General features: G+C 45.3%; 1 protein-coding gene and 1 pseudogene across 1 annotated transcript; both read left to right on the plus strand.

The window, feature by feature from the left end:
* Positions 1-25,633: 25,633 nt before the first annotated feature.
* Positions 25,634-27,315, plus strand: LOC146856576 (18S ribosomal RNA; annotated as a pseudogene).
* A 9,495-nt stretch (positions 27,316-36,810) lies between these two features.
* Positions 36,811-97,833, plus strand: LOC146856577 (uncharacterized). The gene is made up of 3 exons (XM_085650746.1): positions 36,811-36,943; positions 85,567-85,672; positions 95,927-97,833. The coding sequence occupies exons 2-3, from the start codon at positions 85,575-85,577 to the stop codon at positions 97,152-97,154; spliced, it is 1,326 nt and encodes a 441-aa protein (XP_085506872.1). The 5' UTR covers positions 36,811-36,943; positions 85,567-85,574; the 3' UTR covers positions 97,155-97,833.
* Positions 97,834-136,302: the final 38,469 nt, after the last annotated feature.

Consider the following 136,302-nt stretch of genomic DNA (forward strand, 5'->3'; position numbering starts at 1 on the left):
CCCCGGGCTCAGAAGCGCGCCCCCCTGCCTCAGTGCGGTCTGGTCGGGCGGGCAGGGCACCTACACGCACCACGTCTGCAGCCTCGATGCAGCAGGGTCCTCTCCACGTTCCCAGCACGCCCGGCCACGCAGGTAGGCACCGGCAGTCGCGATGCAGGGAAGGGGACGTCTAGGCCCACCGTGGCCGTCCAGCAGAGCGTCCGTCGCGCCAGCCACAGTCCACGACTCCCTCGCGGCCCGCAGGGCCCGATGAATCCCCGGTCTCGCGTTGTTGGGAGCCTCCGCTCCGAAGGTCCGCTCCTCTCGCTGCCCCGTCCGCGACGGGTAATATCTGCACCGTCAGGGCGCCCACAGACTCGAAACTTGCACCGAGTGGACCCGCGACCTTCAGCTGTCCATCGGTATCGATTAAATATCGGTAGCTGGCCTGTAGGATGTAGTTGCAGGGTTTATTGTCGCCCGGCTGGCGAGAGCTTCACTAAAGCGCGGCCATGACGGTCCAGCGCCACCTAGCGCCCCCCCATAAGGAAAAATATTTGCAGAGACTGTTAGCATGTGTAAAAATTTCAAAATAATAAAGTAACAGAACATTTACAGCACCACTAATACCAGTGTAGGGTATCAGAGCACTTTACATCACACATATTACACAGAGACAATCATTCAAATGTGTGCAAATCACTGTGTAGGAAATGTTACATAAGACAAAGGACTACAAGGTGTAGGAGTCACATGACAACCATACTAGTAGGCAGCATAGTTTAATAGTGATTGGTCTGCAGAAACACAAACTCAGAATTAAAAACATAATACCATGGTTAGGGGTTCTCTTTAATAATCAGAATTGATTTCTACCCAAATGAACCCTTTTTTGCAACATTAGGATAATCGAAGACTGGGGAAAAAAACATAACGCTCTAATTTATACCTTGGAGTTTGCATGCAGCTCTTACATGACAGTTAATAGCTCACTGTTCTATGTTAGGATTTTAACTTATTAACTGCAAGTAACAATAGGGTCTCTCTGACAAAAGCAGTAACCCACTGACCTATTCACATTATGTGCACTTTGTGATCTGCATGGCACATGTTCTTAGCAGCGTGCACATTACACCTCTGCCATTCCTTTTCATGAGTCAAACCTTCCACTAGACAACACACCATCTCTCTCTACTAAGAACATTAATCACTGGAGTTATCAAGACACTTTTATTGTTGCCGAAAAAATGTTGGAGGCCAGGAAGGAGGCAGCAAGTGCTTTTAAAACTATAATATACTTACAAACACAATACCCCCACCTGAAGTTAGCGCCCGGTGTGGTCCCACTGCCCTAGAGCCACCCTGCTCCAGGGTCCTGTGACCTCAGTGACAGAGTCACTGCCACTCTATGGTGTGCTGCTTCATAGGTCTGTCCCCAAGACTGGAGGTGAACTTCATGGATAGTGATGGACAGACCTTCAAGGTTAATCCACACTTGCCACTGCTAGGGTCCACCTGCTGATGCTAAGACACCAGGGCTTTTAAGATCTTGCGGCCCGTTCTAAGGTGTAGCACAGGAATGTGCTCCCTCAGGAGAGTGGTCTGGACCTGGTTCACCAGTTCCACTTCAGCAGCTCTGACCATAGCGCCACATCCTCACCCACACTGAACACCATACTGCCCCACTGAGAGAAACTTGCACTGCACTGACCCGCTATAAACACCTGGATGTGACTCAATTCTAATTACGCACTAGACAAGAGCAATATGCTGCCTAAAAAAAATTAACAACATCCTAGAAAAAGCAAACACTCATAGGCAATGCAAGATTAAGTAAAGCATGTGAAACGTAAGCAGGAACAACATGGTTACCTTTTTCCTTTTACACTCATTATTCTGAAATTAGTGAGTGCTTTTGCATGAAAAGGTAAGGCCATGACTACAGGGCCCGGAAGGGACCCATTTCAGTGCCCATTGCTTATATTCTTTCAAAACACAGGCAGTATGGTTTAAAAAGACCACAGTCATAAACACACAGTCGCTGTACACATTTTGTTTTTCAATTCACCCATCAAGCCGGTATTTCAGTACCTCCAGGCAAGCTGCACTTTCCCACACAGGGAAAACAATGTTGTTCAAAGAGAGAGGAGTAAACAAAAGTATCACCTCACTGGCAAACACTGTAAAGTGGCGCCAATGTGTTTAGGTGTAAATAAATCAATCTGGACACCTTGCAACCACTCTGTCTTGCTTTAATTAGTTATTTATTTTTCACATTTGGAATGTTTTATTTCTCTCTACCCCTAGGCTGCACTTGTGTCAGAAAAAGAAAACGTTTCCAGCAAAAAAGTTATTCTTTTTTGGATCCATTTCACTGGGGAGCAAATAAACGAAAGGAGGAAAGAGAGGGTAATACCCGTTTCTTGAAGTCTCGGTTTTCACTAACTGAGGAGCAAGACAGAAAGAGAGGGAAGACTCGGAGGCTTAGATGCCGTCACCTTGGCGTGTGCGTACAGTTTAATTTATGGGGACTTGGGGAGGTTGAAGAGGCTTGCTTGCAGGCGCAGCTGTCTCCCTCCGCTGAGAGTGAGGGGGCCCCAGGAGCGTGGGGGCCCCCCCGCACCGCGGGGGCAGCGGGGGCCTGTGTTACGCCCCAGTGGCATAACGATAATTGAGGGGGCCCCCCGGCAAGGTACGTGGAGGGGCCCCCTCCGGACTCTATCAGGAGCTCCCCGGCCGAAGTGCAGTGCTGAGGGGGCCCCCTGGAGCTTGGGTGCCCCCCCAACACTGCGGGGGATGCGGGGGCCTGTGTTACGCCCCTGTTACGCCCCTGCCTCCACAGCGGGCACCCTCACCACCATCTCCGCAGGCTGGACTTCGCCGCAGGTGCCTCCGTCATGCAACGGCTCCCTTACGTCCGATCCTGCCAAGATAAGCATTCTATTTTGAATTGTGTACAGGTACATACATTGAGAGTCCATTTGTATGCAGTGCTGACATTTAAAAAGGTGATCCAAGTATGTCCTATGACAAACCGTGTTATATGTGACCAAATTTGAAAAGTCTACAAGTGTGTTATCGGTGCATTTCAGAAATTCTGATCTTTAGGCATAGCCATATTTTAAAAAGAATCTCTCACTGAATGCAACAACGTGCTTTTCATTTACCACCTAAACTTCTTTTAATTTCTGTAAAGTTCTGCATCCTTGTGTAACCTAGATCCTAGTACCAACATCCAAATGAATTGTGTGTGTTTGTGGCTTGTGTGGTACATGCAGTATGTCCATGTGTGAGCCTGCAGGTCTAATTTTGGAAGCCTCCTGTGCAAAAGATGTAGATGAGATTGTTTTCACAGAAAGTGGAAGAGTATTGCCATCATTCTTCAGAATGGAGGTAGGAGACACGTCTCCTTTAAAATTCACGTAAGCTGTTCCTGCTGAGTGGAGCTGCGGATTAGTTTTCCTGTGGTACTGCCATTTGTTATGAGTTTGGGGTGGGACTCTCATCTTTTTTGTTTAGGGTAAGAGATCTTTTAGGTGAAGCCAGCCTTTTGTCTTCATGCTGATCACTGTTCAGTGTGGCTGGTGAAAAAGCCAGTTTTACTGTTAGATTACCAGTACTCATTGTTGCCCATTTTTATCATGGTGTTACACATCATTAGCGATTGTATGAGCCATCTCGCAGGCAGCTACTTCTTAGCACCATATTACCTACATGGAACCACAATATTGCCATTAATCTGTCGTTGGCCAATCTTACAATGTTGGTAAAAGTACAAAGTCTACTCATGCTGCCCACTCTGCACCCTTAGGCCTCTTCATTTACATTTACATACATATGCCCAACTGCAGCTTATCTGTTTTTGTGCTAGTTCTGGTCTGTATTTTTTGTGATGGCCTGTCCATATTCCCAAGCTGATTCCACTAATGTGACCAAACTACGGGTACACAACTTTGCCTCAGGTGCAGAATCCCATTGAGGTTAGAAGTGACAAAGAAACTCCCTTTGTATCATATGTAGTTCCAGAACATGCAAAGTCTTAGGGATTCAGTGTCATTTTCACTGTGCCAATCACCCTCAATCCATAGGGAGCATAGGATGTCTAGTTGAATGTTGACAAAATGTCCAATGTATGTGAGGAAAAGGACTTAAGCCCAATGCCCTGTCCTTAGCCCCAATGTAGATGATAAGGTTCCATAGCCAAGACTAACATGAGCCTGCACGATACTATGGTCGCACTTATGATCATACAACCACCCCTCCGTTGACTCCAGCTTTATTTAATTTGCACAGGTCCGATGTGACTTTAGAAAATTGCAAGCGCTGGATTTTCTTTCTCAACTGTTTCCAATCTCAGGTGCAAGTTACGTTGCCCACCAGCCTGACTGTACCCGTCAATCTGCAGCCAGTCAACTGGATAAAACATGATGGTCTGTTAGCAAATGTTGAAAACTCAACCCTAGTGGCAAGCCCCATTCAAATTCTGGCCATCACCACTACTGATGTCAAGTTCCATGGCCTACCCTCCTGGTTTCATGTATTGCACTGTAAATGGATCACAGAGCTGAAAAGTGCCGCAGCTGTTAAGACAAGAGCTCCTGCCACCACCCGTGCACCACAAAGTTGCTACCCCTTCCATATTTTATTTTATTTTACATTTTATTTTAAGGCTATTAGCACAGCTCATACTGCTCATCAACTGTATGTTATGTAACATTTAGCTGGCGGTGGATCCCTTTTGGTTTTACTATACACTTTATATCTATTGTGAATAGATTGTGGTATTAATATGTATGTTTGCTAGCACAATCACCTATTTTTCACTAACTGTCTATTGTACAACGTCCTGTAGTTTCACGGTCCTCTATGTTTGTTATTCATATATTTTGCTATTTCTTATGTACGAAATGACACTTTTGAATATGTGCATACCACCTCATCCATTTATGTTCCTGATTGTAAAGCACTCTGATACCCTCGTGGGTCACGTTCGTGCTATATAAAACTTTATAAATAAATAAATAAATCTGCCTAGCGCTATGGCGCTATGGCCAACAGACTATGTAGTAGGAACTCTCATGTTCCTTTGTGTTTGGCCATCCATTGTCGCAGCAATCTTATTTTGTTTGTTCATCATTTGCTTTGTCAACGGGGTGGTTGGTGGGCTTGAAGAAGTTAATAGCTCTGAGCCCAGTGCTCTCGTAAGAAGCAAAAGATCAATGTACAAAGAGAATTCCTTTTGGCAAATTCTGAGGACCTGGAACTTTCTTCCTGCTGGCTGTTTACCCAGGTGCCCACTGACTCAAAGCTGTGGTATGCCCACAATACCGAATCCTCATGAATGAAAGAATAATTCAGGGACTCTTTATTACAGGTGGATGCCACAAATTGGATGTGATCATGCCGAAAAATACAGGCTGCATCCCATTTCCAGTCTTCAACAAAATTTAAATTCCACTAACCTTTTTCTTTCTCCAGGTGCAGTGCTTGCACAACTGGTGTCTCTGGCTGATCTGGGACTTACTATGTGGTGAACTACTGTTACAAGTGCTCTCAAATTAAACGGAATTCTAAAAGTGAAGATTATTTGTCCTGATCATATTGTACAATTTAATATCAGAGTGCCAGATTTCACTCACAGCAATATCATAGGGAATGAACATACTAGCTGATATGGGATCCTTCTGACACACAATTCCTAAACCAGTGTGTAGTGTTTTCTACACTTTAATGTAGACTGAAGGCCAAACCCCCAAAACAAATAAAATAAGTTGCTAATCGGTGGTAGAAGCAGATTGTAATATCAAAGTGAGAAGCCAGTAACCTCCTCACTGACATTCGCAAAGCTCCTATCAAAACATAAATAAATATGGGTGGTTATAGAATAAAACAGAAGTTTCAAAGCATCAGGTGTAGTCATCCAGCTTCTAGCCCTCCAACTCGTTCAGGCAAAAGATGAAACAGGATAGAGCAGGCCGGCTCAATGAAAGGTCATCGGCATAGTCATATGTGGTCATGTGCATAGCATAGAATTGCAGGCAAGGTTGTGCATATTCAGCATTTGCTCTACTCAGACTGCTAAGGAAATTAACTTCGAATTTCCATAATCTTGCTGTGGGACATGTAGACCTAAGACTCCTGATACATGCTCGAAAGACACAAATTAATTCAGTTGATCAAAACTTAAAACATTTACACAATTAGGATTACTTGGAAAAAATGCAGTCATTGACACAGTTCATGCTATTGAGGATGTGGGTTTAATTAGGTGGCTTGAGGGCAAATTCTCAAGTGGAATTTCTTATTATAGCAAATCTCGGGGATGGGACATTTAAGATAAAGAACAAAAGACTTAACAAAAATAAAAAATACCTTCAGTAGCGTGTTTACATCTTCCAAGAGTAAGAGCACTCTTCCTATGGTTTTGAGCCCTCAAAGGTCATATACTCTGCGATACAATATAATTGTGCACTGGTCATAGAGTCATATTATGTATTCTACTGGGTTGTGTAGTGATAAACAGGAGGACTTAGAGGAGAGAAAATATGGGACAAAATATGTTGGCACTCAGAAAAGGTCAGTTCATATCATAACAGTGCCCATGTGACCGTGCAAATAATTTTACACCTAACAGTGATGAATACCATGTAAATTATTGCTATAAGTATCAAAATCAAATCAAAGCATTTTTAGTCTGCAGGAAGACCCGCCATAAAAGCAATTTAAAATACATACAGAGAAGATAAAAAATGAACACTAATGGTGACCAGTATATATTGTATAAAACATGAAATAAAGCTTGGCATACATAATAAATAGTCTAAAAAAGTACATGAGGTTAATCAAAATGCATAGTGCTTCTCCAGCGTACGGCTGCCTGAAGAAACAGACTTACACAACGACAGGTTTCATTGTCAATTAATTCTTGCAAACACCTAAAAGCTTGAATGCATTTACGATAATATCCGAGCCCTGAAAAAGGTGCTAAATAAATTCTCATATGTAATTGGTAATACCCACAGAAGAAGGTAAATTGAATCTTAGTTTGCTTAGATACACTATTGCACGGGCAAACTCGTGAGCTCAGGTTGTACTGGAAACCTTGTGGGTAGCACAGGGAGTATTACATGGTACCTGCTCTAAATAAAGTAAAAGCGAGTGCGCCTAACTGCCGTTAATATTTCTCAGGTATTCAGTTGGTACAGCACCAAAATTAGCAAGTAACTAATCCCCAATACTGGGTGTCTGTGCTTCCTCATGCAACCTTAAACCTTTCAATGTTTCTAACAACAGGGCCTGTGCTTGTTTCTGCTGACACAGAAACAGCAAACCTTACACCAATCCCTTCCAGTGACTTCCAAGGAATAGAACACTCTTTGTCACAGGCCAGGCAGTTAAAAATGATATTTCCAGTGAGTGAGGCTTGCTCATTGCTCATGACATAGAGCCACAGCAACGTGGGCCGAATACGTACATGGTGACATAAATAATTTATTGCTAACTCCTTAAGGCAAATAAAATGTGAGGTCAATGCAGGAACCATTATTAAATGTCAACTGAAATGATTTTCTTCCATGTGCAGTGGCTGCGGGTCACTAATGCCCATATTCCTGCCCAATAGGTCCATACTGAGCTGACTATATTTGTAGCAGTTGGACAAGGGCTTACTTCCTTAGCTTACTGTCACCTGGTGGTGACAGTAAGCTAAGGAAGGAGCCTACTGGTCTTGACTATCTCATTCTACTTTGCGCTGTTTGAGGCACCCATGAACTAGAAGCGCTAAATAAGATCCCTAGATATGAAAAGGTGCTGGTGTGCAGTAACGTATTTAGCCCTACCGTGATAGTTGAAAAACATATACACTTCAGGCCACACGACATAGCAAACGATTTAGAAAAGTTAGCCCTTAGATCCAATTTTTCCATAAAATCCACAAAAGAATAGAATAAAATGCTTAAGGCTTTGGGGGCATTAAAACAGTATCATCCAAATATAAAAGTACAGGAGTAGGTGCAACATTTATCATGGAGATATCGGTGGTGATATTCATAAGCTGAACTGAAGTTAAAAATATATTAAAAAAATAACAAAATGGCAAGCACAGGCCATACAAAATTTAAAACAACAGGTACTTCCCCCATCATTGCCAAACCTGACACATGCTTTTGTCTCATGGTGCACGGATATTAAACTGTGGATGAGTATTGGATACATTTCCATTTCAAATAAAGTTTGCCATAGCTTAGCCCTGTTTCACAGTCAAAGGCCATCAACAAGTCCATAAAAACAAGATGCAGATGAGATTGCTTCGACACGGTGTATATGCCTAAAATAAGGTGTAAATTCAGGCATTGTTCTACTGTACCAATTCCATTACGAAAACCCATCTGACACTCATTCAATACATTATTTTCATTGACGCATGTTAGTATCCTATTATATAGGACACTTTCGAAGATCTCAGGAGGGATGTCTATCAGGGGGATAGGGCAATCATTTTTAGGCTCAGTGTGACTCCCCTTTTTAAAAATGGCCACAATAATTGAAAGGGACCAGGATTTTGGAATTGTGTGATGACTCATAGAATTAAAGATGTTTGTCAGTAAACGGGCCCATAAAATCAGCTCACACTTAATTAAATCAATGGGAACACTATCAGAACTAGGGGCCTTGCTGTCCTTAGTCTCCTAGATGGCAGCCGTGACTTCCAACAAAGATTTAAATAGTAAAGTGAAAGTATCAATTTTAACGTTATCAGTGTTGGTTTGGTTACTATCAGCATAGATTGCTTTAAAATGCACCGCCCAATCTTCCCATATGTGACAGCTAATAGTGGTGCCAGTTTTATCTATTGCCCTCATATGAGATACTCTTCTCCAAAATGCCTTACTAACCTTGGTCTTAGCGGCATCTGTAAGAATAGCCCACTGGTCAGGTATAATTTCCTTTCTGCTCTTTCTGGTCACAGACATATACTCCCTACGAAGAGAGGCCACAAGAGCTTTATCTAGAGAGAGAGAGAGAGAGAGAGAGAGTAGTGAGTGCCTTGTGCAGGAGGCGATTAGCCAATGAGCAAGCATGATCAAACCACCGATGGGCCTGCAATGCTGGTTTGGCTGTCTTCACTAAGGACAGCCTGATTTCAGGGCAAAGGGCTATGAAACTGTCTGCAACCTCCTCCCTATCCATTCTCTCCATTAAGCACCCCATCACAAGAGCCATATTTGCTCCTACTATTTCCCCAAAGCTTTTATCATTTCAGATGGTTTACGAGACAATCTAAGGTTGTCTGGTGTTGGCTGTACACTACTCAGACTGCCTATGTGTATCATTTTACCAACGCAGCAATGATAGATTTAACATCTCGCTTTTCCACAATTTAAGGTGGCAGTAGTACCTTTTCTCTCGCTATTGAACTGGACATTTAGTAAACATCAAGGCATCTCGATCAAACTACTGAAAGAAGGGGCCCTCTAGGGCCACTCTGGTTTGCTTACAACTACCTGCTATGCCTTCGCAAGAATGAAGAGTGGGTCAGACAGTAGAGAATACAAACTTACATGTTTATTAGAAATACTCTGCAGAGGAGTCCATCATGACCTTCACCCTAAGATATCCGCCGAGGGGCTGACCCCCGAACCGTCTACAATGAGTAATAATTCCTCCCGAGAGACCTCTAACCACGCCCATAATGGAAAACTACCGGCCTGGGTCGAGCATGAACAAAGAGGCACAGTAGGATGAGCTAATATCTGCCAGATGGGTACATTTTATCAGGAGTCCAAAGCCACGGTGCTGGGTCTCAGCGTCTCTTAACGTGGGAGCAGTAACTACACATTCAGATAGGCATGCGGTGGCAAAATGGGCTATTCATTAGTAAGTCGAGAAACAGGCTTGAACATAGAGAAATAATAATAACGAAATACAGCGTTCAGCTGAGGCAAGCATTGTGAGCAGCGAGGCCTGACTCAGGCACAGTCTAAGCAGTCTAATAGGGATTACAAAATGGAGTCACACTTGCTAACGGAAGCCTGCACATCACAGCGATAACTCAGCGGGTTGCATAGCGCGAATACAAATGGCATCTATTTAGTCACGCACTACTAACCTAATATAGCTTGAAACTAGTGCATTGCAAGGCCAGGAATTTCAAACCTAACACTATCCACACTCCTTGCAATCAATACTGAGATTTTCTTCAGAGAGCCGCCAAGCGACAGTTTCAACAACTTCACCACAGTCACTTTGGTGAATGACCAAAATACTCAACAGCAATGGGATAAGACATATGTAAGTATTCTTGGTGGCTACTTGGACCCAGGGGCCCTTTATTGTTGCACATTATTTGGATTTTCAGTTTTACACCTCTTATTAAGGACATCATCAAACAAGCATGTGCCTTGCACAATAGACTAAAGGAGAACTGGCTAGTAAAGAGCCCTTAAACATCATGGTCACCCTCGAGCAAGCAAGATCAATGCTACAGGCACTGCACATACAAAATGCCAAGTAATTAAAGTCAGTAAATAATGAGACATTCCTGGCCAGCACTTTAGTAATGTGGCATCTGGACCAGAGTTCAGCAGTCAAATAGTCATAACACTTTGGTACACTGATATTTATTTTGACCAGGTTGGATTAAGATGTGGGGGCCCCCTAGTAGAGCATGACACTATTACAGAGTCTGTGGGTAACTGGGACTATGCTGAAAATACTGACAGCCTAGTGCAAAACAGTGCCAGAAACAGTGGCCTTGAATTTTAGGGTTTACCATAGGTTTAAGAAATCTAAAACAGTAATCCTTATTTTAATTATGCAAAAAGATAATGTTACTATGAAGACAAGCGACTGCAGAGAGCAGGCTAGAACCTTCCCAAAGATAATCCTTCAGTCGCTCAACATCCTGTATCAAAGCCCGCATTCCTTGGAGCACCAACCCATTATACAGCAGGGTATCTTCATTTTTAAAAGCAGTCTGGTTACCAATCTCAATTGAAATAAAGTAAGCAGCATAGAGTTTAAGATAGAAGAATGAGAACACTAAATTGCTGCCCTATATCTAAAGCAAAAAAGCATCACTTTGGTCGGAGTCGCAAGAGGGGCGGAATTAAAACCCAGCAAGCCTCAGATATGTTGTTCTGCTTGGGTCTTCGGATCAGATAGAACCCGCTCAGCAGAGCCTCTCTAACCCAAACCAGAACGTTACCCCCTCCCTAGGGCCTATTTACACCACTGAAACCACATATATGTACCACCTAAGGACAGGGAATTCCTACTATATATACCAAGACCTACAAGTCACAGCCTCGCGGTCCCAAACGGACCCAGGACTTCCTGCCCAGACGGCAGCCACAGACTTCCTGCCCAAACAGCAGTCACAGCCTCGCGGTCCCAAATGGACCCAGGACTTCCTGCCCAGACGGCAGCCACAGCCTCGCGGTCCCAAACGGACCCAGGACTTCCTGCCCAGACGGCAGCCACAGCCTCGCGGTCCCAAACGGACCCAGGACTTCCTGCCCAGACGGCAGCCACAGCCTCGCGGTCCCAAACGGACCCAGGACTTCCTGCCCAGACGGCAGCCTTAGCACAGCCTCGCGGTCCCAAACGGACCCAGGACTTCCTGCCCAGACGGCAGCCACAGACTTCCTGCCCAGACGGCAGTCACAGCCTCGCGGTCCCAAACGGACCCAGGACTTCCTGCCCAGACGGCAGCCTTAGCACGAGTTCATCCTATAATTACCACGACATCAGTTTTACTATATATCAGATCACACAGAGACAGCTAGTTGAGCACAACTTGTTCCCTAGTTCGAAGGGCTCCTTTCTCCCTTACTCAGTTACCACCTACCTGATCAGGATTAACATCTGTTCATGTCAAGTCACAGCTGACTAGAAGAATAGGTTACCCTCTTACACAAGAACACGTAGCACATATTGCTTTACTACAAACTGAATACTTTATTTAGTTATTACATGCACACTCACGGAACATAATACATATCACATAACCTGCAAAGAAAAGTGAAAGATTAAGTTGTACACTCTAATAGTAAGGGGTTGACATCACCTTGGTCGTATGTAGCCTGCACTCAATGGTCATCTAGGTTCCCTTCTCGTCTGCGCCTCGGCTTCGCCTGGAAGTCACACCTCCGCAATCACGGGTTTACTCCCGTCTCCCTCTCCGAGTCACTGGGACCTCTTCCTCATCGGCTACTCTCTTCTCTTTGGAATATCTATTTCTCGGTTTTTCTCCACCTCCAAGTTTGTCATCTGTCTTCCCTGGAATAAGTAGCAGCTTTACTACTAACGGCCAGGTGCCGCCTATGGACTAGAAGCAAGTGCCAGTATCTGCCTCAAACTTTCACTAATATAGACGTGTATTTCCTCATGGAAAATTCCAGCCCGTAACCTGCCGCCCACCAAATTCTTGTACCTCCCCGTGCCAAGGACACGTTCCCAGCCGGCCGGCCTGATGTAGTGTCTTCGGCATGAAGAAAAATACAATCCTTCGATAAGGGCCGGCCTGAACCGGTTCTCTCCAAGCGAATAACACCTCCTAACTAAAACACTGCCTATGACCTAGAAACATTCCAAGCTGCCAGAGCAGGAGGAAAGATGGAGTCTCTCCCGTTTAAGGCCTACCAGGCCTGAATTCAGCACGGCTCCATGAAATACCCTCACTACAGAACAGATTACCCCTAATGCTAACGAATCTATCCCCTAGGATATGTATGCAAACCCTGATCTATGGGGAAGAACACAGGATCATGTCGAAGTGCCTAATAGATAGGCTCTATACACTACTCTATCCCTTAGACTTGAATGGAAAGAGACTGAAGTCACCTAAATCACCCTTCAACACAATAAGACCGGAAAAATCGAGCAGTACATTTCACCCTTGACTTCAGTCTATTATACATTCATTAAATGGAGCTAACATCTGTGGAAGAATAATATGAAACAAAGCTAACTGATCTATGTCTAGTACCAAGTGTGCAGAATTGAAGTAATGAAGGAATACACTGAATAAAGCAACAGATAGAAATCAAAACAGCAACAGCAATCAAAATACCACCTAATATTTGGCGTAGCAAGTGTATATCAGGTAACCAATTAAAGAGCCAGTCAAACCAGCCCTGGTCAATGTGTTTTCTAACTTCTTCTGTTAAGTCACGCAACTTGTCAATGTGAGCACGAATGGATTGTGTATGGTCAGACAAGTTAAAACAACAGAGACCTTCAAAGTCTGAGCAATCATGTCCATGTTTAAGCAAAAGATAATCAATGGCTGCTCTATTTTGCAAAATGGCCCTACGTTCACCCTGGGCGTCTAATAGCATGTCAGACAAAATTGTAGAAGTATGATTAATAGATTTCACCATCCAGCAGGCCATTTTCCCAATAGATTTGGCATTATAAACCGCCAAAGCAGGAACACCAATAATTGAAACAGCTAAGCTAAGGTATTCAGACTTGGAATATAAATGCAAAGATGGGTCACAATCCTCCTGTAACATTACAGTATCTCGAAGCACACGTGAGTTGGCATTCGGATGCGATGCGAACATCAACAAACTGAGTCTCGTAATGGCACAAGGGCCTCCGGAAATGTTTGCAGGGACAAATGGCCAGGAAGTATTACCACATGAGAAAAGCCATCCGGCAGGTAGTAACATCGTGCGATAGTGACTGGGGGTAACTACCAAACTATTACAAGTCATATTGTTCTGAACTGAAACACATGTGGTCGGTGTCCTTTGAAAGCACAAAGTCCGTTCGTGGGTTGTAAACGAAGTGGCGCCTTTTAGTTTTAGGCGCAGACATTCAGAGATCGCACTAGGATTACACGTAAGAAAGAAGCACAAATCACCTTGTGTGATATTATAAGTAAGTATTTGGGACTGGATGGGGGTTTGCTCGTTCGGCAATTCAATACATAGGGGGCAATATACATGGGTAGCAAAATCACCCAGGAGAATATTGGGACGGGCCTTCGAGACATTAAAAATATGAGTTAAAGTTTCCAATGAGGCGGGGACAGCAACCAGGCAGGTCGCCAGAATGTCATGAACAGATCTCATCGGTGTCAAACAGAAGTGAGGGGCGTCAGTCACCCTCTTAGCCAGTGCGGTCCAAAAGTTCGATGATGAATCCCATGCAGCGAAGGAACGCAACACTCGGGTTCCCAGTTCATCCCGGGTTGATAGGATCCCTCCTTTCTCGTCGTACCAGTCCGAAAACAGTCCGGCTCCGACACATCCTGCAGCAACAATCCAAAGAATGATCTGAAAGAAAACCAAATACAGGCATTAATCATTCTCGTAAATAACATTTATCAGCCGGGACCGCTTCCCAGCTATCTTTCCCTGGTCTCATAACCAAAATGGTATTATCCTGACCGGTGGCAATGACCTCTGCTTGTTCAGGGGGATTCTTAGGCGACTGCACCCAAACTCTGGCCCCAGGATTATCCGTGGAGCCAAAACCTTTCTGGCCACGTACAGTTAGCAACGTTGGAGCAGTGCCTTTCATTAATACACCACTGAAAACAGGCATTATGAGTAATTGAGCCACTCGGTCAGTGCGATGTATCAGTAAGTCAACCTCACTGCTATTCAGCAGGAGCACCTTAATCTCTCCCTGATAATCACTGTCGATAATTCCTCCAAGCACCTGAATGCCTTTTACAGCCAGCCCCGATCTAGGGGCGATCAATCCGAAATTTCCAGGTGGTATCTGAACACCAACACCTGTCTCTATGATGAATCGATCTCTACTTTTTATAACAATGTCATCCATAGCATGCAAGTCTAAACCTGCCGACCCTGGGGTCGCTCTACATGGAGCCAAAGCTCCGGGAGTAATTTCCCAATACATCACAGTTTCTCTGATTTCATTAGGCATAGCCTCAGCATTCGGGGGAAACAAACGCATAAGTGGAGATTCAGCATTTAAAAAAGGACGATTATTCAAAATCAATAGTGCTTGGGGCAAAAAGTCTCACCAATTTTTATACTTGTCATCCGTTAACTTACGCAGCTGGTCCTTTAGCAGGCCATTCAATCTCTCCACCAGGCCCGAGGCCTGTGGGTAGTAGGGGATATGGAATATCCATTCAATATTGTTTTCCGCACAGAATTCCTGTACCAATCTTCCACGAAAATGGGATGCATTGTCAGATTGAATTTGGAATGGCACACCATAGTACATCATAATTAATTCTAATGTTTTAATGGTATTCAATTGGGTAGCTTGCTTACAGGGAAGGGCTACCAGCAGGCCACTGTATGTATCAACAATAGTGCAAACATATTGACAATTCCTACTCATGGGAAGTGGACCAATGTAATCGATCTGCCAAATTTGAGCGGGCAGTTTGCCGCGATGTAAATGACCTTTAACAATTTGGGGCACCTTACGCCGTCTGATATGCTGACAAACGGGGCAGTGTAAAATAACATTTTTGATTAAATCTAAGGGAATATAAATTCCTCGATCAGCAGCCCACCTGCTAGTGGCCTTCTCTCCAAAATGTCCTGCCTTCTGGTGTGCCCATTTCGCCAATCCCGCAATATCAGAATCTTGCCTGTCCACCACTGCCTCAGCAATTTTAGACTTCTCATCTGCAATGTTATGAAAAAATTTGTCAAGAGAATCTATCGGGGTGTGAGCGTCCACATGGAAGATTGTAACAGTACTCTGTGGGAGCATCTCCCAAATTTCTTGCCATAACTCTTTTCCCCATAATTCTTTGGAATGTAACTTCCAATTATGGGAATGCCAAGTTGGCAACCAAACAGCCAGTCCATTGGCAGTAGACCAAGAATCAGTGAAAATATGACATGTACCAGGTAACTCTTGTTTCAAAACTTGGTAAACAGCGTAAAGCTCGGCAAATTGGCTGCTTTTACCTTCACCAGTTGTGCTCAACAATTTCTGTGTGATCGGATTATAGGACACCGCCTTCCAGTGCCGTGTCATCCCTATAAACCTCGCTGAACCATCAGTGAACCAAACATGGTTTCTTTCCGCTACGGACAAATCATCAAAAGGCTTACCCCACTTGACAGGAGACTCCTGTGCTAAAGGTACGGAACATTCACTCTCAGTCTCAGTCGATGGCGCTCGCGCCACCTGCTCATGTAAAGAAGCAACTCCTTTCGGGCCCACACGTGCCCTGTCTTGTATGTACCATTTCCATTTAATCACACTCGCCTCTTGAGCGTGTCCAATTCGGTGAGTTTTCGGCGAACTCAGGACCCACTGCATGATAGGAATTTCCGGACGCAGAACTATATCATGTTTCAAAGTCAATTGCTCGGTATCCACCAGAGCCCAATAACAAGCAAGTAACTGTTTCTCAAAGGGTGTGTAACGCTCACCAGCATCAGGTAACTTTTTGGTCCAAAAACCTAACGGTACTTTACTCCTGTCTTGTTTCTGCCACAAACTCCAATTTGCATAAAGGCCCTGTACAGACACATTCAAATCCACGTCACCATCACGTACAGGCCATAAATCCAGAGCATGTTGAATTGCTTCTTTTGCCAGACTAAACGCATCTTGCTGTGGTTTATCCCATTCAAATGCATTCTTTTTACGCGTGACCCGGTACAAGGGGGCCAATATTTGACTCAAATGAGGAATATGCTGGCGCCAAAAGCCAAACAGACCAATGAAGCTCTGGGCTTCTTTCCTATTTCTAGGAACTGCAAAATCAAGAATCTTCTGTTTAACCTGAGGGATCACTTCACGGTGCCCTTCATGCCAATTATACCCAAAAATTTTACAGCCTGGGACGGACCTTGCAATTTATCTGGGTTGATTTCCCAACCTTTCTCACGCAGGCACTCAATGATTCTGTCTAATTGGGTCTGAACTTCCTCTTGTGTTTCGCCTTGGATCAAAACATCATCAATATAATGACATATCTGAATTTGGGGATGAACCGGTACCTCAGCCAAATGCTCTGCCACCAGCCGGTGACATATCGTAGGACTATGCACATAGCCCTGGGGAAGACTTCTAAACGTCATCTGACGCCCGTTCCACGTAAAACTGAATTGTTCCTGACACTCTGGGGCAATCGGAATTGAAAAGAAAGCATTAGCAATATCAATGGACGCGTACCATGTACCTGGATGCTTTTGGATTCTCTCAATTAGTGTAATAACATCCGGTACTGCAACAGTCAAAGAGGGTGTGTGCTTGTTCAATTCTCGATAATCAACGGTCATGCGCCAAGAGTTATCACTCTTACGCACCAGCCAAACAGGATTATTCCAAGCAGAAGTAACTGGGGTTATGACTCCTGCATCCACTAACTCCTGAATAGTGGTACTAATCTCCTCATGACCACCTGGAATACGATACTGCTTCTGACAAACCACTTTTGTCGCATGGGGAACTTGTATGGGAGGCATTCTTAAACGACCAACCCATATAGGTCTGGACGATATATAATGCGTCGTTCCAAATTGGTAACATCCGTCATCTAGATGCAAAGTCATTCCTCTCAAAATATCAATCCCAATTATGAATTCTAGAAGTGGCACTACTAGTACAGAATACTCTTTTCTAGGAATTCTACCTATTCTCATTTCAAGCAAAGTTTGAACTGCAGGGGTTTCTTTTCCACCTAATCCGGTAATAGTAAAAGGCTGCCCTGTAAACTTCTTCGGTTTTCCATGAATAAGAGTGGCCTCCGCTCCTGTATCTACCAATGCTCGGGCCCTTTGGATATTACGATGTCTCCAATAAATGTCAATATCTACATAGGGTCTATTATCTCTGTGAGCCCATCTGTGTACCGGAGCTTGACCTCTTTCCTAATCATTCTTACTGCATTCTGTATACCAGGATAAATCAGGATAAAGACTCTCACGCTTCTTAGGTATCGGTACCTCCTGTTCATATCCATTCCCAGTACGGAACGGATTCGTATCTTCTGCATTGTACTGCGGGTTACGATCGACCAAACTGTGACGATCCTCTCTCCTCCTCAACTCAGGGGATTGATCCCTATCATCTCTACGTCTGCTGTAAACATAGTCAGTTCTCCCCCTTTCTCTTTCCCCCTCTCTCTCCCCGTCTCTCTCTCGACGGGGGGACACATCACGTGCAGAACGTCGATCATCACGACGAACAGAGCGCCCACGGCGGTCGTCATCACCGCTACCGTCAGAACCACCACGATCACACTCAGTGGTCCGAACACGCCGGGCACCCTCCTTCCGATCCAAGCCACGTTTGCGAAACAACTCCTACAAACGAGCGGTAGTCTCACCATCAATGTCCTCCCTCCGCACACCATCAGCCAGAAGACCAGAAAAAATATCACGTCTAGTAAGTTTATTTTCACCAGGAGTACGAGTGTCAGGCCGGGACTGACGTTCAGGTTTAAACCACTCACCCAACTCACCGAGTTGGCGCACCGATTCCAAAACCGTAGATAACACGTTACCAGTCTGATTAATCAATAAAGTCATCATGACCTGCTTATAGGCAACAGGGGAAGATCGAATGATACGGTTCCGCACAGAAGATGTCAACGAACCATCAAGCAACCTGTCAGCAGTACCCAGAAAAATTGCCGTTTTCATCACCTCCTCTTTGAGACGTTGAGCAGCATCACGCAAAGTATACCACGGCTTGTCATTCACAGGCCAGTCAGATTCAGTAGGATATTTTACATTACAACCCTCAGTCGCCAATTGGAGTAAAGAAATCTGACCAACACCATTATAGTTACGAAAATGATCCTGCACAGTAGAATCCAAACTCAAGGAACAGAACTTTAAACAATCGCCAGTATCCAACATAATACCAGCAGCGCCCAGTTCATAAAGGCGCACCATCCATGTGAGCAAGGACTCACCAGCTCGCTGCCGAAATTGCTGCAAAATGTCACTAATTTCCTGCTGAGTAAAGTCTTCTAAACAGTCCAAAGAAATACCCTGCGGAGCATTGGGAGACTGCTGCAACTTCCGACGGAAAACTGGATGCGCAGAAACCGCGGGACGAGCATCACAAGGAGCCCGATCAGTACTCGTAGAGGGACAATCAGTGTAAGAAGCATTGATCCCACTCGAAGAACGAGCGTAATCACGGGGTGCACCATCAAAGGTGCGAGAAGCAGACTTACAATCATGGCGGGAGCGAGAAGACTCGCGCTTGGCAGACTCCTCACCCGAGGAACAAGAATCAGTCGAGTTCCAGATATTACCATCCCATTCATCAGGATTCTAATCCAGCCCGGCTGTCGCCACGACCAGACGCACCTTTCGCGTCGAAACCCGACCGCGCCTGTTCTTGTATTTATAACGAGCAATTCGCACAGCCGCCCGTTCGGCAATAGTTTGGTAAGTCTCAAGTTTATCAGCAAGCAACTTATTTTGACACCGCAACAAAGTATGAGAATTCTGAATCTCAACAAAGTGCGCTTCCACATCTTTAAGAGATATCTGTAACTTCAACAATCTCTCATGCAGAATCCTGTATGCAGACAAAAGAATCCAACCTCTGCGCCCCAAAATGGGAATCTCTGCCAGCTCCAAAGAAGAATTCCAATTCTCACTCAAACCAGTAGAATCAGCCCACTCACGGGCCAAGGCTTCATAAGGCGTTGAATCCCATCCGGGAATATCAACGGGCAACTTAAAAGTAGATTTAGACCTTCTAGAAAACATCGTGAAAAAGAAAAAAAAGAAAAGAAGAAAAAGAAAAGAAGGAAGAAAAATAAAAACTATACACAGAAATATAAAATGCAAACAAAACCACGCACGCGTCGAAAGCAAACACAAGACAACTACAACGCACACAGGTTTCGTAAACGGTTCGTGACGCCAAATGTTCTGCTTGGGTCTTCGGATCAGATAGAACCCGCTCAGCAGAGCCTCTCTAACCCAAACCAGAACGTTACCCCCTCCCTAGGGCATATTTACACCACTGAAACCACATATATGTACCACCTAAGGACAGGGAATTCCTACTATATATACCAAGACCTACAAGTCACAGCCTCGCGGTCCCAAACGGACCCAGGACTTCCTGCCCAGACGGCAGCCACAGACTTCCTGCCCAAACGGCAGTCACAGCCTCGCGGTCCCAAATGGACCCAGGACTTCCTGCCCAGACGGCAGCCACAGCCTCGCGGTCCCAAACGGACCCAGGACTTCCTGCCCAGACGGCAGCCACAGCCTCGCGGTCCCAAACGGACCCAGGACTTCCTGCCCAGACGGCAGCCACAGCCTCGCGGTCCCAAACGGACCCAGGACTTCCTGCCCAGACGGCAGCCTTAGCACAGCCTTGCGGTCCCAAACGGACCCAGGACTTCCTGCCCAGACGGCAGCCACAGACTTCCTGCCCAGACGGCAGTCACAGCCTCGCGGTCCCAAACGGACCCAGGACTTCCTGCCCAGACGGCAGCCTTAGCACGAGTTCATCCTATAATTACCACGACATCAGTGTTACTATATATCAGATCACACAGAGACAGCTAGTTGAGCACAACTTGTTCCCTAGTTCGAAGGGCTCCTTTCTCCCTTACTCAGTTACCACCTACCTGATCAGGATTAACATCTGTTCATGTCAAGTCACAGCTGACTAGAAGAATAGGTTACCCTCTTACACAAGAACACGTAGCACATATTGCTTTACTACAAACTGAATACTTTATTTAGTTATTACATGCACACTCACGGAACATAATACATATCACATAACCTGCAAAGAAAAGTGAAAGATTAAGTTGTACACTCTAATAGTAAGGGGTTGACATCACCTTGGTCGTATGTAGCCTGCACTCAATGGTCATCTAGGTTCCCTTCTCGTCTGCGCCTCGGCTTCGCCTGGAAGTCACACCTCCGCAATCACGGGTTTACTCCCGTCTCCCTCTCCGAGTCACTGGGACCTCTTCCTCATCGGCTACTCTCTTCTCTTTGGAATATCTATTTCTCGGTTTTTCTCCACCTCCAAGTTTGTCATCTGTCTTCCCTGGAATAAGTAGCAGCTTTACTACTAACGGCCGGGTGCCGCCTATGGACTAGAAGCAAGTGCCAGTATCTGCCTCAAACTTTCACTAATATAGACGTGTATTTCCTCATGGAAAATTCCAGCCCGTAACCTGCCGCCCACCAAATTCTTGTACCTCCCCGTGCCAAGGACACGTTCCCAGCCGGCCGGCCTGATGTAGTGTCTTCGGCATGAAGAAAAATACAATCCTTCGATAAGGGCCGGCCTGAACCGGTTCTCTCCAAGCGAATAACACCTCCTAACTAAAACACTGCCTATGACCTAGAAACATTCCAAGCTGCCAGAGCAGGAGGAAAGATGGAGTCTCTCCCGTTTAAGGCCTACCAGGCCTGAATTCAGCACGGCTCCATGAAATACCCTCACTACAGAACAGATTACCCCTAATGCTAACGAATCTATCCCCTAGGATATGTATGCAAACCCTGATCTATGGGGAAGAACACAGGATCATGTCGAAGTGCCTAATAGATAGGCTCTATACACTACTCTATCCCTTAGACTTGAATGGAAAGAGACTGAAGTCACCTAAATCACCCTTCACCACAATAAGACCGGAAAAATCGAGCAGTACATTTGTGTACTGTAGTAAAATAGGACATTTATAAAGAAGGCATCCTGGAGGAAGAGAACATTGGGATGCAACAGCAGAGGGGAAAAACAAACTGTTGAGATGGTAATGTTCTGTGTGGTTAGCAAGTGGGCACCCCAGCCCAGAGTTCAATTTTTGCAGTAAATCTCTGTAGGTTTTGGCTTTTCACGACAACTCGCGCAACACTCATGCTGGTTCACGGCAGGAATCCCGTGTAAGGTAGCTTGAGACCCAGAGCAGGGGTTAATGTTCTTGACGGGTACCCAAAGCGCACCCCTCCTTTGGAGGGCAACCTCTGTCTTCTCCTCGGTTTGGGAAAAGACTGGCATCAGGAACACCATATTTAATTGTAAGCAAGAGGAGCAAAATCTTTTTCACATCATCACTACTATATGAGGTTTTCGTTAATTTAAAAATGCCATGTGTTATGCTATATCATAACATCATAATAACACGTGTCGGCTGCTTCTACTTGCATACAACCGAATATTGTGAAACTACAAATGGAATAAAGTCACCTTACAACAATAAAAACTAAAACTTGATGGAGTATACTTTTGGATTACTTTTATCATTAACAGACCTCCTGAGTGTGCTCTGGTATCTACTACATTGTATAATTTACAGCAAGAACACTGTCTTAGGCAGATAGACACCCTAGGTGGCAGTGTGTGCATAGTACCATGGTAGCACCTTTTACCTTACATTAATGTATATTGTGTGTGCTACAAATTCCCTAAGGAAGAGTGCTGATGCTGCATGTGCAATTATTGTTAGCATAGCATTCATTTGTGTTTATAATGTATTGAATGAGTATTTGGACATAAAGATTCATTATGGAACTCCTGAGTGCCAGAGGCCAACAAGATGGGAGTTAGAGTTAATCCTTGCCAGACAAGGATGTACATTTTATGGAGCACCAAAACATTTCTGATGTCCCTTTGAAATAGGTAATTCTCTATTAAAGGATGGGTGGGGATCAAATGGTATTTAGCTTTGCAAGATAGCCCCTGTCCCCTTATGATTCTAATCTTACCCAGATATGTGGGACAGATTAGTAGAGGCCAGGTAGGGGATGGTCTCTATTCTTTTATACCTTTGTTCTTAATCTCCAAGTCAGTGGGTCAGAGCTCTGCAAGGACCTCCTTACAGCTCCTTGCCTGATAACCAGCTTGGGCTCTAAAAACCAGGGCCAAAGAATCTAAGTCTCTTACAGAGGCAGATGGAATCCTTTCTCATAAGGCACAGTGTGACCAGATCCTTTGAGCCTATGCATTTTGTCACTCCGAGCCCCAGACATTTGATTGTGATTTCCATCACTTGGTGTGCATATACTACAGAAAAGGAGGGATAGCATTGCTCCACATTAGTAGGGACAGGGTACTTGGGACACTCTTGTTGTTTGGTCATTCTTATTTGGCTGGCGGCAGGGCTGGGCTCCCAGGGCACAGGTATGTGGCATCCTTCCTGCCCTTTCCAATGGGCCTGCCCTCAAAGCTTTACTCTCTGGTGAGCAGGCATGGATGCAAAGCTAATATCAACATGCAGGGTAGCCTGCTCGAGGTGGGTGGTTTACCAAATACTGTACTCTTATAACGATGGTCTGGCTTACCCTGAAGATACTGCGAAGGAGCATTTGACACTCCAAGCCCAGCCAGGGCTTCAGGAGATTGGATGTGTTTGCTCTGATGGCCCCTTTTTTCAGGTGTGCATGGATTACAAGAAAGGCAAGTAGTCTTCCTCTGAAATATTAGGGACTAGGTTTGAGGGGGTCCCATTGTACTCTAATCTTTCTCCCTGTGTGCTGAAGGGCACTGGGCCGGCCCAGGAACTAAGTCTACGACTACCTTCCAGCCCGGTACGATGGGCCTTTCTTCTGAGCCTTGTTTCCAGTTGAATAGGCAGGGCAGCTGACATCCCCATGCAGGGTGGCCTGCTCAGGAGCAGTTTAGCCAGCCCAAGCACTATACAGATTGATTGGGCACACTTGGTCAATTTAGTCATGGACTGCTTGGCCAACCCCGCTGTTTGAATCCAAGAACTTGCCCTGTGCCTGGACTGTCAGACTTGGGTGTTTGCTTTTAGTAGAGGCTACTCAGCAGAGCAAATGCCAAGCAGCCCCTAGCAACTTCTGAAGTGGTCCCACAAAAACGGAAGGTCAGATGGAGCTAGTCCAGGAGGCTACCTCAGGTGCCAGGCCCCCAATGCCTGTCATTTGGCCTTCTCCATCAGCTCAGAACAACTTTACTATGGGGTGGCCATGGCTTCTCAGGCCGAACACATCATCCCTGTGTCTAGCTCAAGCTATGCCTTGACCCACCTCTCATATTCTGCTGTCATGGAACAAGCTGGTACTGGCGGTGCCCGTATGACTGTTCTGATCCCGGAAGCAAGGGCTCACACAGCAGGCTCCCGAGTTGCATGAAGGTCAGTTTGGATGGATATGCGGCTTGTTCTCCCATCCACCAGGTGCAGCTATATGGTGGATCCTGCCAGCAGCAAAGGCTTGTCTCAAAGATTAAGCAATGCACATGTAAGTAGTACACACAGCTGATAAAATTAAAATGTGAATCGCTCAATAAATCAGTTATGATTACTTTGAATGCTTCATCTGTTACTGGGACTGACATCGTTTGGACAGGGATAAAATATCATTCATACAGGGATAACACCCCATTATACAATATTTGTTTGTATGTGTTTATATATGCCCATCATTGATGATGCATATAGGGCACTTACAATGAGAAGATTGGTTATAAGAGAATTATAATTGAATATAATAATTTCTGCATAGATGAGGTTCTTTTAGATCTTGACTATGAATTTTTAGGCTAGATTTAATTGTACTTTTTATCATGCTTTATATTGTGTTGTATATTGATTGATCTGTAAATTGTGAATATAATGACATGTATGTTTAATAAGCATATACCTTTTCATATATAAAGGAGGCAGTCATAATTGATGGTTTAGTTTATGAATATTGACAGGCAATTTTGTTGAGTGCACTCTGAATGACTTCATGGCCAGTGGGGTTGAAGTGTGAGCACAAAGGGGAAATCTGTTTTTTATTGGTTTCATCTACCCTGTCCATTTTGGCTTTAAAAGGGTGACTCTCCTTACCAAGTATGAGTGCTGGCTGCTTTCCAAACAATCCAGAAAGCGACTTATCACAGAACTCTACTTCATCTTGCGTCCCCCTGAACAGTCGGTAAAGTCAGTAGGCCAAAGACGATGGGAGGCGGAGCTAAGTTAGACTCTGACTCCCAAAAAATGGACGGATATTCATTATCGAGCCCGACACTCAGCAAGTAATATAAATAGCATTGAAACGGCTACTAAGATCATGGCATACTGGTACCTTACACCCTCCTGACTTCACAAGAGCGACCCTGATCGCTCTCGCACATGCTGGAGAGGGTGTGACTCTGAAGGCACACTCTTACACCTGTTATGGGAATGCCCTACGCTCGCTACTTACTGGACATAGGTACTGGACGAGATGGGCAGCCACTTTGACACTACGCTCCTACGTTTCCCTGTGTACGTGGTCCTGGGGCTATCTGACAGACTTACCTATTCCCTTGAGTCTCGCAAAAGCAGGCAAATAGGTGTAGCTCTAGGGGCGGCATTACAAAATATATTATCACACTGGGGCACAGACAACATACCAAACATACAAGGATGGCTGCACCGTTTGTGGTATGTCTGGGCATGGAGCTTATCACCTCCTCGCTTCAAGGGGATGGGGCCTCCTTTGCTGATGTGTGGCGCCCCTTTGTCTCCCTGTTGTGCACTGAATTCCGCGAGCTATCCTGCCCTACATATCTGCGGCTGCTTTGCTTTTCCGAACTGGGTCAAAGCACAAACTAGAAATTACCCCTATGTGCTATGGAGTTCTGGCTTTGTTTTTCACCTTGCTGCTCAGGCGTCTGGAACGGGGGAGGAGAAAGGAGGGGGAGGGAAGGGGGATAGGGAGGGAGGTGGGGAAGTTCTTATTTTCTGTTATGTTGATGCTCTGCGAAGCAAAACGACAGCTATCGGCCTGCGACCTCGGCCCCATGTCTCACTGCATCTTGTTTGTTGATAACTCAATAAAAAGATTTCAAACTAAAAGGGTGACTCTCTGAATTTTTTTAGAGAATTATAGAGCTAATGCATGCTGAAGAGCGCTGACCTCCCAGGATGTATGCAATTATCAGACCAATCAGCTTATGGGCCCGCTTTGGTGAATCTAGAAAACCTCAGGCCAATCACATGTGCCGTGATGGTGATGATAAATATGGAGGTCTGCTGTATACATTTCTGATGGTTCTTTCTGTGCCTACCATGATGACCACAGGTAACTGGAAATCAGGGTTTGATTTTAGATAGGGAGCCTAAGAAATGGATGCCACATCCAAGAAGGCAGCAGGCATCCAAATTACAATACAAGACTCTTTGGAGGTCGTGTAATCGGATTGAGTACACTTTAAACCATTTAAGGAAGATCCATTGAAGGCCAAGTCTGGTGCGATAATTCCAGCTCCAGTAGCGTATTCTGAAGTCACTCCAATTAACAAGCTCATAGTTGGCTCTTTGGATTGAGCTGGCAGCCCGCCTCGAAGTCCCAGCCTCTTGGCACTTCCTTGGCACTTCCTTGATGCTCTTGATTGATTGTCCTGGGGGTTCAAATGTTTAATTTGAAAAAATTAGAGTGTTCAAAGCAGTACAGTCTCCTTAATACTTCAGCTAGAAATAATGGAAAAGGACACTGGTTCTATTTTGTTGGTTTTTGGAACTGGTGTCATGTTCAAGAGGGACAGCCGGGGGTATACAAATTGTGACACTAAAGGTAAAATTCCTGGGCCGTGCAATACAAACAAATGCAAAAGTACATGCCAAGAAGGTTTTCTTTAATCGAGAAAAAAAGTCAGAGGTTTAAAGATAATCAGATATCATCTTAAGTCAGACCATAATCGATGCCAACTAGCAATCGAGCTGCCCTATTCAGATGATTTGCCGAGCAGCTTCTGGGAAACCAAAGTCGTTGTGCCACGGAGGAGAAGGTTGGGTTCACTATGGTTACATAGTTGAAACTTAATGGAATTGATGAAAGGGCATCACCAGGATTCGAGCCTGCAGCTTAATTAGATTCAAAACGGGAAACCTCACCCTGACTGGACAGATTGGTGGTGCATGGCTGTTATTAGTTGGTGGAGCAATTTGTCTGGTTCATTGCAATAATGAAAACTCCTCCATGCTAACTAGTTACGTGACCCCCCCCGACCTCAGCAGTTGGCATGCAATCTCTTAGAGGGACAAGTGCTGTTCAGCCACACATGATCGAGCAATAAAAGGTCTGTGATGGTTTTAGATGTCCAAGGCTGTGCGCATGCTACACTAAACTGATCATTGTGTGTCTTCCCTTTGCCGACACATGCAGGCAACCCACTGAACCCTGTTCATAAGAGGGATTAGGATTCACAATATTTTCCAATGAATGAGGAATTCCCAGTAAGTGAAGGTTATAATCTTGTGTCGATTAAGTCCTTTCCTTCTGTACACACCACCCATCACTAATACAGATTGGATTAATAAGTGAGGTACTCTGATTGTCCAGGGTCAGCAATGACTCTGGTGGAGAGTGAAGAAGACAAATAAACTTGACTATCTAGAGGAAGCCAAAGTCATAACAAGATTACTGTAGATTAATCCGTAAAAGATCATTAATGGTGAAGCAGCTGAGTGACTGACAGGGAAAGCTTGAACCCTTGGCCACCTGCCAGATGGAACCCAGGGCACCAGGCCCAGCCCTCTCCTTGTGCATCCTGGCCAGTGTACTGGTCCGTGGCTGCTTTGGTGAGGACCAGGAACAGTGTGTGGTCATTCACCCATAAGTACCCAACTGACATGCAAGGGCCTAGCGTGGGAGACACCCCCCCCCGGACACTTTGGGATGGACACTATGGGAGAGACAGCTCTCTTGAGATGAAAGCCATGCTTACCCAGCATGCACCTGGGGTAACTGAATTGCAGTGCCTCCAGGGCTGGAACTCCCCAAGGGCCCTGCCACCTGGGTACTCATGCCTGATGATGGCCTGCCTGGGTTTGGAGTGACTAAGGAATGGCCTGTCTAGTGCGGCAAGGCAGCCTGTATGAGAAGGAGCTGCGGCCAAGAGGGTACCCTGGCTCTTCTCGTTGGAAAAGCTCTGCCTCTCAAAGCCAGTGTGAACTGCTTCAAGGGTTGGGAGAAGAAGCCACTTGAGCTTCCACATATATGTACCATAAGCAGGTGAGTTAATTTGACTAGGTGGGGGAACCTGGCTCTTCTCCCCTCGATGCCTTCCAGGGCATAGTGGACCCTGTCACAGAGGGCTCTGCTTCCTTGGCCCTTCCAAGGTCAGGCACCTGATCATCTTTCACAGGGTTTCCCCCCCCCACTGCTCCTACCATAGAGGTATGCCTAGCCTCCCCACCTTGGTGGGGCCGGGGGAGTGCCTGAAAAACCTAATGTGACTGGCTGTGTGTGATGTCCCATGGCCTCCTGTGCGCAATGCCTTGGGTGCCCACTGCTAGGGCTTAATAGTCTAGAAAAAATGGCTTCCTAGACAGACCGAAGGGAGCGGGGTTTGGCAGAGGGCTTAACCCTCCTTAGCTCCCCAAGCTTGGTCACTAAGAGGGTGGAAGGCACAGACCCGAGAAGCCTAAGTTGATGGGCAGGGGTGCACAGTGCATAGGCAGGACATGGTAGCTACAGACTGGAGAGGTCTTTCATGCCCCTACAGGGTGTGGAGCGGAGATGAGTCCCCTGCACCCCAGTGAACGCCCAGCCACCAGGCAGATCTTGGGGCAGGGCGGCGTTCGACCCGTGAGAGGGGAGTCTGGGGCTCCCGTAACCCCTGGTGAGATGCAGGTGAAGCCATGGCTTTTGCCTGGGAGGCCCAGGTCATAAGGACCAGGGCTCCAGGAACCAGGCAGGGCCACCTTTCCAACCTGGGTCATTGTTTTATCATACCCAGGAGAAATCTGGAACTCCTGCTGACTGAATAGTAACTCCCTCTCTTCTCCCACAAAAAATGGGTAAAGCCATTGTCTCTTGCCTGGGAGGCCAGGTAAATGCAGGCCAGAGCTCCAGGCTAAAGTTAGAAAAACCTTCTCTACCCAGGCCAGGGTGGCGTTGGACCAGGGAAGAGTCTTGGGCTCACGTTGGCCAAACAGCTCCTGTAATCTCCTATGGAAGGCCCAGTCCCTGCAGACCGATTGTGCCAGCCAGCAGGTAGAGCTTCCTAACCTCCCCAGTGCAGGATGGTGCTCCAAGGGTTTGACAAGTTTGAAGATGTCCACCAGTTAGCTAGTCAGTTTTCTGTTGCCAAAATCGTCACCTGTGATGTTTCATTCTCAAGGTTGATCCAGCCAATGGATGAGTATAGGTGTGCCAACTCGGTGAACCGTGTCAACAACCCAGCCTTCCTAAATTGAATTGCCCCCAGACCTAGTTATTGAGCCTGCAGAACTTGTTTGAATGCCCCACAGTGACTCTCACATTCCCCATTGTAGTTCCAAGCAGGAGAATCCCAATAAACATACCACTAGGTCGCACTTGCATTTCGCTCCCAACATGATCCACCAGACAAAACTCTCACATGGTGTACTTGCATGCCCACCAGACTGAGAAGGGTAGATCAAGTATTGTTAAAGGCCCAAGCCGGGAAAGAGAATGGTCTAAGGAGAATGACTCCCAAGGTACGCTGGGCAGAATACTGAATAAACACAAAACGACTGTGGCAGATGGAACCACATGATCCAGAGGCAGCAGCATTGCAACATCCTGCTGAGTCTCAGACCCATTAGCATTAGGTACAAACACACACAAAAGAAAAAGAAACGGGGACAGCATACAAATACACTAACCTCGCAGCCTTGGTCCTGGGCTCCAAAAGGGACCCCGTCAGGGCAACAAATCCCCCCTCCTGGAGCCATATATGGCTCTGAGATTACCACCACCCGCCCCCCAGGCCCAGCTCCTGCTATCTCCTGAGGTACCCAACCTCTACAGATAGCTGTTGGCTTTTGATTGGTAGGAGCTGTGACAGCTCCAGCCAAGCAAAAGCAAACACTCTACTTCCAGCATGCAAGAGCTGTCAAAATGCTCCCGCTTGCTGGTAGCAGAGTTTTCATCTCTTTCCCTGCCCGCAGGTATGCAGGCAGGGAAAGAGATGAAAGTATTGCTTATGCACACAGGGACCTGAATTTCCAGCAGCTCCCTGCTTGTGGGATCAATGCACCTTCTGCAGGAGGCGGGGATATCTCTGGGACCGCGAGGGCCTTGAAGATCCCCTGGCTCACTGGTTGCCACTGCAAGGACCTTGTATAGGTGCAGCTGTGGTGGGAAGAGAGGTGAGGTTAGGTAGGGTGGGTCCATGGGGTGAGCACACGGCTCTGGTGTGTTACCTTCATAAGAGAGTGTGGGACGGGGGACTGGCTTCTTCGACGGAGGGAGCACGGTGTTCTTGTTTGTTTGAAGTTTTGTTTAGGCTTATTGCTGTTTGGGAAAATGACTATTTAATGGCAGTTGTTGAGCCTGGGCAGCAGGTGGTGCTACAGTATGACTAATTGAGAATCTCTCAGTGGCACCAGCAGGCTACAGTTATCAACCCTCAGTAGTACCTTGAACTGTTTTTATTCGTGCGCATAACATGGGTGGCACACTAATTGCAAAGAGCACAACAATCGTACAGCCATTTGCCATAATCTTACCCTAATGGCTCCTTCTTACAAACTAATTGTTTTGCTTGTATTTTGTGGGTGAGCAAAGAAAGAACATTTGTTATGGTTGATGTTTTATTGCCAATATTCTGTCTGCCACAACACTTGACTGCAGCTACCTGATTGCCAATGCTTAAGAGGTTGTTCTTCATCTGATCGCATTCATTTTGACCTTTCAGACCTTTTTGGAGTGTCTCATGAATCGTGTATTCGTTTGCACAAAATCAGCTGGGAGGGTAAGGATACGAATCCTAGGCAAACAACGACTGAAAACTGAGGAGACATGAAAGCATACTTGAAGGTTCAGGCGAAAGGTGCCCGCGTAGTGCTTATAAAGTGTGAGGTTGTTCTTGGTTTGTTAAAGGGCTCCCGGTGCATACCTCTGCTCCAAATTGGCCTCTCCTGGGCAAATAACTGACACAGACATAAAACGGTGTGTATTTTTCTGCCTGTGATAACTGAGTTGTTTCAGTTAACTTTCCAGTCCTTGTCCTTGGGAGTAAATTAGTAGCACTGTTCGCCATAGGTATGACCGCACAATTTTCTATAGCTTCACTAAATAGTAATATGATCGGATTTTCTTCATTAGCAGCGATTTTTGTTCTTGAGTGTGATAATTAAATGTTTTCCATGTTGGTGCATGTAGCACACGACTATAGGAAGGTGGGGAATCAAATGTCTTTTCAGACTGGACCCGTGTTGTTAGGAGGCTGCATCAACTAGTCCTTCGTTTATGTTATTTATTGGCTACCCCAGAACTGTGCTGAAGTTCAACAACTGGGCACAGCAAGAGAATTCCGCTCCATAATAATAAGATGACAAAATGTAGGTTATTGGTAAAGAAAAGTGGCCTTTACTTCAAACAATTACAGAAATTGACTAAGGAAATTTGATGTACAGTATGGGTTGAGAATGAGAGGCACCCCCCGCGCTTAGGGGAGGGCTGCCGTTAGTGGCATTTCGGGCAAGAGAAAACAGTTTTGTTTCTCCCGAAGTGGACAAGGGGAGGGTCGCAAAGAAATGCGAGAAGATAGGGAGGTGCGCTGGTGATCCCTCCCCGAAGCTGTTAAAAGTGCCGGACTCAGGGGAGTAGCCCTCTTTGTCCTCTCGCCTCAGGGGGTTGCTGGAGGGTCGCAGCTGGTGCAGTTTTTCCCACCCACCCATCCCAAAGTTAATGGTAGAGTTGGCGGGGTGGCGGGGTCCCGGGCCAGAGAGAAAGGGCGGGGACTTCTTTTGGCAAAAATGGGTTGACCCTGCAATATGCAGGTAGACATTGAGGCTCATAGGCTGGCGGGAGAGGGGGCCGTCCTGCTGGTGGCCCTGGACTCTCTGGCCCTACCCTAGTAGCCGGTGCTCGGAGGAAGCAAGATGGAGAGAGCGGTTGTGCAGGAAGGCGCTAAGCAGTGCTCTGTTGGCCGCGTCTAAAGGGTAGACGACGGATAGCTACCTCAAATGGAAGTAGTGGAAAAGGGGTGGGGTTGTGGCCTGCTGGTACAACACCCCCTCAAGAGTGGATCTAGTGATGCCGAATTGTATATACATGGTAACCTGGGGCGCACTGTATACGGCGCCATCTTATGTTCAGTAATGTGTGATGGTTTCCATTTATTAAAAGTTGGTAAAAATGTTGAAGGTTTATCAACAAATAAAGATGGTGTTGTTAGTCAAATAATAAAAGCTACGCAGTGAACACCAATCACTTGTAAAGTGTTTTTGTGGAAGGAAAAGGGGGTATCAAGGTTTTGAGGACGAATTGCACGTTATATGCCCACTATTATTATTATTATTATGTGTTCTTATATAGCGCTCAACTTACCCTTGGGCATCTTGGTGCTTGCATTGGGAACCCGTCCTGGTTTTTCCCTGTGAGATAACCCATACTGGGCATCCCCAAGGTGAAAGCCAGGCATCCTGCTGCGGGGGGGCCGTTGTGGAGATTAAGCAAGCTTGTTGCCCAGAGCTGCATAGTGTGAACTCGTGCTTAGAGTGGGCACCGAAGCGAGAATTATCGAGTCCGTGGACAATTGGGCTCCGGACCCTGCCGCGTCAGGAATTGAACCCTGGTCCCGGGTCTGACCTCTGCTTCAGGGTATGCCTCCTCTAACCAGTGAGCTACACTTCTCCACACTATGAGTATTATATCTCTTCTATAACTTTTTCCGAAGTCAAAGTTTGCTGAAAGGTATGCAGAAACTTACACTCCACATTCAATAATGTTGACTTCTCACAGACAGCGTCATGCAAAAATGTCTTCTTTGTCATCCAAGCATTCTTAGTTGCTCGTGCTGTCAAAGGGTATACAAACCCTTGAAAGAGGAGGTCTTCTTAGGGCGCATATACCTATAAGGTTAGGTAGGCTTTTGCCTTCATGGAAGCTTAGTTGCATGCATTGCATCCAAATATCCCTTCTTTCGATCAGTGTGGCGATGCTACATAAGAGATTTGGGGGGCGGTGGGGATGCAAGGGCGTCGACAATTCCATCGAAAGGCACAATAACAGAGCAGACTTTTAATAGATATCTGCCTCCTGTACAGTTGCAATTTCTCAAAAGTTACAGGATACAGTTAGGTAATAAAACAGAAAACCTTAGAAATTCACTTAAAATACTAAAGGTTACAGGGATGTCACTGACCATGTCATGACCAACGGAATATGTGAGGTCATCCACAGTGCATTGTGCGGGCATAAGTCATAGTTATCTGAGGTAACTATAACTGCTGAATTTCACTGGTTTTGCACAAGTGAAATTTGAGTTTAACTATAATGTCCCTGTAACCTTTGTTTTTTTGGCTTCTGGGCCCCCAAGGTCCCTCAGGAGTAAACTGGACTTTATCAGTAGTCTACCAGGGGGTGTGTCTGCAGAGTGGTGGAGAGGGGCGTGGCCTTCAAAGACATCTTAGCAACCGAGCTGTGTGGGACTTACTGGAGGTGACATGAGGGGTAGCTGACCCCAAGGACGTCCTTGGGGTCCAACTGCCCCTTCTGTTACCTCCAGTAAGTCCCACACAACAGGACTACTTAGAGGTTGCAGGAGGCCATGCCCCCTTTCTCCACCACTCTGTGAATACGCCTCAGACGAACTACTAGTTGGAGGATGAAGTCCCCTTGGCTCTTGCAGGTCCTTGGGGCCAACTACCCCTCCAGTTACCCCCAGTTAGACCCACACAGCTGGATTGCTGACAGGTCATCAGAGGCCATGCCCTCTTTATCCACCACATTGCAAACACACCTCCTGGAACACTACTGGTTGGAGCCCTCAGGAGTAAAGTGAAATTCATTCCCCAACCAGCAGAGTGCCAGCAGGCATGTTTGGAAAGTTGTGGAGAAAGAGGCTGTGGCCTACAAGTCCTCCCAGAAATCCTGCTGTGTGAGACTTACTAGAGGTAACAGAAGGGGGTCCTGGACCCCAAGGACCCTCACCATCTAAGGGGACTTCATCCCCCAACCACAAATGCGCCAGGAGGTACATTTGCAGAGTGGTGGTAAAGGCGGCGTGACATCTGGCAGCTTTCTGTAGGTCTTTTTTTACCAATTTTTTTTTTAATTAAGGGAGTGGGGCTGTGTGGCTCCCCCTCCCCTGGCCATTTTCAGCCCCAGGGGCCCTATCCCCCAGGCCTGACCCTTTTTTATTTAATTTTTTTTAAAAGAGGGTGGGGCAATATGGCTCCCCTTCCTGGCCGGTTCCATCCCCAGCAATCCCATCCACGGGGCCCTGACTTCTACAGATGGGGGAGGGGGGCTGCACGGCTCCCCTCACCAGGCTGCATTGGGCTCCGGAGACCCCATCCGCGGGCCTGCCCATTTAAAGTGGGTGCCTACAGGGCACCCACTCACCAATGGGACCGCAGGGGGAGCCTGAAGGATTCACGCCTCTGGGTGAGCAGGCATTGCTTTGACACCCAGAGAGCTGCTGACATGCAGCTCCCTAGAACTCAAAGCAATGTGTCTGTTTCCCTGCTCACTGTCAAGTGAGCAGGGAAACAGACATGCTCTGCTTTCAGAAAGCAAGAGCATTTTCTGCTCTTGCTTGATGAAAGCGGAGTAGGTTTGCTGTGGCTTGGCTGAAGCGGTGCTCTCACCGAGCCATAGGAAACTTCAGTGTGCTGGGGTAGCCACCCTGGGACATTGCTGGAGTCAGTCCTGGGGCATGACAGTCCTAAGGGCCATGTAAGTCTCCATTAAGGGGGCTGCCCGTATTTAATCTAAAGACTTGCCCCGCGGAGGGGGCTGCATGTGGATTAGAAGCCCCCCACACAATAATATTTAATTTAGTCCCAGGGAGGTGACGTCTGCGGGGCTGCGAGGGGCCACATGGCCCCCCGCATTTAATCTAGGCGAAGGCGAGGTGGTGGTCCAGGCCTGGGGTGGTCCATGCACCCCCCACTAATAACAGTTAAAGCCCCAGGGAGGTGGCAACCCCTGGGGCTGAGGGGGGTCCACATAAACCCCACAATTTTTCCCTTTAAAAGCCCTAGGAGGTGGACGTCCTTGGGGCTGGGAGGGGGTCCAAGAGCTGTCCATTTTTTAAAGAAGCAAGCCCCGGGGAGGTAGTGGTCCCCCGGGCATGGGGTTGCTGTGTAGGCACCCCCCGCATAATATGATAGGAAAACCCCGGGGAAGTGGCGGTCCCCAGGTTTAACTGAACCCTAGGAGGGGGGCAGGTGCACCCCCTTCTTTATTTTTAGCCTACCCTGGGACTTTTTTTTAAAAGACACTTGGGGGCCCACAAGTCTCTTTTTTATTTTTATTGTGCTGCAGATCCTCTTGCGAGTTAATGGGAAAATTAAATCAAAAAAAGCTTTTAAACCCAGGCAGGGTCCCTGTGGAACCCCCCACCATATCTGCTGTGTCAGGGTATTCCTACCCTGCCTCCCTTTCATTATTTTTTACTTTTTTTCTGGGACTAGACATCAAGCGGAGTCCCAAGATCACTGCCAACACCTCCTGGTTGCGGGCTAGCAGCCAATCAAATTTTAGTGGGATCTGCTAGTCCACTGCAAGGACTCGCGTCCCCAGATATCTAAATGTTTTAAACTTAAATATCCAAAAACTACTGAATAGATTTTCACCAAATTATTAAAAGCACACTTTATGCCAAATTTGGCATAATTCCATTCAGCAGTTCGGCTGTAGTAATGTAAAAAAAAAATGAAAAGACCCGTAGACATAACATGGACCTCTCTTTTTCCTCGTTCGCCCCTTGATGGATCAGCCCGAAACTTTCAACACAGCAGCTGAACCAAAAAGAGGAAGCCTTTTGAAAATGTCAAGAAGATTCGTCAAGTGCCGCCAAAGTTATTGGTAAAACAAAAAACGCTTTTCCTATGGAAACTTTGGTCCTAACTATACCTACCTACTGGAGACTGCAGTAGGATATATATATATCCTCCACCCTGACCCACTTCTGCCCTTTGTTTCCCATCTGTTGCTCTGCTGCAGCATGAATGTAGCCGAGGTCACCCTGCCCTGCGTGGAACATATCACTTATTTAACACGAATAACTTTAAATTCTTCTTTGCATGATAATTAGGGTTCCAGGGTTTAACATTTCTCTCTGAATTTATCCATATTTATTTTCTGGCCATCTTATTGGTATTTATCCATCTTTATTTTATGTTTTGAGAATAGATGGAGTCGCAAAATGGTATATTTCTACATTTATTTAACTCTTACACATGCCCTTATATGCGGATGCCTGTCCCGTTTTAGCAAATAAACAAGCCATATATAACATAAAACTACACCCACAGGTACATATTAGCAATATACTACAAATATATGTTAACATATATCTGTATTTAAGGATATCTAATCCTATTTTTTACTCCCTATGCTGTCTATCTGTTCAGGTTTTGCTTGGGGTTCATGAAAGACAGCGTGGAGACTCTCTCACAAGAAACACAATTTTCATTATTTTCCCACTTTTAAAAATATATGCAAACGGGAAACACATTGGTTTCTGTCTGTATTTATCAGTAAAAATCTGTAAAAACTGAAAACTTGGAGCCTTCATGATAATTGGAGCTTTGTCCTAAAAACCGTGACATGTATTTAAAATTATGGATATCACCAGAACATTCCTCTGAAAACAGGGACTGTCCTGTGAAATCCGGGATGTCTGGTCACTGTAAATTAAAGCCTTCCACAAAATGCTAATTTGAACCACTCTCAACTGACTGTATTGCTCTGCAAGGACAGAACATACATTTGCAAGCGCCTAGCAGGACACCATCTGCAAGTTTATGTCAGCTTGTGAAATTCCATCGCAATAAAATGATTGCGAGATCTTAGCGTCGCAGTGGAAGGAGTGAGTTAAAACTACTCTACTCCAGTCTTCCAGAACCCTGCCCTAGGCTAGAAAATGTTCAAACGCCTGCTCAAACCAGCCCCTCTCCCCGCCCAGGGGCGTTTAATCACCACCACCTTGTAGCAGGTCAGGAGGTCCCATTATATCAGCTGCGGCCATTGGTAGAATTCTAAAAAAAAAAAAAAAAAAGGTTAGAACGCTTTTGCAGCAACTTTTAATTCCTCGAGTTCGCGCCTCTGCGAAATCACTTGCTAAGAATAAGGTGTTCAGTCCACAGGGCGAGGTGAGTTTCACTTTAGAGTTCTCCTTTTATTTCATAATTGTGAATTGAGGCTGCGTATTTAACACTCTATGCTATTGAGCCACTTTCAACTCTCTTCTTGCGCAGCAGTGACGTGTAGCACAGACATCGCGGACTCTGCGTTAACACTGGGCCATTGAAACATTTGGCGCTCGTTTATGAAGATTTTTAATTTCCACTTGGGATTAGCGCATTGCGTCCTTGAAATAGGGTGATACTGGTTGTCCTCACAAAAATGATACCAAGGGCCTGTGTGCATATTAATACCATACTAGCAGTCCCGCGCTTTCATTCGAGAACCAAATGCACTCTGGGACCTATAGTCTTGGATCAATTCGACTAAAACACGCGAAATAAGTGTATCCTGCCTGCATCGAACGATTTTTCTACACTAGAGGTCTCAATGTGATATTTAGTGTAACGTTTCTGAGTATTGTGTAATTGCATTTATATAGCGCTTACTACCCCTGACGAGGCATCGAAGCGCTTTTTCGGCGAGTTGCACGCTACTCCGTATATCTCACGAAGTATCCAAGGAATACATGTGATATACATGATAACGCCTGAGGCGAGACTACTTGTAATCTCAAAGGGGCATATTAACAAACCAGGTGATAAAATTATCGCCGATTTAGTGGCAGAAAACTGCCGCTAAAACGGCGATAATGGGCTTGATAATATGCTCTGTGGAATTCCAATTGAAACCCATGTTAAATGTGAAGGACATCTAACATGGGCTTCAATTGGAATTCCATAGAGCATATTCTCAAGCCCATTATCTCCGTTTTAGCGGCAGTTTTCTGCCGCTAAAGCGACGATAATTTTATCGCCTGGCTTGATAATATCCCCCCAAAGGTTCGCAGTGATTCTGTGTTGCACTTTAACCATGCTCCAGTGCAAAGCTTGCTTTAACTGTCTGATGAAAGTTCGGGTGTTGGAGTTTTTGTTGAACCTCGACATCCCCTGGCACTTCTACTGACACCGAACGATCTCGTTGCTGCCAGTTGACCTCATGTCCGGTGTAATCCCTTCAGCCATCCTTGCTTTGTAGGCGCTCTGTGGTATCTTGTATAATTCACCAATAAACCGCATACATCGAGTCTGCATAGTGCTTCTGAATAAACAAAGGGGGCATATCAACAACAACCGGCGATAATTATCGCTCAGCGCTCTTAGCGTGAGGATAATTATCGCCGGCTAGCGTGAATTTTTATCGCTGAGATAGCGTGCTATTAGCAACGCTTATCTCAATAGCGATAAAAATCTACACGCTAACAGGCTAACGTGAGATTATCGCTGGAAACCCAGCGATAATCACACGTTACCTTGTTGATAGGGACAGGCAAACTTAGCCATGATATCCTCCTTCCATAGGATATCATGGCTAAGTCTGAAAATTAGCAGACGTAAAAAAGCAGCGTTAACCGCGGTTAGCGCAGCTTTTTTTGTCTCTAACAGGGTTAGCGACATTCTTGATAATAGGAGAAATGTCGCTTAGCGACATTTCTCATATTATTTTACTCTGGAACGCCCCCTTTGCATCTCATTAGAGATGCAAGGGGAAGCGTAGAGTAAAAGGGTGCTAACATGCAAATTTGCGTGTTAGCACCCTGTTGTTGATAGGGTGCTAGTTTTATCTCTGCTTTTTTGGCTTTTAAAGCCAAAAAAGCAGAGATAAAGCCCTTGTTGATATGCCCCTTAGATCCGTGGACCTGATCGCACACACAAAATGGCCCCACTTGACCTCTATGCTTCATGTAAGCACAATATATTGAATTCGCATTTTTTTCACAATGCCTGACAAAGGCTGTTTGCTTCGGTTTCATATGAGAAGCTAAGAAAAATTATTCTCCTTTACTGATTTATTTATTTATGTATTTATTTGCACTCTGGGTCCTGTAGTTTTTCTTTTCTGCCCAGTATAAATTCAGAACTACAAGTCCCAGACTAGGCAGTGTGGTCACATAGACACAGGGCCAGAATGGGGTAATAAGACATACCTGTAAAGACACCTGACTGACTGCTAAGTAGCTGCACGTCCCATATAATACCATACGTGTATCCTGGCTTTTATCCATCAGTACTAAAACGCCAGGGCTGCTTAAAATCACAGATGACTTTCACAGCAAGAATATCATATTTTCTTCACCGATGGTTGCCCTGGGTAGGTTGTCTGAATTCCTTGTATCAGTGAATTCTTGACACACTCTTTTTCTTAAAACAAAAAGGAGACACCTGACATTGCTGCTGCAAAGGCGATTTCTTGTGTCTGGATTCTTCCGCAAGGAGTAATGTAAGAACACAACTCGCCACATATTAATGCCATGTACGTTCGAAGTCTCTGAATATGGACCATCAGATGTGCACTCCCTACCCAAAGAGATATGCTAAAGGTGGGGCGGAAAAGCAGTGATATAGGGTCACCTCTTAGGACCAAGAACAATTGGCCCAGTATCCCTATGGGGCAGGAAACAGGAGCCACCAGCCGGGTTGAGATTACAAATGATATGAAAACACGTATCCCAGGGACATTTTGAGGATTTGGGGGGCCCTGGACCAAACCAATTTTGGGGCCCCTGTTTGGAACAGCTTCGAATTTTTGATCCAGTTTCAGCTCTTTGGTGCCCCCTTTGGCTAAGTCACTGACAGTGCACAGGCACACTCCTCCAAATTCCAAATTTATTTAATATTCAGGGATAACACAACAGCAGCTCACTAACATTACTGCAAATAACCTCTGTGACACCCTCTCATTTCTCAAATGTGATGTCCTAGTTTGATCTAAAAGATCCCTTTTCATGGACATTGCATGAAACATCAACCCAACATTTCCCCAGCAAAATATCTGTAATAAACTCACACATCACTCACATTAAAAATAAATGAAAGGAAAGCGGTATTTAAAACCATCTTTCTAAGAATTACTAAAGATCACCGGGGCATGGCGACAGATCTTTGACGCTCTGGAACAGATGACATCATTGACATTGGCAATGTCTCCAATACTGGCGTTACTGGTATACACTGAACTCGTATCTGCAGGAGGGTTTGTCTATATGGCCCTGGCGCTAATGATGGCCAAACGCAAGATCGCATGTAGATGGGGGCGAGGAAGGACTCCCAAGTTCAAAGGCTGGATCAAAGATTTAATATTCTGTCAAGAACAGCTTATTAATTATGTGGAACTGCTCCCTATGACATCACGTCCCAAAGATATTTGGGATCCTTTGAAAATCTACCTACTATGTCATCCAGTAGACACAACAGTTGAAAATGTGGGACAGAGGCAATGATGGTAATTATGTTTAAGGCCACAAAAGCTTTGGGAGGAATATGCACTTCATCATACCTTCCAGACTTCATGAGAACGGGTTTACAACTGAGCCATGATCACATTTGGCCCTGGTAAACTGTTGAAAGTTTAGATATCTGCTGTATACTGAAACTTGTAATGTGGATACCTGTTATCGTTGAAGACATGATGTACATTCCGCTTTATTGCCATTCTTCGGTATAATGTTCACATATGAGTGTTAACAATGTATTGATCTGCACTGATCAGGACACATTTGTGAAGGATGTAAACACTTCTAGAGGGTGCATACATACGCCTGTAACAATTGTGCGCTTTATGTTTGGTGCTTCTCATAAAAAGTTAAATAAATAAATAAAGTAAAAAAAAAAAAAAATGCTGAAAGGGCGGGGGGAATGGGGCTGGGCCAGAGCCCACTTTGCCCATGCCTTACAACGTCTCTGAGTATCCCCACAGCGCCCTCTTACCTCTCACCTGCAAAAAGCAACTGGAATTTCTGGATGGGGAATGGATTGAACGTGCTCTTTTACTACTATAACTCTGTGAAGTATTCCCGATTCCTAGAGTAATTCCCTACTTCTCAGGGAACAGAGCCCCACGTGAAAATTGAGATGGTAATTCATCATCCTGAAATTATGGAAGTATGCAGCATTTGTAATTTCCGCCCCAAATGTGATGTAGCCCCTAGTTGGCAGTGGGGTGATGGGGGCTCGCACTGCAATAGCCCCTCTGTTTGATGTCACTGCAGAGAGGCGGGGTACTTTTGCATCCCTGCAAAGGAGAGGCGCCCTGCGGGTTGACCTGCAAAAAGTGATTCTTCTTTACTGCAGAGTTTGAAAGATATGCAGTTCCCTGTTTGATGTCACTTCAATACAGTGGTTGAAGTGTGCAGGATCGGCAGAGCACGGCACGGTGTGCCCCTATCTTTAATGCAATAGATTCAGTTCCCCTCCTTTTTTAGGTTTGGCCTACGCAGCGTGCATGCGCTGCATAGGAGGGCCTTTAGCCGTCGCTCTGTTCATTTTCAAGCACACACTCGTGCTTGTGGCAACATCCACCTTGCGGGAGCGAGCTGGGGCGCACCACAAGCACAAGTGTAGTGCTTTAAAATGAGCAGTCTGCGCACGCACCACTGTCTCTCTCGCTCTCTCTCTCCCCCTCTCTTGCGCGCGCTCTCTCTCTCCCCCCCTCTCTTGCGCGCGCTCTTTCTCTCCCCCCTCTCTTGCGCGCGCTCTTTCTCTCCCCCCTCTCTTGCGCGCGCTCTCTCTCTCCCCCCTCTCTTGCGCGCGCTCTCTCTCTCCCCCCTCTCTTGCGCGCTCTCTCTCTCTCCCCCCTCTCTTGCGCGCGCTCTCTCTCCCCCCTCTCTTGCGCGCTCTCTCTCTCCCCCCTCTCTTGCGCGCTCTCTCTCTCCCCCCTCTCTTGCGCGCTCTCTCTCTCCCCCCTCTCTTGCGCGCTCTCTCTCTCCCCCCCTCTCTTGCGCGCGCTCTCTCTCTCCCCCCTCTCTTGCGCGCTCTCTCTCTCCCCCCCTCTCTTGCGCGCGCTCTCTCTCTCCCCCCCTCTCTTGCGCGCGCTCTCTCTCTCCCCCCTCTCTTGCGCGCGCTCTCTCTCTCCCCCCTCTCTTGCGCGCGCTCTCTCTCTCCCCCCTCTCTTGCGCGCGCGCTCTCTCTCTCCCCCCTCTCTTGCGCGCGCTCTCTCTCTCCCCCCTCTCTTGCGCACGCTCTCTCTCTCCCCCCTCTCTTGCGCGTGCTCTCTCTCTCCCCCCCCCTTTCTTGCATGCTCTCTCCCTCCCCCCTTTCTTGCGTGCTCTCTCCCTCCCCCCTCTCTTGCGCGCTCTCTCCCTCCCCCCTCTCTTGCGCGCTCTCTCCCTCCCCCCTCTCTTGCGCGCTCTCTTTTCCCCCCCCCCCTCTCTTGCTCTCTCTCTCCTCTTCCCCCCCCTCTGTGGGGCGCTCAGTTTCGAACTCTTTTATTGAGCACATAAAACGCCTCCCATTGAGCCGCCCGCGTCTCTGCCGCCCTCTATCTCTTTTGAAGATCTTCATGTTTATATAAGGCTCTCGCGGCGTTGAGGCCAATTACTTTAGTAGCCTTCTCTGGGCGTGCTGCCCTTTCTCTCCCCACCCTGGAGTTCGAAGGAAAGTACTTTCTGTTTTTTATATCTCCATGACTTTTTTTTTTGTTCATTTATTTTTCAATCATCCCTCTATTCAATTTTTTTTTCCCCTTTTTCGTGTTCTTTCTTTATTGTTGCTTTATTATCCCATCTTTTAAATTGTATTCTCCCACTCTTTACTTAGCTATTTGTTTCTCTTTGCCTTAATTGTACACTCTCTTTCTTCTTTGGTTCGCCTTTCTTGGTTTGTTTTTCTCTTAGATTTTCTCCATTCATTGATTTGCGTCCGTCATTCGATTGAAGTTCTTGGTATTTCCGTTATTCCGTTTCATTATCTTACATCTTATGTTTACCTTTCTTCCTTTGAGTCTTTTATATTCCTTTTTCATAATCTTTAGCTGCATGCCTTTTGCTATTTCTCTCATCTTTTCTGAATCTTTTTTTGAGTCTGTCCCTTCCTTCTTCCTTTTCTGCTTTCTTTCATTCCTCATTTGCCTTCCCCCATTCTTTTCTCTCTGTACTCCTTTCCACCTCCAGACCATTTCTCTTTCCCGACCACCTTCCATTATAAATTTCTCGAGTGCTTCATTTCTTTCTACTACCTTTCCTTCCTTTATTTTCCCTTCAATCACCATGTCCTTCTTTCAATTTTCTTCCAGTATGCTATTCTTCCCATGATTGTTTCCATTCTCCCATCTGCAATTCATTTATTGTTTTCTTCTCTTCATTATGTTGTTCATAATTTTACAGCCTGACATCTTTTCTCTATTGATTTTAACCCATCCTTTTTAATTTGTTTCTTTTCTCTTTGCACAATGCCTCCACTCTTTTTACATGCTTTCCTACTCCTTTAGTTTATATATTTTCTTGTGTGTTTTACTGTTTTATTTCGCCTGCAATCGTCTGGGCTATCTTTAGTCTTTTAGCGCCTTCCTTGTCCTGGTTTTGTCGGTTATTCCTAACAAGGCCCATGTTCAAGTGTGTTTATCCATTCACTGACACGTTCACAGACTGCAGAGAACGGGTACTGATGTGACTGACTTCCTTCCTATGTAAATTTGACCAGTGCGGGCCTGTTTCAGTTGTCTCGAGTATGTTTGAGACTGTTTTAGTTTTCTCCACCTTTCTAGTGCGGAAATAACCAGTTACCCAAACTTGTTAAAGAGACCAGATTGCCCCGTGAGCGGCAGCACTGTGCCCTGAGCTGTAAGTTCCAAGACAAGTGACGCTGCACCCCTCAGCAGCCCCTGGAGGGAACGGAAGGGTCTTTCTATATACGTATCTCTCTATCTGTCCATCACTCCTGCTTCCTGTCTACCCGTTTTATCTGTTACCGTCTCACTGATGTGTGTTTTTCTGACTGACGTTTGCCTATTTCATTTTTCTGTCTGTCTTCTCCTTTTGTGTATATCCCTTTATCTTCCTGTTGTTTATCCTGCCTGTCGATTTGTTCAGTCTTTTAACTACCGGTCTTTTCATGTACCTGTCTGTAGTTTATTTGTTTGTTGTTTTTCTTTCTCCTCTCAAGTGTCTGTTTATCTGACGGGTATCTCACTGTTTGCATGTTTATCTGTATGGGTGTTTAATTGTCTGACTGTTTACTATGTTATCCGTCTAATTGTTTGCTTGCCCGTCTATGCAACTGTCCATGTTTCTATCCGTTCCTCTACCCAGTTATGTTTGTCTACCATGTATACTTGTCCGTCTTTCCAGTGAATTGTTTGACTGTCTACAAGTGTATCTACTTGTCTAACGTCCATTGATCTGTGTGACAGTCCATTTATCTGCATTGTAGTGTAACCCAATATTTCTGCATATGAGTCCGATATCGCTTCATCTGCCTGTTCGCTGTCCACACACCTGTCCCATTTCTCTCATGTAATATTGTATTGTGCCGCTATAGCTCTACGCTATGGTGTTACCATCTATCTTTTTGCAAGCATTCAAAATAATAGATAGATTAAATGATGGAGACAAAAAGAAAGCTGTGTTTTATGTATTGACCCTGTACTTATATGTGTATTTGTTTGTGTAGTCCATTTCTTCTTTGACTGTTTTACTGGTATCGAAGGGAATCTTAAACCACCACATACCGAGCGATGTACCCGCCACTTTTTTTTACTATTTCACTTCGACAAGTTGAAGCTCTTGCGTCCTGTGACCTGACCATCAATTCGCTGATCTTCGGCAGCTCCGTGACAGGGGGTGGCACAACTCCACCGCGTACCTCGTCCTTCCCCAGTTGAAAAATGACTGAATTTGTTGCATTCTCGTAAAAAAAACAAGCATTGGCATAGCCAATAGGCCTCGCCTTTGGGACCTTATAAGTGTTTAATTATCCAGAACAATATCCTTGCTGCAACAACATCAACTGTTGCATAGCTAAACACTTATAAGGTCCCAAAGGTGAGACCTATTGGTTTTGCCAATGCTTGTCTTTTTAAACACACGTCCCAGGACGGCAATAATAGCCAAGGCCTAAAGATAAGGCTCGGTGTTCGTAGCTGTTCAGGGATGGGTGGGCGGGTGGTTAGAGAAGGAAAAGAACTCTGTCTTTTCCTTCCTGCCCAGAGGAGACAAGGACAGTGTCCACTTCCGCTGCTCTGCCACTGGCATCTGCCCCCCCTTCTTACTCTTGCGCCTCCTCACTTACTGAAAACCGTGACTTCACGAAAGGGCTCTTACCCTCTCTTTCCTCATTTCGTTTATTTGTTTCCCTGTGAAATGGTTCCAAAAAAGAAAAACACTTTTGTTGGAAATGTCCTCTTTTTGGGACATTTTTCTATTCCAAAGTGCAGCCTTGGGACAGAGAGAAACAAAAGTTTCAAAATGTGAAAAATAACTAAATAAAGCAAGATAGAGTGCTCGCAAAGTGTCCAGATTGATTTTATTAACACCCAAACACATTAGCACCACTTTACAGAGTTTTCCAATTAAGCGCTACTTTTGTTTTTTCGTCTTTCTTTGAACAACATTGTTTTCCCTAGGTGGGGAAGTGCACCATTTCTGGAGGTATTGTGCAATACATGCTTGATGGGTGGATTGGAAAACAAAATGTGTACAGTTGCTCTGTGTTCAGGGATGTGGTCTTTTTAAATAAGCTGCTTACGTTTGGCAAGGATACATGCTTTACCTAATCTTGCATTCCCTTGAGTGTTTGTTTTTTCCAGGATGCTGTTTTTTTTTCCAGGCAGCATATTAATCTTATCTAGTGCGTAATTTGAATTGAGTCGCATTCAGGTGTTTATAACGGGGCACAATTGGGTTGTAGTTGAAAGCATTGCGACTTTCTCTCAGTGGGGCAGAATGGTGTTCAGTGGGGGAGAGGATGTGGCACTATGGCCAGAGCTGCCGAATTCGGGAACTGGGGAACCAGGTTCAGCCTTCATGACCAGTCCACCAGACCACTCTCCTGAGTGAGCACATTCCTGTGCTAGACCTTAGAAGGCCCCGAAAGACCTTAGAAGCCTGGTGTCTTGGCACCAGCAGGTGGACCCTAGCAGTGGCAATTGTGGGGTAACCTTGAAGGTCTGTCCACTACATTCCATGCTGAAATTCACCTCCATTCTTGCGGGCAGACCTATGAAGCATCACACCCTAGAGGAACAGTGACTTTGTCACTGAGGTCACAGGACCCTTGAGCAGGTCAGTTCTAGGGCAGTGACTTCAGGTGAGGCCGTCATGTTTGCCAGTATATTATGGTTTTTAAAGTGCTTGCTGCCTCCAGAAATGTTTGGCAACAATAAAAATGTCATGATAACTCTTGTGATTAATGTTCTTCCTAGAGAGAGATGGGAGGTTTGGCTCGTGGAATGGTAGCGCAGAGGGTTAGTGTGCCTGTTTCAAAGAACATGTACCATGCAGATCACAAAGTACAGATAATGTAGATAGGTCAGTGGGTTACTGCTTCTGTCAGAGAGATCATTTTGTTACTTGCAGTTTATAAGTTAAAATCCTAACATAGAACAGAGAATTATTAACTGCCATCTAAGAGCTGCATGTAAACTGCAAAGTATAAATTACAGCGTTATGGGGTCCCCCCAGTCTTTGGTTATCCTAATGTTGCACAAGGGGTTAATTTGGATTGAAAACAATTCTGGTTATTGAAGAGAACCCCCAACCATGGTACTGCAGTCTAAATTCAGAGTTTGTGTTTCTTCAGACTAATCACTGTTAAACTATACTGCCTACTAGTAAGGTTGTCATGTGAGTCCTAGTCCTTGTAGTCCTTTGTCTTATGTATAATTTCCTATACAGTGATTTACACACGTATGGTTGATTGTCTCTGTATAATGTGTGTGATGCTAAGTGTTCTGACACCCTACACTGGTTTCAGTGGTGCTGGGGATCAAATTAAATGCATCTGAGCGAGAGTGTGGTTATGGAGACTTGAAGGGCACTGCTAAAGGGTGATAATGAGAGAATCTGTGGCAGAGGGAGTCATTGAGGGCCACCAACAAACATTGTCGCACAGGACTCCACCAGCGCTAAATCCGGCACTGCCCTTGACGCCAGTCGGCATCACCCATTGGTACCTTCATTGGCCTTTTTTCAGCAGTAGTTTCTGCAACTCACCAGTGGTCAGCAATGCGGATTTGCATCCACACCAAACTAAGTTCACAAACTTCACGGTCTCTCTGCTTCATGCACAAGCACTTTTAACACATGCTGCTTGCATAGGGGCCACTGGAATTATGCATCAAAGGAGGACAAAATTATGCTGCAGTGTTGACTAAATTATGCTGCAAAAAAAGGCTGCAGTGTAATGCAGAATATTCTGATACTTTATTAATTTGACATTTTTACACATGCTAACAGTCTGTGCAAGGAGTTTGCCTGATTGGTACCAGTGTTACATACAAATTCAGCAGTGAGAAAGCATCAGTGAACCTTTGCAAAGGGTTGTCCTCTGCACTGAAACACAAGTCACATTTTTTAATAACTTTTGATCCATTTGGGCTACAAACAATTTATTGGTTAAATTAATCAAAATATGCAGCAGATGATGTATTCTGTGGCAAATATTTTAGAGCCACAATTCTATAGAAAACATTTGCAAACTAGGATATGTTGTCATTCGTGTTTGAACTGCTCTTGTGGAAAAAGGGAGAAGTGCCGATGACAGAAACTAAATGTCTCAGAGACAAATGGCGTGTGCTTCCAATTTTAAGCATAATTGGGACCAGGGCCGGACTGGCCGTAGCGGGTAGCGGGCAATCCCCTGGTGCGCTGCCCTAGGTGGGGGCCGGTTTTGGTCCCCTGGGGGCCATTTTTGTTACAGGGCCGTTTTTGCAGCAGAACTGCAAAATCGGCCCTGTTCCAAAACCGGCCTTGGCAAAGAGCTCGGCGGCACCCCCAAGCCCCGGGGGTGCCGGCCAAGCACTTTGCCAGAGCCGGTTTTGGTTCCCAGTCCGGCCCTGTTTGGCACATTTTGTGATTGAAAACGTATCCCACTTTGTGAATGTATTTTAATATCAGTAACTCAAATAAAACATGTAACTATTGGTTGAATTAAATACCCTAATAAGCTGTAATTGGGTGGTGAAATGCCAAACAAATACTAAAAATTGGAATGATTTCCTTTTTCTGGCCACACCTTTGACTTCGCCCACTGAACCAATCCTTGGGTTATTCCTGCCCTTTGATTCTCTGCCCACACTCCACCTACTTTTTTTCCAACCACTTCGACCACTGCTTTAATATGGACAGATCCCCATTTTATTGTATTTATATACCGCTTACAACCCCTATGGCGCTGCCGCTCATTATGGCGAGTAGCACACTGCTCCAGAACCCAAGGTTAACAGTTAGTCCGCTGGTTCTTGTGCTTAGTCATGTTCTCTCAAGAAAAAAAAATTGCATGCATTTACTCCAGTTACTTTGTGATAGAGAATATTAATTGTACTTAGGTGTGATCGTTACTGGGGGCTATGTTGTTTCAGATGAATGAATGGTCAGATAGGCTGGTGGAGATAGGTAATGGGATTTAAAGAGGAGCGGTATATGAACTCCAAAATGAAGTATCTGCTAATTGCAGAATTACAATAAAAGTGAATAAGGCAGGCAGGCATAAGAATGAGAGGAGACAATGCTCAGAAATAGAGGGCATGCAGAAAATAGAAGGTAAAAACAGAGTCCCTGTGAAAATAGGAAAGGATTGGAATTGAGCAGCAGTAAATCGAGGTCAATTCTAATAACATTATACATAGTGCACCATATCCAGGTCAGACAGCTTAAACATGCAATCTAAAGTGTAGACATCGTTTAATAATGATCGCTAGCCTGTTGTGTGCCAAGCCTAGAGTCGTCCTTTTAAACCTACTCTGGAATATCCCAACTTTGGCACAGGGTCAGCATGCTGCCAAACCGGAGTTGGCGCTAAATAAAGAAAAGATCTTGTTTAAAAATCTTCCCTCACTATTCCGCAATTAAAGGCTTTTTCTCTCACTCACACTAAAAAATAGTTATGTGGCACTGGCTGAGAGAGTCATGCCAATGCCTAGTCAGATTTATTTATGCCCGGTCACCTATTCCCATCCAAGTGTATATTGTGTGTGTTTGTGTATGAGGTCATTGTAGTATATGCATTACACTTATAAGTGAAGCAGAGTGACAGAGGACTATGGGTTCTATTTATAAAGCCCCCGGCCTGTTACTGTGCAGAAGATTGGGGTGATGTTATTTTTCCTGACAGTGAAAGTGTATTAGGAGAGATGTAGGAGGGAGGAGCCCTAGACAGTGAAGTGGGGACAAAGGAGGCAATGCTCCTATAGAAATAAGATTAGGTCCTTTTTGCTAAAAGTGGCTCCTGACTAGTCTTCCTGTAGCACCACCACTTGGTGTATGGTGGGGGCTTCAGTCTCAGTTGTTCAGAGTGAGAAAGGTCTTTTAGGTAAAGCCACCCTTTTGTCTCCTTCCTGGTCACTGTCTATGTGGCTGTTTATAGCCAGATGCAGGTAGTTCACTCCTCTTAGTGCCTCTGTTATGGATGCTCCTGGCTATAGACAACCCTTCTGCGAGGAACCTCACCCCTACACAGAGGCTGTGCCTGCAGAACACAGTAGTGACTAGAGTCAATTGAAGCAGAAGACACCACAAATCAATTCTCCTGTCTGTGGATTACTGAAAAAATTGCACATTCAACAACTCGGGTACATAGGCCATGGTCTGTAAGCATGTTTTGCTTCCACACGTCTCGTGAATGTAGGCAGTCTGCAGCCAATTTGCTGTAACAAGCAATGCGTTTTCTAAATTCATTTGAGATTTTATAGAAATACATCTGAAGTACGTAATCAACCCCCCATAATGCAATATTCAATAAAAAAGGAAGGAAATACTTGCTAACCCTCAACTCCCTACACTCTCTTACTTTGCCACTGTGTTCCTACTGACATGTACTGAAAATCTATGCACTTCAAATGGGTGTATTGATGGGAGCAATCAGAAAATGTTGAGCAGCCAACGAGAGGTCAGATCGCACGCAGTGCCTCTGCAGTCGTCCAGTCTGACACGCCATGACCAGCCCACAGAAAACCCCATTTGTGGTGTATATGAAGTAAATAGCACGGCCACATGCCAAACACAATGTGCAGAATAGGCTTATTTAAAGTATGTGGAGAAATGTGTATGCTAGGAGGAAGCTTGTATTCGCCTTTTTCTAAAACTCATCCCAAGAATGCCCTGCAGCTAAAAATATACAAATGCACTTTGAAATGTAAAGCTCACAAACGCGTGCAAAGTTCTGTCTAGACCAGTGGAATACAAACTTTTTGAGTAGTGACCTAATACTGAAATAAATCTGGGCTGTTCCTTCCGATTCAACTCTGGTCAATAGGCCTTTTTGTTAGCCTAAGAGGAAAAGGGGTTAAGGAAAATGTAAATCTTAAGGTACAGTGTGATCATTAGGACCACACAATAAATGTCTGAGTCAGTAACTTGAAGTTGGAAGATTTATTACAAACTTAAAGCCAGACTAATATAAATCAGTCTCAAGAATTTACTATGAAAGTACAGGATTATCAAAGGAAGATCAAAGCAACGCACAATGTTGGTCCTCCACAGCAAGGAGCATATAATAATTTCTGTAGCAGCAATGCAAAAGATCATGAATAGGATTTGATGATTAGACGAAGGGTCTCAATCCTTCTCCCCATAAATGGAAAAGATTCACAACATCTACTAAAACCTACACTAAACTAAGGATAGGGGAACTCTATTGAATCAAGGAAGGTGTCCAAACTCTGTAAAGTTCTATAGGTAAGGAGTCGGGTTGACATGAAGCCACACAATCCGAGATTACAAGGGAGGTCTGTACCTCTCTAAGTCTAAAGGGAATTTGACCAAACCCAAGATGTGTTCGCTAATTAAAATGAACAAAGAACATTCAGGAAAGATAACCTCGTACTCATCAGAGTACTTATCTACTTCCCAAGAAAGAACTTGGCACCTTGAACACTTCTCCCATATTCCAGTCTCTGCTTTTCAGGCATCCTTGGATTCCTCCTTTGTCTCATACTACCAACTGGTAACACTCCCTTTGTTCTTCATTAAAATTATTTCACCTTGCCAGTTCTCCTTCGCCTCACTATCTCTGCAATACAGTGGGCTTGTTACTAAATAATGAATGACTTTGGCCCGCACCAGCAGAGGAGAAAACGTGCAGAAAAACAACTTTCATGGTGGTATTAAATAGGCCTGGGCAAAAATTTCGTTCCGTTCGCGGAAATTGCGATATTTTGACATTTTTGCGTTCCGCGGAGAGCGCGAAAATGTCAAAAATTCCGGTTTCCGCAGCTTGGCGATAATTTGTTTCTTGCTCGCGCTGTAAAATGATACATTCTCGCGCGCGCGCGATCGCCTTACCTGAATCCCTGCGTTCGCCGACAAGTTTTCTTGATCCGGTCGCGTTCTCCATGAGATGTTGTATTGTTTTTAGCCATTTGCGCTGTCTCGCGACAGTTCGCGCCCGCAGTGACGTCATGCGTCGCGCGATCACGTCTTTCTTCTCGCGATCATGCACCGCGAGAACAACTCAAAACAAGATGGCCGCGCCCGCAAGCAGCCACATGGGTAAGTTGGCGACCCGCAACCATGCAGAAAATCGCGCGAACATGCCGGAAAAAAACTTCCGCATCTTCGCGATATTTCTGCTTGTTTGCGATAATTTTAAACATTCTCGCGATAATTTGCGAAGGTTAATTCCGCAAATTCCGCCCACCCCTAGTATTAAATGTCTTGACTGTAAGCTAAAACCCCACATCGTGCTAACTTAGCAGTTCTTTAAATGCATATGTTGTACTTTGCCCATTTTACAGGGTCATCCCAGACCTTTTTGCCTTCCTCCTGTATTTTTTCAGACCTGTCGTTGCTGGTTTCCCACATAGTGCTAACTTAGCAGTTTTCTTTAAATGCATATTAATTTGCAACCTACATATAATCCAATAATTGATACTGTACTCTTATATGTTGCACAATAAACAAATATATTTATTACCCAAAACTGACAACGGTCACAATTCATAATGAAAGCATTGAACACACACATGAATCATCCTCACTAATCCTTGGTGAATGCACTGCTTAAAATGCATTTTAGGGCACCACCTTACAATCTAAACCTATAGAAGATTAATATCAGCAATCCAGATGTCTGAAAAGGAAAAAAACATAATATGCACAAACACATATGTCAGAAACACACAATAAATGCACCTTTTATACCTTTAGTGCATCATATTGCGTTGGTATTATTGCATCACATGAGTACATAAGGCTAAAGGTAAGTGTGTATACATATATACCCTAGCCAAACGTAAAACGATGAAGCGAAAATGATGGTACTCCAATCCCCCTCTGATGGCAATCAAGCCACCATAGATTACAATCATATCATTATCAGATGAGACCAATCAAAACCTAGTGGTCATGAGCAGCTTTCATCTGGATTCCTCTAGGCATGTTATCATAACTGCTTTGACCTTCTTCTAACTTCGCTTCTACTCTCTCTACTCCCTGTCTAACTCGTGCACGCTGATATATCTCTTAAAATCAAGTATAGGAATATCGCACTATGAGTGATTATGAAAAGAGTTTCAAAATGGTGCCCAAAATGTACTTCCCAAGCTTCCAAACCATCAACCTATTGAAGCAAACTAATTTCCAATAGCTTTCCAAGCACCTGTTACTTCCAACTTTTTCAAATCCTTCTTCAACCCAGATATTTTAATACATTTCTCTAGGTCCTTACTTTAGTCAGAAACTGTAGGAAAATAGGATCTGCTTCTTATGGTTACCCCAACTTTCTGCTTGATGCGATGCTGTTTTTGACTAGTCTGACTAGGATCCTGCCAATCAGAACACCAGTCTATCTGGCTTCTCCCTAAATTGGTAGGTTCAGTACTTGGGTACATCCCAGATTGGATACTGGGGTACCCCTGTCAGTCCCCAGTATATGGTGCCCATGCACCCAGGGAATACGTTCACCTAGAGGTCCCCCATGGGCTGAAGCATGTTTTATGCTACCCATGGGAGACCATTCCAATTGGAACCACGGGCCTGCCATTCCAGCTTGTGTAAGTTGGTACATCCACCACTTACTAAAGATACAGGTTTACTATATCTAAGGATCATTGCACTTAAAACCTAAATGTCAACCCCTATAGCAGGCCTTTCCTGAAGGTGGGTGCTTGGTTCTAAGTGAGAGGGTGCCCGGCATGAGCACGACTTCCCTGCAGCCTACGGAGTCCATTCTCCCGGGTTGTCAGTGAAGCAGGCACATACTATATAGAGGGGCACCACGTAATCGTGCGATGACCATCTCAAATGGCTGCAACAAATCCTATCATGTTTGGTATCACTGTTTATAATATATTTTATTTTCCGTTTTGCACATATAGTATTTCATATCACCATACATTTTATAAAGTTCGTTAAATCCATAGCAGTATCCATTCAGTACTTATTCATTGAAACTAAATTTCATTACATTAGTACTTCACAATATGACTTCTAATCATAGATAAAGAAACATAGTTAATGGATAATGAGAATAAACCAAACACACACCCTAGATTTTACATATGATTCTTATTTTAAACGTATAATATTCCCTACCCTTTATCCCGTTACCTAGGAATAAGTCAAACCTTCCTTCCACCTAGTGATAGGCTCCCATATTCTTAACCCAAGCTGTCTTCTTCTCTTGCCTTTTCTTTCATAAATGGGCTTTTCGAGATTGTATGCTGCCAATAGGTTAGCCAACCATATTTGCCAACCCGGCGGATTCTTATCCAGCCAGGCTCTAGCTATAGTTAATCTGTAGACTGCCATGGCTATCAACATAATTCCTTCTGTGGAATATCAGTCTCTGGGCTAATCCCTAAAAGGATCCGTAATGGCGTGAGTGTAGTTTGTATGCCTAGGGATCTATTTATAAATGTCTCTATATCTCTTATTAAAGTGTACAGTTGAGGGCGGGATGCAAAAATATGCACAATATCTGCTCCAAACAAGTTACAGCGAGGGCAAGAAGTCCCTGCGGTACCTCCCCATTTTGAGATTCTAGCAGGGTTGAAGTATAATGAATATAGGGTCTTATAATGTTGTGATTGTAAAGGAGCAGAGCAGAGAATTGTATAACCCAGTTCCAGTGACTCCTGAAACCATTGTTCCTCCCCGCTCAGTTTCTCAACCCACTTTTTACTATATTTATCCAGATCATCTGGTTTCCCTTTTATCAAACTTGCATAAAAACTTCTAATTGTGCAGTCCCCCTGCCTCTTTATCTTCTCTAGAATTTCGTTTGTCCCAAACCCTACTGACCCCCCCCTTTTTGTTGCTTAAAAAGCTTCTCACCTGGAGGTATTTAAAAAGCCCTCGTCTATCTATTCCAAATTTGTTTATTAAATCAGTAAACTGCAACACCCCCTCAGAATCCATAACATCGCCAATCTGAACTATACCCTTATCAGCCCATTCCCGCCATTGTCAAGTCTGCGAAGACTGCAGCCGGGAAAGACTTGTTCCTATATAGTTTAATATATCTATTGAGTCTTCCCAGACCAGCATTCTTCATGAAGGCTTTCCATACTTTGATAGCCGCATTAACCGTCTTGAACCTTGTTCTCTTGTAATACCCAAATTCAATGCAGTTTAAAAAGCAGTTTTCCGCCTCGCCCCCTAGCATGGTTGCGTAAACCTTAGTGGAATTTGTGGTGACTCTTGGATCTATTCCACCCCTCCTATCAGCCCCTGCATATACTGCAGCGCTGCTGCCCAGTAATATAATCTAAAATCCGGTAGAGTTGCTGCTCTACTTAAAACACTTCGGTTAGATTTGGTTTGCCTACAGGAGACACATGTAGAAGGTTCAAGGGGGTACTTATTGGAACAGCTTGGCTTCTCGTTATTGGCACACTCCAAACAAGGGACAAGAATGAGAGGGGTATCAGTACTGGAGAGAAGCGGAGACGTGATTGTGAGAAGGAAGCGGGAAGATTGATTTACGGGGGCAAGATGGCGGACGTGCTCTCTGTCCGTTAGAGCAGCTGTGATGTGCTCACCGCTTATGGCTTCCATACGTTGCTATTTGTAAGAAAAACACTCCAGTTATACCAGAAATCGGCTATTCAACATTCCAGGCGGTACATGCTGTTATCTGATTGTCATTCAGCTAAACTACTCAGTGGACTGCCGAAGGACGTCTCTCACCTCTCCTCTTCCAGCGCGGACTGCACTCAGTGTCTCAGTCGCTCCGGACGCTACTCTGCTACACAACTTCGAGACGGCGTTTCTTCACACAATGCCGCCGAAATGCTCTACTGCCACGAAGAAGCCAAAACCAAAACTGAAGACGCGCACTACTCCTGCTGTAGTTGAGAAAACAGCCTCTGAGAAAGATATCCTTGCGGCCAAGTCGGATGCTCCTACCGCTGCTGTGGAACGAGCGGCATCCCCCGTCACTCCCCCAGAGTCTTCAGTACCTTACACGTGTGGAGACAATGCGGATGAAGGCTTAACTGACGTCCACCATAACGGACGACGATCTCTGCTCGCACCACACCGGCGGGATACTCCAAAGCAAAGTGCTGCTGCAGTGGTGCATTCTGGGGCTTGTAGTTCTGGCGCCTCCCCGAAAATTCCAGGTATGTTCAAAATAGTAAAAGATGTGACCTTGGTGCAGTCCCTGCGCCCCTCTCTTGTTAAGACTGCCTCTCTCACCACTGTACTTAACAGATCTGACCCACCTGTTAAGTCAAGCGATAACAGTAACATTAATATCGAAGCCCCTGAACAAAAAGGGGAGACTCCGTCGGCTTCTTTACTGGAGGCCCTGTCGGGGGATAGTTTGAGGAGCGAACGTCTGGACCTAAGTGAGGTCCCGCCTGTCACCTCTTCAGTACCTCCTGATGTGCTGCTGGACCCCGTATCCGCTGTCTCAGATGATCTTCCAATTACAGAAGCTAATCAAGATATCGAATCTGTTGACTCAGCAGGCAATTTCTACTCAATGTCTGACCTCTCTAACGCATTGGAGTTAGGGAGCATTGATACAGAGGTGCAGGAGTGGGGAGATGATACTAGCTTGATTCTCTCACTCCAGGATGAGGATCAGGATTCATCCATGGAAGAGGAGGACCGCAACGAAACCCCCTTGTCAGATAGAAGGGAGTGGGATGAGGGAGAGAACACAGTACGCAGGGCTCCAGTAACTTCAACATCAAAGTTTCCCTCTCCTGCTCCTCAAGATCTGGCAATATCTTCAGCGGGAGCCATGGTCGATCAAACTAACCCACCAGAGGTTACACTTAATATGCTATACCAGCTCATGCTTCAACATCGAGAGGAGTCTAAAACCGAGAATTTGCGGATACAAGGCGCAGTCCGACGTCTTCAGAATAACTTTAGGAGAGTGGTGAAAACTTGCAACGAAACATCTGGAAGCGGAAGGAAGAATTTCGGCAATTGAGGACGTCATAGTAGAACAGAAATCTCAACTTTCTACTTTCGACACATTGAAGGATGACATTAACTGGAAATTGACCGATTTGGAAAATAGGTCTCGGCGCAACAATTTGCGAATTCTCGGAATTCCTGAATCCAGCGAAGGGGCAAATGTGCGTCAGTTTGTAGTCGATCTCTTTGTAGAAGCATTTCCTGAACTTTCTCAGTGGCAGTGGGAAGTTGAGATACAAAGAGCACATAGGTTCCCTTTTTCGCAGAGGAAGGCTAGGGATGCCTCAAAAGTGATGCCTAGAGCCATTCTAATAACTCTTAACAATTTTTTGGCACGGGAGGCTTTATATAATCTGGCTCGTCCAGATCGAAAACGTAAGGGGAAAAATTTGGATTTTTTTGTTCGACCAGATTACTGCCATGCCACAGTTCAACTACGCTGGCAGTTACGTCAATTAATTCCCCTTTTTCAAGCCAAGGGTGCCCAGGCCTTCTTACTTAACCCTTCAAAGCTTAAAGTGGTCAATAAGGAGAAAATATATTTTTTGACTACCGAGAAAACTGCTAAAGACTGCCTACATTCACTTTGATGTTATTATAAAGTCTTCATCATAACAGTCAATTATCTGGCTTATTAGGGGCATTATGGTATTATGATTATTATGGGTATCACGTATTTTACGTATGTTTTGTTTTTTAGATGAAATGGGTAGATATGTGAAAGGATACAAGGGTTAAGTAGAATTAGAAGGGTGGTCGACGTAATGAGATGGATAGGGAAGCAAGTCTTTCCTCCTATTCTTTTTTTTTTTTTCTTCTCTTTCTTCTCTCTTACTCTTGTAGGATCGTATTTCAGGTGATATATAGACCATCCTCATTTTCTCCCCTTTTTGTTTTTTTTTTTTTTTTTTTTTTTGAGATACCCAAGGTAGATGGAATCATGCGGTGAGCTACATCTAGCTTTTCTTTACATCATTATTTTAGGGACTGGTCAGTCCCTATGCCCCTTGTGGGTGGGTGCTGGGAGGGGTGGGGGGTGGGGTTCCAGAGGGTGGTGGGTGATTGGGGTGTTGTGTGGGGGGGCAAGCAAGGACAGCTTTAGTTATTTTAAGAATTATTGCGATCATGATTTTGTAAGACTTTCTGGTCTATGTCTGTATCTATCTCTATTTTTTGATGGTTCAATTTTTTCAGTACTCAATCTATACCATATGTGAAATGGCAATCTATTGTTTAGAGATATTAATTTGTCGTGATGACTAGTATCAGGGTATGTTCTTGGAATGTCTGCGGCCTTAATAATAAAAAGAAACGCGGTATATGTGCACAAATAATTCAGAGTATGAGACTAGATTTTCTCTGCATACAGGAAACTCACCTTAAATGGGACAATAGAGCTTGGTTGGCTGACCTGGGCATGCATGTACTCGGCTGCACCAATCAAGGTACTACTACCAAAGGGGTAGCTATCCTTAGTAGAAGAAATCAGGCTGTCCTGAAACGAATCAAGACCGACCAATATGGTCGTTAGGTAATAGCCGAAATTTTAATAGAGTGTACCTCTTGGACTCTTTGCTCCATGTATGGCCCAAATACAGACTTGCTGACTGGCCTTCCACTCTTCTTTTTTGTGGGGACCTAAATATTCATTTGGAACCTGATTTTGATATTATTCATGAATTAAGTTTATACAGGCTCAAAAAGGAAGATCTTTAAAGCATTACACGGTTTGGCTTCCGAATTTAGTCTTCGGGATGTAGGCTTTGTTAAAAGAAATACTCTTCCGGGATATACTTTCTTCTCGGCACCCCACAAAAAATTTGTCCGTTTGGATTATTTTTTCATATCCTCTATATTAATATCCAACTGTAAGTATGAGATATTTCCAAAAATAATATCGGACCATAATCCCATAGTAACAGAGTTTAAAATAGACTCTATATTATCTGGCAAAGTAACTACGTGGTCATTTGAACGGAGGTTGTTAGTAGATTCATCTTACATTGCACATATGGAAAGATGGATTAAGGATTTTTTTGAACTTAATATGGGCTCAACGACTGTTCAGATGGTATGGGATGCCTTCAAACAGGGGTGAGAGGAGAAACTCTATCTTATTCAATTAATAAGCAAAGAGAATACCAGCGTAAGTTAACAACTTATTATAATGATATACAGGATTGTGAGGTAGCACTAGTTGATGCCATTAAGAACTCCTTAGATATCGAGAAAATTAATGCCACTTTAGCTATATCTAAGTCTCGGTTGTATGAAAATTTTGCTTCAAAACTCGCAGAACAACTTGCTGTTTTCAATACACAGGTATATGAGATGGGCGAGCGGTCTGGACATATTTTGGCAAAGAAAATTCGGCAAAAAGCAAGTCTAAATACTATAAATAAAATACAGGATGAATCTGGTCAGGTGTACGAGCAGCCAGACAAAATACTGGAGGTGTTTCGTCTGTTTTATAAAAATTTGTATACGGAGGAGGTGATCGCGTATTCACCGGATTCACTTTCAAACTTTCTTGTCAATAATGATTTTTCCAGGCTGTCACCAATGCAGAAAGCTTTACTAGATAAAGATATAACCTGGGAGGAGATAGAAGCAGCCATTCTCTCTCTACCTGCAGGTAAGGCCATGGGACCGGATAGAATTCCTCTTGAATTCTATAAAATGTTTAGACATGTGTTAAAGCAGGCACTATTCTTAACATGCTCGGAAGCACAGAAAGGGTTTATACCCCCCTCTTGGAGCGAATCAATCATTATGGCTTTCCTTAAAAAGGAGAAACCACCCCTACAACCATCCTCTTATAGACCTATATCTCTTTTAAATGCCGATAGTAAAATTTATTCTAAAATATTAGCAACACGTCTTTCGGGGGTTATCTCTACAATAGTCTCGCACTTCCAGCATGGGTTTATTCCTAATAGAGATACCTCTGATCATGTCAGACGAGTGATTGCTTTGATGGACTGGGCCCACGCCTCAAGCATAGATTTGGGTATCACCCTGTTGGATGCCGAAAAGGCATTCGACAGGGTGGCTTGGCCATATCTCTGGGATCTTCTCATTCGAAAAGGCTTCGGCCTTAAAATGGTTACAGCCTTAAAAGCACTCTATGCTGCCCCTTTCTCCTGTATTAGTATTGGTGGGAAGAAATCTCTGCCCTTTAGTATAAATCGCGGGCCTCGGCAGGGGTGCCCCGTTTCACCTCTTCTCTTCGCTCTATATATTGATATTTTTTTAAATAGACTTAATAATACAGAGGACATAAAACCAGTTCAAGTGTCTGCTACAATATATAGAGCTCTTGCCTATGCAGATGACATAGTTGTATTGACAACAGATATTAAGGGGGCAATACCAATAATACAAGACCTTGCATTGCAATTTGGTAATTTCTCTGGCTATAGATTAAACGTACAAAAAACACAAATTTTATTTGTAGGACCGAATCCCCCAGAACAGCTAAATATAGTTTCAGCAGCTACCTATTTGGGTATAAAAATTACATCCCCAGTTGTCGCTATTCCTGAACTTAATTTTACGCCCATGCTTAAAAAAGCGCAGTCATCTTTAGAACGTATTGATCATTTCCATTTATCTTTATTTGGCAGATGTAACGTTCTGAAAATGATGATTTTACCCAAATTCTTATATATGTTTAGAACAATTCCATTAGCGTTCCCCTTGACGTTTTTTCAACAGCTGGAAAGGATGTCGGCAAGATTTCTTTGGGGGTATAGAGGTCATCGTAGGTCATACAAAAAAATGATTCTTCCCAAATCAAGAGGAGGCTGGAGAATCCCACATTTTCTTTTTTATTATCTGGCTGCAGTGTTACAGTTTATTTCACCTTTGATAATAGGGCCTAGATTACGTATTCTAGCTAGTCACACACCTTCCATTTATGAATTTGCAATGGGTACAGATTGTCATGGTAGTTTTTTGAGAATTGTAGAACCTAGTTATTTAAAAAAAAACAAAGTTTAAGGTTTTGAGTGCTGCTTTCGGTACTTGGCGGCTAATTAAAAAGCAAATGGGTATCGGCAAAATCTTGGTGTATACACCATTCAAATCATTTAACATCTTTCCCGCAACTTTTCAGGATACAGTAATGACACGATGGCGTTACTTAGGTATTAATTGTATAGGCGATTTTTGGGAGGACGGTCAGTTAACCTCCTTCTCAATGTTAGAGAGCAAATACAACCTAACCCGTAATGATTACTTTAAATATGTACAGATACATAGCTTTCTCAGCACCCTTCGCCCGTTAGTTCGATCACGGCTGATTAGGATTCCTCTTATAGACAGTCTTTTCACCAAAAAAAAGATCGGCACATATTATAATCTACTTTTGGCTTCATTTCCTGATGATATTTTGCTATGTCAAAAAAAATGGAATGAAAAATTGGGGATAACTAATACTAAAATTCAAGAATCGATAGGTTTGGCCAACACAATACTAATAACCGGTAGATCACGCACACAGCACTATATGGCTTTATTCGATTTATACTATTCACCAGCTAAAATTAGCAAATGGTCAACTACTGTAGGTATATTATGTAGCCGATGCGGACTCTATGCAGCAGACGCTCTTCATATGTTTTTTGTATACCCGCGTTTGTCTCCTGTATTGTCTGAAATCCAAACTTTTTTAACAATACTGACGGGTCAGACAATTATTTTGTCAGGAGAATTAATATTAATAGGTGTGCCACCATTTGAGTTATCTGTGGGTCAGACAAATTTTCTTTTCATTTGTATGTCCACTTGGAGGGCATGCATCACTCAAGTCTGGCTGAGCCCAGACCCTCCCACCTTCCCTACCTGGAGAGCATGTTTACTTGCTAAGTATAATCTGGAAAAGGCCATATACAGTGTTAAAAGTAGGAAAAGGAGAAGGCTGGGTGAAGAACTTTGGAGCCCTTTAGAGAATTGGATTAACGATACTATGACCTGGGGGGAGGAGCCTAGCGCTTGACCAAGATGGCCGCGTGAGCTTAGAGCTCCCGAGACCCTCGCGCCCTCCGTCGACTATCCTGTCTCTAATCCTGATGGTATGCATGGCATCGTGTTGCTGAGTTGGCAGGGAGGCAATTGATGCCACCCGTGGTCGGATCGCCCATCGGGAACCGGACTTACACCTGGAGGAAGATTGCGGCCTGTCTCCCGGGGATGCCAGGGGCCAGAGTTGGCAGGAAGCCCGGCTCCTAGTTGATCAACAACGGCCAGGCGAGGCGTGAACGGTCGGACGGAGGTCCCCGCTCCTTTCACTTTCGATTTCGTTTCCTTTGTCTGCCCGGACACTGGAGAGCTCTGGGTGGCTTTATTACCCCAAGGACGCTCGGCGGGCTACTCTGGCAGCATAAGGCAGAACTGCACACTCCTTCTTCCTCTCTCAGAGAGGGATCAGTCTTAACTGCACGGGACTGCCCGGAGCCCATTATGTCGGGCAAGGCAGAAGGGGATCGGCTGAAGACTAAGTCTACCAGGCGGGGGACGTATACCCAAGCCAACAGCATGGACCGCTACGCTCTTCAGAAAGCATCACCGAGTGGATCGAGCCAGGCGCCGGAGGCCCAGAAGGAGGACTCGCCTGTGGCACCGGAGCTCTCCCTTCAGGATGTCATGGGCGCGCTCGACGGGATGCAGACCTCGATGGGGAGACAGTTCGAGGCCCTGGCGCATAAGGTGGATGCCATCCTGGTGGATGTGAACCTGATCCGCTCGGACCTGGGCAAGACGAACGAGCGTGTTAAGAGCCTGGACCTTAGGACCACGGGCCTCACTGACGATGTTGCGGAGCTGCAGACCGAGGTCCGTAAGCTAAGGACCGAGAGTGACCTCGTCGCCCGCCGGCTGGAGGATTTCGAGAGCCGGGCCAGGCGCAACAACGTGCGCGTTATCGGGGTCCCGGAGTCCTCGGATGAGGCTTCGGTGGACCTGCTTGTTGAGGATTTGGTCCTTAATCATCTAAAACCGAGGGGCCTTGGAAAGTTCTTTGCTGTGGAAAGGGCCCATAGGGTGCCGGGTGGGCGGCCCAAGGCGGGTGCCCCGCCACGGCCGATTGTCGCCCGGCTCTTCCATTTCCGAGATCGGGACGCTATCCTGCAAGCATCGAGCAGAGACGTTTTAATGCAGGGGCAAAGTGGGCTCTGGCCCAGGGCCCCAGCCTTTCAGGGGGCCCCCTGACAGTCAGCTCCATTCTGCAGAGTTTTGCCCTAATGACCTTGAATATTTCCTAAACAGTTTGTTTTAAATTCTGTTTTCCTTTCATTTATTTCTTATGTACCTGATGTGTGAGAGGCTAGTACAGCAATTTTGCAGAGGCACATGCATCAAGCAAAATACCGGTCGCAAACGGGCAGATTCTCAGAATCTGACCCTTTGCTCCCGGTATTTTTGCATTTGGGATGCATCATCCCAAAATCAAAAATCGCTATTTAAGGAATCTCAAAATTGGGATTCCTTAAATAGCGATTGCATTTAAGGAATCCCTAATTGAGATTCCTTAAATGCAATGCATTACAGTTTAAAAAATAGCGATTTCGCTATTAGCGTGAGCAAATTACCATGAGGCTGGACCTCATGGTAATTTGCGAAAACTTAGAAAAATGCACTTATTTGCATTTTTCTAAGTTTCATGTTGCCCACACACATGCCCTTAGAGCATGTGTGTATGCAACATTTGTGCAGAGTGAACATACATGGGTGCAATAGGGTGTCATTTTGACACCCTTGCACCATCGAAATTGCGGGAGCAATTTGCGAGTACCTACTGGTACTCGCAAATTGCTCCCGCAATCTCTAATTCATTCCTATGGGCCTGGAGGCCCATAGGAATGAATGGGAAGACATTCCTTAATTGCGACTCGCAATTTGCTAGTCGCAATTAAGGAATTTGTGGGAATCGCTATTTCTTTAGCGATTCCTACATGCATAGGGTTTTGCTATTCCTTAATTGCGATTCCTTAATAATCGCTATTAAGGAATCGCAAAACCCTATGATGATGCATGTGCCTGTTGTGTTTATGTTTCATGCAATATACATAAAAAACGTTTATTTTAGATCAAAACAAGGCCTAACATATAAGAAATGGGAGGGCGTCACAGAGATTATTTGCAGTAATATTGGTGAGCTGCTGCTGTGTTACAATAATGAAAACACACATAACTATCCCTAAATATTAGATGTAAACACATTCAGGGCCTTATTTATGAGAAGTGATGCATCGCTGTGTGAAAACAGGGATGCGTCACTTCTTAGTGCGCACTCGTTGCGACATGATGGATGTGTCATATTTACTGTATGACGCATCATGTAGCAAGGAGTTACAGATATGTCAGTATTTCTGACGAATCTGTATGCGCAAAAGTGATGCATTGCTGGGGTGTGTCTGAAAATAGACGCAACTCCAGCAATGTGTCCTTTCACATGGGGCAAGCCCCATGTGAAAGGGCCTGCATCAGTCTTATGCCTGCTGTGTGGCAGGTGTAAGATATTGACGCAATGGCGTCCTAGAAGTGGCGCACTGAGTTCTCATAGATTTCAATGCGCCACTTCTACGAGGCATTTTGCGGGGCAACACCCACCCTGCATACATTATGCCTGGCGCAGGTATAATGCGGAGAAGGGGTTTACAAAGTGAAGCATCTGCCTAGATGCGTCACTTTGTAAATAGGGCGTAACATTGCACATATTTTATGCTGCCGGTGAGTCACAAAAAGTGACGCACCAGTGGCATAAAAGTGAAGTAAAGCCTCATAAATAAGGCGCTTAGAATTTGAACGAGTGTTCCTTTGCACTGTCAGGGACCTAATGAAATGAAATTGTGTATTTAATAAAGCGCGCAGCTACTCAGACTAGAGAGTCCTGGCGCATGACAGTGGGAGGAAAACATGCGTAAAAGACCCATCAGTTATCAAAAAGCCAGGTTTTTAAGTTCTTTCATGAAAGAGAGTAGGTCTGTGGTTAGTCTCAGAGACTCAGGGAGGCTATTCCACAATTTTGGGCCTAGAAAGCCGTGGGATCTGCCTCCAATGCGGGCACTGCATATTTTAGGCATGATGGCCAGGTTGGCATTGGAAGAATTTAAGGGTCTAGCTGTTGTGTAGCGATTAACACGCTTATTTATGTAACCGGCTCCTAAGCCATGGAAAGCTTTAAAGAAGATGGTCATCGCTTTGAAGCCGATCCGTTCTTTTATGCGGAGAGACTTAAGAATATGGGTCATACTAGATCTGGGTTTAGGTCTCCGGATGGCTCTGGCCGCCGCCTATTGTACCACTTGTAGGCGCTGTATAAGGGATTTGGGAAGACAGAGGTACAAGCTGTTGACATAGTCAAGCTTTGATGTCACCAGAGTCTGCACCACGATCTTTCTGCTCTCAAGCGTTAACAGTGGCAGGAGCTTTTTTAGCATCCAGAGTATGCCAAAGCCAGTGCCATTTAGATTTTGAATTTGAAAGCACATGGAGAGTGTCTTGTCTATGACAATTCCTAAGTTTTTGACTTTCTCCTTTTCAGCGGGCGGGGGCGGCAGATCTTTTGGCCACCAAGCGCTCCAGTCAGGCGTTTATGGATTACCAAAGAAACCAACTTCAGTTTTGTCAGGATTGCACTTCAGCTGATTGATCTTAAGCCAGTTAAAAACCTTTGTGAGGCAAGACCTAATCATTGCCCCGTCAAAGTCGGTTCCTTTTTCCAACGTAAAAATCAGCTGAGTGTCATCAGCATAGGAAACAATTTTGGCGCCCTCTTCCTCTACCAGAAATGCAAGGGGGATTAAAAAGGGTAGGACTGAAAATGGAGCCCTGAGGGACACCTACATTCATGGCCGGAACTGGGGATGAGAAAGGGGGGAGCCAGATGTCCTGAAATCTATTTGCCAAGAAGGATGACATCCATTGTAAAGGCAGTCCCCCCCCCCATACCGATGTTAGCAAGTCTCTCCGGGAGCCTCTCATGTGGGACCATATCGAAGGCCGGCGACGTATCGAGCAGTATCAGAACAGTCTTGCCTCCCTGGTCCAGCTTACCCTTGAGAAATTCAGTCACTTCCAGCAGAGCGGACTCCATACTGTAGTTAGCCCTAAAACCGTATTGGGACTCATGAAGGAGCTTCCCATCTTCAATGTGTTTCTGGAGGGCCGTGTTTACATGCTTCTCTAGTACTCTGGAGAGGGTCGGAAGAAGGGAGATTGGCCTGTAGTTGGCAGGGTCCGTCGGTTTGGCGTTAGCCTTTTTTATCAGTTGAAGAATCTTAGCATTCTTCCATAATTTCTGCATGTTGTCTGAGGAGAGAGAAGCATTAAAGAGCTAGTTTACTGTGGGGTTTATGGTGGGAGCTAATAGGTTCAAGATATTCCCTGGACATGGGTCAGTAGGAGAGCCAGACTTAATGCTTTGGAGAGGGGTCAGTGACTCTTCAAGCTGAAACTCAGGGAAAGCTAGTAAAGATGTGAAATTTGCTATTAGAACTAAGGTAGAAGGTCAGTTCTTCCTTTGAGATGTTAGTGAAGGCTTGTTGGATCATGGAGATCTTTTTGTGGAAGAATTCAACTATTTACTTAGACCATTCTTCAGTGCATGGCCCTTCCTTTGTGCCGGCTCTCAAGGCAGTAAAGGATTTAACTATGCTAAAGATTTCCTTACTCTTATTTTGGGCATTTTCTACCTTGGTTTGAAAGAGGTTTTTCTTGGCTGCCTTCATGAGAATGCAATGAGCTTTTAAGGTGTCTTTATACACCTTCCTGTCCTCAGGTAGATATGATTTACGCCATTTCCGTTCAATTGTTCCACAATTTCTGTTGCGAGATCTAAGGGAATCGTTAAACCATGGAGCTGGTGGGGCTGACCTCTTTGAGGAGCAGCAAACAACCAGTACCACTGCATCAATGTTGCTTCAGAGCCATGAATCTATTGAGAGGGTGTCCGAGTCGGGGCAGCCAGACAGCTCTGGTGAGGAACGACCGAGGGCGTCTGCTAACATCGGGATGAATATTTTATGGAACGTCCTGTAATTAGAGGCCCTCTGCCCTGTGTTAGCTCAAAGGGCTGTGGCAGAGTTGGGAATGACAAATTTTAATAGGAGGTGGTCAGACCAGGTAATGGGAAGAGGTAGGCTTACTGATATGTCAAAGTTGTGAACGATTTGGTCTAGGGTATGGCCCTTCTCATGGGTGGCCAAAGAAACAGATGGAAACATGTTGCAGGCCTGCAGCGCCTTCAACAAGGAAATTGTTTGAGGGTCTTTTCCATTGTCCATATGTATATTGAAATATCCCAGAATGAGGCAGTTGTTGTATTTTAAGGCCAGGGAGGTGGTGGCTATATTAAGCGTAGTAATAACATTTCCAATAGCACTGGGAGGTCTGTAAATCAGAAATCCAGCTATGCTATGATGGGGGGATAAGGTACAGCAGAAGCCTAAGCAGTCTAGTTTTTTATTGTAAATTATGGCAACACCTCCCTCCTTCCCATTCGATTGGTCCCTCCTAAGAATGTTATAACCCGTAGGGATGGCCGAGGTGATAGTAGGGTTGGAGGCTTCAGACAGCCAGGTCTCTGTGAGAAATAAAAGATCAGACTGTTAGTCTAAAAGTAGGCCATAAATGTATGGTTCATGCTTTTGTATAGAGCGACAATTTAAAAGGGTGGCCTTTAAGTCCTCTGTTTCTTATTGTTTTTACACTTATTGTTGCGTGGGAGGATATTGGGTGTGAGTTTCCTGGGCTGGAGGAGAGTCCAGTTGCACTTATTGCATCGAAAGTCTACCTCCAACCTTGGATCAGCGGCTGTACAGTGACATAATGGTAGCCACCTAAGGCTAAGCAGTTTTTCCCTATTGCAATATAGTGGAAGAAACTCACCGGAGGGGATTTGGGCAGCATGGCCGGCGCCGAACGCCTCCGGGCACAGACAGGCTTACCTTCGGTGCCAGCGGCGCGCCCGCTGGGCACGTCCACTTAGCACGTCCGTTTGCATCGGGAATATATAGGCTAATGCCTATGATGCAAACTGGATCGCCTACGCAGCTGAGGAAGCGGAAACTTCATAGGCATAAGTGAGGAACCCGATAGTAGCCCCAGCCCTCCGCACAATCGGCGTATCAGCCGCAGCGGACCAGGACTGGAGGAAAAGCGAGATGCGAATCGAAGCAGCTAAGGTGGTGTAGGCAAGCAGAATCAAGTAAAGTGCAAGTGCGCATAGGTAGGAGAAATTATTAAAAAGCACAGAGTAATTCAGCCAGACATATACAATTTAAAAAGTAATAAAAACCTAGTAGCAGGGCAGGAAACACTAAATCCTACAGCTATCAGCTGCGCGCATCCGTTTGCATCGGGAATATATAGGCTGATGCCTATGATACAAACTGGATCGCTAGCACAGCTGAGGAAGTGGAAACTGCGTGGGCGGAAGTGAGTAGCCCGATAGTAGCCCCAGCCCTCCACACAATCAGCGTATCAGCAGCAGCGGACCAGGACTGGAGGAAAACCGAAATGCGAATCGGAGCAGCTAAGGAGGTGTTGGCAAGCATAATCAAGTAAAGTGCAAGGGCGCATAGGTAGGAGAAATTATTAAAAAGCAAGTAATTCATCCACACATATACAATTTAAAAAGTATTAAAAACGTAGTAGCAGGGCTGGAAACCCTGAATCCTACACCTGTAAGCTGCACATGTCCATTTACATCGGGAATTTATAGGCTAATGCCTATGATGCAAAGTGGATCGCTAGCGCAGCTGAGGAAGCGGAAAGTGCGTGGGAAACAGGGGCTCAAATTAGATCATAAATTCAAAGGTGTCCTGATCAGGGGCCCCCAAAATATGTTTGGCCCAGGGCCCCCCAAATCCTTAAGATGTCCCTGGCATCGAGGGTGACGGGCCCAGTTCCCTTCCAGAATGCGTCGGTTAATTTTTATCCGGACTTCACCCAGCAGGTACAGAGACAGAGACAGAGCTTCCTGGGGGTGAAGCGGAGGCTTCGGGAACTGGATCTGAAGTATGCCATGCTTTTCCCTGCCAGACTACGGGTGGTGCACGAAGATCGGACATTCTTCTTTGACTCTCCTGTTATGGCCGACGAATGGCTGGACGCTTTGCCCCGGCGAAGGAAGGGTGACGACACGGCCGAGCATGGAGACAGTGGCTGGGATGGACAGGGCTGATATCTCAGTGCCGACCTGACTTGTTTTGGCTCCACCTGGGAACTTGAAATGAGTGCAGTAACTGTGGAGGGTTGCGGGAGGACGAGGGGTGCTCTTTTCCTCCCTTAGGGTACTTTTTGTAGATTTTTTGGTTTTATGGGGCGACAGGCACACTGCAAGTTGGGGGGGCTTTGTAAGCTGCAGCAGGGGTGCAGGGTGGGGGGAGTTGCGGGGGTTTGGAGTTTGTTGTTGGGGGGTTTATTTCTGCAAGGCATGATGATTATCCTTAGGGCCGTTCCATGGTGGCTCCTCGGGTGTGGGGTGGGCCTCTTTCCGTTTGAGGATGGGGGGTAGAGGCTTAAGTGTTATAAGCTGGAATGTTAATGGTTTGGGGGATCGCATCAAGAGGGGGATTGTTTTGCAATTTTTGAAACGCTCAATGCCTGATGTTGCCCTGCTGCAGGAGACGCATCTCATAGGTAATACGTGCTATGCCTTGAATAGGAAGGGGTATAAATTCATTGCACACTCGGGATTCTCTTCTGGGTCCAGGGGTGTGGGTATCCTGGTTAGAGCATCGTTGCCTTTTGAGGTGGACTCCACCATTGTTGATGATAGGGGGAGGTTTGTGGCGGTGGCGGGGCGGTGGGAAGGAAGAATTTTGGTTTTGGTTTCGGTCTATGTCCCGCCGGCCCTGCAGGCCTCCACATTTGCTGATCTGGGCAGGGCTTTGCTGACTCTCCCGGGGGGTATGCTGGTAGTGGGAGGGGATTTCAACGCTGTGGGCTCCGGACTGTTGGATAGATACCCGCCCAGGGATACAGGGGGGGCTCAGAAATGGCTTCCAGATTTCCTGGACACGCTTGGTCTTATAGACTGCTGGAGGCTCCGGCACCCCACACAGTCAATACACATTTCACTCCGGTGCGCATGGTAGCCTCTCCAGGATTGACTACCTGCTCACTCTGGCCGCACATGCCTCATTGGTGTCCGAGGCGAGGCACATGGCACGCGGTATCTCTGACCACTCACCAGTGTGGATCCGGCTGGATCTAGGTCGGGAGGGAGGAGGGAGGGTGGCCCCCATTAACCCATGGTACTTCCGAGACCCCAAGATGCGCAGCGCCCTGGTAAAGAAGGTAGATAGTTACTTCAAGGAAAATCTGGGTACCGTGGACTCGGCGGTGTCGCTGTGGGAAGCTTTTAAGACCGTGCTTCGGGGGGAAGCCCTCTCCCTGGTGGTGGCTGCCAAGAGTCGGAGGGATGGCGAGATACGGCAGGTAGAGGAGGAGATCGCGGCCCTTGAAGGGGCTATGGAGGAGGGGGTTACAGAGTCCTCGCTGCATGAGCTTTGCCTGAAGCAGACGGAGTATAGGGACCTGGTGACGGACGCCGCTAAGACCCTCAGTAGGGAACAACAGGGCCGCCTGTATGACGTTGGTGATAAGGCAGGGAAACTCCTGGCGTGGTTGGACAGGAAAGAACGGGTCAATAGAGTGGTGCCGGAGTTGATGGGTGAGAAGGGGGAGGCGATTGTGGAACCTGAGGGGATTGTGAAGTGTTTCGCGGAGTACTTTCGTGGGGTTTATTCCTCTGTGTCGGACAGGCCGCCCGAGGACTCGGCTGATCTCCTCCGTGATATCGAGTTGCCCTGCCTCTCTGACATAGATAGGGACGATTTGGAGGGTGAGATAACGGTCGACGAGGTGGCGGGGGCTATTCGAGCGTTACACTCGGGTAAGGCCTCTGGACCGAACGGATTGCCGATAGATCTGTATAAGCTGTTCCCGGATAGGGTCGCCCCTCACCTGCGCGCCATGTTTTTGGAGGCGCGGGGGGATGGGATCCTTCCGTTGGATCAGCGGCTGGCGTCGATCGTGGTCATACATAAAGAGGGTAAGCCTCGAGATAGATGCGCCTCCTATCGGCCCATTTCACTCCTCAACGCTAAGCCGAAATTTCTGGCTAAACTCCTGGCGACCCGTTTGATTAGGGTACTTGGCGACTTGGTCCACCCGGATCAATCCGGCTTCATCCCGCACCGAAACACGGCACTAAACCTTAGGCGTCTTCATGGCGTCATCGCCAGGGCGGACACGCTGCAGGAACCGGCGATTGTGGCATCTCTTGATGCCACGATGGCCTTCGACACGGTGGAATGGGCATACTTATGGGCCGTGTTGGCCAAGTTTGGTTTTGGTCGCGGTTTTGTGAGTTGGGTTAGGTTGCTGTACGAGGGGCCGCTAGCGAATGTGGTGGTGAATGGTCGGGCATCTACTCCGTTTCAGCTTGGTAGGGGTACTCGGCAGGGTTGCCCCCTGTCGCCTCTGTTGTTCGCCCTCGCCCTTGAACCGTTGGCTGCGTGGATACGTTGGCACCCGGAAATACGGGGCCTCCGGTGGTCGCCTGATCACGAGGACCGTATCTCGCTCTACGCCGATGATATCCTGTTGTATCTTGCCTCACCTAAGAAGTCGCTTATTGTGGTCTGTGACGTACTTGCATCATTCGGAAGGAACTCTGGGCTCGTAATCAATTGGGGCAAATCGTACTTGTACGTTCTTAGTGGCGAGGTCCCACCGATCCCTAGAACGTGTGCGATACAGGTCGCCCAGCAGGGTTTCGTGTACTTGGGGATCTTTATATCCATGGACCCTGCTGTGCGCTATGACAAGAATCTGCTCCCCCCCCTGGCACGCTTGAGGCGCGATGTTGAAGGTTGGCGGAGGCTGCCGCTCTCCCTTGTTGGGCGTGCGGCCCTGTTCAAAATGATGTCTCTTCCCCGCTTCCTCTACGCCCTCCAGAACACCTTGGACTGGGTACCGGCCAAATACTTTCGGGAGGTCGAAGGCCTCCAACGGACGTTGCTGTGGGATGGGCGGCCGCGAATAGCTATTGCAAAGTTGACGCTCCCATGGTATGATGGGGGCATTGCGCTCCCAGACATCCGACGGTACTACTGGGCCACGCAGCTGAGCGCGATCAACCATGGGTTTTATGGCCCCGCCCTCAACCCTGGATATGCCATGGACAGGTGGTTGCTACGTGGTGGCAACTACTACAGGGCGTTGTATTCGCGGTCCCTGGACTCGTCCCTCACGGGGCCCACGGGTGTGGCGGTGCGTGTGTGGAAGATGGCGACTGACTCGTTAGGCTGGAAGGACAGGCTCACCCTCGCGACCCCATTGTTTGAATCAGAGAGGTTGGGAAGGCTCTGGCACACGAAGGGATTTGACAAGTGGGACCTGATAAGGGGAGGGTGAAGTCCTTCGAGGAGTTGCAGACTGAGTATGAGCTGGGGCCATCCGAGTATTTCAGGTATATCCAGCTGCGCCACGCCCTCCGATCAGTCCTCGTGGAGGGTGAGAAGGTGCCGGAGTCCTCTCCCCTTGAGGACCGGGTCCTTGATGGTCATATGCCCGAGAGCACGATCTCGCTCATATACAAGAAATTGATTAACGTCCGGGCAGACATGCTATTGGGGCTGAGAGAACAGTGGACTAGGGATGGCCTTGAGTTGGATAATGAGGACTGGCAGTCAGCGGTTTCTTCTCCTAAGGAAGTTGCGATCCCGTCGCGTCTGAGGCTGGTGCAGCTTAAAATACTGCACCGGGTCTATGTGACGGGGCCACGGCTGGTCCACATGGGATTCTCGGAGGACGGCCTGTGCAGGAGGGGATGTGGTATGGTGGGTACTTTCCTTCACATCATTTGGGAATGTGGTGTCATTGTGGAGTTCTGGAGGAGAGTCCATGCAGTTATGGGGGAGGTGACGGGCCTTGCTGTGCAGCCGGAGGCGCAGTGTTGCCTCCTGAACGTCTGGGGGCCCACTGACCTTGATGAGGCGCAGACCCAATGGGTGACCCTGGGTAACATGGTCGCTAAAAGGGACATTGCGCATCTGTGGGGCTCCTCGGGGCCCCCTACACTGACCACGTGGAAAGAGAACATGGACTGGAGCATGTTTCGGGAGAAGACGGTCTATTGCTCCAGAGGACGCCCCCGGAAATGGCACGCCATCTGGGGGCGGTGGAACCAATACAGGGGGGGAATATGTCTTGCCCCTGATCTGGAACCTCCCGAGGAACAGCTTTCCCCCTGACCCTCTTTCCAGCATAGTTTGGTTTTAGGTACCGTTTTGGGCCTCTGCTGTCCCCCTTCTTCCTCCGTACATTGTCTTGTACTTGGTAGATGAGTGGGGTCCGGCCTCCCCTGGGGGCTTTCACCATGGGCTTTCAATGTTTCTGCCTTGCTGGGGTTTGTTGTGAGTTTTTCTGTGTTTATTTAAAATTGGACCTTTGCACTAATCTTTGTACTGTACTGGGGACACATCGCTGTATCTGACTTTCCATGCTGCCGAACCTTCGGGTTGTCGGCTGAATAGCTGTGTCCTGATTTTTGAAATAAAGGTTTTCCAAAAAAAAAAAAAAAAAAAAACGATACTATGACCTAAGTAATTTATCTGTTTTTTCTTCTTTTTTTTACCATTAAGTGTATCATGTGGATTGTATTCCTGGTTCTTTCTTTATACATTGCTGTACCTTGCTTGCATTAAATGATAAATACTAATAAAAATAATTTTTAAAAAAAAGGAAGCGGGAAGATCAGTGGGGTCGCTGGGTGCTAATGTGGAGATAGTTTTTAAAGGAGAGAGACTTACGCTAGTAAACCTTTACGGCTCAACAGAGGATGACCCTGACGTTTTTCAATGTCTGGACACAGAGCTGGCTCAGTGGCCAGAGCCAATTGTATGCTGTGGCGACCTTAATATTCATGATCTTAGTAGTTCATTTGTACAGCCAGGAGGGCACTATTTTGGGAGGAAGAAGAAAACAAATAGGGCTTTGTCAGATATGGTTTTGCATAACTCCTTGGACGATCCATGGATTAAGTTGTATCCGAATATGGACGGCAGTACATTCTACTCAGCTCCCCACAAGGTTATGGTTAGGTTGGACTATTTTTTAATCACTAGGTCCCTGATTCAGGGATCACAGATTGAAAGACATCCCCGAGCTGTCTCCGATCTTAACCCACTGGTGTTAGCAGTTACAATAGGTAAGCCTCAAAGAAGGGATACTCAATGGACATTTGAAAGAATACTATTGAAAGATTAGGTATATCAGGAGTTTATGGAGGTCTGGATTAAGAATTACTGGGATATAAATAGAGGGACAGCACCTCCGGGGGTGGTATGGGATGCCTTTAAGGCTGGGGTTAGGGGCGAGACACTGAGCTTTGTATTAGCGAGACAAAAGAAGGAGAAACTTGGGGTCGAAGAAGCTTCTAGGAATTTACTTAAGGTGGAAGATGCACTGGCCCTAGATATTCAGCAGCATCGCCCACTGGAGCAGCATCTGCTTAAAATTGCAGCACTTAGAGCAGAAATCATAGAATGCAACACTAAGAAAGCTGCAGAGAACTATCTTACCAGAAAGGAAAACGCATACGAACTAAGTGAGAGGGTGGGCCACATTCTAGCTGTACGGACCAGACAGAAGTTAGCTTTTACGGATATAAAGGAGATCATAAATGACCAAGGCAACACTGTCACGGAACCTGATAAAGTGAGGGAAGTCTTTAGACAATTTTATATGGAGTTATATACTTCCGATCCTGAAGATTGGTCAAAAGAGATAGAGAGATATCTTGAGGACACCCCTTCCCCACTAATACTAGAGGAAGCAAGAGAGGTGTTAGACGCCCCATTCCAGTTGGAAGAAGTTAGCGCAGCTTTGTGTAATCTACCCTCGGGTAAGGCAGCCGGTCCGGACCAGATTCCGGTGGAATTTTATAAAGTATTTCAAGGAGTGTTGGAATTGGATATGTATAGTATTATGTTGCAGGCACAAAAAGGGGAATTCATTCCTGAGTTATGGGGTGGAGCGGACATTATTGTGATTTTAAAAAAAGGGAAGTCCTCGACCGCACCAGGCTCGTATAGGCCAATTACATTAATGAATGCAGATGCTAAAGTGTATTCAAAAATACTGGCAAGGAGGCTGGCTGGCATCATCGAGTGCCTGGTAAGCCCTGCACAACATGGTTTTATTCCAGGAAAGGGCACTACGCAACATGTTAGACAGGTAATCACAATGTTTGATGCGGCAGGCACCTCAGGAGACCCTATGGCAGCGCTATTTTTAGACGCAGAGAAGGCGTTCGACAGGGTCTCCTGGGACTACCTGTGGTCGGCTATGAGGTGGTGTGGCATAGGAGAGGGATATATAAAAGCCATCCAAACTCTATATAAAGAACCAACAGCCAGAATTAGAGTCAATAGGGGATGTTCATTACCAGTTAAGATCACTAGGGGGACTAGGCAAGGCTGCCCCTCGTCCCCCCTTCTTTTTGCTCTGTATTTGGACCCTCTATTAAGAAGGTTAGAAGGCAACCATGATATTCCTCCTATGAAGTCCAACACCAGTGAGGTTAAAACGCTGGCATATGCCGACGACGTGGCCATTCTGACATCTAATCCAGCATTGGCTATCACGGAGGTGGAAGCAGCGGCACAGGTATTTGGACAAATATCTGGTTATAACTTGAATAGGTCCAAGACACAGATAGTTGAGAACATGTATTCCAATTGTAATGACACAAGGGTGGTTGGATCAGCAGTATACTTGGGAGTCACGATCACGGCAGACTTAGATAAGTTGGTAGAGGAAAATATGGTCCCATTACTAAGTAAGGTAAAAGCAGACCTGGAGAGGCTGAATAATTTGCATTTATCCCTTGTGGGATGTACTAACGTAATAAAGATGTTAATTTTACCTAGATTTCTTTACTTTTTTAGGACTATCCCTTTGTTTTTTGAAGCCATATGGTTTAATACGCTGGAGGTAACACTAAATAGATTTATTTGGGCCCAAGGAAAGACGCGAAGGGCCTATAGGTTTATATCCCTCCCTAGAGAGCGGGGCGGGTGGGGTGCACCGGATTTTAGACTATCATGTTTGGTATCAAACATGTTGGAATCATACCACCACACCGTAAATGGGGTGGGAGGTAGGATTCGAAGCACAGGAAGAGACCTCTGTTAGTCTCTGTGTTCCCGGCACCAGCCTTCTTGACCCGGACAGCACAAAAGGGTTGCTGCCAACCAAAGACACATTTCTGCCCTCCTGCTGCTGAGCCAAGCTCGAGCAGAGGAAGGTGGAGCAATAGGGATCCTGTCACAGGGAAGTGTGACCACCTTCCAGACAGGAGTTAGTGTGTTAGGGCTGGGTGGGTGTGCTTGCCAGCACCAGAAAGTCCACATGAGGGGCACACTTGGTGTCCCTGTGAATAGTTCAGTTCAAACCAGTCCTGGGAGTCGTTGGCTCCCGCTCTGGCGCGAAACTGGACAAAGGACATGGGAGTAAACTCCCCCCCCCCCCCCCCCCTGTCCAAACCCTCCCCTGGTAGGGTCCCCTGAATCATCCCAACTCTTTCCCTTGTGTACTTGAGGGCTTACCTGGGTGTAGATCCCTAGATACATTGTGGGATAAGATTCAGGTCAGACACCCCTGCACTTCTACAGTGTGGGAACTTGGGACTTCGCTGGACTTCGTTTGAGCCTGACTTTGTCTCACTTCCAGTCTGCTGCATCTTCTGTGCCTTGGCATACAGGAACCTCCAAGGCCTATGAAGCATCAAAGACAACAGAAGTAATCTCCCTTGGAGTGAAAGAGTCACTCGCCTGCATTTGCACGCACAGCAACTAAGTCAACTGGTCTGCCGATCCTGAGCTTCTCTAGACTCCATGAGCTCTGCAACACAGGTGGTGGTTTTCTACAGCTCCCGAGGCCTGCTCTACCCGCTCACCAAGTTTGAGGCCAGCATCCCTTGTGGGAAATGCAATAACTAAACCCCTGGGGCTGCACCAAATTTTCAGTTGCAAAGGTTTGTTGGATTCTTTGCTAGAAGATCTTTGTGCTCCAAGTAGCCCCAACCTCGAGCACCTCCTGTGACCAGAATATTCAGCCACACCGCATTGTGTGCATAGTGGCCTGCTTCTTTTGGTGAACTGCTTGAGGTCCTCTTGTGACTCCAGTTCCTCCAGCCTGTGGGTCCACTTGAGGGTCACACATGTTTCTTTTGGGCTCCCCTGATTGCTCAGGGCCTGCCCTGACTCCCCTGCTTTTGTTGATTCTCCTGAACCCTGCTGGTCCCCACTGTGTACTTTCTTGACTTCCTGCATGGGTTGCATTTGCCAAGACTTGTTGGTGTTCCTGCTAGACACTGACCCCTCTGCACTCTACATCCTTTGTGGGACAGCTCATATGTGGGTCCTGGTCATCCTCAGCATTGCCTGGTCTCCACAGCTGCAGAGTCAAGGTCATCGACCTCATCCCTGAAGCATCCGACATTGGAGGGCATTTGTCTTCCAAGTCTCCTGGTCAACCTTGAGTGACACAGACTCTGTCTGCTCTGCTTTCAGGTACTCCTCTTCAAGAATCCATGTTTGGATTCCCATGGACAATTTCTCCTCTTCCAGCAGCGGCACTTTCCTGAAGTCCTCCATTGGGTACGACGGTGGTTTCCAACATCACTTCACCCCTATGCACCAGGCTTCCCTGGTATAGGTAACATGGGTATTAGAGTATCCATGGATGGGGTGGCTCTCCAACCTTCTTTCTTCCGCGGGGTTTCTTGAGGGTCCACATGGAAGGGTCCTTAATCTTTAAAAATCCAACTGTGACTTACACATAGAGTTTAGGGAGCTCGCGGTCTTGTTCCCATACTGCATGTGCTCTCCATGGGGTCCCTATCTACTTATCGTAGGTGGTTGCTTGGGTCCCCAGCACTTCTACATCCTCTTGACCATGTCCTGAGTTGAGTCGTGGTTCTTATACCACTTTCTTAGTATATGGTTTGTCTCCCCCCCCCCCCCCCCCCTCCCGGGACCCACTGTGTATTCGTGCTATTTACTGTGATTTCTTTGCTACAGTATTTTGTGCTTTGTCTCCATCTCCATGTGGGAGATACTGCTGTAACATACTAGATAGTGTTGTATAATGAGTACATATTTTTATAAATACTTTGTGTGGTTCTTTTTCATTTAATTTACACTATAAGATTGCATTCTGGTAAAACAAGCTGTTTTACACTCCTTCAAGACTAAGCCTGAAGGCTGCTCTTCACAGCTACCACTTGGATAGCTTTCTAAGGTTGTATGAAACCTCTTAAATCACCATATGGGTTGTCTGGACTGGCGCAAGGTGCCCACTTACATTAGCGGACTTCATACACCAGGCCAGCTTTTCACAGAAATATAAGTACAGCATTACTGAACTTTCAACATCTGACAGACCTCTTTCTCACAAAAGAGGGTGGAGTCTAATGCGCGGCAGTTCTGTAAAACCACAGACCTTATCACAATCTCAGTATTTGCAAGTAATAATAAATTTGCCGTAATAGTAGCCAATCTGTCAACTATTGTAGACCGGGTTTTTAATTTTCAAGTCATTCAGAATCGCACCTATAGAAGGGATTATAGCACCAAAAAATATTTCCTACTACTTCTGCTGCACTGGTACCTCATTTAGTTCTGGATTTCTCTTCCCATACAGGATAATTAAAATGTCCCATATGATAAATCTTCGGGAAAACTATACCAAGATAACCGGTACCATGCCATTTATGTGGCCGTTTGAAATATGCATTTTGTCCACAAATAAAATAGACTCCAGGAATCACAGGATCCTTAACCTCCAGGAAACAAGAATTTTTCCCTCTCACTTCAAAAGTATGTTCACATTCGCTCTATCCTAAAAACAACGCATCTATCTAACTCTTATCAACATGTATACATAACTTTCCTTTGTGTTTCCAAACTAAAACCAAGGTGAGTAAATTTCCTTTTTCTTGGTTTAATTTTTTCACTACTCCACTTGTGATTTTTAGGATTATTATCAGTTTGAGACTTTAGGTCTCTTCATCTATCCTCCACCAAATCCCCAAAATTATTTTTCACATCTGACATCAAACATGTCATGTCTTTGTGCTTATGCAGTTTCTAGTGACTTAAGGGAATCAAATTATTTGCCTGCAATTTCTGCAACATTAAAATAAGAATTCTTATTTAAGTGTTTGATAGGGGGAACTTGTGAGAGACCCGCATCATAATTCGAAAACAAATTGGAAAGCTACCTTCTCCATAAAGTATATGTAATAGGAGACTACAACAAATACAATATGTCAGAGGGAGATAAGTAATTCCCTCTGAAGTAGAAGTGAGTAACTGAGTACAAACATAACAACTTCCAGCATTCATTTTGTCTATATACTCAGGAAGCAATCTAAAATAAACATTCATGGTACAATCCCGTTGATACATCTATGTGTTATTTCGTAACCCCCCAACAATTGCATGTTACTATCCGGAGAATGTGGTAAGGTAGGGGCAAACGTAGACTTATATTCCACTGAGCTATCTGTTGCTGAATATAACCCTAAAAGCACTATAACTAATACTACAACTAAAGCCATCAGTATGCCTATTATTATTTATGCACACCTTTAGTATTACGTGTGGCTTCTGTTATTTTTTTGGAATCTAAACCTTGGGTAGAATGTAGTAGCTGCAGAGACTTCTTTGTCAATTTCCACCCGTGCTAACGGCAAAGCCAATTTCCCAATGATGTACAATTTTTTAATATATATATATATATATAACACACACAGGGATCTTCCTTAGCTCTACCCCATGTTCCTCTAAATGACAACCTTAGGCTCCTTTGGTTCCCTTGAGCCTCAGTACTCTTCTTTCTTCCCTACAAAGTCTATGAAATGTCTTTAATAACAAACAATTCTAATTCACTCACTATCAGTCCCAATATGAAGTGCTTCAGTTCATCAACTAGCACAGGGAACCCACTTGCATCCAAAGAGGGAAATTCAACAACATCTAAGATAAGATGTATCAAGCCACTCAGTCTTATTAACAAAGGAAGTTCAAAGGTAAGATCAAACTTTCACAGTGATCCCAGAACTCATTCTCCCAGTTATTTGCAAGAAAGTATGTCGGTTCAGGAGATGAGTAACCCTGGGCGTAGTTCGCGAAGTAGCGCTACGCGTATCTACGCAAAGTGCACTACGCGAGCTACAAGTAGCACTTCGCGAACTGCGTAGTACCCTGTTCAAGATGCCGTTTTCAATGATTGCACAGTGCGGACAAGCATCCGGCACTGTGCAATCATTGAAAACGGCATCTTGCACAGTGCGAGCTGTAGTTTTCTGCCGCTCGAGTAGATTTCTACTCGAGCGGCAGCTTTCTCAACGCGGCTGGTAGTTTCTCATTGCAAGCGGTCGCGAGCATACGCGACCACTCTCAATGAGAAACCTGACCTCCCCGCATTGAGAATCTCGCCGGGAGGTTTATTTTCCACGCTCGCGATCGCCAACTTGATGTTACAGATCGCGAACGAGGAAAGTCTCGCCGGGATGTCATTTTGCTTGCTCGTGGTCGCCAACTTGACGCTGAGGACCGCGAGCAACACAAAATGACCGCTGCACTACGCTAAGCGTGTTTGCACTGTGCTACGTGCAATTCGCGTAGTGCGAAGTAGCGCAAACTTCGCAAACTACGCGAGCGTAGCGTAGTGCTTTGCCCAGGCTTAGAGATGAGTACCTCCGACAGGGCACTTTCACTCACTTCGACCTTTCACTCACTTCTCTTCCTTCCCTCTGGACTGAATCCTCTATATCCTCTGGGATATCAGGGAGATCACTTTCTCCTTGCAGAACCAGTCTCCCTCTTTTCTGCCTTCTCATCCAACGTGACTCTGCTGCCCTTCGCAGTCCTCCAGCACTAGGCCCTTTGTCGGGGTCCAAGCCTATCTCTGTTACAATCACTGAATTAGCCTCTCCTCTGCCAGTTTCGTCATCCAGCTCTCAAGAACCCTCCTTATGCTGATCAACTGCTATTTCAGTTTCTGACTGTTCCCCTACAGCTTGATTAACCTGCTCCAGTGTTGTCTCAACCACCACTGGCTCTTCAGGCTGTTATTTCATCAAGGGGACATGGAACCCTGCGAGTATGGGCAGCAAGCATCCAATGGGGGAGCCCTGAGCACTTCACAGCAGTTGTAGTCCCAATCATGAATTGGTTTGGCCTACTGTACTGGCTTCTGTCTTAATTCAGGAAATTCATTTGTAAATGACACAAGATCACTGCAACTCTGTTGTACATATATGTAACCTTCTACAAAGCAAACTTGTAGCTCCTGTTCCCCCACCCCTTCCAGGAGGAGCTGGCTCTCCTGTTGTTCTCTTAAGGAGCATTCTTTTTTTTACCATTTAACTACCAGCTTCTCTAATTCATTCCTAATTTCCAAACTGTGAACAAATTCACTAATTTTCATATTCTTACCTGGTATTATCATCTTCTATGTCCTGATCACTAAAAGCAAGTCTGTAGCAGTAAAGCCTGTGTCCGCTTCAAATCTACCTCATATTTCTGAGCTAATCAGATAATTTATTATGGGCTTGTCTCGCTCTTTTAGTAGTATCCTTTTTAATGAACAACAGTTCACTCTGCTGATACATTTCTATTCGATCCAATACAAGACAACCACTTATCAGTTCATCTGATTCCAATTTCAAGCTTCTCACTTCCACCAAATTTACTTTCAAAGTGAACTGAAGAGCTCCCTTACTCCCTTCTGTATTCCCACTCCCATTCAAATGTATCATTAAGAACTTTAAAAAAGTCTTCCAGTTACAGGACATTAAGACTAGTATGTACTTCAGGGGCTTCAAATACCTCCTTTACTTTAGGTGTGCTACTTTACGTACTCAAAGTTGGTTCCCAGGTAAGTTAGCCCAGATCTGGTAACCCCAGGAATGACTTGAAGGGGCCAAATCCAGTCTGATGCACAGATGGGTCTGCACTTGCACCACAAGGAGAACTTGCCTTAATTGGACTTAAAGAAAATAATTCTCCCACCCTCCGACTCATGGGTGTAACTTCTGATGCTTGTTGATGAGCGGGGACAGCTGAGTTTTGAATCCCATTTACTTCAGAATTACGTTTATATATAGAAACCACTAGTCCATTCGTAAGTGCATCTGGGACTGTACAGACAGTGAAGGTCTCCGGAACACAAGTCCCTGGATTTCCTTCTATCATATTTGGATTCACTGTAATAGTCCCCATCACGCTCTGATCCTTCTCCACAAGAGAGTTTCCTATCATACCAGGGCTCATACTTACTGGTGCAATAGGCAATCCTGTATTCCCGCCTTGCACCCTCTCTCCCACCCCCCTCCATTCAAATCTTATTATATGGAGGTGGTCACTCGGACATTCATACGTCTAAACGACTGTTACTAGTATCACTATTTTCATCTTTCTCTACAGATTGTCTTTTATCCTTCTTTCTCTTTTAGGTCCCTTTTTCCCCTTCTCTGTTTTGCAATATTGGGTGTAATTTCACTCCTTCTATCATGTCAGTTCTCTATCTTTTCTGCTCTACATCCCACCTTGTATCTGCATAGGTACGCACTGGCTTTTTCACTCATCCCGATAGCTCTTTTGCTCTCATGTGAGCCGCACACTCCCAAGGACTTTAAATTGTGTGGGTCTAGGTTGTGGTTTAATTTAATTTGGAACTCTCCTCAAATTTTCAATAATTCTCAAATTAAATGTACCATAATGTGGAAACGCCAGTGCACCTTCTTTCTCAGTGATCTTGTTCTAGCCAAATACATGGGTGTAACCCTACATCCTACATTTATCGCCATGTAATGACTTGTAGTGTGTTCGGGCGTGGCTTCCTCCCAGCCCCCCCCCCCCCCAGAGGTATCTGAACATCTTTTCTAAACAAATCTCGTAAAACTTTAAAAACATTCATTTTCAGTTGAAATGTCTTTGTTTCAACACAAAATCAATATTTTACTTAAAATCTTGTTCCAAATCATCAACCATTAACAGCGCGACACCTCATAACGTAGACGGCCAATAACAGCGCAGCTTTACACCACTCAACCTATCGCAGTGCAGCACACTGACGACAATCTCACTCATCGCAGCAGTTCACCCTCCTTTACAATTGTCACAAATGCACTATTTTCAGCAACACACATACTAAATGCAATGCAATAGCAACAAGTAACACTTGTCTACTTTACTAAAAACAAATGACAGAAACCAATTATGCAAAAGTAACACAACCACGCATTCAAATGAAACCTCGTCCTGCCACGAATCACTCTTATCAGTGCAGCTTTTTTCTGTGCAAAAGATCCGCCGCACTAATCGTACCTCGCTTTCACACATCAGAAATGTCTCTTTCTCGATTGGGCTCTCGACGACGTCCCTTGATAAACCTCACTAAACATCAGCAGACAATCGCACGCTAAGGGGAGAGTAAGAGAATTCGGCACACAAGACACAGTACACAAATGTTACAACGTTGTTATATCAGTGAAGTGCTATAAAGAGAAGGGATGTCATCCTTCCATCCCTTGATATATAGGCAAATTGATTGAGACCTGTCTCCAAGCAAATGCAATCATGTATAAACATAAATGAGAGTCGTCCATATAGTCTCCAATTCTTTTCTTTAATTGAATTCAGATTCCTCTGCAAGCCAACACATCTTTCGTCAATGGGTAAGTCACCCTATGACTTCCTCAGGTCTGGAAGGATTAAACTAAAATCCGTCTGACAGTCATTATGTGTATTCATTTAGAACATTAAACCCAGTGCTCATGTCAACTAATATGCATTGAACTTCATGTAGTGCAGTCACCGATGGAAACCCATGCTTCTTCTCAACTCAAAAAACCATTTTACAGTGATCCACATCCCTTTCGGGGTACAGTTCTTTACATGCGACATACTATAGTACCTATAAGCACCCTATTACTTCAGTTGCCACTACAACCTGAAGATGGAAATTATAATTTGGATGATGTGAGCTGTAAACTCGTGTATCAATGCGTAAAGCCAATTCATTAATTTCGGTAGATTATGTGAAGTAACATAAAGCAGTCATATAAAGAAAAGTGTATAAAAGGCATAAGGATCGTATAAAGCTAAAACCCCAAAGGCTAAAAACACTGCAAGCATAACTAGTGTATAATACTCCAAACAGCCACGTAGGTTCACTCTATCTCCAAATATAAGTGACCATCGCCCTTCTAAAAGAATACCTGTTGTCCTCCGGTTCACTCTATGGGGGGAAAAATATCCATTACGAATACTATTCTCAGTATCAATTCTATGTTGTATAGTATGCAGGATCACATACCTCAAATTGGTAGATTCTAATCCCCAAATTGTGGGAATAGCAGTGATCTGCTCAGTTCCAATGCGAATTTGCATGCACCAAATAGAACTTGTGATCTGAAGTGTAAAAAATATAGGAACCAAACAAAGTACTGGGTCCACTACTAATTGTACTAAAACATGGCGGAAGGGAGCTCAATAGGTAAAATTGAGGCACCCCACATCCCCTAAATCGCATATAATTCTGGAATGTTAATGCTGAGGCACCCCCGCATTCCCCGAATCGGTACAGTTTCTCAATGTAGTCATACGATCTGGCCAATTTACTCTATTGTGCACCTTATGATGATCTGCATCCCCTGAATCCCTGGTGCTTACCCGTGTACGGGCCATACTCTCCATATATTCTTACTGGGCGAGTGCGCTCGCTACCGCGTTTGGAGCCTTCCTTCATGACAACAAAAGGAGACACTCCTGTTACATCTTTCCTAGTAAAATAATATGACAAAACATTTTTTCAGAGTTTCGCGATCCGATTAGTCTTACTACTGATTGCAGACTAAACAGACAGAGCTTTTCATCATGCAATTAAATCTTTCTACCATTGCATTGCCACTAGGATTGTACAAGAGGTAGTTCTATATTCCGTCTTTCTTATATTCCGTCTTTCACTGCAAATTCAATAATATTGGCTCCTTGACACACTTCATCTTTTTCCATATAGCATGTCACTACTGTATAGACATTGTTAGCGATAGCACTCATGTTACCAAAAAGCAGACTTGGGTGTGGTAATAATGCAGTATTGCCACCCTTAAGTTCAAAAGGAAGTTTATTGAGATAAAAGAAAATACTAGCACAAAAAGTATAAGGATAATAATAACAATAAAAGAAAAATTACCCCTAATAAGCAATTCAGTGTTAAGAAGCATAAAGGATCAAAAACAGTATTGTCACCCTTCACTGTGATGTTTCATTAGGTCCCAAGCTTACTAGATGACTACACCATTTTCCAGTTTAGGACTTTTCTTTAATAATAAATTGCATTCGGTAAGTTGTAGTCTTGGGTCACTTCCACTGGACCAGTTGTACTAACACACCTGAAGAGAAAGATCTGCAAATGGAAAGCGCAGGATTCGAACTTGGTGTTCTGATGGCAGGGAGTCGGCTGGAAAACTTAAGTGAGTGTAGGCCTCTGTCATGGTAGGAGTAGCGTCTCTTGCTGTGTCCCTCCAGTAAAGTGACACTTCCAATGTGTTATTACTGCGGTCAGTGAGTGCCAGTGTGGGGTGATTATGGAATTGGTGCAGTCCTTTTACTCTCCAATGTCTTGCCAACACTATCGCTGATGTGCTGCATTGGCTGTGAATCCTTCTTTGACAAAGCAACCGGGTTCTCCTTTCTCTATGCCCTGAATAGACAAATGTAATCCACTCTGCATTTGGTGGATTACACTGGGGCATAACCTAGGATTATGTCCTTTAAAATAAAACGTATTGTGGAGGCCCTGAAATTGTTGAATTCTTCATAAAAACTCAGGGAGAAGAAATGGTCCTAGAGAGCTGAGAAACATGGTAAAAGTGGTAGGATTGAACTGAGACAATTTTTGTCACTCAGTTCTCAGTCAACAATCATACCTAAAAGTCACCAGAAAGCAGAGCGTTCATGCGGATGAGGCCTGCTGGTATCTAAATTGGGATCAAACTGGCCAAATGGATAACTGTACAACAAAAACTCTATTTAATCTGTAGCGGTGGGTTTACACCTAGTTTTAGGGTAGGTCGGTTCCTAATCTTGTTGCATACGTTGCTTAATGTCCTATTCATTTTTTTTTCCGTTCCAGGTGAAGCCATGGCCAGTGCCCATCACACAGCATTCCTGCTTGCCATCCTGATTGGCATACTTATACTGCTATTTGTGGCCTGTCTGTTTTTCATCTGCTACTGCAGGTAAGGACAGAATGAATCCGCAATTGTATATTTTTGGAGTGGAAAGATGGAGTGATTTGCTAGGTGTATCTCTAAGGGTAGAGAATGTCAGATGTCAAGCAGGAGACGAGTTCTAATCTGACATACTCCATTAACAAATTGTTGCCCTTGGCAAATCATTTTATCCTTCTGTTTCTAACCCCATTTATTTATTTGCATCAATTGGGAGTATTTCGAAACCAATTTAACCTGTATAATAAGATGTACACGAAAAGAGCTAGGTTGTCGTTTATTGCAGTGACATCGCGTGGTATGAGGTAGTTTAGATGTACCCTGAGCAGGCGTCACCCCACTGCTAAAACGCATCAGTAATAATAATAATAAAATGACAAGAAAACTATTTTCTTGTCATTTTATTTTTACTTCCAGCCCGCCAAGTTGGGGTTTTGGGTGTGCCTTAAGTGCAGGTATGGGTTTGGCCAGCCGGCCAAACCCACATGTTTACTTGGATATCTCCAGGCTATTCCCTTGGAGATAGCCTGTTCCCCTGAGCACTAGGATCCAACAGTGACATGCGTCAACCATTTTGTGTGCTCAAACGGTGCGATTCGCAAAAATTTGCTGTTTGCGCCCGCAAAAAGGGCTTCTGCGATGCATCAACCTGTCAGCCTCTCGCAATTTAAGAAATCGCAAATCATTGAGATTTCTTAAATTGTGATTGCATTTAAGGAATTGCAAATTGCGGTTCCTTAAATGCAATGCATGATGGAATCGCAAATTGCAATTTTTGCCAATGGGGGCGCAAAGTACCATCAATTTGTACTTGATAGTAATTTGCAAAAACTTTGAAAAATACACTGAAGTGCATTTTTCAAAGTTGTAGGTTACACACACACATGTCCTTGGGGCATGTGTGTGCTCAACATGTGTGCACAGATCAATTTCAGGGGTGCAACAGGGTGTCCTTTTGACACCCTTGCACCCTTGAAATTGCATGTGCAATTTGCGAGTACCTGTTAAGGAATGTTTGGGAACCGCTAATTTTATAGCGATTCCTACAAACATAGGCTTTTGCAATTCTTTAATTGCGATTCCTTAATAATCACAATTAAGGAATCGCAAAAGCCTACATTGATGCATGTACCTGTATGGCCCTTCTGGTGCGCAAAATGGGCCCACTCTGCCCAATCCCAGCATTTCGCAAAGTGGACCCACTCTGCCCAATCCCAGCGTTTCTCTCACGCTGGGATTGGGTGGGGTTTGGAAGCTTGTGCCCATGGGAATTGTAGTATCGTCGGGATGGGAACAGTGAAGCAGCGCGGCGCAGAAGGAGAAGATCGCGGCAGCTAACAGGAAAGATAAGTTTCTATTTCTTTTTCTTTCCTGCACCCCCACCTCGGATTGACAGCAGCCGCCCCTGATCCTGAGTAGACATAAGATGGGGCTGCCCCATGTAGGATTACAGGGTCTGATGGATATCGAGGTAGATGTCTGAAATGTGATGAATCCCTTGTGATGGATTTTCTAGGATGTTGTGCCGTTATTATATGTCCCTTGAGCGCCACAACTCTCAAAGGGTCAGCAGCAAACTGACGATCTGTTTTCCGCTTCAAGTTTTGTTGGATAAGAACCCAGTCACCTTCATCAAAGATGAGTTCCTGAGTTCTCTGACATTGATTAGCATAAGTCTTCATTTGACAATTTAGAGCAGTATAAGAAGCATAAACCTAGTCAGCACTCTGTGTGAATTCAGTGGTCCACTGTGGTAGATTGGGTCTTACAGTTCTCTCAAACAACAAGGTGGCAGGACTCTCACCAGTAGTGGAGTGAGGAGTTTAACGACCGGCACGGAGGGCTTGACATAAGGCCTGATTCGGCTCAATTCCTTCCAACAATGCAAGTTGGATCACTCTCTTTAAGGTGCCAATAATCCTTCCACGACACTGTTAGCTTGGGGCCACAAGGGTGTACTTTTTTGAAGCTTGACCTTGAGTCTAGTTAAAAACTCCTTGCTATTGAATGGTGGACCATTGTCAGATTTAAGGGTGTTTGGTATGCCCCATGCTGCAAAGATGTCGTCAAGCCTCTCAATAAACTTTTTGTCATGTGTTGTTGCTGACATTTCCTTCACCAAAGGAAAAGAGGAATACACGTCAATGACTACCATGAGATGTCTATTAGCTAAGGGCCCAAATAAATCAATGGCCACCCTTCCCCACGCATGTGCAGGAAGATCAGACGTGGTTAGTGGATGCTATGTCACCGTAGAGGAAAGGCAGTTACATAAGTGGCACTCTGTAGTTCCCGTAACTCTCTTGTCCAAGCGCAGAAACCACACTCTCTCTCAGGGCTCTTTTGGTGGCAACAATGCCTTGATGTCCTTCATGTGTGAATTCACTGACCTGTTGTCTGAGACTCTCAGGTATGACAATCCATCAGCTTGTTAACACAATGCCTTCTTCAATAACAGTTCTTTCTCGACATTCTTGAACTTTTGAAATTGAACATCATCACTTAGAGTACTTCGAACACTTTGTCTCCATGACTGCACTGAAATTATGTCTTTAAGGGCAAGTATGTCTTTATCGGAATTTGTAGCAACAACAATCTTTTCAGTGGATATGGCTCCTGGAGTGCTGAACCTTACAATGAAGTTGATGTACCCTTTAGCTGTTTTCGATGCCGAGGCATGCGGACGTAATTGGAATTGGGGGAAGTAATTTGCAGGGTTTTGGTTCTTGTCTGCCTTATTCACAATTTTATACTCGTAGTCCTGTAACTACAACCTCCACCTCTCAAAGTGAAGAGGCATCTTAGCTTGTGGGTTTCTGAATATGTTGAGCAGTGCTTGGTGGTCTGACAATCGTGAAATGCTTTCTGAAAAGAAACACATACGTGCTCGTTGGCCCACGCTTCAGCCAGAAACTCCTTCTGTGGTTGAGTAGGCATGTCTATGTCCAACTAACTTCAGCTAACATACGCCACGATGTGTCTCTGAGCAGTTAGATGTCCATTATGCTGAGAAAGGATTGCTCCCAGCCCCACCGGGATCGCATCAACAGTAATCTCAGTATGTCATTTAGGATCAAACTAAGCCACCTCCGTGGCATTTTCAACAGCATGCTATATCCTTCTGAAGCTTTGGTCGCATTCAGAGGACCATCAGAACTGGGCATTTTGTTTAGCGGGGACTCTTAATGGGGCCTCCCTCTCTGTGGCAAAGACACAAATGTACCTTGAACAATAGCTGGCCATGCCTAAGAATGAGTGTAGCATGGTGACATCCTGTAGGGGTTGTATGGCTGACTGCTTGTACTTTATCCGGGTCAGAAGTCATTCCCCCATTAGAGAATGTGTCCAAAGAACTTGTTTTGTTTTGTGAAATTTGCACGTTTCTGCATTTAAAGTGAGACCTGCATTTGTAAGTAACTGGCACACTTGTTTGAGAGCCTTATCATGCTCCTCCCATTTTGTCCCAAATACCAGTATGTCATCACTGTAATGGAAAGCATGTGTAACAGGTTGAATTTTTCTACGTATGACATCTTTGAAAATGTCCACAGTAGATGACACTCCAAAACATAACCTTTTGTATCTGAACAAACCAACATGAGTGGAAAAAATGGTAATATACATACAGTTTTCTTCCAATTCAAGTTGATGGTATCCCTTGTTCAGGTCAAGACGGGAGAAAATGTTAGCTCCGTTCAGCTGCACGATCATGTCCACAATGTGTGGACCCGGATGTCTTTCTCTCAATTGTTTTGTTGGCCTGGCACATATCCATGCAAAGGCGCACGGTACCTCCACTATCCTTTTTTGGCGATACCCAAGGTGTGGGACTAGTAGTGAGCTCAATGATGTTGTGCTTCAACCGTATTTCTAGTTCCTTTTCTAAAACTTCTTGCAGGTAAAATGCTGTTCTGGGGTGTTGCTGTGCAATAGGCCAGATTTTTTCATTGATGTGAAGTTGCACCTTCATGATCTTGAGCTTTCCTAGGTCATGAAATAACGGTGCGAACTGCCTCACAATTTCAGTTTGCATATGTAGGTTATAATTGATAGATATTAGTCCCAGTTGCAAAACCGAGTAGATATGCCCTGGACGAAGTACCTTGAATTTCTGTAAGGTCTCCGTGAATGATCCTTGACTCAGTGGTTTTGAAGCAGCCCATGTGTACACCTTCATGTTGGACGCGTTGAGTCATGATGAGGGTGACAAATTGTTAAACTGTTCGACTGGCATGATGTTGATCGATGCACCGCTATTAATTACAAATGTTATGGGGCTGGGCCATACGTTTGCCTTTGGTGTGACCTTTGGGCAGTGTCCATATGATTTCTTTGTTTCTGTGATTCTTTTGTTTTTGTCGTTCATTCGTCTTCTTTGCAAGCTGCAAGATCCACGTGTGCCTGTCACTTTTTGGGGGATATGATAATCCCACATGAAACCTCTTCACTGTCGCTCGATTGTGACACCAGAGTACTTTTGTAGGATGAACTTGATGATGATCGACTTCATTTAATTTCCACCTGTGACAGTTGAGGTTGCTTTTTGTCCTTGTAGACATGGCACGAATGCTTCTGGAACTTTTTGCCATCCATTTTCTCGTCTTGTCGTAATGCACATGGTTTCTCTTTTGCTTTGAAAACCATTGTGAAATGGTTTTCCTTTCTACAACCGTTACACGTCTGTCTGATGGCTGGGCATTTACTTTCATGTGGAAATGAAAATCCACATTGGCAACACAACTTTCCTTTCTTGGAGGATGTCAACTTACGTGTATCTATTTTATGCTTGAGTATGCTCTTCATGACTAGCCCCAATTCACTCTTTGCTGTTTCAGCTTCCATGTCGGCAGCTTGACAATCTGCTTTTCCCTCTGGTCTTGCAGCCATGAGCACTTTTTCTAAACTGAGCGTCACTCTCAACATGCGTCTTCTGAACCAGTCTGAAAGACAGCCATCAATGACTATGCGCATGGCTTCTTCATCATTAAATTCACTACATCTACAATGTATGATAAGCATGTCAAGTCTCTCAACAGACTCATCCATTGTTTCACCTATTTGTTGTCTGGTTTGATTGAAAATGGACATTTCATTGTCATTTTCTTGTTACACATACAGAATGGTGTTGCAGGTTACCATATGTATGATAGGGGTATGCGTATGGCATGCTATCTATTGCGTTCCTATTTAAGGACTGTGAGGAGTGGTACCAATAGGAACAGGTTTCCCTATAGGTCCTGAAGAAGAGCCAATATGGGAACTGCTTGAAACATGTTGACTGATTAATTTTGAAGAGAGCAGACTCATTATAGTCTACTCCTTCAAACACAACCCCTGATTTTAAACATACCGGCTAGAGGCATGAATAAAACAAGAGTCCTACTAGTCAGGTATTTTTAACCTACCACCACGTAGTTTCCACTCCCCATACCTACATTGTCTTCATCACAGATTCCATCTTCAAGTGCTCCTGCGTAACCATTTGCTCGTAGCACGCCTTGATCCATTGTGAATCTGGATGAACCACAATGATGAAGCACGCCACCAATGGACAATCCTGTTAGGTGAGGGTTCTCTAGGAAAAGCTATTTTTTCCCCAGGCTGGGTTTTGCTTCATACCACCCCCATTTTCCTCGCCCTCCCCAGTATTTTACTTTTACCCTTCAACCCCATGCACTACTGCAGTACCCCTCCTTTTTTTCTGCTTTCACAATAAAAAAATGTTTTATTGATTCAAGTGGCGTCCGCCATATTTTATCTGTAAAATAGATTAATAAAGGGAAACTGACATCCATGTCCTCATGCACTGTGATGCATGAACACACCTACAGAAAGATGCAACCATGATTGCGTCATCAAGTCTGTTATTTTTTTCACGCATAGCATACAAAAAGGCAACACCTCTTGACTTTGCCAGTGCTCATTTCTGCAGAGAACTACAAAGCATTAAAAAGATACCAAAAGTTTACTCTGTGTTTCCTGAGATTGTTGGAAATTTCGCAAGTTCATGATGAAGAGCGGATGATGCATATGCCTTTTAATAATGCAGTATGGATTAATTGTGTTTTCTTTTTGTATATTTCCACAGTTGGATCTTTGAGTCCAGCCCGATAATTGGGTTGGTCATGTGAGCAAGTTATACTGTAACAGTGGAGCCATCGACAAGTATGACAAACTGAGTAAATGTGTCTCTGCTCAGGAAGTTAACAACAATCTTGTTTTCACCCTACCAGAGACACTAAATGCCATCAATTTACGCATTCCTGCCCGTGCCACGGGCCCAGACAGGATCCCAAATGATATTTTAATTCAACAAGGAGGTGTGGGAAGGGGCGTGGTTTGGACGCCGGAAAAATGGCGGCATAGAGTTTCGCTCCTCTCATGGCGAGGTGCCTAATGTGCATTTTGGGGGGTCTCAACTAATTCCAGATCGACTGGCACGGCGGATCCGGAGCCTGGAGGCTGGGGTGCACTTGAGGACTGATTCTGGGGAACCTCGGTGCCTCCGATGACGAGAGGCAAGAGGATGCCCTGAAGCCGGCCACGCGACTGTCAGCGCGAGGTCCGGGTGCCCATGAACCGCTGCAAACCCTGCGCTGATCGATCCGCGGCTACCCGTCCGAGTGATCGGAGGTTTCCAGACCGACGCTTCGTGAGTAACAGTGACAATAGTGGACAATACGGGTGATTTCGGGTGAATGGCGCCAATGCTGCTCTCTGCCATGTAGTCCTAGGGCGGCCACAAAATGGACGCTTTGAGCCCTTAAGTTCTAACGCGGCTGGGGAGCGAGCTGGGAAGAGACCGGAGCAACGCTGATGTAACCGGTGCTGAAAGTGGCAAGTTGGAGTAACATTATACCTCTATACCATTATGCAGTGGCATGTGGGGGTGTGCCTTGAGCTCTCCTTGGTGTGTTGACGGTCCTCATAAAATGGCGGACTCAGTAATGGCTACCCTTTCGCCTCGGAGTGTAATCTTCGGCTGCCAACCGACATACAGTAACCTAAAGGAATATACAGGAGTGTACCACGTAGAGGGAGGCATATTCAAGCTATCGGTTCTATTCAACGAACGCTAATAAAGATACGTAGCGCACCAGCATAGTGCGACTGAGCGTGGTGTGCGGTCTGTACAAAATCAAGAGAGCTAAAAGGGGGTCATTGTTCAGCCCTGTGATGTGAGGAGGTGTGGAGCAGGTTTACGCGCATCTTTAATATCGCTGGTGTGAGAGCTGTGCAGGATGGAGTTTCCAGGAGAGGGTCTGCGGTTTGAGTGCAGGCGGCTACGGGCAAGATCACTGGTAGAAAGAGAACATGTGCTCTGAAGGTGCTGTGAGAATTCAACGAAGGCTGGCATTGTGGTGGTGGTGATGCGAATTCAGGGCTGGGCTGGTAGTGGTCCTGAACAAGGAATGGACATGGAATGGTGTTGACGATTTATGCATCCTATCTGAGCGCTCACTCTGTATCCGAACAGGCCATATGGATCAAGACGTTGCAAGAAGGTCCCCGATGCTCGCTGATCTTTGGCTAAAAGCGGAAATGTGCCCGTAATTAAATAAAGGGTGGGAGCCGGGCACATGGCACATGGCATATTGCAGTTTGCATTATCTGCACTGAGCATCCTGTGTATTCTGGTGGTAAGCCCTATAACGACTGAGATACTATCAAGAGATCTACTGTGGCAGCTGTTGAGTAGGTGAATCCAATCTCTGTGCTAGTCCTTAGCTGCTGGCCAATATGGGAGACAAGGAAACGAAGAACCTCAAGAGGCTTAAGGCCGAACCCCCTCACCCAGTTTCCCCAATCAAAGGCAAGAAGGACGTCAATGATACAATGGACATCATACTGAGCAAACTTGAAGAGGTGCATGATCTGGCGAAGTCCACAAAGGAGGAAATTGTGGCTATTCGGAATGATATTCGCGATACTAACGCCAGGCTCACGGAAACAGAATCAAGGATTAGCCAGCTGGAAGACTCGGAGACTAAAATCTGCAAAACCATGAACAGCCTCTGTCTCCACAGAGCAGATGTCAAGGAAAATGTCCGAGTTGGAAGATAAGAACTGAAGAGGGAACCTTCGTATTTTTGGGTTACCGGAAGGCTCGGGGGATGCATATGATTCCTGTGTTTCCTTTTTGGAGGCATGGTTCTCGCAAGCAACCAACCTCACCTTTCACCATCCGCTCGAATTTGACAGAGCTCACAGAGTACCAGGCAGGGCTACACCGGGTCAGAAAGGTCCCAGACCCATCGTTTGTAAACCTCTGCGGTACCAACATGTGGAACAGATCTTATCCTTTGTACGTAAAAATAACCACATCCTATGAAAATCAAGCAAGATCTTCATCTCGCAGGATTACAGCAAAGAGACGGTTGATGTGAGAAAATCCTTTCTCGCCCTACGACCGAGACTAAAATCTCTGGGCCACCAATTTGGGTTCATAGGGCCAGCGAGGTTTCGGGTCTTCGTTCACGGTTCTCCACACATCTTCACAGATCCACAAAAACTCAGGCAATCTTTAGATGATTCTGAGGATCGTCATATGGATACATCGAGGGGGCCCTCAGCGGCTCCATCTAAATGACTACACTACCCATCTGTACTACACACCTGAGAACAGGGTCCTGCATAAGCTCAAACATAAAAGTACTGTATATTGCTTTTAGCCAGTCCTCAAGGCCTTGTGTTCACTCAGTGCCTACTAAATGTGGTGGTAGTTGGGCGGTAATTGCAATGGGTCTGTGAAATGGGTGGTTATTGCTATGGGATCTGGCCGGCTATTAGGATGCGGCACATTGAGTGACCGATGGTTTATTCCTGCAGAAGACGAGGTCGTAGAAAGGGTTGAGTGTAGTGTTTTGCTCTGGTCTTCTGCGTTTCACCTACAAAATGTTCACCTACAAATGTTTGGGTTTAGTTAGCTGCACAGCCTTTCGAGAAATTCGTATTTACTTGCACTGTGCTCCTCTTAGGGGCGGGTCGTACTTGCTAAGGCTGTAGGAATCGTAGGAAATGTGATAAATAGTGCAAAAGGGATTGCAGTAAGTACAGGGATTCCTTTATGAAGGGCATGATCCGCTGTATCTGTATCAGTATCTAGATCTGTGCCTATATCATACTTACACTGGGTATGATGATCTATGTTTTCTCTCCTTCCGGAGTCCGCTGTTCTAAGATGTTCAATTGTTGTGCCTGTTCCCAAAATATTACCATGGTTATGGTTTAAGGCCATGGGAGGGACACTGTCTTTTCCGTGTCACCATGCCTATTACTTTCTTTCGGGGTGGGGTGGGTGTGTCAAGGGAGGTGGGGGGGGGGGCAGGGGAGAGGGCAGAGTAAGAGTTTGTTTTTCATTGTATTTTTTTTGTCTTACCTTTGGTTGCTGTCATCATTTTTCATGCATACCAGGGTCGGGAGGCTCATAATGTCAGTACTCCAATGAGATTTCCTATTGCTTCACCTATGATGCTGTCTTTACACTTAAGGTCACCTTGTTTTTGCAGGTTCAGGTCCAGGGGCTGTTCGGAGGGGTTCGGTGGCTGTGCTTATAGGCAACTCCATATCCGATTGGTACAATCTTTCATTAGCTCTCTATGTCACTATCCACAATAGATACATCACTAGGCATAACGAGGGTGAATAACCTGAAAACAAGGAGGTGTGGGTACCGTACATAAATATTCTATTGAATGCTATATTGTTGGGTCTTAAGATTTCATCCTTGTGGAAGATCGCAGAGATCCTGTCGAATAAGGGGGATAGGCCAAGGCCGACAAACTATAGCACTATTAGTTTGATCAAATCGCAAAAAATTATTTTGCATAATTGATAATCTAATGCATTGATCTAACCTTTTTCATTAAAATAAACTTTCAAAATATTGTTTAAGTATCTCTAGTATTACACTAGAGGGAATAAACTAGCTGAGCAGCACCATAAGATGTATTCAAAGGTTATTTTGAAGTCTGCTGGATGGTTGGAAATCCTTGCAGTACATTTGAGGGTTGAAAAACAGGTTATTAAATTGAACAGTCTAATAAATTTTTTCAGGCTTGCTAATCTTGGGAATGGAGAATGGACGAAGGTTTTAGTTTTTGTTTTTATTCTTCTGTGCAAATACAAACGGGGATGTTTGACTCGGAAGACGTAAAGGGTTTTGTGATCTGATTGTTTAGACAAACTGCAAAGTAATTGAAATGAGCAGGATAAAAATTTTGAAAAATCTAATATTGCAAAATATGTTTTTTTTTTTGCAAGGGAAAAATGTTTCCAAATGCGACGCCATGAAAGAAAAAGAAGAATGCTGAATGGGCGTACCAAGGAGCAGACCACCTCCATGACTTGCGTCGGTGTGAACTTCCTTGACCCTCCAGACCTGTCGTTTTATGGACCACAGACCAGTCAGGCTTTTTCTTCTTTCTTACCGCAGAGTGTAGGCAGCCAGCGTGTGGACCATGGAACATCTTGCACCACTTTGGAAAACTGGGCGACCGTGCAGAGCAAACAGGGAGCTCTAAGTCAACAAGCTAGGCTCAGCTCAGAGCTCACTCTGGTGGAAAGGCAAGAATGTGAACTTATTTGTCGAGACTCTACTACCTATTGCCTTTTCAGCTCATGCCCTTCACTAACGGAAAGTAGTTTGAGGAATGATCAGGAACAGGAATGCTCGCAAGATGAACAAACTTGCTCTAAAAGATGTAGTTCCTCTATGAAAAGCCAGTTGGGCTCAGCCCTTTTGCAAACTCCTCAAGACTGTACTATTCCAGATGCTTCTTCTTTGACTGACATGAGGCCAACAAGACAAGAGGGACCTGGCTCTGTTCTCTCTCAAAGAAAAAGTTCTCTGCACTGTTTGTGGCGTTCATCAACTAGTACCTTGAGTCGGAACTCCTTGCTGCGAATAAGTCAACAGAGTAGACTCGCTGATATTCCCAACCAAAATAGGTGCACAGAAGCTGTGCCTGTGCCCGGGACTCCAAGAGCGTCATCTATGACTGTTGTAAATGTGGAGGAGAACAGCTTTACAGGACAGTCTCTTGTTCACTTGCCAAAAACACGTGGCCTGCTGTCACCAAAGGCCTGGTTTATCTTCCTAGGAAATGGTCCTTTGGCTGATAGTGCAAGAAGTTGCAAGGAAAACACCAACAATGTGACCAGTTTGGATTCTGGAGTAGATATCCTTGAGCTTCAGTTGCGGCAGGATCAAAATATCAACAAAGACTGTGTTAGGAAGCCGGTCCCCCGGCAAGGGACCCTAGAACATTCCAGAGCTCCAGAGGCAAGGTGCAGCTTCGAGGTTGAAGAATTACATTGTAGCGGCCCTATAGAAAATTCACATACCGAGACAATGGAAGAAAAGGAGGCAGGATTTGAAGTGCAGATTTCACATACTGAGGCTGCTTTAAAGTTGAATGAAGCGCTTTATGAGAACAAGAGAAGCCAGTGGCAAAAAAGAGAGGAGAGACCTTTAATGGGGATTTACTGAACGAATACCTTAAAGGGCATATATCTAGATCCGACATGGACAGGCTAGGACTTCATTCAGGGGTATCCTGCTTACATCAAGTAGCCTGCTTAAGGGTGAGAGAAATTAGATTCTAGATCTGCTTTCCTATGCACAGTTTGGCTTCACAAGTACAGATATAATTCCTGTGCTGTATCTAGTATTTTGTCTGTACACGTGGGACGATCTGCTCAAACACACTTGTCTAGATGGTTATATGGGCAATTATTTATTTATTTATTTTTTAAAGTTTTGAGTGCGTGTGTTTTTTTTTTTTTTTTAAATTACCACTGAACATTTATCGAAGCCACTAACTTTTTGAAAATCCATTAATGTCTCACAAGCAAACTTCTTTAGCACAACCATTACCATCGACAAGTCTCGATACTAAAGGTGCCTCCAGCTAAGCCTTTGTACTGAAATCAGTCTTGGAGAATTGTAGCTTTTGTTCCAGACTTGTTGGATTTTGACATTCCAGATATACCTGCCATTGATTAGGGATTTTGTTTGCTATACTAAAGGTCCAAGCTTCCATAGTACACTCATAATGCTCTTTTTTTGCATCATTCTTTGTATTTTAACTGGGGCGATGACTCAATGTATCTTAAACATCTGTAAATATTAACTTATGATTTTAATAAACTATTTCTAAGTGAACAAATTTAGTTTCTTATTAAATGCTTTGATTGCATGTTTTGTTCACATTGTGAATTGAATCCTTCCAAGGTACTTGCATTACAATGGAATAGGTGTGTTTAAATTATTGACGTACTAGCATTTTTCTGAGGTTTATCATCTAACATTATTAAGCATTAGCAAATTTAATAGGTCTCGGCAATCGGAGAGCTATAGACGTTGGCAATGTTAATGCATATGTGTATAATAATCAAACCAGCCCCAGTGCTGTACACGCCTGCAATGCCTATAACTCTCGCATTGCCAAGACCTACTGGTTTTGCCAATGCTTGTTGTATTATAGACTTAGTTAAGAAACCTAGCGATAGGACAGTAGCACTTGTACAAGGCTGGAGGAATGTTTTCCCCTTTATATATGCAATCAACAAAGGGCCAATATCGTCAAAAAGTGTTTGCTATTGGCTGCCTGGTCGCTCATCTCTCTAAAGCTGCTGTCACTCAAACCAGGATGCTGCTGTCACTCAAACCAGGATGCAGCGGATGTGACTAGAACACCCGAAGAGGCTTTGTTGCTAAATAAATCCCCTAAACCTCAGCAGTGCTGACCTCTATCAGGCCTAAACATCTCAGCCACAGAGAGAATGGTCAAAGAAATCCAACCAGTTCTCCACTAAGCCTAAACCTATCAGTCAAATTAAGGGTGACGTCAGTAAGGCAGCCCGCGCCGCCTTAGTGAATCCATATCTCCTCTCTCTACCTCCACAAATGCCCGTTTCCTTGCCCCCAGAATTAATTACAAGACCCTTAAGAGTTATCAACGCAACGGCCGCAATCAACATGGTAAATTAATTTAAAAATACTGCAAGTTGATGATGGGTGCCCCAAGACAAGGTAACAGCGCCTCTGTTTACCCTCGCACATCCCAAAACCATTCCCACCTAGGCTCACATGAAATGCATGTACTGCCGCCCACGGTGTTGTATGCTACCCGTTTGAGAATGCGATTAGCGCCCCAAACTGCCTCAACTGATGAAACTCCCTAAAAATGAAATATCCCGGCGCTCATTTAGAAGAAGATATTTTAAAAGATTTAAAAAAAGTTTCTCTGCCCATCGTTTTGGGCAATATACGCCGATATTTAATTTGATTGCTGTTGTTGTCATATGTGTTTAGTACACGAAGCGCTCCTTTGATATGGTAAAATGGCAACTAACAATGCCATCACATACATTCCACCAGCGTATGCTCTGCCGGTAAGACTAAGGGAAGAACATGGTGGTATGGCACCACCTGCTGGTTAACCGCGAGAATTGCCAAAATATTGGAGCAGAGTTAAGTTTGTATAATAGTAGCAAATTAGGAATCCTTGTTTTCTGGCCGTACACAGAAACATAACAGACCTGCCTCGTTTGCAAATTCCAAAAACGTTAGAAAAAGAAAGCAATTTTACAAACCAGGAAAAACATTGTTTCAATTGTCTACAGGAAATGTGAAAAGCACTTTAATATCCTGCATAGTATAGCACTTCATCGGCTGCTTTAGTTTGTTTTACATTTTTAATAACGCACGTTATTTTTTAAATGTGAGAGTATTCAATCAAAATGCACGTCTTGAACAACTGCTTCAGATTTTCCTTGCAGAAAAGACTGTTACTGAGATTGAAGAAATAAAGACCTGTTTTAAATGGAAAGCTCCCATGACCATAATGGATTGTGAACAGTGGCGGCCGCCACCTATCTAAAGTGGTAGGGCGGCCGCGAGGGGAGGGCAGGAGGTTGTGTGAGGGGGTAAAAGTTTAAAAAAAAAAAAAGACGTACTTGCCGCTCCACTATCGCTGAAGGCCACCTCGCTGCTACTCTCCTCGGGGCAAAAGGGGATGGGCCCTCAGAGCACGGGCTCCACGCCCAATCCAGACACTGCTCTCATAGCACCAGGATTGGTCTGTGCGGTCTCGTTTGCCGCTCAGACAGTGAATTGGAGCCTGTGGCTTTTTCTCCAACCCAGGTGTGTAACACAGCTGGGTTGGAGAAGCATATTTACGCCTGTGTGTTTGGCTGGCCTAGGACGGCTGACCAAACCCACATGCGCACTTATAATTGCACACTACTCATCCTCCTGGACATGCCCAGCCTGCCTTATACTAATTGCAGGGCTCAATAGACAGCATAAATAAAATGATAATAATAATGTGTTCTTAACATTTTATTTCTCATCTGCTGGTGTGGGCTGTGGGCGACGCTCCCCCGCCATTACGGAGGAGTCATCCCTGATTGTGATTTGAGAATAAGAGCCATGAAACCAAGGACTGACCATTATTCTGAAGTAGCATATGAATTGCAAAATAAATGCATACAAGGTCTGCACTTGCAAGCAAGGGAAGACCAGAAAAAAGAGGAAAAGCTATTAAAGCCACGAAATGCACCGCAAAGTTAGTGCTGGCTTGTTTGCATGCGCACAGTGAGTTGTATGGAGAGGAACGTGTACTTGTGAGAGACCTCTGTAGGTGCTACGTACCTGCAGGTCCGATTCATTCATTCGCTGAGCTGACACCACGTTTCATCTTTTCAAGGCAGATAAAATAAGTAAAAATTAGCACAGTACTTGTGAGCACAACTTATGACAGATCAGCGCTTGCATGGCCTAACCAGGGGTGTTCTTTGTTTAATCCAATCGACAAACAGACCAGGAGCCAGGAAGATGCACAGGAGAAAAGACCTAAAAAATGCCGCTCGCCGCTAATGTAAACACCAGCGCTCCTAACGTGTGGTGGGACCAGTCCCCCTTTCAAAAAAATATAAAAGTAAATGTTTAGAAGTCCTTGGTCGCTGCTCTCAGGGAAGGCTAAACACCGGAAGAGGTATCATACAAGCATGTCCTGAACAAATGCGGAGAAAGAATAATGGAGCAATGATGGTGCTAGCAAATGGGAAGCCTATGGGGGGATTTAAATCCACAATATGTCTCTTCGAAACAGCGCATGTGTACCGTCTAGAGCAGAGACCTAAAAAGTAACCAGGATTTCCATATCTGTAAGCACACCAACCAAGAATGTGGTCCCTCTCATTATTAAATGTCCACTTTATTTGGAGATAAGTCTTTGTGATTGCCTGGGCCAGGTCAAGGTTAGAAGGTCAGTGGACACATTTCCTTTTTAGGTATTACAGAACCTTGTATCCTGCATCTTTAATCAGGCAGAATAATTCATTCAAGACAGCTCCATGGCACATTCAACAAATGCTCTTACTGTACTGCTTAAAAAGCCTCATGAGTTAAGTCTTGTTGCATGGATGACAGTCATATTATGAAGACTGTATGAGAGTGAAATATCTAAGTGATGTTGGGGACTTCAGTACCCTAGATACCTGCTAAGGAGAATACCAGAAAATCTTTTCTTATCTTCAATGGGAAGGAAAAGAGGTATTCATACATAAGACTTAGAATAAGGTAGTTTTATTATTTGATCAAATTGTGAATGTAATTAAGTGTGAGATCTTCATTTACAATGAAACAATTTTTTAACAAGTGTTTGCAACTCCAGAACGTATGCTGGCTGGATCCCAAGCCAAGGAAGATCTATTAAATGATGAGGTATACAAATGGCCTGAGGTAGATTTTGAACAGTATAAACTGAAATAAATTGACCCAACAGACTTGTAATTGGTCTTTCTGGGCGAATCAATCATTCAACTTCGATTTATAAGCATAGCTATTCACTTGTGTGGGTTTCCAGGCAGTAGGTTCTTGCTGGGATCAGTCGAAGTGCCAAGTCTTTAGTTCCTTTCTGAATTCCAGAAGAGAGGCTGATGTTCAGAGATAGAGGGGATGGTCGTTCCAGGACTTGGTGCTGACCTAGGAGAAGGAACGTCCTCCACTGTGGCTCCCGTGGATGTGGAGAGTGTGGGTGAGGGAGGAGAAGGGCAGATGTCTGGAGGGTCTGTGGAAGTTCATGCAGTGGTTGATGTATGCTGGCCCTTGGCGGTGGAAGGCTTTTTAGGCAAGCATCTTAAATTGGAATATTTTGTGGATGGGGATCCAGTTGAGTATCCTGAGATTGGGGGTGATGTGGGTTGGTTTAGGGTCATCTAGGATGAGTCTGTCAGCTGAGTTCTGAATCATCTGGAAGTCTGTTTGGCAGTTGGGTGGTGATTCCTGCATAGAGCGCATTGCTGTAGTCCAGCTGGCTGGTGACACGAGCTTGAGTGATGGCTTTGCTTGTGCTTACTGAGAGCCAACTGAAGCTCTTTGGGAGCAGGCAGAGGGTGTGGAAGCAGGCAGAGAAGACTGAGTGTATGTGGCATTTCATGATGAGTTTGCTCTACAGGATGATTCCAAGGTTGTGGGCATGGTCTGTCGTGTGGGTCTGAGTTTTGAGGGCCATTGGGTGTCGTTCCACGGGGAGGTGTTGTTCCCAAAAAGCAGCACTACCAGCTTGTCTGTGTTGAGCGTCAGGCAGCTGGTGTTCATCTAGTCGGCGACACTCATCATGCAGTTGCAGAAGTTGGTCCGAGTGGTGAAGGGGTCTTCTGAGAGAGAAAGAAGATGAACTGGATGTCGTCTGTGTAGCATATTATGTTGAGGCCATGGGCTCTAACGATGTTGGCCAGGGAAGTCATGTAAGTGTTGAACAGAGGGGGGCTGATGGATGAACCTTGAGGGACGCTGTAGATGGTGCTCTTGGGTTCCAAATTGAAGGGTGGTAGGCAGATTCTCTGGGTTCATCCTGTGAGGAAAGATGCGATCCTCTTGAGAGCATCTCTCTGGATCCCAATGTGGTGGAGTCTCTTAATGAGTGTGTGGTGGGATATGGTGTTGAATGCTGCTGAAATAGCAACGAGAATCCGGGCCCCTGTTTCTCCCCGGTCAAGGAGGGTTCTGATGTCATTGGTGGCAGTAATCAGGGCTGTTTCGATGCTGTGTTTGGTGCAGAAACTGGATTAGGAAATGTCCAGCAAGTTGTTTCTCTTCAGGTGCTGGGTGAGTTAGCAGTTGATGCCCTTCTCAAGGACTTTGGCAGGGAAGGGGAGCAGAGAAATGGGGCAGTAGTTCTTGAGTTCACTAAGGTTGGCGGTGGGTTTCTTGAGGAGGGGTTTGACCTCTGCCTGTTTCTATTTGTCGGGGAAGGTGGCCATGGTGATGAAAGCATTGGAAATGGAGGTAAGTTCATCGCTGATATTCTTGCTCCCGAGCTTGAAGTGGTGGGGGCAGGGCTCCACGGGTGTTCCAGAGTGGATGGTGTTCATGACGGCTGTGGTGCACTGAGTGTTGAGCTGTTCCCATGCAGTGAGTGGGTGGTTGTGGGTGACATCCGTCAGTGTGAGGTTGTAAAGGTCGGTGGGTTGGGGTTCAAAGTTACTGTATTTATTGGACATCTTGTAGTGGAAGTAGTCTGCCAGGGTATTGCAGAGTTCCCGGAAAGGGGAGATCATGTTTGCAGTGGCTGACAGGCTTGAGAGCTCTCTGACGAGCTGAAGAGTGCCTTGCTGTGGTTGGAGCTTGCTTCAATGCGGTCTGCCATTGCGACTCTTTTCATGTCTTTAAGGAGTTGGTGGTATTTGTTGAGGGCTGACTGGAAGGTGGATTGATCTGTGGGGTCTCTGTTGGTGTGTCATCTTCTTTCCAGCAGTTTGTAGTTGCGTTTCGTAGTCCTGAGTTTTGGTGTATACTAATGGTGGGCCTGCTGGTCTTGGCTGGCTTGATGGGGGCAACTCTGTCGGCCCAGTTGATAATCCAGATGGAGAAATTCTGTACGGCCTGTTGTCTGTCCGTCGCGGTGTTGCAGCTGCGGTGGGAGAAATTGGAGGCTTTGCTGGCGGTGCATGGTGGTCCTGCGATGGTGAAGTGGACGATAGTGTGGTTGGTCCAAGTGAGAATGTACTTGACTCTGTTGCGGGCATTGAAGATCAGGTCAAGCATGTGTCCTGTGCTATGTGCGGTTGGTGACAATTTGAGTGAGGCCAATGTTGCTCATGCTTTCCAGCAGGTTGGTTACGTTTGCATCTGAGTTCGGGGATGGCGTTGCTGAAGCCGGGGCATGGTCCTGGGGGTCTGTGCGTGAGGGTGCCCCAGATGGTAGTTTAGACATCCGCTTGGTTTTGGAAGTTGAGGTGTTCTTTGAGCGGTGTAGTGTTGTCTTCGGTGGCAGTGCAACAGATGATTTCTCCATGGATAATGGCGATGCCTCCACTGTTTTCTGGTGTGGTTCTGGCATATTATCTTGTAGCCATTGGGCATCATGGTGGTGATATCGGGGGTGGAGGTGAGGTTGAGCCAGGTCTCTGAAGAAGATAACATCTAGGCTGAGCGTGCTGAGGGTCATCCAGATTTCAGTGGCATGTTTGCAAACTGATCAGGTGCTGAGCAGGGAGGCAGTGGAGTAGTTTAGAGGTTGTCATGGTTGGTGAAGTGGGTGTGGTGGAGTTTCTGTGAGGGTGGGAGTTCCTGAGTTGCAGGTGAAGCGGTGGAAGGTAAAAGGTCCTACAGTTGATCGATCAGATGCAATGCAGCAGTTGTTCTTGCAACATCTGGGGTCCAAGTCATGGAGCTCTGCAGCAGCTTATCTGTGGGTGGCTGGAGTGCCAGGGTTCTAGGCGCTGGACACGATCCAGGCACGGATGGGCACATATAGGCTTGACTTGGTCATTCTAGCGGCGACATCAATTAAGTAGGTCCTGGGAGGTGGGTCACTGGTAGGTGGTGGCTGGGAGTCAGAAAAAATGGCAGGAATCGAGAGGGCAGTGGGGGGAAACAAACAAGAAATAAAACAACAATCTGCAAAGTCACCACCAGACAAAGTATAACAAAAGGGTGCAGTATGTGCAATACAAATAAAACAGGGGGACAACAAAGGCAAAGCAATGAGAGGCAGCAAGGAGAGCAGGACGCAGAGACCTGCTCAATGGGATCACGCTGCCACCTCCATTAAGTAGGTACTGGGAGGTGTCCTGGGCGAAATGAATCAAACCATGTATTGCGCCTTGATTTGGACATAATGCACTTCACACAAATGTATACGTGAAGTCCTAAATGACACACAGAATCCTTTCTTGGGAAGGCATGGTATGTGAGGTAAACACAATGTGTCAAAATTAGGTAAAGTTATGATGCACATCATAGGCCTGGATTTCACAGCTGTAGTAACTAGATCAGGCAGCATGTTAGATGCCTGTATTCGATGGGTAGCTGCATCAAGGCAGCAAATATTCCGTGCTGTGATATGATGCATTGGCACAACAGTTTTACTCATCCAAGGTAATTTTTGAATCTGATACTTCACATATTGTATGCGCTCCTCCCCTCTAGCCTACAGTGACCACGTCCTGCGTTCACTCTCCTCTTTCTTCCTTTGCCCTTATTTGATCATGCTTAGTGCTGATGTCCTGGCCGGTGCATGTACTCAGCAAGAGACCTCACTCTACAAAGAAATAAAAAGCACGAAGGGAGAGAAAAATATAAAACCAAGAATAGCATAAGACAACTACAAACTTCTAAGTATAGGAACCATTCCCCCCCCCCCCCCCCCACCCCACACTGAACTGGGCAATAACATGCTCAATGGGCCTATGCCAACAATGAACAGGTATGGTTGACTGACCACATTTCACTGCTCCCCTCATCAACGGAAACTTATTGGGACAGAATGAGTATTCATCCAGTCTTGCGACCAACTCGCCTACATAGATTACTTTATGAAATTTAGTGGAATTGACATTTCTATTCCCTGAGGTTCTTTAGACCGCAGTCACTTTCAAAGTGCTTCTCATGCGAACATGCCTTCATGCTCCCCTTTTAGCTACATGTATTTCAATAACCTTCTTATGGTCTGGGTGCGGCAAGTACCTCAAATGGTGCAAATGGGTTTGGTGTGCCTGTCCAAACATAAATTCTGATAAAGGTTTGCCAGTGCACTCATGAGGAGAGCCACGATAATCCAGAAGCAATTGACACAGAGACTTGCATCATGTTGGCTTTGTTTACTATTCCCTTACCACTGGTCCTGAATCGTACAGCCATGCCATTGGGGTTTACCTTGCGATCAATACTCAAGTATCACATGAACATTTAACATTTACTTTCACTAAATGGGATGGTGGGGGGCATTCTCGATCTTTCGGATAGTTGATATACCCCACGCACATCTACAGCAGGCAGCACAGGGACCACTGAAGCACACTTGACACACAATTAGAAATATGGAGTACTCTTCAATTTTGAAAAAAATAATATTGACCCAAATCTGAGGGCCTGTGGAAGTCCATGGTTAAAGTCAACCAAAAAACTTCTGGTAATTCGGACAATATACATTTTTCAGATCAGATACTCTTTCCACTGCTTTGGTATACATGGCAAGACTGGTCTACTGCATCTAGAAGAGCAATCTGCCCAACAAATCACGCGTTACCCCATAAGAACATCTTAACATTCTTAAGTCCTATGGTACTATCATTGCCATACATGTGTGCAAGGCGTGAGGAATGACAACATGGGATTCCTTAGCAGCATTCCTTCAAAAGTTAGCGTTAATTCACTTTAAACATCTTTGCAGGATAGCAACTCCTTCTTTCGAATGTCCATGGGTAATTGTTGGAATTAGTGACATTTCCCCAGTGGGTAGATCATCATCTCAGCGACTTTTAGCGTTGGGCTCTCCTCCAGAGGCTTTGACTAGTTCCTTTTCCGACAGGCTCTTGAGCGTACGCTGGCAAATGATGAAGTTGCTGAATTTCTCATGGGGAAGAGGACAGAACCATAACGGAAGCCACTGCGGTGTGTGTGGTAGAGGGCAGGCATCCCAATCCTGGAGGGGTGCCAGAGTCCCCTCTTTATCATGAGTGCTGTTGTAATACTGGTATGGCAGGCCTAAATAATATTCAGCAGTTGCTGTCTAGCTGTAGCCTGTTGTTTGAGAAGTAGTAGCAGAGTAATATTTTCCAGGCAGAAAGAAACAAAGTTACTGGTTGGCAGCTTGGCAGAAAGAAACAGGTTGGCAGCCTGGCAGAAAGAAACAAAGTTACTGGTTGGCAGCCTGGCAGAAAGAAACAAAGTTACTGGTTGGCAGCCTGGCCGAAAGAAACAAAGTTACTGGCTGGCAGACTAGCAGAAAGAAACAAAGTTGAATAGTGTAGAATATGTTGTTGCTGTCCGGGTCAAATGGCTCCCAAGTAGCTATCTGTGAAAGCATAGGCACTGGAAGTAGGAGGTAGCAACCCCCAAAACACCCATGCTGGAGTTCAGAAGGTGAATGAGCAACCATGCCTTTACATTTTATTTTTATCTTGACACATTTTCTGTGCGTTTGAGGACAGATGTCCAATGTCAGGTCAGTCTTCTGACCAAGTGCTGCTTATTATTATAAATGAAAATTTGTGTTTTATTTTTCTTTCTCTGACTGGAAAGTCAAAGGATTCAAAGTTAAAGGATCTTCTAAAGAGAACTTTGTGATGATATTGCTGGGTTTCAGAGTATTTTTTTTCTAATACACAACATTTAAGTACCTGTAAAGGAACTGTGCAAATATTTCAAAATGTATCCGCACTTAGGAAAGCACCATTTTAATGTAATTTCGAGTGTGAAGGCAACAAATATTTCAACAGGATTTAAACAAGTGTAGACACTTGACCTGGTGATATGCAAATGATAAATATTTGCTGAAAGCAGAATTACACAGATTTGTGTGTAATTTAATGAGTAAAACAGCAAGTCAGTGAGAATGTTGGTGCAATTTCAATGGAAAATGATCAGTCTTCATATGATCATGCACTTCACACCATGCTTCAATAATATATCTTTTTTCAAGTCACGCACCGGGGTGGTAGGTTTGTTGGGGCAGTGGAGCATTGCCCCCCTGCAGGAACCTACCATGAGTCTCCACATAAACAATCTGAAAATCATCCTTATGTTTGCAAATCTGCTAGCTCTCAGTTTCGACCACAACACTTCAAGGGTTGTGTTTGAAAAAAGTCCCACAGCAGGCGGGGCAAATGTTATTGATTAGCAGTCGCAGCCCCCAGGGATGACTTGTATGATTTTAGATCAATTTGGCGTGTCAGGTTGGGCAGGTCTCTTGCTTTTTACAATCCAACAAGTGTACTTCAGTTCCTTCTACCCTGCACTCTTTTGGGGAGCTGGAGGGTGCAGAGCACAGCTCATCTGTCTCCTATGGAGTGCCTGGTTGCCCTGCTCCAACCAATCAATGCACTGTTTAATGTTATAGACAACATTGAAGCAATGTACGGATTGCTTTGGGTGCTACTGTTTGGCCCCTGCTTGCAAGGCAGCGCATGAGTGGGAGAATTACAGAACGTGGTCAACCACTGTTTGACCTTATTTTGAAGCCACAGAGTGATTGGGCATGTTTCTGCTCCCTTCTCCTGGCTCCTCATGCACAGTGCCAATGGCCGCATTACTCAGGAGGGGATTGGAAGAGAGCAGTCCCTTTTAGTTGTTCATCTCCAGCCGGTGAGTAAGTTTGTAGGCCGTGGGAGGTATTCAAGCCCAATGTTTCTACTGGACACGCTCAATGACTTTAGTTCTTCGGAAAAGGTTGTTAGTAAGAATGACATGATTATAAGTGGCGAGTGTGAAGAAGAATTGATTTTACTATGCATTGAAGTGGTGCGTGGACCATGACTGCCTTAGATTTGCTGGGTGAGTTACTTCTGGCCTGACACAGCAAGACCTGTGGGCCCATACCTTAAGCTTTAGCTTTGTTGCTTATCTTGACCATTTGTTCTAAAGTGCAGATACCTAACCAGAAATTGAGCGTTAAGGAAAAAAGAAGCCAGTTTGTGTCCCAGTCTCACACGTTACTCCCTGTCGGTACCAAGTTGGGACTCATGGTTCAGTGCTTTCCTCACCGCCGCTCTGGACAAAAAAAGTACCGGTGCCTGTACACATCCCACAAATAGTTTTAAAGTTGCAATGCAGGTTCCTTATAACGATTCTTCGGCGCTTTAGCTGCTGAAATAGAAAAGGATCCAGAGCAGCTTCAAATTGCAATTGTGCCCAGTCATTCCTTAGTTTGCCTGGATTTAATTAACTGTAGTTTCTCTGCTTGGTACTTAGCAGGGACTCCTAAATTAGAGCTGTCCCACCCCCATCTCAGTGTGCACCTTTACAATTACTTTTGTAGTGGTAGCGTGTTAAGGAAGGCTTTTGAACTGTCTCCTGTGTGCTATTTTAGCTGCTGAAATGGTCTCGAAGTTTAGCAACTTTAAATAGCCTCTCTTTGTGTCCCAATTACTCCCATGCTTTTTGGTGTATTGGGGGCTTATGGGGAATGCAGCAGCTCCAACATAGGGGCTTTTTAATAGAAATGGACAAACAAAGAAAATGAAAAGGCGAGCTAAGCCATTTAACATGTAACTGGTCCAGGAAATGCCCTGTAAAACATGAAACAAATTGAAAACAAAATATCTATTGGGTGCCTGTGTTAAACTCCAGGTTAGGTTTTTCTATAGTATACATCCTGAACCAAATTTCTTCATGTACCTAGATGTAAACTTTTAGAATAGTGAAGTAATCAGTGTCCGGATTAAGGTGGACTGGCAAAATAGTTTCTGGGATTAGCCCAGAGTGGAGTGAAATGGGCTTTAATGATGGATCACTGGCCTAATTCTTAACAAGGACAAATGTGGTAGTAATTCTGTTCTGAATTAATTCATTGATATCACACAGAAAGTATTTTAAATCAATTAATGGGATTAAGGCATCTGCTACAGAGAACGCTGTGTACCAAGCATGGTAGTGCTGCTCAGTAACAGCGGTAAAACACCAATGGGGATGAACGCGCTTTTGCTGGGGAGATGTGTGTGCAATCCACTCACATCTTTGACTAGACCTAAAATAGTGACGAGAGGACATGTGCCTGCCGAAAAGCACAAGCAGGGGTTAACTGTTGAAAATATTTAATTCTGAGAGATATAAATCACTCTTTCAGGTTTTCACCTGAAATCCCAACTCTTTCAGGTTTTAAAATATTTCAAGACTACTCATTCAGAACTGGTTTCTAAACCTTATTGCTTTCTCATCAAATTCTTTATCAAAAAAAGCTTTAAAATGTGCCACTTGCCCCTCCTATTTTTCAAATGTTTCTTGCGGCGCAACCACCCGGAACCATCCTTATGTCAGTTTGGCATACTCACTTCACTCGGTCCTTTGTCCCCAATTATTACGCCCAGCAGTCGCCACTGGTCAAACACTAGCTAACAAAACTGCTAGTGGGGTCTTTGTGGCACGCCTCCTTGAGACAGGAGGAAAAAAAAAACTTTTTATTCATTCCAACGGTTTGAACATTGCATGTGTGCTGAACTGTACTGCACACATCCAAGTTGTGAAACGTTTACAAGTTTGTCAAGGGATAGAATTTTGTACTAGAAGAGATATCTCTCTCGTCCACTCTTTCGCTCTCTTTTCTCGCTCTCTTTTTCTCTTTTTTCTCTTTAAAAAAATAGATATCTATAGGGAGTGAGCGAGGTTGTGAATGTGAGCTTGTAATTTCTGTTGCATATGAAGATTAGCCCCGTATATGAAATCCAGAGCTTCTGAGTCCGTGTAACGTGTGGAGTAGTTCGGCTCCATAAGGACTTATGAAGGCAAGAATTGGGGAACTGCATGAAAAGCAGGTGTGGTGGGGACTCCTTCATTTCACGTTGCAGGTGGAACCCCTAAGATGATATCACGCAACTGGGGAAGGGACCTGTTGAGTTTCTGTAAAAAGATGTCTGAAAATGTAATTAGCTGGGGTATGACCTTTCTGTGGCCTATACACAATTTTAAAGCCATATTTCATGGTCAACATGCCCATTTCTCAATTGCAGGCAGCATATTGCCATAAGAGTTTCCTTTAACTGTCCAGAGAACCTAATGATCATTTGAGATTGTGCAGGTCTTTTCATACAAAATGTGTTTATGTTGGCACACCACTACTGGGCTATCCTTGGGCTGAGAATAGGCTTCTTCGGGATCAGTTACACCGTGACTGGCAAAGCTCATCTGGGCAAGAGTCTTCCTCTCTTGTTGCCATAAATTGGCCTGAACATCAACAGAAAGATCAGATCACCAGTTTGCATCGAATTAGGCCATATGAATGATGGAGGTCATGTCCATCATGATTCACTTGAATGCTTGTCACCTCCCAGAGAGCATTTGTAAGGTCAACCTTTTATTGTTATCTCCTTGTTAGCAGATTATTGGATATACATTGTGGAATGTCATGGTACAGTAATAGGCCATTCTATGCAATGACAAGATGATGGATACTTCTTTTAAAACTGCAGTTTCAAAAAGTATTGAGGCCTTCTCCGGATCTAACTGCATGACTAGCTGGAAAGAATGTGACCACAGTGGTCCGTTCTTTTTAGTTTACCTTAGACCTGTCTGCATTGAGATTGAGCCCTGCTTGCTCCATGCAAAACCATGATGTAATCACCGTAGTTCAAACATTTTACAGGCCTGACGACCCTTCTTAAGTACACCTGAAGAATCTTTGCAGTCAAGGACGTAATGTTGGGAAAGAAATGTTTCCTGCATGGTGCAGCAGGCATGAAATGTTTTCTGAGCAACCTAGTTGTATGTTATATGGTATTCTGAATTAATGTTGGAGCAGTATGCATGAGAATTCTGCATGCACGAGGCCTTGGATTGTTGTACTCTTTTTGAGACCCAGAGCTAGTCTCTGTGGTCTGGAGGGGTACAGCAAGCGTACCCTCTAGTTGACACTATAGTATGTGTTCTGGTGGCAGAGACGTTTTAATGCATGGGCAAAGTGGGCTCTGACCCAGGGCCCCAGCCTTTCAGGGGGCCCCCTGACAAAGTCAGCTCCATTCTCCAGAGTTTTGCCCTAATGACCTTGATTATTTCTTAAACGGATTGTTTTAAATACAGTTTTCCTTTAATTTATGTTTTATGTGCCTGATGTGTTATAGTCTAGTACAGCCATTTTGCTGAGAAATGTTGTGTTTATGTTTCATGCAGTATACAGAAAAAAAGTTTCTTTTAGATCAAAACAAGGCCTAACACATAAGAAATGGGAGGGCGTCACAGAGATTATTTGCAGTAATATTGGTGTGCTGCTGCTGTGTTAAAATATTGAAAACACACATACCTATCCCTGAATATTAGATGTAAACACATTTAGGGCCTTATTTATGAGAAGTGATGCATCGCTGTGTGAAAACAGGGATGCGTCACTTCTTAGTGCACCCTCCTTGCAACGTGACGGATGCGTCATATTTACTGTATGTCGCATCATGTCGCAAGGAGTTACAGATACGTCAGTATTTCTGGCGTATCTGTAGGCGCAAAAGTGATGCATTGCTGGGGTGTGTCTGAAAATAGACACAAGTCCAGCAATGTGTCCTTTCTCATGGGGTAAGCCCCATGTGAAAGGGCCTGCATCAGTCTTACACCTGCTGTGAGGCAGGTGTAAGATATTGACGCAATGGCCTCCTAGAAGTGGCGCACTGAGTTCTCATAGATTTCAATGTGCCACTTCTACGAGGCTTTTTGCGGGGGAACACCCACCCTGCATACATTATACCTGGCACAGGTATAATGTGGTGCAGGGCTTTACAAAGTGACGCATCTGCCTAGATGGGTCACTTTGTAAATAGGGAGCAACATGGCACATTTTTAGGTCTCGCCTGACCCAGCGCATGCGCTCGTCTGGGGAGACATTTTGTGAGGGCTCCAAAAAGTGCTACCAGGCCAGCCTAGAGCTACAGTGCATGTGCGCGGGCGCGCGCGTCGCGCTGTACCGAGATTACTTTCACTTTCGCGGCCACACAGCCGCTTTGATGTTTGATCGCGATCGCGATCACCTTCGCGGCTGCACGGCCGCTTTGATGTTCTCCGTGAGGCTTCAATAGATTGCAGCAGTTAAAACAAGCATTGGCATAGCCAATAGGTCTCGCTTTTGGGACCTTATAATTGTTTAGTTATGCAACTGTTGCATGGCTAAACACTTATAAGGTCCCAAAAGCGAGACCTATTGGCTAAGCCAATGCTTGTTTTCGCTGCCGGTGCGTCACAAAAAGTGACGCACCGGCGGCATAAAAGTGAAACAAGGCCTCATAAATAAGGCCCTTAGAATGTTCCTTTGCACTGTCAGGGACCTAATGAAATTAAATGAAATAATGTATTTAATAAAGCACGCAGCCACTCAGACTAGAGTGTCTTGGCACATGACAGCGGGAGTTCTTCCTGAAAGAGAGTAGGTCTGTGGTTAGTCTCAGAGACTCAGGGAGTCTATTCCACAATTTTGCGCCTAGAAAGCAGAGGGATCTGCCTCCAGTGCGGGCACGGCATATTTTAGGCACGATGGCCAGGTAGGCATTGGAAGATCTTAGGGGTCTAGATGTTGTGCAGTGATTAACTCGCTTATTTAGGTAGCCGGCTCCTAAGCTGTGGAAAGCTTTAAAAAAGATGGTCATCGCTTTGAAGTTGATCTGTTCTTTTATGCGGAGCCAGTGTAGAGACTTAAGAATAGCGTTCATACTAGATCTGGGTTTAGGTCTTAGGATGGCTCTGGTCACGTTTTGTACTACTTGTAGGCACTGGATAAGGGCTTTGGGAAGACCAAGGTACAAGCTGTTGACATAGTCAAGCTTTGATGTCACCAGAGCCTGCCCCACGATCTTTCTACTTTCATGCGGTAACAGTGGCAGGAATTTTATTAGCATCCGGAGTATGCCAAAGCAAGCTTCAGTTAGATTTTGGATTGGAAAGCGCATGGAGAGTGTCTTGTCTATGACAATTCCTACGTTTTTGACTTTCTCCTTTTCCGGGAGGGGGGCAGCAGATCTTTTGGCCACCAAGAGCTCCAGTCAGGCATTTCTGGATTACTTCAGTTTTGCCAGGATTGCACTTCAGCTGATTGATCTTAAGCCAGTTAAAAACCTTTGTGAGGCAAGACCTAATCATTGCACTGTCAAAGTCGGTTCCTTTTTCACATGTAAAAATCAGCTGAGTGTCATCAGTATAGGAACCAATTTTGATGCTCTCTTCCTCTACCAGAAATGCAAGGGGGGATAGATATATATTAAAAAGGGTAGGACTGAGAATGGAGCCCTGAGTGACACCTACATTCATGGCCGCGGAACCTGGGATGAGAAAGGTGGGAGCCAGATGTCCTGAGATCTATTTGCCAAGAAGGATGACATCCATGTTAAGGCACCCTCCCAGGTCGATGTTAGCAAGTCTCTCCAGGAGCCTCTCATGTGGGACCGTATCGAAGGCCGCCGACAGATCGAGCACTATCAGAACAGCCTTGCCTCCCTGGTCCAGCTTACCCTTGAGAAATTCAATCACATCCAGGAGAGCGGACTCCGTACTGTAGTTAGCCCTAAAACCGGATTGGGACTCATGAAGGAGCTTCCCATCATCAATGTGTTTTTGGAGGGCCTTGTTTACATGCTTTTCTAAAACTTTGGAGAGGGCAGGAAGATTGGCCTGTAGTTGGCAGGGTCCATCAGTTTGGCGTTAGCCTTTTTTATCAGTGGAAGAATCTTAGCATTCTTCCATAATTTCGGCATGTTGCCTGAGGAGAGGGAAGCATTAAAGAGCTGGTTTACCGTGGGGTTTATGGTGGGAGCTAATAGGTTCAGGATATTCGCTGGACATGGGTCAGTAGGAGAGCCAGACTTAATAGTTTGGAGAAGGGTCAGTGACTTTTCAAGCTAAAACTCAGGGAAAACTAGTAAAGATGGAGGACCAAGAGGTGAAATTTGCTATCGGAACTAAGGTAGAAGGTCAGTTCTTCCTCTGAAATGTTACTGAAGGCTTGTTGGATCACGGAGATCTTTTTGTGGAAGAATTGAGCTATTTGCTTAGACCATTCTTCCGTACATGTCCCTTCCTTTGTGCCTGCTTTCGGGACGGTAAAGGATTTAACTATGCTAAAGATTTCCTTACTCTTATTTTGGGCATTTTCTATTTTGGTTTTAAAGAAGTTTTTCTTGGTTGCCTTCACAAGAATGTAATGAGCTTTTAAGGTGTCTTTATACACCTTCCTGTCCTCAGGTAGATGGGAGTTACGCCATTTCCGTTCCATTTTTCTACAATTTCTTTTGCTAGATCTGAGGGAACAGTTAAACCATGGAGCTGGTGAGGCCGACCTCTTTGAGGAGCGGGAAACAATCGGTACCACTGTACCAATGTTGGTAAGGAGCCACGAATCTATTGAGAGGGTGTCCGAGTCGGGGCAGCCAGACAGCTCCGGTGAGGAACAACCGAGGGCATCTGTTAACATCGGGATGGATATTTTATGGAACGTCCTGTAATTAGGGACCCTCTGCCCTGTGTTAGCCCGAGGGGCTGTGGCAGAGTTGGGAATGACACATTTTAATAGGAGGTGGTCAGACCAGGTAATGGGAAGAGGTAGGCTTGCTTATATGTCAAAGTTGTGAAAGATTTGGTCTAGGGTATGGCCCTTCTCATGGGTGGCCGAAGAAATAGATGGAAACATGTTGCAGGCCTGCAGCGTCCCAAACAAGGAAATTGTTTGAGGGTCTTTTCCATTGTCCATATACATAATTAAATCTCCCAGAATAAGGCAGTTGTTGTATTTTAAGGCCAGGGAGGTGATGGCGGTATTAAGTGTAGTGATAACATTTCCAATTGCACCGAGAGGTCTATAAATCATAAAAACAGCTATGCTATGATGGTGGGATAAGGTACAGCAGAAGCCTAAGGACTATGCACCCTCGATGTTTTCCATTGGTATGGGAGAGCAGTTTAGTTTTTAATTGTAAATTATGGTGACACCGGCCCCCTTCCAATTTTGTCGGTCTCTCCTAAGGGTTATATAACCCGTAGGGATGGCCAAAGTGATAGTAGGGTTGGAGGCTACAGACAGCCAGGTCTCAGTGAGAAATAAAAGATCAGGCTGTTCATCTAAAAGTAGGTCATAAATGTGTGGTTCATGCATTTGCATAGAACGACAATTTAAAAGGGTGGCCTTTAAGTCCTCTGTTTTCTTATTGTTTTTACACTTATTGTTGCATGGGAGGATCTTGGGTGCGAGTTTCCTGGGTTGGAGGAGAGACCAGTTGCACTTATTAAATCGAAAGTCTACCTCCAAGCTCGGATCAGCGGCTGTACACTGACATAATGGTAGCCACCTAAGGCTGAGCGGTTTTTCCCTATTGTAATGTAGTGGAAGAAACTCACCGGAGGGGAACTGGGCAGCATGGCCAGAGCCAGACGCCTCCGGGATGCCGAAGGGCGCAGAGGGCCTTGCCTTTGGCACACCAGCGGCATGCCGAAGGCACGCGTCCGTTTGCATCGGGGATATATAGGCTAATTCCTTTGATGAAACTGGACCGCTAACGCAGCCGAGGAAGCGGAAACTAAGGGGGCGGAAGGGAGGAGCCCGATAGTAGCCCCAGCCCTCCGCACAATCGCGTATCAGCCACGGCGGACCAGGACTGGAGAAAAAGCGAGATGCGAATCGGAGCAGCTAAGGAGGTGCAGGCAAGCAGAATCAAGTAAAGTGCAAGTGCGCGTAGGTAGAGGAAATTGTTAAAAAGCACCGAGTAATTCAGCCACAATATACAATTTAAAAAGTATTAAAAACCTAGTAGCAGGGCAGGAAACACTAAATACTACTGCTGTCAGCTGCAAGCGTCTGTTTGCATCAGGAATATATAGGCTAATGCCTATGTTGCAAACTGGATCGCTAATGCAGCTGAGGAAGCGGAAACTGCGTGGGAAACGGGGGCTCAAATTGGATCATAAATTCAAAGCTGTTCTGAACAGGGGCCCCCAAAATATGTTTGGCCCAGGGCCCCCAAAATCCTTAAGATGTCCCTGTCTGGTGGCACACATTAAGAGGTGGTGGCAGTACACCATGTGTGTAATTTGTATGTCTTAAGAGGCCTTTTCCCTGTTCAGGGTCGGATTGACATACATGGCAGTCTGGGAGCTCCCAAAGGGCTTTTCCTACAAGTGAATGCATTTCTTTATTTTATTTTTGCAGTTTGTCGTCCTATTATGACTTTTTTCTGTTGACTTCCCTGATATAACCATAAACATATACGCAGTTTTGCATAACTTATGAAACCTCTATACAGCATGTCTTTACAAGTTTGAAATTGCCCAGATTTGCAAATGTAGGTCTCCTTTTAGCTACTTGATTTGCTAATGGGGGGCACTTTTATTTTGGGGCCTGAGCCTATGTTCTGTCCCAGTCTGACCCTGACAGTGCCTACTGGTCATATTCACATACATTCTCATGAATATGGTGCCCAGGATATGCAATGCTATCCTCTGTAAATGTTTGTCAAGAAAATTATGTTGGTAGAAGGGCTCCATATTAAATATGCAAGTGGGACTGCAGAAACCAGAAGAACACATTTTGAATTAAAGCTGGTACATCTGAGCACATGATGAAGGGTGAGGTCATCCTCCCCAGACTTGGAAGTGTATTGTCAGCAATCCTGAGCTGTATGGTTCAGCCCAGACACTGAAATGTAGGAGGGTGGTGACATCATTGCCTTTGGAAATGCAACAGTGGCCTTTTGGAAAGGGGCTTGGGGATAATTACATCCAGGAGGACTTCCATTTGCTTAGATGGTGGGGAGATGGTCAGCAGAAAGTGTTGTATTGCAAAGGGAAACTTTAGGTAGAGTTTCCATTTTTGGTTTTCCCAGACGTACTATTCCAAAATGCTGACGACAGCCAGATGTAGAGTTTCACAGTTTGTGCCCTGAGTTGTGTGTGTCCCAGTTTGTTATGCCTCTTATCTCTACCTGCAATGTCAAGCCATCACCTTAGAAAAGTTTTAGTTTGAGGAATGGAACCGCTGAAAACTGGTTCCCGGATACTGATACTTGGATCAACATCCCCTGTCTAGAAAATTATGCATTAGGTGGGAACCATTCGGTTTCAGTCTTTCCATCATCCTAATAGAGGGTATTCTACAGGATATTTGAGAATATGTTGAGACCCATCTATGGTGTCACTAACGGACAAACTCCCAGAGGTGAGGCGACATCACTTGCAAATCTGCACAATCTTTCTCTAAGGAGCTGTGGGATTACCGGGGACCCTGGAAGCCTGTTTTGCCAACTGATCGATGGGAAGGTGCATACCCCCTGCAGTAGCTGACTGCCCATGGGTGGTGATCTGGCTTCTGTGCCAGGTGATCGGAGCAACTCGGAGGAGCAGACTGAAATACAGAAAGGAATCAGGGCTCACCCACGTTTAGGAGTGGGACCCAAGACTTTCCTAGAGCAAAGGATGACTGATCATTGTGTGCCTTAATGATCAGCATCACCAGAGAGAGATGAGCAGTGAGGCCCCACCTGCTGTGTAGCCCAACCCATCGACCAAAGTGGAGGATCTCTGCAAGCACTGCTTGCTGCAACCCTGAAGCAACCTCTAACTCGCACATGCAAGGAGGAGAGGGAGATCCCCTCTGCCACCAACAGACCAACAGAAGGCAGAGGAAACCTATCCATTTTCTCTAAACCAGATCACTCTGTACATCCGTGCCCTTGACCGGACAGTATTTATTGTGTCCGTTTTCTCGACAGCTTGAGCTCCGGGTCATGACCACCCCACACCTGAGACACATTGCTAACCTGAGAATCAAATGCAGGCAAGGTGTACTTGGTTGCTAGTTTGCAGTTCAACGGAAGGGTCGGCTCTGGAACAACAGTGATAAAAGGGTCCCAACCCCCACCACCCTGAGGCCCAGTAAAACCGGTCTGCCCCTGGATCCCTGAAATGTTCACAAACACTCACTAAACTGGATCTTAACACTGGAGGAGCCCCAAGTGGGCCCAAAATGTTGCACTATAATGCAACGGTTTACACAGTTCAAACTAATAGTCCTTGCATTAATGTAACTTATGGAGACAATTAGCTTTCTTCAAACCGCTACTTATCTCATTTGATTGCAGCCATGGGAATCTCTCTCTTGTAATAACGGTTTTGGACAGACGCGTGTCCACAAACAACTTGAATCTTCATCTGCCTTTTGTGGACATAGAATCAATGTGGAATACCCACGGCAGGGGACCATATAGGCTTTATGATAAACTGATCAAGCACATTTAAGGTTCTGCCTCAACTAATTTATGAGGATACAAGTGGCTACACAAATGAGTTGAGCAGTTTCATGAATGTGAATTTTAGCTTGCCTATGCCTTTCACAAGGAATTGGAGTCTCCCCAGGATATAATGCTCAAGAGATGTCATGCTGAAATTCATTGCTACCAGTTCCATTAACTGCGCAGTGAAATTGGTAAAGAGAAATGAAAAAGACACTTCTTTCCAACAGGACTGATTTATTGCTAAGATTTTGAGCCCTATTTCAACATATCTTCGAACTTTCCCAAATGTATTTGCCTTTTTCCACCTTATTTGAATAAATCAACCTGCAAATGAATTAAATATCTATCTGTTTGCTTTTTTTCACCAACTCAGATCAAATATTGGGGGCTATACACAAATGGAACTTTGACTTCTGAGTAATATAATTTGGAAGTAATTTTACTACTTTGGGCTATTCACAAAATCCAAGCGTAAAGTTGCTCAAAAGTGTAGATGTACATGGATTCACGCCCTGAAAAAGGGGGATGGAGACAAATTTAGGAGTGTAAGGTATTACTGCCAAAAAGAAACAGTAGTAAGTCCGGCAGCCCATCTGGTCAACCACTGATTCTGCAACACCCTCCCACAGAAAAAATTGAAATAGGGCCTCAAAATAAAACTTCATAGAATATGTGTTTAAATAAAATAGTTAACAATACAAATGAATATAATTTAATGTTCAGAAAAATACCTGCTGTAGGCCTTAGCCTTTCGGGAGGAGAGTGGGGTTGTGCCACCCCAGGTAACGTGGATCAACACCTGGGGTGGGGTGCAGGCCCAGAGGGACACTCTCTCGGCCTCCCGCACCAGTCAGCTGTTCGAGCCATTGCTTCGGCTCGGATTACGGCCCTTGCTGCCCCAAAGAGGGGCAGTGCTGGAGCCGGGGTGGGAAGCAGTACTTTTGTGTCATCATTTGATCCATAACGGGGGCACTGTTAACGGCGCACATAAAACTGTCGTATTACACTTTGGATTATTGCTGCCAACGGACTATCGAACTGTCGTATGACGCCTGACCTCATTTGTGCCTGACGAACTACATGCTTGGTGCGCTACGCACTGCGTTATTTTTCCCTTGCACATTGCCGGATTGTAACGTGGCACATTGCATTATTTTCTCAGTGCACAGTATCTGAGTATAATGTGGCGCAGTGTATTATTTCTTCATTGCACCGTACGGGATTGTAGCGTGACGCATTGCTTTGTTTCTTCCTAGTACAGGGCATGCTGGTGGTGATACGCATTGCATTATTCCTTCAATTGCAAAGTGCATGACTGTGGCGCTATGTATGGCATTGTTTCTCTGTTGCACAGTATAAGAGAATATCGTTACGCATTGCAGTATTTGTTTCCTTTTGCAACGTGTGTGATTCTAGCAGTACAACTGGCCTAACCTTTTGGAAACAGTTAGAAGTGAGCTTAACTGTTGGTTAGAAGCGGTGGTTGGGGTTAGAGCCTACCAACCCACTGGAAAGAATACTACCCACTTCTGGACCTCTCCGCCGCCTTCGACACTGTCTGCCACCACACACTATGCACACGCCAAGGCCCTGGATTGGACCACCGCCTTCCTCTCTGGCAGAACCCAGAGCGCCCGCCTCCCGCCATTACGATCCGAAGCCTCCGAGATCATCTGCAGCGTACCCCAGGGATCTTCCCTCAGCCTGGCATTGTTCAACATCTACATGGCTCCACTTGCACGCATCACCCGACAGCACGACCTCAACATAATCTCCTATGCCGACAACACTCAACTGATCCTCTCCCTCACCAAGGAACCCCTCACCGCCAAATCCAACCTCCACAAAGGAATTAAAGCAGTCGCCGACTGGATGAAGTGCAGCCAACTTAAGCTGAACACAGAAAAGACGGAGATCCTCATCCTCGGCTCCAACCCATCAGCCTTGGACGACTCCTGGTCGCCCTCATCACTAGGGGCACCCCAAAACCAACCGACCAGGCACGCAACCTGGGAGTCATCCTCGACTCAACGCTCACCATGACCAAGCAAGTCAACGCAGTCTCCTCCTCCTGCTTCAACACCCTCCGCATGCTCCGCAAGATCTACAAGGGGATCCCGACCGACACGAGAAGAACTGTCACCCAGGCCCTCGTCAGTAGCAAACTCGACTACGGAAACGCCTTCTACGCAGGAGTCGCGACCAAGCTCATCAAACGACTGCAAATATTCCAAAACGCCTCTGCACACCTGATCCTCGACATTACACGCCACAGCCACATCACCCCCCACCTGAAAAACCTGCGCTGGCTCCCCGTCGTCAAGAGAATCTCTTTCAAACTCCTGATCCACGCACACAAGGCACTCCACAAGACCGGCCCAGCCTACCTCAACAGTCGACTCTCCTTCTACGTTCCCAGCTGTCACCTCAGCTCCGCCGACCTCTCCCTGGCCACCGTCCCGCGCATCCGGAGAACTACCACCGGCGGCAGATCCTTCTCCCACCGCGCCACCAAGATCTGGAACACCCTTCCCCTCAACCTACGACAGACCCAAGACCTGCTGACCTTCAGGAGCCGACTCAAGACCTGGCTATTCGACCAGTAACGGCAACCCCCCCCTCAGCGCCTTGAGACCCTCGCGGGTAAGTAGTGCACTTTACAAATCTGGTGATTGATTGGTTGATTTTGTATCATGTGGTCGTATTGTATAATTGCTTATATAAAGATAATACTCATACTAAACACTCGTGCCTTGGAGATAAGCCTGACTGCTTGTGCCAAGCTACTAAGGGGGTGAGCAGGGCTATCTCAGACGGTGTCCTTACTTAACCTAATGTTGAAGCGAGGGGTCGGGGACGCCCGCCACCAGCATTTGGTGGCGGCGGTAAGCTATAAGAATCCCCACCGACAAATAATAAATATTTAATTATAAAACATTTACCAACTGAAAAATTTAACATTAATTTTTATTGACATATAGTTAATTGTTTAATTCTATACAAGACTTTTTGTGATTAATTTTGCATAACACATTTTTATAACTTTAGGTGGGAATTTTTTTTTTTTTTATTTAATCTTCCAAAACAGATTTTATTTAATGGTGTACATCGAAATTATTTAAACATTTAATTCAAAATCAAGTAAATAGTGATGTAACATTTTGTATTTTGTTTTGAATTTAAAATAAATATGAAAAAATAATTTAATGTTTATCATAATATTTTTTCTCTGCTTAATTATAAAGTTTAGCAAACTTTAAAAAACATAAAATATTACCCTATACTCTACCATAGGAAAATCTCCAGCATGACTGTGGAGTTTCCTTTGGCGACTGCTACTTCTGTGGCTTCACTTCTTCTGCAGCATGATGAACTAGCTTATTGCACTTGTAGAACTTTTGACACTAGACTGCTAAGCGGAGAAAGCTCTGTTCACACCTCTAACCCAGGCTTTCATTCTACTTTGTGCCTTTAGCTCCCACATATATCTGTTGGGTCTGTACCAACGTCCTCTTGCAGCCAGCCTGCATTATTTAAGGCAGGACTATTGTTCTAGCTCCAGGATGACAACTGTAGGATCCTCACCGATTCAATCCCATCTCTGACCATTTTAGTTTTATACTGTGTCGATTGGCAGCCGTCAGGGATATGTGGGTGAAAGGTCCCTTTGTTGTGAAATTCACAATAAGTGACCAGCTTGCAAAACCAAGTGTGTGGCTGGTACAGTAACCAGTGGCGGCCCCTCCATTAAAGGGGAGGAGCACCGCACCCCCGCCACCACCCACAAATAAAACGATAATAAACTGGTTTTAAACCTGTTTTATCGTTTGATTTCACCCCTGCCCCCGGACCCACCCCCAGGACTTTGACGAGTCTTGGGGGAGAGTCCAGGGGGATCACATTGTGGTGGGGGAGTGGTAGTGCACTCCCTTCACTGCACATGATGGTTTGGCCGGCCGTCTCAGTCCGACCAAACCGTCATGCACAGTGAAGCTCTCTACAGCCCCAGCTACGTTGCTGGGCCTGGAGAGAGCAGGACCAGGCTCCCAGTCTGACTGGATCCACACAGTCACAGCGCTCAGGCCAATCCAGCTGCTGCTTTCATGCAGCATCAGGATTGGCTACAGTGCATCCTGGGAGCATGTGCCCAGAAGAAGCGTGTATGAGAACGATGCAGTGGGCGTCAGTGTCGATCAGGTATGTATTTACATTTTTTAATATTATATTGTCCTCCGCAACCTCCCTCCCCCCCCCAGCTCCCTTCTCCAGGCCGCCCTGCCTCTTTAGTTGTGGACAGGTCTCTATTGAAAGTAATTCCTGGGCTGCGCCACACGTCCATGATTTCTGGATGAGATCAGGAAGGCAGTACACAGAAGCAACGCTTGTGATATCCATTTGACTGGAACACCAATGTGAAGATCTGTATCCTCATGATGCATCGTGAGGTGGACAGCCTGGAGGGCAAGCCCCTTTACTGCACTCTTCACTGGGTTGCACCATCCTTGTTTTCTGCCTAATTTTTTTTTTATCTATTTCACCAAATTTGGGGCCCTTGGGGGTCCTCAAGAGGGTAAAGAGGTCCTCACCACGGAGGTTGGAAGGGATACATCCTCCCTATGAATAATTATAAACAACAACTAGGTATCCCTTCTAGAACCAGGATCTTTCCTTACAGAGAGAAAAGGGGAGAGGGAGAGACAACTAGAGGATAGGGTGTTCTAAATGAAAGGGCACCGCATGAGGTCAAACAACCCCGGTCTAGTATCACCCCCCACTTCACTAATAAAGGATACTTTAGGAATGGGGGAGGAATTTTATCTTCAATGTTATGCCCCATACACATTTTCTGAAATATTGTTGAGCCACCCCGACCTTTAGGAGTTGGGGGGTGAGCCTGAGGAAGCATGTCACCATTAGAGGGAGGGAGGGCTATAATAAGAAAAGGGTCTCTCTCCCTTCACACCCTTAAATTGGGGGGTGATACTTGACATGGTTTGTTTGACCTCATACAGTGCCCTTTCATTTGGAACACCCCCTCCTCTTGATGAATGCAAGCCCCAGCTAGGCCCGCAAATACAAGGGTTCGCTCTCCTGTGTACGAAAACTAGAAGGAAGTTGGCACGGAAACTGCAAATACAAAGACAGAGTTTATTAACCCTTAAGGGTGGTCCTACGATCCACACAACACTCTTCAGTATTGCATAGAGTAGCACAAAGAACTTGCGTACATGGTCCCCTTTTATACAGAACAGAGGGGCTCATAAGTGGGTGGATACAACATAGAGCAGAATTCATTACCATTTATGGACATTTTCGATACAGGATCAATATGTGGGCGGAGTTCAATTTCCTGAGCCCGCGAAAACATGGTCAAGCAAGGACTAACTGATAACAGATGTGGTCAAGTCTGGGCATGCGCCAGACGGACAAAGGAGCTATTTATAGACTGTTACTAGGCAGATTACAAGAGCAACTAGCGAAAAGGTAGGACTCTTCTCGTGCAAAGCACGTGGAGACATGACAATACAAAATGGAGTCCGGACATTAGTCAACATAAGACAAGAAACCCGTTTAGACTGTAGCGAATTCATGTCTTCAGTGGATGCTTAATCATATCGCTGTTTTAGTTTTCAACAGACGACCATTTCAGCATTTACTGAAGACATTCGGCTTATTAGGATAATCATCGCATATGTCAATTTTCATCATCTCTTCCACCTCCTTGTTTAAGTTTTTCTGGTAGGTGACATTGGCAATAGCTTTCTTATCAGGAATACAAAATGACATACATAAAGAACAAAATAAAGGGCCACACTTAACACAGAGGCAACAGGAAAACAAAACTGCTACAATAATACAGAGACCAGTTAAAACTTTCCATCCCCATGTAGTGATCAATGCCCAAAACCATCCGGAAAAGGTCCAAGTGCCATTTTCTGTATGAATCTCAGCTGCGATTTTATGCAATTTATTAATGGCGTTATAGACAGATGGCGTGTGGTCAGGAATAAATACACAACAACTACTTCTGATAATTCTACATGCTCCACCTCTGTCTGCTAACATAACATCTAATACCATACGATTCTGTAACGCAACAATTCTAGTGATTTGCAATTCTTCCGTAAGATTCCCAAGAGCAGCAGCAGCTTGATTCGTTACAGCCTCTACAACTCTTGTTAATCGTTGAACCTTCCTACTATTTAGGGCAGCTCCAACAAAGAAAAACAATCCTAAGTTAAAATCAACATACTGCTGTAAGCTAGTGTCGGTTTGGTGAACATCATCAATAGACAGAGTACGTTTATACCTATTTACAGTTACATTGTTCAATAATTTCAAATCTTTATGATAGGATGCAGGTGCTAAGAATACAGGGGGTAATAGAAACGCCACATAACATACTCCGGACCAGCCGGCTGGTAAGCGATAGTAACCCTTATTCCCACATACGAAATACGTATTATGGGAAGCTAAGAAAGTACTATTATTTAATCCATCTATATTCAGAACAATAATACAGTCACTAACACCCACAGGAATATGACCCACACTCCGGACGCACAGGTCCGCTTGAGCTTGCGCCACTTGAATTACAAATCTTTCATTTTCTGCAGTGTCTCTGGTGTTCGTGAAGATGTAGGGGGTTGATTCATTATCTGGTCGATATTCTTCCCACTCCCATATTGTCCCATTCGCTTGTGGATAGCCTTCTTTATCTTGATGACATTCCTTATTAAGTCTAAAAAGCAGTCGTCCCACTGTAGGTTTCCGCGTAGCAAAAAGCAAAGTGTACCATGCTCTACAAGCGCCATTATGAGAGAAAGGAAGAGGTATGAACGGCGTTCCTCCTTTCTTCTGATGAGCTGGCATCATACCACATATCCAACAGTTCGTAGCATTTGTAGCAACATGGGTATGATGCAACATCTGGATAAAAGTATTGTTCAAATAAGACTGACGATGCTTCAATTCTTGATACGGAAGGGTGTAAAAGTAGTGCTCCTCAGGCACTGGAGTAGTCAAAACAAGCAACTCACGGGCAGGAGTCACATTCTCGACAAACCACATGGTTATACCAACGATAGCTACAATGATAATAAAACTTGTCGCACAAAAATTCTTCTTCTTCTCCATTTTGTAATAAAAGTCAATATCTTCCTGAAACTAAAAGGTTGTCAGAACTCTTCCCCTTAGGCAGACGTTGATTTCTTCACCAGCGGGCCAAGACGGGTGTCACTACACTAATGCAGGGTTGATCCCCCCCCCTTGCCTCATTGGCTCTCCGTTTCACTAACCTAAGGGCCGTTCTGACAACGTGTCCTGATACTGGAAAAATCACTTCCTCGGTCTGAGATGATATCTTCTTGCTCCAGGAATCACTTGGTCCGGGAAGAGCTCCTCAGTGTCATTCGGTTCCACAGCACGGCCTTTCTCTGCAGTCAGGATTTCTCGATGGTCGGTCAATACAGCAGGCTCCACTAATCCAGGTGGCACTTTACGACAGTGCAGGGAGTGGATCCAGTTCTTACGGTTGGAGACTCGCACAGCTGTCCTCGTTGCGAGCAAAACTTGCTCAGGACCAACCCATCTCGGCTCCAGGCGGTTCGTCCTCTCAAACACCTTCATCATGACATGGTCTCCAGGCCGGAGACTATGTCCTTCACCTGTGGACCGATCAGGGAGCGCTTCTCGAACCTGTTGATGAATAGAAACCAAATTATCAGTTAACTGTGCCAGATAATCGTTCATCATTCCACAAGGTACATCATACACTGACTTCGGTTTCGGTGAACCCCAAATATTCATTGGGTGTCCAAACACGATCTCATATGGCGTGAGACCGGTCCGAGAATGCGGTATCGATCTAATTGACAACAATGCCAGCGGCAAAGCATCTGGCCAAGTCAAAGAAGTCGAAGCTTGGATCTTAGCGATCTTAAGCTTCAAAGTACCGTTATATTTCTCAACCAATCCCGCAGACTGAGGGTGAAACACTGCATGAAACTTCTGGGTAATTCCCAGTCCTTTCAGGACATACTTGATAACGTCTGCTATAAAATGAGGTCCGTTATCACTCCACAAAAATCTACAAACACCATATCGAGGGAAGAACTCCTTCAATAGCATCTTGGCTGTAGTCATTGCAGTATTGTCTTTCGTAGGGTATGCCTCAACCCACTTACTGAAGGCACAAACCACTACTAGAACATACTTCAAATTGTTACAGCGTTCAAGCTGAATGTAATCCATCTGCAAAACCTCAAAAGGTGCAGTAGGTGTTGCAAATCCTCCTGCTGGAGTTCGTGTACCCTTTCCTGGGTTATACTTCAGGCAAATCATGCAAGTTTGCACTACCCTCTTTGCCGTGCTAGCAATCTCCGGATGCTCCCAAACTCGTGTGAGTAATTTTACAATTGCGGAAGCTCCGACATGTGCTAGCCCATGTGCCAGCTGAACCATAGGTTGTACGAAAGCTGTGGGTAACTTCCATTTATCCATCTGCTTATTCCTCCAACACCCTTCATCATCCAATTCCCCATCATTGGACCATTGCTCCCGTTCCTTATCGGAAGCAGTCCTCTGTGTCTCTAGCACTTCTCTCCTCGCATCGTGCCATCTTTCTGCCTGCGACTTCACAACATACATTGCAGTAGAGTCAGGCTGCATCGCAGTCTCTCGTGCCACCCGGTCTGCCAAAGCATTCCCTTTTCCAACTTTATCAACCACCTTTTTATGGGCACTACATTTAACTATAGCAATCTTCTTTGGGTATGTTAATGCAGTCAAAAGGTTGTGAACTAACTCTCCATACATTATCTGTGCTCCATGTGACGTTAGAAACCTTCTCTCCTTCCAGAGTAGGCCAAAATCGTGCGCGACTCCGAAGGCATAGCGGCTATCTGTATAAACATTCACACACAATCCTGTACTGAGCTCACATGCTCGTGTTAATGCTATTAGTTCCGCTGCTTGAGCTGATTTCTGTGGTATGCGTGCTGTCTCCACTATTGTTTGTAATGTGGTAATTGCATATGCTGCTGAAGTCGTACCATCTGGTAGCTTCAGGCATGATCCGTCCACCCATAGTTCTCCATCTACATCTGGAAGGGGCGTATCCTGGAGATCAATACGACCCTTTGTCTGTTCCTCAGTCACAAGAATACAGTCATGTGCTTTCCGTGCTTCAGACTGAGTTTCCGGGAACGGCAACAATGTGGCTGGATTTAACGTTGCACACCTCTTTAACGTAATATGAGGAGCCAAAAGCATCAACTCATATCCCGTTAAACGAGCACTGGTCAAATGCTGCGTCTTTGTCTGATTAAGCAGGGCATCAACAGCATGGGGAACTAATACCAACAGTTTATGAGATAACACAATTCCCTCGCTTTGGCGTATTGACACAGCTGTCGCCGCAACCGAGCGAAAACAACCAGGCAATGCTCGGGCAACAGGATCAAGTACAGCCGAAAAATATGCACAAGGGCGCTGCTTATCGCCGTGCATCTGCACTAAAACTGATAATGCACATCCATTTCTCTCATGTACATACAATGTAAAGGGCTTCGTATAATCAGGGGTACCTAACACTGGTGCTGAGCAAAGGGCTTGTCGCAATTGCTGAAAGGCAATTTCACAACTATCCGACCAGGGAAGAGGAATTGGGGTATCTTTTGTCAAAAGTGCTAACAATGGCTTAACTATATATGAAAACCCTAATATCCACTGCCTACAAAAAGAAGCAAGACCCAAAAATGCATGCACGTCCTTCTGTGTGGAAGGTACTGGCGTGTCCAAGATTGCTTGAATACGATCTGGTGTGAGTGCACGCCCCTCCTTAGACAAAAGGTGACCCAAGTAAGTCACCTTTGGTCTACAAAATTGCAATTTCTTCTTCGACACTTTGTGATTGTGGGATGCCAAAAAGGAAAGCAAGGATAACGTGCACTTCTCACACAGCTCAGGAGTGTCGGCCGCCAACAAGATGTCATCAACATATTGTATAAGGGCTACACCGTCAGGCAGAACAAAGGAATCCAATTGTCTTTTTAATGCTTGACTGTAAATACTAGGACTCTCTGTATAACCCTGAGGGATTCTACAAAATCTGTAGGACCGATTATTCAAAGTGAAGCCGAAAAGGTACCGGCTATCAGGATGAATAGGAATCGAAAAGAAGGCATTTTTCAAATCGATAACTGAGAATGTGGTCGCCGTTGGCGGGGACCAAAGTAAGCAACGTTGTAATATCAGACACCACTGGATACTGAGGTATCACTATCTTATTCACTTCCCTTAAGTCAATAATAAAACGATATACCCTAGTATCAGTGTCTTTTTTTCAAAATGGGTAAAATAGGACTGTTGCAGACATTGTATGCAACTTCCTCCACTACTCCCACCTTAATTAAATCCTGCACAATCTGTATGAGTGCCTCCTCCCCCTCCTGAGAAATACGATATTGAGGGAGGCATGGTAACACAGCACCCTCCTGGACACTAATGTGGACAGGCGGAATCACCATCTGTCCCACATCAGTATCCGAAGTGGCCCACAAAGTACGAGGGAGAGAAGCTAATACAGGATCCTCTGCAACCACACACATCCGTTCCGTCATGGGGTGATTATCGTTTAAGATCACACGTACTCCAGTAGGGGAGCAGCGGATCGTAGCTCTGAAGTACTTAAGCATATCAAGACCCATAATGTTGTCAGGCGTGTTGGGGGCAAGCAAAAACGGGCAGGATGCAGAAAGTTGGTCAACATGAAATGCAAGGGGTTGGGATAGAGGGCTTCGAGAGAGTGTACCATCAAATCCTACCGATGTAACCATTAAGCCAGATGGGGGAGCCCTCGTAACTAATTGTTGAGACAGCGCACTGCGAGTAGCTCCTGTATCAACCAGGAACCGATCAGTAGAACCCAGAACATTTGCTGTAACATAAGGACCCTTCTGATCAACTGGCACTTCAACTGGTTCCAACCCCCACCCAACGCAATCCTACGCATGCTGCGAATCATGGTACCCAGAGCGGTCATTCCCAGACATTTGATACTGATGCTGCCGATCAAACACATTAGGTCTATGTCGTTGCTGCACGTTAGGCTCAAAGCGAGCACGATCATTGGAATTCCCTCTAAAATTCGAAAAGCCCCCTCTACCTCTCGGTGGTCCCTGACCACGTCCCTGACGAGGTGCATATAATACCGGACAATCCCTGGCCCAATGACCCAACTGTTTGCAATACGCACATTGATTTCTATTAACATCCGACCGACCCGAAGGAGGACCATAAAATCCTCCTCTACCTCTCTCAACACCCCGACGAGGCGGACCATACACTTCTACAGTTTTCAAATCTTTCGATTTTTTTCTCCTCATGCCCCTTCGCCTCTTGTTCCTGACACTCATAATACTGAGCCATAGTCAGAAGGGATGCCGGAGACTAAGTGGACCAAGAGCTTTCACTCGCTTTTAATCGAGCTGCTACTCCCGGTAATAAATTCGCCACATATTTATCAACAAAAAGATGTCGACCCGTATCATCCGTAAGTGACTGACCACTGAAATCATGAAATGTTTCCTCAAAGCGCGTAAAGAAGTCTGAAACTGATTCATCAACCTTCTGTTTACACGAAGCTAACATATTCCAGTCAATCTTTTTAGGGGGAATAATCGTTTTCAACTTCGTCAAGATAGCAGCGGGAAGTTCTAAAATAAGCTGGGGCGGTTTTTGCGCGGGCTTTCTCTCCCTATCTTCATTCTCAATCTCAGACCATTTGGCCTTAAAAACAGCTTGATCATCCACCTTCCGTACAGATCTCCACATATCCGGTGGTAAAATGAGCCCAAAGAACAAATCTATATCTGCTAAAGTCATAGTACAAGAATTCAAGGCCCCTTCGACCTCTTCATAAAAGGCCGCTGGATTCTTGCGGGGGTCAGGCACTGCATTCTTCAATGCCATAACATCAGCCCTATGCCAGGGAGTATAAACCCAATTATACACAAAATATCCCCTAGCATCGGGAGAAGACATGTCTGGACTAGTTCCCGCTCCTTTAGGAGGAACATACAAAGGTGCCGCCTCTCGTATCGGTTTAGCATGCACTAGTTCACTCTTATCTGAATGGGAGGTAGATGACTGTTCCCCGCCGACATGTGGATTCGAGTGCTCCTCCTCCCCTGTCTTTTGGCGCGCTTTCTCTTTAAGTTCAAGCATCGCGTCCCGCAATGTAAACAGCCGTCGGACCGCATCGGGTACCTTAGAGGGAGAAAAAACACCGTTACGTAATGCTTTTGAATCTAATACTATATCATCAGGCTCAAGAACATCAGAATATTTCCGAAAGGCAGTAACCACTTCATCAGAAAAAGTTTCAACAAAATATAACTTTTCCCTATTCTGCCAACTGTCCAAAGATGCTAATAATTCAGTAAGAGATAGCTTGCCCTTAAGCGCACGAAAAGAAATTTTCCGAAGCTCACCCATACGATCAGTCGATAACATGGACCGCGTGTCTACCTTATCCGAAACCGATCCAGAATCCCGTGACCCCGGGGCAGACGCGCCAACATAAGGGGGTGGAGAGCGATCTAATAAATGAAAATCATCTTCAAGATTAGTAAGGACAGGATAAAGTGGCTGGCGGACAGCATATTTACCCGATACGTGCAGCCTACACTCTTTCTCTTGTCTCTCCGCCAGTTCTCTTTCCTCCCGACGCTTCGCTTCCTGCGCTCTCACATGATCATTTTTCCGTTGCTCTTTATCAATCAGCGCTTTCTCACGTTTCTCCCGCTCACGCACTTCCTTCACCCATAACCGTACACATTCAAACATGTCTTGCCGAGCACGCCGTGTACACATACACTGTTCCACATACTCAATCTTACGCATATCAAATGATCCATACAAAGGCCATCGTAACTCAGGATCCTTTTTGGTGTATTTCCTCCACACAGTGCTGTACATTATAGAGGAAAGACCATGCTTCACATACATATCCCTATTAGGAGTCCCCTCTGGGGGGGCTGGAGCAGATTCCTCAAGGATTAACCGGTTTCCAAAGCAGCAGCACCACTTACGGAGTGCGCTAAAAGCAGGCATGCTCAAAAATAATGCAAAATATGCAGTATTATCAAAAAAATGGCACTTAAACGTTGCGCCGTTCAAATTTAAACAACTCTGGAGAAATATCTCCACATTACCTGCCTATATGTGTTGCAACGCATATATTCCCACAGTAATCAATACAAAATATGACCGGTCATCACAAATCAAACTCAAATAGCCAACCCAGGCTTCAAAAACTCGGAGCAAGTACCGTACAACGGTTCTTACCAATCAAGAGTGTCCAGATTCCAACTGCCAAGTTCCAAAATTCGCCCAAACGGCTATCACGCGGCAAACCGACAGAAGAGGTCTCAGTCGAGGACCGGCGCCACCCAGATGGTCAGCTCAGAAGGGAAGGAAGAAAAACCTCGGGATGCCAGGACTAAAAGACGCCGCTGGCAGTGATCACATACCCGGCCAAATTCCTCACCTTCGTCACGACCAGTCCTTCGAGCATCCGAGTCGCCGATGAGCCCCACGTGACGGGCGCCAATTGATGAATGCAAGCCCCAGCTAGGCCCGCAAATACAAGGGTTCGCTCTCCTGTGTGCGAAAACTAGAAGGAAGTTGACACGGAAACTGCAAATACAAAGACAGAGTTTATTAACCCTTAAGGGTGGTCCTACGATCCACACAACACTCTTCAGTATTGCATAGAGTAGCACAAAGAACTTGCGTTCATGGTCCCCTTTTATACAGAACAGAGGGGCTCATAAGTGGGTGGATACAACATAGAGCAGAATTCATTACCATTTATGGACATTTTCGATACAGGATCAATATGTGGGCGGAGTTAACAATTTCCTGAGCCCGCGAAAACATGGTCAAGCAAGGACTAACTGATAACAGATGTGGTCAAGTCTGGGCATGCGCCAGACGGACAAAGGAGCTATTTATAGACTGTTACTAGGCAGATTACAAGAGCAACTAGCGAAAAGGTAGGACTCTTCTCGTGCAAAGCACGTGGAGACATGACAATACAAAATGGAGTTCGGACATTAGTCAACATAAGACAAGAAACACGTTTAGACTGTAGCGAATTCATGTCTTCAGTGGATGCTTAATCATATTGCTGTTTTAGTTTTCAACACTCTAGTTGTCTCTCTCTCCCCCTTTCTCTCTGTAAGGAACCATCCTGGTTCTATCAGGGATAACTCGTCGTTGTTAACTTATATTCTTTTTATGCCAACAGTGACAGGTAGCCTATAATTCACTTTTGCAAAAACAACAGTTCATGGACAGAATGCAGAGCAATGTCATACATTCACCCCAGTACAGAGATCTGGGCCTACATTCATCGTATTTTTTGCTCACCATGCCATTCCAGTTTAAACCCAGCCATATGCAAATCAGTCTTGACCCTGTGCCTCATGGGAACAGTTCAGCCCGAACTGCCAAGCCAGGTCCTCCCTGGACTGAAACCAAACATCCTAGGACCGGTTTCGGGGTTTCACCCCTCTTCAGCCAGGATAGCTTGATTCCAGTGGCATGGAGAGCACGGGACTCACGTCTGAGCATACCCATCCCACTCGGGGTGACAATGCAAAAACAACACTTGATGGACAGAATGCAGAACAATGTCATACATTCACCCCAGTAGAGAGATCTGGGCCTAAATCCATTGTTTTTTTGCTCACCATGCCATTCCAGTTTGAACCCAGCCATATGCAAATCAGTCTTGACTCTGTGCCTCATGGGAACAGTTCAGCCCGAACGGCCAAGCCAGGTCCTCCCTGGACTGAAACCAAGCATCCTAGGACCGGTTTCGGGGTTTCACCCCTCTTCAGCCAGGATAGCTTGATTCCAGTGGCATGGAGAGAACGGGACTCACATCTGAGCATACCCATCCCTCTCGGATGACAATGCAAAAACAACAGTTGATGGACAGAATGCAGAACAATGTCATACATTCACCCCTTTACAGAGATCTGGGCCTAAATCCATCGAAGACATGGCTTGGCAGTTCGGGCTGGACTGTTCCCATGAGGCACAGGGTCAAGACTGATTTGCATATGGCCATGTCTGAACTGGGTTGGCGTGGTGAGCAAAATAACGATGGATTAAACCCAGATCTGTGACTGGGGGTGAATGTTTTGCCAATGTGCAACATTCCGTCCATCATCTTGTGTGTTTTGCTGTTCGCCCTATGTGGGAAGGGTATGCCCAGACGTGGGTCCCGTGCTCGCTACGCCACTGGAGTCAAGCTATCCTGGCTGATGACGGCTGATAGCCAGAAACTGGTCCTAGGATGCTTGATTCCGGTCCAGGGAAGACATGGCTTGGCAGTTCGGGCTGGACTGTTCCCATGAGGCACAGGGTCAAGACTGATTTGCATATGGCCATGTCTGAACTGGGGTGGCGTGGTGAGCAAAATAACGATGGATTAAACCCAGATCTGTGACTGAGGGTGAATGTTTTGCCAATGTGCAACATTCCGTCCATCATCTTGTGTGTTTTGCTGTTCACCCTATGTGGGAAGGGTATGCCCAGACGTGGGTCCCGTGCTCACTACGCCACTGGAGTCAAGCTATCCTGGCTGATGACGGCTGATAGCCAGAAACCGGTCCTAGGATGCTTGATTCCGGTCCAGGGAAGACATGGCTTGGCAGTTCGGGCTGGACTGTTCCCATGAGGCACAGGGTCAAGACTGATTTGCATATGGCCATGTCTGAACTGGGGTGGCGTGGTGAGAAAAATAATGATGGATTAAACCCAGATCTGTGACTGGGGGTGAATGTTTTGCCAATGTGCAACATTCCGTCCATCATCTTGTGTGTTTTGCTGATAATTCACTTTCGGTCTAATACAAACCTCACTGTGGGGGCTGAACAGCAGTCTCGGGTAGGTGCTGTATCTCTGTGATGGCTGGCACTGGCACATGGAAGCGCATGCACAAGCCATGAGACAGTTTGTTCAGAGCTGGCCTTCCCCAGTGCCCTTGCATTTGCGGTACACTGCAGCCTCATCTATATGGATCACCCTTGGAGCTTTAGGCTTAAGCCCTGCAGTACCCAAGACTATTCCTTAATCATCCTGTCACCTCACCCATATTGTCACAAGGTAGGGCGGGGTCAGGAGCATCACCGACCCACAACACCCTGTGATGTGATGGGAAAGGATGAGGTGGAAAAGCAAGGGGCTTAAAATGTAAGTCTGGGCAGTAAATAGTTTTTTCACTGTGCAGGTGTCCGTTTTCAGTTCCCTGCTTCTCTGTCTAAGGCAAGAAGAAGCGGTGTGTCTGCGTGAGGATCTATGTACTAGCAGTACACAACTTGAAGCAGACTAAATTAAGAAGCCAGAGACAGGTAAGTGGGGAAAAAATCTGCTCAATATTGCTTGCGATCATGTGAAAGAGCAAGTGAGTATTTGAGCATTTTTATTCATGATTTGTTATGTTAAAAGTATTTTTTAAGCGCACATACACCAACGGTTTCATGGCGCTGAGAAATAAGGGGGAGGCGGCATCGACAGGACCGTTAGCTTACTTGTATGCCTGGGAGAAAAGCCTGGTCTTGAGTTGGTTTAGGAAGTCGCAGACCTCAGTCCCGCAGGAAGCGAGTTCCAAAATTGCGGTCCCAAGACTGAGAATCTGAGTCCTCCATGTTTTTTGCGTTTAAAAGCGGGATTAGTAAGCAGGTTCAGGTGAGAAGAGCACAATTCTCGAAGAGGGGTATAATGCTGAATCCTTGAGGAGATGAAAGCTCGGCTGTTTCCGGCCAGTGCTTTAAAGATGGTACAACCCAGCTTGAAGGCACAGCGTTTGGCCCCTGGGAGCCAAAGGAGACTCTTCATCAGTGGACTGACATGATGGTGTCTGGGTTGACGAAAGATTAGCCTGGTCGCTTGGTTTTGTACCAACTGTAAGCGGTGAAGTTGATATGCAGGAATGCCGACATAAAGGGAGTTGGCATAAACAATTCGGGAGATTACCAAAGATAAGGTGACTATAGAGTCAAGACCTCAGTTGTCAAGAATCTACTAATCCTGTGGATTCTACGTAGGTGGAAAAAACACCCCTGAGCCGATCTGGGCTTTCGTGGTGAGATCATTGCTAATTATAACCCCTAAACTTTTTACAGAGCCTGCTGGGTGAGGAGGGCTGCCCAGCAGTGGAGGCCAGAAATGAGAGTTCCACGGGTTGGCAGTTCCACCTGTGAGAATCAGCTCGGTTTTGTCGGGGTTTAATTTCAAATGATTGGCGTACATCCATTCACTGATAAAGCTCATGGTAGATGGAAAATTGGATATTGAAGAGTCAATATCAAACACCAGCTGAAGGTCGTCAGCGTAATTGAAGGTTTAAACCCTTCTTTTGTGCA

The sequence above is a fragment of the Triturus cristatus genome, chromosome 4_1 (assembly GCF_964204655.1).
Source record: "Triturus cristatus chromosome 4_1, aTriCri1.1, whole genome shotgun sequence".
In the NCBI taxonomy this organism is placed as follows: domain Eukaryota; kingdom Metazoa; phylum Chordata; class Amphibia; order Caudata; family Salamandridae; genus Triturus; species Triturus cristatus.

Excerpts from the sequence above, each read along its gene's own strand:
- LOC146856577 (XM_085650746.1), top strand. The coding sequence starts at position 85,575 with ATGGCCAGTGCCCATCACACAGCATTCCTGCTTGCCATCCTGATTGGC. Across the intron at positions 85,673-95,926 it reads TTTTTCATCTGCTACTGCAG|GGAAAAATGTTTCCAAATGC; the intron begins GTAAGGACAGAA and ends TTTTTTTGCAAG.